Source organism: Parasteatoda tepidariorum, chromosome 6, assembly GCF_982258835.1.
Source record: "Parasteatoda tepidariorum strain Cologne lab strain chromosome 6, Ptep-v5.0, whole genome shotgun sequence".
Taxonomy (NCBI): domain Eukaryota; kingdom Metazoa; phylum Arthropoda; class Arachnida; order Araneae; family Theridiidae; genus Parasteatoda; species Parasteatoda tepidariorum.
Window position 1 is genome coordinate 116,212,901 of NC_141760.1, and position 144,179 is coordinate 116,357,079.

The following is a 144,179-nucleotide window of genomic DNA, read 5'->3' on the forward strand; positions in this document are numbered from 1 at the left end:
TGTAAAAAAAATGCATGGAAATTTTCTGCAAAAATTACAGCAATTTTTTACAATGTGCTAGTTGCAAACTCAAAAAAACTTTTTGAAACACTTAATACATTAAATAATTCATTGAATTCCACAAATAAGAGACACGCTCTCATCAAGTTCTAAAAATCTTACTATTTTTACGAAAAAACACACACCTATAAAGTTGTTAAAACCAGTGTAAAGGTTTCATTACTTAAAAAGAAGCTCATTTGAGAACATTTAAATATACTAGGAGGCTCCGTCCCCTGCTCGCTAACGCTCGCCAACCCCCGAGAATTGCTACGCAATCCTATGTGGTTCACGCCGTGAACCATGGCTCGCTGCGCTCGCTCGCCAATGAACACAATGTTCTAGCACAAAGATATAGTATATTATCATCAAAGACATAGTATTTTATCATCAAAGACATAGTATTGTACTTATGTAGAAGAATTCTATCAATGTTCTAATTGGCTTTTAAAAAAGTATATTAGCTATTTAGATTGTACATGGTGAAAAAATCAAAACATTAGCTAAATGAGAAACATATTAGCAAAATAAATTATCAAATATTGCAGTTACTCGCCTAAATTCAACTAAATGTGTATAATAAATTAGTTAATGATAGAAATTCTGAAAGTTTTAGAAAAAATTTTTATTAATTAAAAATATAAACTTTAAACCCTAACTTTTCCTTGTGAGATAATAACCCTCAAAAAGTCTTACATTTTCAAGAACACAAAAATTTGTTTTATCGCCAAATGAAATATTTTTTGGTGATCAGCATTATTGAAATCAATTTCTATATTAATTAACATTTGTGATAAAGTACATAGCATTTTAGAACAAAATAAGTATGTTTTACATACAATAAATTAAAATGCATGGCTGTTAGCATTACCCGAGAAATACCACGTGGATGTCGCCATGCTGCATTTCTAATCGGGGAGTTTTGATTTCACCAGTTCCCCTTGCCTACTGCCAATAGAAGTTTCAATTAAATTTTTTCCAAAAAACATTTTTTTCTGCAAAGCTCTAAGAAATTAACACTAAGCATTTAGAATTTCTTTGAAAACACAATTATAGATTTGGCATCTTGGAGCAATTACTGAAAGGCTGTCAAATGACTTATTGTCCATGACTAAAAACTTGTTTAGTCAATACTAAACTGATTTTCTCTAAAGTCTGACCTTGTGACTTATTTATAGTCATGGAGAAGGCCAGCCTAATTAATTCCTAATTGACTTTAAATTAAATATTATCATGGTTTTAGGGCATGAATCTGAATTGAACAACCTGATAATGCTCACTCTGGTTATTGTTTCCGTTTTTAAAAGCGCTATATGTTGAGCCACCTCATGTGACATTTGCCATGTGACATTTTTAGCAGCAATCATTGGTCGATTTTCTAACGTTGCCATTCGGGGAGTTGCAATGAGGCTTTTTTTTGGTGCCGTGTAAGAGAAATATATATATAGATTTTAAATTCATTCACGCTTACAATTAAACTGAAGATCGTATGAATGCATTAAGTAAGCGGTAAGTATAAATTGAATGTTTTGTATAAAATGTGTGTTTTTTTTTTTTGTTTTTTTTACTCTTAAGTTTCATAAATTCAATTTTCAACCTGTCAGGTTATATATTTTCTAAATCGTTGGTCTAACTAAGAAAGTTTCCGTGATTTTCTTCCCTTTATAACAAGGTACAAGGTGGTTTTACTGAAATAGTTTCTCATTGATAAGAAATTGCACCATCAGAAAGGTTCCTAATTTTACATTAAAATCGAAAATCTTCTTTTTAGTTTTCTATTCAACGTTGGTATTACAAAAAACAATCAATTCTACTTTTTAATTTTTAGAATATCGTTTTAAATGACAATTTATTTTATTTCACGTTAGATTTATTTCATGTTAGATTTAAAATGTCTTTAACTCCAGATTTTTAGTTTATCCGGTGATTCTTTTAAAAATTTCCTTTTTAGTGCTCTATTTTTTTTAAAAAAAAAGAGATAAAATTGATGAATCCCAAAAATATTCCTTATTTTTATTTCCTTACTTTTTGCTTTAGCAGAATATTTTTTTTTAAGAGAAATAAAATTTTATTCACGCATTTCATTCTTTATTGTATTTAATATTTATTTTCAGCAGTAAATTATTATAGATTTATAGTTTCTCCCTAACCCAGGAGTAGAATTATATCTAATGTTCGGCTACAAAATTCATTGCAAATGTTGTATATGGATTATGAGATCGGTCGAACCATAGAGGGTTTTCTACATAATTATGCTGCCATTGCAAGTTTTCCAACGGAAACAAACAGTAACTTTTCTTTTCTTCGTTGTAATCAAAATCAGAAAGTGTTAAACATTGGTTGCCACGAATTTAGGGTCAACACCGAAGATAAAATAATCATAGCATTTTTACATACAGTTCAGTTAAATTCTAACAATAATAATTATTGCAATGTTCTATATTTTAATAAATAAAAACTTTATTATTATTTTTTTATTAAAAGTGTAAGTTTAATTGAAACCAGGGGGAAATAAACAGAATTCTATCACCTTTGTTATGCGTAAATTTACAACAAAATCTATGCATTATTTTTTTAAATATTAAATAAGAGTAAAACTTGCTCAGGCTCTAATTTTCCTGAAATTGGCGTAATTTTTCAAGTTTTTGGTATCCCTTTAAGATGACGCTGAATCCCGTACAAAACAAACTAATTCAAATTTGAATGCGAAATAAGTGGCCTTAAAATTCAAATTAATTTTTAAATTTTATCCTATATATTTAATAGGTTTCTATTTTACTTGGTTTAAAAAATTTTCACATAGAATCAACAAAAGTGATAATATTCATCTGAAATATCCAATTACTAAGCATATTAATTTACACAATAATTCTAATAATATGTATCGCAAAAATCTGTTAAACTTGGCTAAAAGCACCTGCAACAGGATTGTAGCCCCCTTCCAAACACATATACAAAAACATGTATGGGTGATTCTTTTTAAACATGACAATTCGAACCAAAAAATTTCTTCAAATTTAAAGTCTTCGAAATAATCTAAAAAATTTTTTTGTATACTTCTTTAGTTACATTTATTAATATCTTACCGACAGCAGTGTAGTTTATTGATATTTACTCGAGAGAAAAAAATAGAAATTCGCCAAATCTTGAATGCCAGGAAAATGACATATTAGCTTAGAAGTTTAAAAAATGGTCATTTTAAGTTAATAGTAAGTAACTCAACTTGAGCCTTATGTTAGATGGACCAAAAATTGCTTAAATTAATTATTTTTATCCGCTGTAGAAAGAATCAATTTTTTTTGTTGCTAATATGTACAGAATAAATTTGTGTATAATAATCAATCATTAAATAAATAAATAACTTTAATTACATCCAACCGTATTACAATCATACATAAACTTAGTATTAGGTTAATATTTGCTTTTCCGCCTTACAGTATTAGCAGTTAAAGAAAAATTTGGTAACACTTCAATTTCCTGGATTTCATATTACCAACCATATAACAATCATACATAAACTTGGTATTAGGTTAATATTTGCTTTTCCGCCTTACAGTATTAGCAGTTAAAAAAAATTTGGTAACACTTCAATGTCCTGGATTTCATGTTACCAACCATATAACAATCATACATAAACTTGGTATTAAGTTAATATTTGCTTTTCCGCCTTACAGTATTAGCAGTTAAAAAAAATTTGGTAACACTTCAATGCCCTGGATTTCATAAGCCAGGATAATGACAAATTCGCCATTTTATAACGTATAACTTTACTTTAATTTTATATTTTGGCCTAAGGCGTTTACATTCTGCAGAAAACAACAGGATTTCTTGAAATAACTCAGATAAATTTATGTAGTTTATATTATTAACGATTTCTAGAAGCCAGGAAAATGACAACACAAAAACCTACTCATCTTGAAAAACATTTTGAAATAGATTTTGAACCAGAAAATTGATTCTTTATTCCTGCAACAAGACATCTAATAAATCTATTAACTTAAGATATTGATTGCTAACTCTACTTATTTTGGTTGTAAACCACTAAATAAGAGTAGCCAGAAAAATGACAGATTTTCTTGGGACAAAGAAATTACTGACAGAAAAAATTATTTTAAACGAAGTTTTTGCAAATAATACCCTCTGCGTATATTCTAGAAATGCTTACATCGGATGAGGTAAAACAAATTAGATATTGAAAATGTTATGGGAAGTTTTGCAGCTAGTTATTATTGGAAACATTGTTTGGAACATGCCTGGAAAATGACATTTTGAAGTTCAATTAAATTTTTTAACTATACAAAACAGTCAATGCTAGTGCTAAGTCATTTTAAAATGCTAATAGCAATGCAATTTATAATTTTTTTTAAAGTTCTTTTAATATTATAGTATTAGATCTTGGAGCAAGGGGCAGTGAATAGTCATATTTCGTGAGAATCACCCATATACATACCCGAAAAACATATGCATACGCTAAGAAATACATATTAAACATTTTTTTAAAAGATTTTATTCTGTCCATGTCACTCGATTTATAATAGTTAGCACAAGTGTCACTAGGATCGATGATGGTCTAAAATACGATATATGAGGAGAAAAACAATTTCTGTATAGTATACATTTAAAGTACACTATCGTCTACTTCGACTGGGGGCATTCCTCTCCATTGCATTCAAGTTATTATTAATAGCCGGTTATAAGGAAATAATTTGGTGGACACTTTAGTAATTTTTTATAATTTTTGGGTTCAAATGGCAACTTTGATACTAATGCCAGATTAAAGGAGAGGTGGCAAAATTTCGAAAACTATATACATATGCTGAGAAATCTTTATAAAGCATTTTTTAAAAATATTTTATTCTATCCACGTCACTCGATTTACAATAATTAGCACAGGTGTCGCTAGGATCGATGATGGTCTAAAATACGATATGAGGAGAAAAACAATTTCTGTAAAGTATACATTTAAAGTATACTATCGTCTACTTCGACTGGGGGCTTTCCTCTCCATTGCATTCAAATTATTTAAAATTATTATTACAAGGGGATAATTTGGTGGACACTTTAGTAATTTTTTATAATTTTTGGGTTCAAATGACAACTTTGATATTAATACCAGATTAAAGGAGAGGTGTCAAAATTTCGAAAACTATATACATATGCTGAGAAATCTTTATAAAGCATTTTTTAAAAATATTTTCTTCTATCCATGTCACTCGATTTACAATAATTAGCACAGGTGTCGCTAGGATCGATGATGGTCTAAAATACGATATTAGGAGAAAAACAATTTCTGTAAAGTATACATTTAAAGTATACTATCGTCTACTTTGACTGGGGGCTTTCCTCTCCATTGCATTCAAATTATTGTTAATAGACGGCTATAAGGGGATAATTTGGTGGCGACTTTAGTAATTTTTTATAATTTTTGGGTTCAAATGACAAGTTTGATACTAATACCAGATTAAAGAAGAGGTGTCAAAATTTCGAAAAATATATACATATGCTGAGAAATCTGCATAAAGCATTTTTTTAAATTATTTTATTCTGTCAATGTCACTCAATTTATAATAGTTAGCACAGGTGTCGCTAAGATCGATGATGGTGTAAGTTACGATATGATTAGAAAAACAATTTCTGTATATTATACATTTAAAGTACACTATCGTCTACTTCACTTATAGGCATTTCTCTCCATTGCATTCAAATTATTGTTAATAGACGGTTATAAGGGGATAATTTGTTGGACACTTTAGTAATTTTTTATAATTTTTGGGTTCAAATGGCAACTTTGATACTAATGCCAGATTAAAGGAGAGGTCAAAATTTCGAAAACTATATACATATGCTGAGAAATCTTTATAAAGCATTTTTTAAAAATATTTTATTCTATCCACGTCACTCGATTTACAATAATTAGCACAGGTGTCGCTAGGATCGATGATGGTCTAAAATACGATATATGAGGAGAAAAACAATTTCTGTATAGTATACATTTAAAGTATACTATCGTCTACTTCGACTGGGGGCATTCCTCTCCATTGCATTCAAGTTATTATTAATAACCGGTTATAAGGAAATAATTTGGTGGACACTTTAGTAATTTTTTATAATTTTTGGGTTCAAATGGCAACTTTGATACTAATGCCAGATTAAAGGAGAGGTGGCAAAATTTCGAAAACTATATACATATGCTGAGAAATCTTTATAAAGCATTTTTTAAAAATATTTTATTCTATCCGCGTCACTCGATTTATAATAATTAGCACAGGTGTCGTTAGGATCGATGATGGTCTAAAATACGATATGAGGAGAAAAACAATTTCTGTAAAGTATACATTTAAAGTATACTATCGTCTACTTCGACTGGGGGCTTTCCTCTCCATTGCATTCAAATTATTTAAAATTATTATTACAAGGGGATAATTTGGTGGACACTTTAGTAATTTTTTATAATTTTTGGGTTCAAATGGCAACTTTGATACTAATGCCAGATTAAAGGAGAGGTGGCAAAATTTCGAAAACTATATACATATGCTGAGAAATCTTTATAAAGCATTTTTTAAAAATATTTTATTCTATCCACGTCACTCGATTTACAATAATTAGCACAGGTGTCGCTAGGATCGATGATGGTCTAAAATACGATATATGAGGAGAAAAACAATTTCTGTATAGTATACATTTAAAGTATACTATCGTCTACTTCGACTGGGGGCATTCCTCTCCATTGCATTCAAGTTATTATTAATAACCGGTTATAAGGAAATAATTTGGTGGACACTTTAGTAATTTTTTATAATTTTTGGGTTCAAATGGCAACTTTGATACTAATGCCAGATTAAAGGAGAGGTGTCAAAATTTCGAAAACTATATACATATGCTGAGAAATCTTTATAAAGCATTTTTTAAAAATATTTTATTCTATCCATGTCACTCGATTTACAATAATTAGCACAGGTGTCGCTAGGATCGATGATGGTCTAAAATACGATATGAGGAGAAAAACAATTTCTGTATAGTATACATTTAAAGTATACTATCGTCTACTTCGACTGGGGGCTTTCCTCTCCATTGCATTCAAATTACTGTTAATAGCCTGTTATAAGGGGATAATTTGGTGGACACTTTAGTAATTTTTTATAATTTTTGGGTTCAAATGGCAACTTTGATACTAATGCCAGATTAAAGGAGAGGTGTCAAAATTTCGAAAACTATATACATATGCTGAGAAATCTTTATAAAGCATTTTTTAAAAATATTTTATTCTATCCACGTCACTCGATTTACAATAATTAGCACAGGTGTCGCTAGGATCGATGATGGTCTAAAATACGATATGAGGAGAAAAACAATTTCTGTATAGTATACATTTAGAGTATACTATCGTCTATTTCGACTGGGGGCTTTCCTCTCCATTGCATTCAAATTATTGTTAATAGCCGGTTATAAGGGGATAATTTGGTGGACACTTTAGTAATTTTTTATAATTTTCGGGTTCAAATGACAACTTTGATACTAATACCAGATTAAAGAAGAGGTGTCAAAATTTCGAAAAATATATACATATGCTGAGAAATCTTTATAAAACATTTTTTAAAAATATTTTATTCTGTCCATGTCACTCGATATATAATAGTTAGCACAGGTTTCGCTAAGATCGATGATGGTGTAAGTTACGATATAAGGAAGAAGAAAAAATTCTGTATGGCCTACATTTAAAGTATACTATCGTCTACTTCGACTGCAGGCATTCCTCTCCATTGCATTCAAATTATTATTAATATCCGGTTATAAGGGGATAATTTGGTGGACACTTTAGTTATTTTTTATAATTTTTGGGTTCATTTAATGGGTAAAAAATGGATCAAAAATAATATGCATAATGCTTAAAATTCAAAATAAAATTTGAACAAAAAAAAGTTATTGAAATCGACTATTGTGGTTGAATCACTATTGTGAAACGCAGGACTCAAAGCAACGAAACGTATTTGGTAATTCGAAGAAAACAGAAAACTTTTGAAAGGTGATTATTATAGTATACACTTCCAAGTTTCATTAGACAATGATTTTTAATTAATTTAGATGTTTTTCAATCCACCTTCATCATGAACGTTTGCATAATTTTGATAACGTTTTTATTTACCCGATTTAATATGATTTTGAGACCTCTCATTTATATTTAACTTCATTTTCAACAAACAGGGCATAAATATATCAAAGGGCCGGCCAGATGGTTGAGCGATTAGCGTGCCTGACTGCGGGTTCGAATCCAGCTCAGGACATGAATGCTTGTGTGTGTTGTTCTCTATTGTGTGAATGTGGCCCACCCTATAAACGGGTATCTGTGGCAGTGTGGTATGTTGATCGTCTCCGTGACTTAGGTTCGCAGGTACCAACTGGGTAAAGTTAAATGAGTAATACTTCCGGCATCTTCACATTCGAAGGACGTAAATATTCAGTGCCTGCCTTTAAAAGAAAAAATAAAGTTGACTGTTATGTAAAACCCTGTAATAAACAAAGAACAATAGCGTGCATAACAAACTCCTAAAATTTAAATTACTATTTGGCAATCATAATAAAATTAAGTTAGTGAGTTAGTGAATAAAAAAATAATGTTCGAAAAATAATAATTAAAAATAATAAATAATTTACAATTCTTGGGAAAAGCTTTCAAAGGCACGACGTAGAAGGTAGTTTTAAATTTAATTAAAACAATCTTCTTTGTGATTTAAACATTGCAAAAAAATGTTTTACTTTCAAAATTTAATTTGATAAATATTTTGAAAGCACGACAATATATAAATAAAGATTACATCATTTTTTTCTTAACTATATAATACGATTTAATAATCGTTAACATTTAAACACAACAAAAAGCTGATTTCTCTGCTTCGATTACAATCTGTTAGAAAGTCAAATGAAACTAAAACTCAATAATAAATTTTGGCAGATTAAAAAAGAAAAAAAAAAGCACTTCCTTATTTATGTTTGGAAGTTGTATTTGTTTATATTTCTATTAGGAGTTATTGTTATTAAAACAAATGGGAGGAACTTTTCAAGCATATAAATTAAGTATTTTTTTCTGTAGATATAGAACATTTTATTTCAAAAACATAAAAATTAATTACGATAAGAAAAATCTAATAGATGTATGAGGGTTTAACTTTTGATTCCACACAATCCATTGAGACGTAAAAACTTTTGAAAATTCTTTTTCGAAATTTGCAACATCTTAGTTTCGCCCTCCACACCAACTGTTCAGGTGTACTTTTTTTGCACATTCTATGCAGCTTAAAAAAATGGAGTTAATTCACCTCAAAGCGCTCGCTTTTTTTTCTGCGTCTATCTTTCTTAAAACAATAGAGAGCACGCGTAAAATGTTTTTAATCGCCTCTTAATCTTGTCATATCTTCAAGGAATCACCAAAGGGATTTCTTTGAAGATTTCAAATTACGCACCTCGGAATGCTATGCTATAGCGTTGAGCTTTAGCTCGTTTTCAGGTGATAGTAAAGCATAAGCCGGGAGGGCACCATAAGGATACCGATGCATTGTACAACAGTCCACTAATTAAATATAAGATGAATGCAAAAAAAAACAACTTTTTATTATTATTTATACCTGTTGAAAGAAGCTTAAATGCTTTGATGGTATGAGCGCTTTTAAATTATGTATTAATATATATATATATATATATATATATATATATATATATATATATATATATATATATATATATATATATATATATATATATACATGTTGTTGTGTTGTTGACGCATGCCATGAAGGCAGAGGGGGAGCGATTGTTCTTGTTTTCCAGTTGCGCCATATATGACCAAGAATTCGACTTCTGCCACACCCATACGTCACACCCGTTTATAGGGTGGACCCATTCATACATCCATTTATTCATCCACAGATCTTAATTTTTAACCTGAATCGGAGATAATGCTTGATGCTCATTTAAAAAAAGAAATATTTTAATGAGTAGTTGGATGTTAATCTTTACATAAACCAATATATTTAATTCCTCGTTTCATTCTCTGTCTTCTACTATAGCACATACCTTTCCTGTATCGCTCTTATAATTTGATATCAAACTCTCATTTTCTCTCCTTTTTTTCGATGTTATTATTTGTTTGCTAAATTAGAGATTCAATTTAAATCTCTGCGCTTCGAATTTGTAAACGTGCACGTTACTTAAAATTTAATTTCATTTCAAGTTGAATATGATAATTTAAACTTTTTCATACCAGATATAAGATTAAAGAGTAAATTTATTTGTTAATTCTTTTCAGATTTAAATTCCATGCCTTTTGATTTTAATTTTTTATTCTGGGCTTGCCAAGTTTTTAATTTTAATTTCTTTCACGTTGCTTTTAAAAACTGTTGTTATGGTTGTTTCTAATGCCACTTGAAATATCAGCAACCCAGATTGGTGGACCAAGCGACTCTCCTTGTTTTGTAGTGGAGCCATCCATGCCAAGAATTCAGCCACACACAACACGTTTATAGGACGGAACCATACATACATACATTCATTCACAGATCGTAATTTTGACCTGAACCAGAGAGCGATCAATCTCCAATTCAGTACCCCCAGAGGTATTGATTTGTTATGGGAAAATGGAGGACTTTGCGACTCCACAGATTTAACATGAATCAGTCACCATACACGGGGAGTCTTCGGCAGGCAGGGATCGAACCCACGATCACTTGGACATGGCTCCAGAGCACTACTATTAAATCTGTACTCTAAAGAAACTTGGATACCCAAATAAACATGACTCAGGAGAAACGAACACAACGTTTATTTCATATGGACAGCACAAGAGGGAATAAAAATATAACAAATATGAGAAAGTAAATAATTGGCACAGCGCCATCTATTGATATTAATTTTAAACATAAATTTTAGATATAATTTAACACTCCCCACCATGCATCCATTTATTGGATGCATTAAATATTTATTGCACTTCTAGATTATACAGTCTTTCAATAGGTCTTTTAACAACATTGTTTTCCAATTGAATCTCACATGATCTAATTTTTCCATCTCTACCTGTAAACAAACTTTTTATCCTTCCTAACTTCCAATTATGGCGCTTAACATTATCTTCTCTCACGAGAACAACATCATCAACTTTATAAGTATTCACATTTTTTGAATATTTAGAAAACATAACAGATCTTAACTCTAATAAATATTCCTTAAAAAATCTTTTCCAAAAATGATCCAACAATAGTAATCTATATTTCCACTTTTTAGTTAATTCCACTTTATTTGACATTAAATTCAGATTATTTGGAGAAGGTAAAGTAGTTAAACGTGCCCCAACAGTAAAATGTGAAGGAGTTAAGGGGTCAGGCTCATGTAAATCATTATAAACATAAGTTAATGGCCTAGAGTTAATAACCGATTCTACTTCAGTTAATACAGTAATTAATTCTTCATAACAAAGAGAAGTTTTACCCAAAACTTTTTTTAAACAATTCTTAACAGATCGCACAAGCCTTTCCCAAAAGCCTCCCCACCATGGGGCACCTTCTACAATGAATTTCCATTCTAATTGATGCTTCTCTAAGAAGTTACATACTTCATCATTTTTACACATCTTATTCAAATACTTAAGTTCTTTATCGGCAGACTTAAAAGTTTTAGCATTATCAGAGTATATAACTTTACTAATACCCCTACGAGCAAAAAATCGTCTTAATGATAGCAAAAAACATTCAGTGCTTAAATTAGATATTAATTCTAAATGAATATTACGAGTAACAGCACATGTAAATAAACTTATATACACTTTAGTATTATCTTTTAAATACAATGGTCCTGCAAAATCAATACCTGTAATCTCAAATGGTTGAGATTTCTCTACTCTATCAATAGGTAAAGGTGAAATAATTTCTTTACCCCCTTTAGCGGTAAATTTTTTACAAATTCTACAATTATACAAAATAGATTTAACAAACTGTCTGCCTTTTAAAATCCAAAACTTACTTCTTACCTGAATTAAAGTTTCATTAACACCATTATGTAATACTTTTTCATGACAATCATAAACAATTAATTTTGCAAAATAATCATTAGAAAGAACAATAGGACATTTTTCATACACATCTAAAGATGAATTAATTAATCTAGTTTTCACTCTTAGAATACCTTTATCATCTAGCATAAGATTAACATTAGCTAATTTGCAATTTTTATCCATACATTTATTTTGTTTGAGATTTTGGATTTCTGAATAAAAACTCTGTGCTTGGGACATTTTAATCCAGTAGTCCCAAGATTTTTCAGTTTCCAGTACAGAAATCGGACCTGTGCACTTTTGTTTTGTTTTCAGAATATTAATAAATCTGAAAACGTAGGATGTCACACGCACTAATTTTCGAATTTTACTGAACTTTGAAATGCACAAAATAGGTTGAATTTCACAATTTTTAACAACAGGTGGTGTCATATCACATCTTTCTTCATCGCAAGAAGAAAGTAATGCGATTTCAGAAGAATTTTTATCAGGCCAGTTTTCTTCTGATTCGGATAACCAAGAAGGACCATAGGCCCACACACTGTCACACACTAAATCTTTGATTTTTACACCACGGGTTATCTTGTCAGCCGGATTATCACTGCCTGGACAGTGGTACCACATTTCTGGAGATGTACTTTCTTTTATTTCACTGACACGATTTTTCACAAAGGTTTTCCAACGATATGCTGATCCTCTAATCCAGTTGAGCACAATTGAGCTGTCAGTCCAAAGACGAGCTTTTGCATCAGGAAATTGCTCCTGCACAACTTTCAACAATCGCACTCCAATAACTGCAGCCATGAGCTCCAACCGAGGCAAAGTCATTTTCTTTAAAGGAGCTACCTTTCCTTTGGCTATAACAAACGCTGTTCGAATTTCACTAGAAACGGTGAATTTCATATAGATAACAGTTCCATATGCAGTTTGCGAAGAATCACAAAATACATGAATTTCTAAACTCTGTGGAGTCTCTCTCGATCGAAAATACCAACGTGGTATATTGATTTCACATAATCCTTGAAGTTGGTTGTACCAGCAGTTCCAATTGGCTTTTATTTCTTCTGGCACCGGTTGATCCCAATCAATGCCATCTAGCCAGAGTTTTTGAAACATAATTTTTGCTTGAATGGAAAATGGCGACAGGTAGCCCAAGGGGTCGAACAGTCTCGATGAAATCTGAAGAATAGTTCTTTTGGTCAGTTTCTTTTCTGAAGGAGTATCCACAACATCATCTGGTGAGAATGTAAAACAATCATCTGTTGAAGAGTATTTCAGTTCAAGCACCTTTGATGTAGCTTCAGGCATATTTAATTTTAAAGTTTTACTTTCTGGGGAAAATTCTTTCTTTAATTCTTCCGAATTAGAGTTCCATTTGGTTAAATTCATAGAAGCTTCATTCATAATTGCTTTAGCTTCATGATAGACTTGACGAGCCTCGTCTTCTGAGTCTACTCCAGTGATGAACTCATCGACATATAAGGAATTGTCTAGTAGTTGAACTGTCTTAGGATAAATATCTTGAAATTTCTTCAGATGATGCTTGATACATGCAGCAAGCAAAAATGGACTTGGCTTGGCTCCAAAAATTAGTCTACAAAATCGGTACACTGTAATTTTAGGATTTTGTAAATCCGACTCATCATCAAGCCAAAGAAAACGCATGGCATCTCTGTCCTCTTGAGAAATAGAAATTTGATGAAATGCCTTCTCTATATCCGACGTCATAACTATTCGATATTTTCTAAAGTTCAGGAGAATTTTTAGTAAATCCGGTAAAAAGTTCGGTCCATCTAAAAGGCAGTCATTGAGAGAAAGTTCCTCTTTTTCTTTTGATGAAGCATCATACACAATCCTTAATCTTGTAGTTGCGTGTTCAGGCCTTATCACTGCATGATGAGGAATATAGTATATTATGTCACTGCATTTTGAATTATCACCAATTTTTTCTATTATTTTTTCTTTTAATTGCCCTTGAATAACTTCTTTATATTCTTCAAATAATTCTAAGTTCTTCCTAAATGTTTGCAACAATTTGAAAAAACGAAATTTTGCATTTTTATAGTTATCTTTAAGTTTTATTTTTTCCTCCTTCCACGGTAATTTAATTTCATATCTCTTTTCCATCTGAGTCATTGATGAAGAAAATAATTCCAAAGCTTTTTCTGTTTCTTTTTCTTCGCAGATATTTTTTATTCCAATTGATTCGGTTTCCCAAAACATTTTCAAGGACTTGTTTATATTCATATTTTCTTCCAGGGTCAGATTAGTCATAACATTCGTCAATTCATTACAGTCTGAGGAGGGAAATTTCCCTTGCACACACCATCCAAATATAGTTTCAAGTGCAACCGCAGAATAATTTATTCTTTTGATTCGTTCATTACTAATAGACCACAATATATCAGCGCCAAACAAAATCGAAACATTTTCACCCATAAATCTAGAATCACTCCACTTAGGCTCTAATAACGTTATTCCAAGGCTCTTCAGTTTATTTTTTATTTGATTACTTGGCATTTTTATGTTCGCTGATGTAATCACTGAAACTTCGATGAAATCAAAAGTGATACTTTTCTCAGGGTCATTAATATTTCTTAAAGTTAATTCTACAATTTTGTTTTTATATTTTTTCGGGTGATTTTCACTAAATGTATGAATTTGCATTTCTTTTTCTCCTTTTTACTTTTAAATTTAATTTTCTGGATAATTCTTTAGTTATAACCGAAATTTGAGAACCTCCGTCAATTAAACATCTTACAAAACAATGATTTTGAGGTCCTTCTGCTATAGCATTTACAGTTTGTAAAACTATATTCGATCCAAATTTAGATGAAGAATTTTGACTTACTTCTAATGGTTTTGGCTCCTTCTCTTCTTCTTTGTCATTCAAGTCCGATTTGAAACAAATTGAGTCATGATGTTTTCCTCTGCAATTCTTACACGAAAATTTATTTCTGCATTGAGTGGACATATGATTTCTTCCGAAACATAAAAAACACCTTCCTTTTCTTCTTAGGAATTCTAGCTTCTTTTCAATATCAAAAACATTACAGTTATACTTTGAATGATTTTCACAGTCACAAAAAATGCATCTATAATTTATTGTTGACAAGGCGGATGCAGTTCCAGGTTTATTCCGATAAAAGTTAGATTTTCCCTTCTGCTCAAATCTGGATAAATCTTGGCTATAATTATTCTTCGTGTGACTAACTAAGCTTGCCGCTTCACGACAGTTAATTTCCTTTTTCAAAAAACTTAAAAGTTCTTGTATATCAAATTCTTTTTCTGATTTTCGACATCGATTGAATTCGAAATTTAGTTCTTCTGGAAGCTTCTGCTGAATAATTGGGCATAGTAAATTTCCATAACTTCCTGCAGTTACATTCAATGATGACAGGCTTCTTATTTGTATTTCACATTCATCATATAGCCTTCTTAGTGCTTTTAAGTTGGAAACAGTTCGAATAGGTTCAATAGCAAGAAGTTTTGTCATATGAGAGCTTATCACAATGTCCGTTCTTCCAAAACGCTCTTTCAGAATCTCGATAGAGGAATCATAATTCTGATCACTAATGGCAAATCCAGATATAGATGCGAGAGCGCTTCCTCCAAGCAGGGCCGGATTTACGTATAAGCTAAATAAGCTGTAGCTTGGGGCCCCGAGATGACAAGGGCCCCCAGATCCTACTTTCCCCCTGCTTTTTTTAAAGTTTTATTCGGAGCTGGGGCCCTCAGAAGCCCAAAATGTTTTTTTTTCTTTTTTACATTGTCGGACATAATAAATATAAATAAATGACTGAATAAAACAAAAATCTTCATTGTCACTAGTAGGGAACATATCATCTTTCAAGCAACTTGAGTATTAATAAATAAACAATTTTTTAGTTTAAAAGTAAAAAAGTTTTTTTTTTTGCCCCATCATTCGATCATCAGACTATTTAATATCTGTTTCTAAAGATCAGAATTCCCTTCTATTTTACTTCAAAATTGTACAAATGATATATTTAATGCTTTCATGTGATATGCAGCAGTTTTAAATAGCACTTAAAATATCTAAAAAAGGACAGAAATTGTTAGCTCAGAAAAAAATTAACTAATACTTTTGAACAAGAATTTAAATAACTACACACGTTTGTTTTACTATCTCATTCTATATAGCATTATTTAGAGTAGCAGTAGACAGTTGCGTGTGGGTGTGATGATGATGTAATAAAAGAGGCAAACAAAAAAGTTAAAATCCTCAATATTATATTTTTAAACTCCTCGAAAATGAAGTAAAAGAGGTATACAAATTAACTGTTGCAAACAAATTAATATTAAGTAAGAACGAAACAAAAATGATATAGAAATATGCTGAATCACTAATGAGACCGGGATGAAAGACATCAAAACCTATTTGATTGTAATAGTATAACTAAAAGGTGTTTCTAAAATTGTGAAATCTATCAGGCTTTAATTTTTTTTCCTGTCACAAACTTTATCAGTAACTAAAAATAATAAATTCGTTAGATTTCAATATTGGTTGTTTTTTCGTTGATTAAATGTTAAAAATTAACAGATATTTGTCTTTTAAAACATTTCATTCTATAATAAAATAATTATTTTACAATTGTAATGATCTAAAACTAATTGCTAATTGATATAAAGCTTTAGTGTCTTCCATTGATATGTTGAATGCTCGTTTTGGCTGAATGCCCGGGACTGTTGCTCTTTCACATCCTAGCCACTATACACCATCAAGAGCAGAGCTGATACTTTAAACTCGTATGACATTTATTCTTTCTGATATTTAATAGACCCTTTAATAAATCCTTAAAAATATAAGCCAAAAATTTACATAAATAATGAAAAAAATTTTCTTGCACAAAAATTTAACAAATGTACTTAAAATAATTAAAAAGAAAGCAAAAATAATGAAAAAATATTTTCAATATAAACATCAATTAAATAATATCAGCTTACGAAATGGTCTTTTTATTTTTACAAACAGTATTAATATAACGGCCCTCACCAGCTCCAGGGACTGCTGACTTGGGTTCAAAATGACAAAGCTACGGAGCTGAATATTAGTAGTCGTGAACTCGAAATTGGGTCGACTATTCAACGACGGTTATAAAATAAACTAATAAATTTGGCCGGGGTAGCCTGGTTGATAGGGCGTTGGACTCGTGTTCGTGAGAATGGGAGTTTGAATCCAGCCGGCAGAAGAATACCCATGTATAAAATGGTGACTGGTGCATGTTAAATCTGTCGGGGTCACAAATTCCTCCAAGTTCTCATAACAAAGAAATACCCCTGGGTACTAATCTGGCAGTTCCCTTGTCTTCTGGATTAGTTTCAAAATTACAAGGCCACGGTGTTGAATATTAGTGGTCGTAACTCGAAATTGGATCGGTTGTTCAACGGCGGTTATAAAAAAAAAATAAAACTAATAATCAAAATGTATTTTCTTGTTTTCTTTCTAACTCTTTGTATATTTTCTACGCACTTTCAAAATTTCATGTCTCTAAGTCTTATAGATTTTGCAACGTAAAAAAAAAAAAAAAAAAAAAACAATTGAGAAAAAAATTCGCGAAATCATTAAAAATTGCAAATAAAATATATTCAAAATGAATCGAAAAAAAAAAAAAACTCTATTAAATATATAGTGGCTCAGCACGCCAAATTTTTACTCCGTGCTTAAAATGTGTTTCTTTTGTAACTTTATTCCCTCGTTCAAAAAATTTGCGCAATAAAAGAAAAGTTCTACATAATAGTCTCGTCACAATTAATATATTTAATAATAAAGTGATATTATCAAATTTTTTAATAATATAATATTAATACTCAACAATAAAAAATAATGACAGTTTACTTTAGGTGTATGGAAATGGAATTGAACCCATAAGGGCCCCATCATTTTCAGTAGCTTAGGGCCCCACCAAGCTTAAATCCGGCCCTGCCTCCAAGCAAGGATTTCAGATATGAAAATTTTTCAGTCTTTCGTAATTAGTTGTTGTTATGAATAGCTGTTTCAAATTGATTATAAAAATCCAACCACTTGGTAGAATCTCCGTAAAATGTTCCTATTTGCAGACGAGGTAGATTCATTATTTTCGATTCAGTTTTAACAACAACAGTTTCGTTTCTATCAGTTTCGATATTTATTTTAGAATTAGAAGAACATCGATTTAAAAATCTCTGAATCCTACCTTTCCATGTCACTATTTTTTCTTGATATTCTTGGCAGGTGGTTATTTCGTTAACAGTGTATTCCAGTTTTTCATCCAATTGTTTTAATTCCATCATTTTTGCATTTAGTTGCTCACTTAAATCCAATAAAAGTTCTGTTTTTTCAGCATCCTGAGATTCATCTGCAAAACTCGCTTCAATTTTCGATATCAATTTAGTAGTTAGCTGTCTTACCACAGTTCGTTTCATTTTTTGATTCCCTATTACTTCTTTCGTAGCCATCGTTCTAAATTAATTTATCCAAGTATTCTTCCAAAAATTTTCAATTCCATAAAAAGTCCCCTATTCCAGGGATTTCGGCACCATATTAAATCTGTACTCTAAAGAAACTTGGATACCCAAATAAACATGACTCAGGAGAAACGAACACAACGTTTATTTCATATGGACAGCACAAGAGGGAATAAAAATATAACAAATATGAGAAAGTAAATAATTGGCACAGCGCCATCTATTGATATTAATTTTAAACATAAATTTTAGATATAATTTAACAACTACCAACCAGGCTATCCCGGAATGGTAAAGTATATTAAAGGTATATTTTATGACTATTCTGTATAGTTTAACCATCTCCCCTTTCTTTTTTTTAATATAGGGATAGGCTTGTTATTATTTTTTGGTTTCATTCATATTACCAGGCATAAATATAAAGATATCCCCTATATGCGTCCTTGCGACCACGGTAGAAAATTGAACAAGATGAAAGCGTCCCGGCGGGACGGGGGGAAGTGTTAGTATTCTGACTCCACTCCCATGCGTGTGAACGATCTCTGGCCGATCTCTGAAATGGTATGTACTGATAGTATCAGTACATATCCAACATGAGGTCTATGAGTATCAGTCTGATACTCATAGACCTAGGCGTACAAACAGTAATATGCCTTGTCTTATATGAAGGGAGAAGGTTGAGAACCGGAGAGATGTGACTCCATGAGTAAAAATGTAAACTTTTCTTTAAAGTAACCGATATTTATTATTTACTTATACATATTTTATAATCGTCGTTGAACAGTCGAACTAAATTGGAGTTTACAACTACCATTGTTCAACTCCGTTGTTTTGTAATTTTGAACACAATCCAGAAGGCAAGGGAACTTCTGGATCAAGTATGCGGAGAAATTTTGCTATTGTGGAGGACTTTTTGATGGAACTAATCCGCATTTGCGTTACATGGAGAGGAAAACCACGAAAATATTCCTCAGTTGGCCTGGCTGCACGTTGATTTTTAACCATGATCAATCCACCACTGAGAAAGTTTTACGTCAGCACAGTTGTCGGCTCGAGCCGGGTGTGGAAATCGCTCCGACGGGTCATCGTTAGGATTCGAATTCGGATCGCATCATCGGGAGGTGACCGGCGCACTATCCGTTGAGCCACCACGACTCATATATATATATATATGAATAACTTTAATTTCTACTTTTTTTTTCAAACTTTTTTGACACCCTATACCCTTTGTCACAAAGTATCCCATTTCACAATTCGGAGAACAGTTCGGAAACAAAATACATGTTATAGATCACATCTAAAATTTTACTCTTTAATTTTAAAGCGTTTTTTTTAATTACATTTGTCATCTGAATATAGATGAGCCTTTATTTTGTTATACGAGATAAAAAAAAAGTATAAATATGCTAAATAATTTCAAATACATTAAATAATTTTAAATATATTAAATAATTTTAAAGCTATTAAATAGTTTTAAATATTTTTATTTTAACCAAAATGTGTGGTGTTTTATTTTATATTACCTCTTCCTTTCTCTCCAAACATGGCTGTTTTAGAGCATTTTTGACCCACTGATTGAAAAGTACTAAAAATTATATTTAATTTCAAATGCAGTGAATGATCTTTTAAGCCTTTTTTTATCCAGACTTTTTTTTAAATCTCTCTTTACCAAGAAAGTACTATCTTTCTTCAAAATTAGATTATCTATTCTTTAAGCTTTGAACAGAAGTTATATTGATTTTGTAACTCGGTATGGCTAAAAGAAAGAAATAATAAAATTGAAAACGTCTAAAAAAAATTGAATAAAATTTGAGCTTAAATATCAAGTTATCGTTTTCAAATTCATAGTTTAATACTTCTTTGGCTGCATGCCAACTTTTTAAATTTGTGAAAAGGTGAGGGAAGGAAGTTTTTTCTTATTTTTTTTATTTTTCCTTCTCTTGTTTAAAATCAACAGATGGGATTTTTTTCCCTATAGGTGTCCATATTTATGACAGAATCTTTCTTTTAATTAGTTTGGCGAAACCAACGCTTCGAAGTAATATATTTTTTTCGCTTAAAAGCTTTCAAAATCATTTTTAATGATTCTAATAGTGTTATTGTTTACGGTTCTAAACGTAAAATAAAAATTATATAAAAATAGGATTTAAAAAGGGCAGGAAAGTATGTAAATAGGGTTTCAAAAATGTTAATAATAACAATAATTGTTTTAGGGGAAGGTGTATTTCAGGATAACAAATGTTTCTTTTTTGTTTTATTTTAAAAATGAAAAATAATTATCAATCAATGTTATACTTCAATTTAAAATAATAATTTAACTCAATATTTATTAACAGCTTCTAAATAGAGGGTATTTGGAAATTACCTTTTTAATATACAGGTTGTTTATAAATTCCCGGACCCATTTTGATGTTTAATAATTCATAAAATAATGAAGATATAAACAAACTTATGGCATTTGTTGATGGAATAACTCATATATTTTCCTTTTCAGGTTTGAGTATCTTTACTTTTGTAAATATCGTCTGCGCATGTGGTTAATTTCAGATAATTTTATTTTCCAGTCTAAATATCTGTACTTTTCTAAATATCGTCTGCTTAATAATTGCATTTTTCTCTCTTTTGTTTTTGGCAACTATTGCAATGTTATATTTACTTTTGATGCGTTTGTTCTATGTAGTACTTTTCTTTGTGATGTTTTATTCGAGCGGATATTAAGGAGAATTCATACACCACAAGAGAAAGCACTGATTTAATGGTGGATGCTTGCCGCTACCTGGCTTGTAATTGACTATCGACTTGATATTCTCCATGCGACGAAGGGAGAACACGTGGACGTTCATTGACAAGGGTTATGTTATTAATTTTAATCTATCTTTATTATTTTATGAGTTATTGAACATCAAAATGGGTCCGGGACTTTATAAATACCCTGTATATTTGAAGAAATTTTTCTAAATAGGAAATAAACAAAAGTAGTTGCCCATAAGGGATTGCAAATTAATATTAAAGAGAGGGAAAAAAATCTGACAAATAGTATAAATATTTCTTTAAAAATTACGGTATAAAATTTTACGGCAAAAATTGATTTTACAGTGGGCATGGTTTTACATATAATGCACCCAAACGTTCAGTACTTTAAATCGTAATTTAATTCCAAATTTTTTACGTTGTTATAATGGTAATTTAGATTATATCTATAATTGGACAAAGTGGCATCTTCTTAATTCGTACTTAACTTTGCAGAATTATGCTTTCTTTCAAGAAATATTTTTCAAACAACATAAAGGCATCAATATATTTACCATATATATTGATGCCAACCCAACATTCAAACCCAATTTTAAGTTTACGACTACTAATGTTCAACTCCGTAGCTTTGTAATTTTGAACATATCCAGAAGACAAGGAAACTCCTGAATCAGTACCCCCAGAGGTATTGATTTGTTATGGGAACATGGAGGACTTTGCGACTCCACAGATTTAACGTGCATCAGTCACCATTTACTACACGGGGAGTCTTCGGCCAGTGGGGATTGATACGAACATGCATCGATATTATAACAAATGCTCAATATGTGTGTGTTTTTTGTTAAATGTTTAAGTTGTTAAAAATGTGCACCATATTTTCCCTTAAAAGTAGAATATGACTCAACAGCCTGTTCTGAGCTAGAGGAGAGAGTCCATATTGATTAATGATCCTCAATTTCGTGTCCAACAACATGATTGTAGCGATGAAGTCATCAAACTAACTTTACTTTTAAGACTATAGTATTTTTTGCTTGTTTGTATATATATTTTCACATTCAATCAGAATAAGCTGTCCCTTAGTTTAGTTATCTCAGTTGTAACTCATGATAAATGTGTAATTAAATTGGTCACTAAGAAGGCAACTGTTTGAATAAAATATGAATAAATAATTAGTATTACTCCCTTTTTTTTACATTACTGTGAAATCTGGTAAATTTTCAGAATAAAATCTCAACTTGTTTGCATCTAAACTAGCTTAAGGGAAAAAATATTTTCATACGTCTTAATTACTTCTACCTTCTATAAGTAAGTTTATTTTAATACATTTGTTTAGATTTCATAATTAATCAGTCTTCGAAAGGTTTATTTAAACAAAACAAAAAAACTCTTTTATTACGCTTAAATAGTTTTTGGTTAAATACTATTTTTTAAAAAAAAGATTTTAGCAATTTTGTCCCTGTCACTACTACCTCTTAAAAATATGTTTTCGTTTCCTTAATTAATGTTGTTCTTGTTCTCGTCCCAGTGGCGCGATCTATGGCTAAGAATTCGACTTCTGCCACACCCATACGTCGCACCCGTTTATTTGGCAGACCCATTAATTCGTCAAAATGTAATAATTTTGACTTAAGACAGAGAACGATCCATCTCCAATTCAGTACACCCAGAGGCACCGGTTTGTTATGGGAACATGGAGGACTTTGTGACCCTACATATTTAGTGTGCACCAGTCACCATTTACTAAACGGGGAGTCTCCGGCCGGCTGTTTCCTTAATTAATACAAAAGTTACATGCTTCTTCAAAAATTTTTAATGCAGTTTACCAGAGTATGTTTCATTAGGGTGTCAATAGAGTGTGAACTAGATTTCCTATTACTATCATTATCGAAAAAAGTACTTCATTAATCATGTTTACTACTTATGAATTATCACACTTTCTCAAGATTCAGAATTGTATATTCTTAGATCTTATTAAAAAAACGATAAACGTTAACAGATTCGAATTAACAAAATAACATTTCAGTGAATAAAGGGAAATCAAACACACTATCGATCACGATCGTGTAGGTGGGTTTGAATAAATCAAAACTTGTTTCAATTACCGGAAGAAAAAAAAAAACATTTTTTTTCTTTTCCAATGCCCAGCTGTGTTAACATCTGTCAATTCAAGCATATACAGGGCGATTTTGTTGGTCTCTCTTTCAGGGGTATCATATTAGGTGGGCCAACGTCGCTTCCTCAGTGAGAACAGATAGTTCAGAGAGAAGGAAAGAACATCTATGCCTTGCTCGGGATTCGAACCCAGAACCTTTCTGATGCAAGGACAGTTCCCTGCCCTCTACACAGGCCGGTCGGCCCGAAAAAAACAAGAGGAGAAAAAAAAATTTGATCAAATTAAGTAATGTTATGCAAATTAAGTTTAGTAATGACATTTCTAGTAAGGGAAAAACTTTATTCTGGTAATAAAAACCAAAATATTAGGCATTTAAACCTTTCAGTTGGTGGTAATTTTTCCGTTCATATGGTAATGATTTACCGGAAATTCTGGTTTTTAAAATTAAAGATTTTGCTACTACACATTTAGAAAAATATGCAGAACTGAAAAGTAAATTTAACCGACTAAACGGTTTTTATGCCATATTCTAAGTATCGTGATAAAATGATCTAACTTTACCACATTTATCTTATTTTAGCATACATTGTAAAACCATATTTTATTGTAAATTGTCAAAATCATTCTTAGCTTCTGTAAAAATTATTGAGCTTTTTGTTGTTAACATAGAGCCAGAAACATGGTAAATTTTACCATATTTTGAAAGTTTTGACCATACTTTTTTTCTCATTGTCGAGTGTAGTTTAAAGGTAATTATTTAAAACACCCGCTAACTTCAAGGAACAATCAAACAGGTTTTTATGTTTCTTCCTCAGTGGAGATTCGTTTTTAAAATATACCGGCACCCTTGCTTTTTACCTTGGTTTGATCCGAGAATTTTTACAGTGAAGGCTTAGACAGGGATAACAGTCCCAAGGTCCGGAACTGCTGAGAGCTATTTGCAACTTCCTTGCAAAAATATAGTGTTTTGTGTTTTAAAATAATTTTTATGACAAAAAATTTGAGGAAAATTCATTTATAAGCTGGATGAACTTAAGTTTTGAAAAAAGGGTCTTTTAAACTTTGTGACTCCTTCTGTTTTCAGCCCTCAATAAAATTTGTCCCGGAATCCATAAGCAAGGCCCGACTTAGCCTATTTGGGGCCCGGGGTAAAAACTTCTTTGGGTGCCCCCGTCTGCTTCACATTTTTAGTTATGAAGAACCGAACTTTATGGAGGTATCTAAATTTTTCACCTCATTATAGATAACATAATAAGAAAATTGACTAGAACCTAAAATAGCTATAAAGTACCCCCCCCCTCCCCCCAGTTCAATGGTCAGACGATATATCGTTCTGTTCATTTTATTCATTGATTGACAATTCCATGTCCATCATTGCCGAACGCAGTTTTCTGATTGTCATCTAGCTTCGAAAAATTCATATCCTTGCTGACATTAGGACGGATTCAGCTAAATTTTCGCTATTACGATGGCTCAATTAAGTCAATCGAAAGCCCGTATTTTTGCAAACATATCGCATTTTGTGATACGTAAAAATACAAGCTTTTGATTGGCCAAATTTATCCATCGTAATTGCGAAAATTTATCTGAATTACGTCCTTGAAAGCCATAGATTTACGAAAGATAGATTATTTTATGTTCATATGATAGATTAATGAAGAAGCTAACATAAAACTGACGGATTTTACACAGTACTGATATTTTGTTTTAAAAAAATGTTAAATTAAGAAAGAAATCTAAAATAAACTCTCAATTCGTTTCGGGGACCCCCTCTGATGTGGGGCCCGGGGCAACTGCCCCGCATGCCCTTGCCTTAGTCAGGTTCTGACTCTCCTTTGTCACAACCCCCCCCCATCTCACCATACTGCATAAACGTACACTTGTAATTCAGTTATCACTATTTCCCCGCTTTTAAACGTTTGGAGAATAAATGGAAAGAAATGAGGCAAATTAAAATTTTGCAAAATCCTTCTTTTCTTCGTAAAATGAAAGTTGTATTTCGAAATGAGTTCACAAACTTACATATGCATGTGTAACAATAAATAAACATCATTCATTTTTAAAAGAACGAGGATTTAATTAATTCAATTAAAAATGTCATGTACTGTTGAAAATTTCGATTCCCTTTCCCGCCATTGACTTGGCGATTTCCTATCCTTTATCTTTCTTAAGAAATTAACTTAAAGCAACCCTAAAAAGAGTAGAGGAGTTTTCATTTCGCTCTGCGAACATTTGTGCAAATGCAAATTTTCTTTGAATCGTCCTTCGATTTGATTGGTTTTAAACTAAGAGGCGAAAATGAAATGAAATCATATGTGACGGAACAATTTATAGAACGGTGAGTGCACTGCATTTAGGACGGTGATTGTTCGTGATTCTCCTGATAGAGGTAATAAAGAATTTTAATATACTCTATATTCACGATACATTTTATTTGCTAAATAATTTCCCTTTACTAATATTTATATTAAAATCTTGTATTTATGGATTTTCTTTCCACGTCGAAAGAAAAATGTTGTGTATATCTTCAAACGATTTTACCAAACAGTTCTTCCAGAATGGAAGAATTCTTTTTACACTCGGAACACTTTTGTAATATTTAAATTTAATTTGATCAGATAATAAATTGTTTTTTTTAATAATAAATAAAAGGCATGACAAATGAGATAATTAACATATGTGTTCGGTTTAATATCAGAGACTATATAGATGTTATTTCTGGTATTGTTTTTAGTTAATTAATTAAAATGATCAAGTAGAAAATTTTAAGTATGTAAAACATTATTTTTCAGCTTATAATTCACAAATAAAAATTTTGCTGACTTATAGAAATAACGATGAAAATTTATAATTTACTTGTTTTCAAATGGAAGCATTTCAATTAATATGAAGTAATGCTTCTAAATTCAAAATTAGCACACTTTAGTAAATATAACATTTTTAAATCTATTGTTTATATGAAAGCTATATGACAGAAATTTGTTGAATAAACAAAATTAACGTTTTTAATTATTTATATAAATAACTAAATCAATTGGAATTAACTGGAAGAAATTCTAATTTCTTTTAAATGTTTACATTAATTCAGAACTTAATATTTCCTATTTATTTAAAGTTCTTACCATATATACAAAATATTAATGTTTTTTTCACAGTTGATTTAATTCATATTTTTCGTAATAAAACATTTGATTGATCATACGTGAATTTGCAGATTATTTAATTTTTCTTATCTGAGTCTTTAACATTACATTAAAAGACATACAAAGAATTTAAAAAATATTATAAAATTTTTTTGACGTAATTAGCTGTTAGACCATAAAGGTAAATTTTAGTTATTGTCTATAAAATCAAAATAATTTTTTAAAAAAAGTATTAATTTTTAGAACTTTGAGTATTTGATACTATTTAATAATGCAATTCAGTGAAAAGATAAGTTTAAAAAATATTTAATTTTAAAGAAAAATATGTATATATTTTTTTGAGGTTGATCAATTATGGTCAAAAGTTTCATTGTTTGTATTTAATGTAATATTTTGTATACTCACAAACTGTAATTCAAAGTAATGTCTTGTATATATATGTGTAAAAAGTACCAGAAAAAAAAACCCAAATCATGACACCTCTTTTATTTTTGTGTATAAATTTAAAGTCCCATTCGTTTGGGATCATTCAATCCGAATTTAATGAGATTGAATTAGATTTTAAAATTAATTACAAAATTATTGTTTTTAAATTTGAAAAGAAAATTGTAAACTGCGCAAGATATGAGTATTCAAAGTATCTTTATATTGCGCATGCGCAAAAAAATAAAATTTTCATAATTTCGTAACGGATTGTAATTGGCAATGAAAAAAGTTTGATTTTCACTTTGTAAAAATTTAAAAAGTTTTAAGCACTTTACTAAGTAGTTTTTGTATATATTTATTTTTAAAAAGACTCAAAACCATAGAGGGTTTTTTACAAATTTCATTTTGTATGTTTTGTATCATGATTTGCATTATGTAATTTGCAATGCTACAAAATGACATTTGTGGATAATCCCTGATAATTTTGAGCCTTCTTTTAAAAAGTACACAAACTACTTAGAAAATTGCTTCCCACTTAATAAACTTCTATGATATTGAATACTACTTTTTTATTTATTTGACAGAAATGATAAAAGTAAATATTATAAATTTTTTAAAAATTTTTCTGCGCATGCGCAGCATGGAAGAACTACTTAAAATGCTCATAACTAGTGCAGTTTTAATTTTTTTTTCTTAAAAATTTCAAATTGTTTCAAAATGTTTCTTTAATTTTATTAAATGTTTTTTTAGATTATAGTAGAAAAAAAAAGATAAAGGAAAATGTAAAACAAAAAAAAAGGTTTTTTTTTTTTTTAAAAAAAACTGTCCATATTTCCGTGTCAAAAATTGAAAGTGAATTAGCATTTCATATATACAGAGTTGCCACAGGCGACTGAAAGCCACTATTTGCAACTATTTTCGACCTGATGCGACTATAGCAACATTTTTTGCATGAAAAGTCTAAGAAAGCAACTATTTTCAGGAAACGAAGACTATAGGGAGACTTTTGTGCGCTCCTAGGTTGTTTTTTTTTGGCACAACTTGGGTTGACAACCTGCGTCCCACTGTATTTTTAGAGCACAATGAATTTTTTCTTTCTTAAAAAATGTTGATTTATCACTTTTTAATTAAATTCGATTTATCACAAAAACGATTAAAAAAATTCGATTTATCACTTTTTAATTTGCACAGATTCCATTGTATATCTATTTTGTTCCTCGATCGCCTTTTCAACAGTTATTGCTACGAAATTCTGCATGATTTTAAAAAACCCAATTTTTAATATGATATTACGATGTGAGAATTTCAAATTTGAATAATCACTCTTCACAATATATATGTATATATATATATATATATATATATATATATATATATATATATATATATATATATATATATATATATATATATATATATATATATATATATATTTGCTAGATCAACTATTGTTTACACTGAAATTTTTTTAGTAAAAGTATGTTTTTTTTTAATGAGAAAATATTTTTTTGAGTGATTTCTAGTAATTAAAAGTATTTAATTTTCTGCAAATATAAAATTTTTTTTTATGTAAAAATTTAGTGCTAGAACACTAATGTTTGTATAAAAATTATATTTGCTACCAACATGACTAAATGGATCATGGTATGTGACAATTAAGTCATTTAATAAAATTTTAGTCAAATTTTTGTTCTTATTTAGGCAACTATTTTCATAGTTTTGGCAACTATTTTCATAGTTTTGGCTACTATTTTCATGCTTTAGGCAACTAAAAGCAACTATATTGTTCATTTATTTCTGTGGAAACCCTGTAGTAGAGCAAATAATTTAGATTTATCCGTAATTATTACGATGTCATGACCAAAATGACGGACTGACGTTGAGTAATAAAAATTACGGATTTTGATAATTTCCATACTAATTTACTAAACATAAAGTTTTTTCCTCATAACTACCTAGAACTATGAAATTTTGTTGTCCTTAACTCATTTACTTATCTTTTTTTTTCTTTACTCTTCTAACAAATATAAATACAATAAATGATTAAATATTGTTTATCGAAGTATAAAATTAAAAAAAAGCTAAGAAATCTTATTAATCACTTTGTAACGGACTGCTCTGAAATTTTATCTTCACTCCTTATCAAAAATGCAAGAAAACATAAACCCAAATAAATACTGTAAACATAAATGCATCAAATGCAAAATGATAAAGAATTCTAGTGTTAATTTCCCCCCAAAACTAAAACATTGATTTCTAAAAATCACACTTATTTCATCATTTTACATAGAAGTAAAAAATTTCAGTGTTGTTTAATTTTTATTTTAGGTATATTTAAATCCTATATCTATATATAGGTATAAGATTAGGTTAGGATATCTTCTATATCGTTTATCTAAATCAGGGGTTGCCAAACTTTTTTGATCGTCGACCCCTACAAAATTTTTCGAAATCTCCATCGACCCCCATAAAAGTAATTTTCTGTTAATTAAAATAAAACTCTATTAGATACTGTGTTTGTACATTTATTTTATGATTTTGAACATTTATTAAAATAATAGTACATAGTGTATCAAAAGTTTTATGAAAAATATATTAATGTTGAAATTTAATACCTTAATATTTATGAAATAATAAGTAATTAGAAGTAAGTAGAAATAATAAGTAAAGTAACTACGGATTTATTGCTTCTTAATCAATGACATGGGTGTGCCTGGTGTTTGTTTTTTTTGTTGCAAGGTTCGTTATATTGGGTTCAAAATTGGTCAATTTTAATCTTAAATCCCCTCGAAACTCCACATTTAATTTATTTCTGTTCTTAGTTAAGATTGAATTTACGTGACTGAAACCGGCTTCAACCATATAGGAACTTGGAAATGCTATCATAAATGGCTGAGCTATTTCGTAAAGTTTTACGTATTTTTGCATTATATTTATATTTGTCCAAAATTTGCTTATTGTTAAATTTTTAAAAAGCGTCTTTGCTTCAAATCCCCATAATAATTCAGCAAGCTCATCTTGCAGGTTCAGGTCCACGTTTTCAATTTGAGCAGAAAATGGCACAATAATCCAATCAGGGATGTCAATGTTTTCCAAATCAACAAAACGCAGTTTAAAATCGTCGCCCAATTTTTGAAGGTTACCTGTATATATTTCCAAGTCTTCTTCTTTTATTTCTAATTGTCACATATCTGAAAAATACTGATAATCCTTCGACCAATCGACCCTTCCGGTTCGGATCGACCCCCATTCGACCCCCTGGCTCAGATCGACCCCCGCTTATGTTAAATAGACCCCTGGGGGTCTATATAGACCACTTTGGCGACCTCTGATCTAAATATTATGTTTTTATTCAATAGTAAATTTATGCATAGTTTTATGAATGTTTTATACCAATATAAAATGAAGTAGTATATACTGCTTAAAATTGAGTTAATATGAATTTTGTTAAGGTTAACTGAATATATTTCTGTGTTATTGTACTTCTGATTATTGATCTCGGGGGTTCAGGGGATAAAGCACTTGCCTCCCAGTAAGGTAACCTGGGTTCGAATCCCAGCGATGGCGGGTCGAAATAAATTTTGCAACGACTAGAGTGCTGGAGTAAAATATCCTCAGTGTTAAACGAATCATGGGATAGAGATTCTTCGCCGTCAGTTTAACTGTGGAAGGTTTTCGGGGCTTTTCTCCTCATGTAACGCAAATGCGTGTTAGTTCTATCAAAATGTCATCTCCCAATCCAGGAGTTTCCTTGTCTTTTGGTTTGGATTCAAAGTTACAAATCTATGGAGTTGAACGTTAGTTTCATAAACACAAAATTGGGTCTGCTGTTCAACTAAGATTATAAAATAAAACAACCGCTATAAGCATTTTTATGCCTCCAAATTTTGTACAATTTGATACAAGGATAGAAGTTACGAAAATTAGGCGCTATATAGTGAGTAATAATCTCTTAACATTTTCACTGGTCTGTTTATGTCTCGATTAAATTTTTTGTGAACAAAAAAGTACTAAAGTAATTTTAAATAAAAATTAAAATACAAAGAATGTGTAATGTTCGCAGGGGTCTGTTCAGACATTTTGTGAAAGGTCCGCTTTTCGTGAAATTGTGAAAAAATTACTCACATTCTTTCAACCAGGGTCCGCTTTTATGAATTTGTGCAAATAGGGTCCGGTTATTGCAAAAAACTTTTTCAAGGACTTTTTAAATTGTAAATAGATACAAGATTATGCTTGGCACTGTAAAATTATAATAAAAAAATTAAATTTTCAAAAATAAACAGCAATTGCTGCTTCTAAATTAGAGATGCAACATTTGATATTTAGCCTATACTGCTGAACACAGAATATTCATTTCGGACGAATGATGGAAGATTCGTCTGCCGAAGACAAAACTTAATTCGTTTACATCCATCTTTCTTGTTTTCTGCCCTGGGAAGGGTTTATTCGACAAACAATTTAACAAAACAATAATGAAGATAAACAAATTTGTGAAGGGTCCAATTAAAAGAAAAATCATTTTGTGAAGGGTCCGTTTTTAAGTTAAAATATTTTGTGAAGGGTCCGTTTTTAAGTTAAAATATTTTGTGAAGGGTCCGTTTTTATGAAAAGATATTTTGTGAAGGGTCCGTTAACGGACCCAAATTTCCTCTAAACAGTTCCCTGGTTCGCAATTATGATGAAATACAAGTTTCAAAATATCTGGTCGTCACCCAACTGCCGCAAAAAGAAATCAAATATACAGGATATATAATATTGATCGCCGTTTCTCAGAACCCTCAAAACTTAAGTGAAAGCAGTATGAGCATTAAGGTTTGAAAATTAATAGTGAAACATTGAAAAAAAATGAATAAAAAGTTTTTTACGAAAAAGTTATTGAAATTTAAGAAATCTAGGGAAAGAGGACAAGGAATCAAAACCTGTTTAGTTGCCGGAGGAAAAAGGAGCTCAACTGCGGTCATTGGAAAGTTATTATCAGGCTATCAAACTGGTTTTGTTATTTTTTATCCAGTCTTTTTCGCTAGTGATTCAACTCTCTGCTTTTAATAATTAATTTCAATATAATATTTTTTGGTCACTTTAGTTTGCCAATTTAGAATTTATTGGACTTAACTGTTTTATGTTTCTTTTAAAAAAAGGTTACGTAGCCAGCTAATTAGACTGCTTAAAAGGAAACTGATTAACATGTTAGTCAACTTTTATACAAAAACGTACAAAGTTGAGAAAAATGAAAGGGCTACCAAATATACTCGTATATTTAAAATCATATTAACTTGTCAATATTTATTTTTCACACCTCTCGTCATTTATTAGATTTTAATAACTCAAAATGGATAGAAAATATTTTTCTTTACTGAACTTAATGAAAGAAGTTGGCTTTTGTACAAACTGATTCACTTTTTAACTTGTCTTTAAATGCCTCTTTTCATTAGAAAATCCGAAGTATTTAAACTCGCAAAGGTAGAGATTAAATCTAAATTTTACCGTATTTATTGATTGTTTAAAAAATTCTATCTGTGGTAAATTTTTTATACTTTACATAATGGATTTATTATTTCATAAAATGTAATTTTTTTCTCTCCTTACTCTTTGTCAGTCATAGTACGAATGCACAGTATTTAACCGTTTCCCTCTAATAGAGTCGAAATCGTTCATAATGAACCCAGATTTAATGAGGAGCCGGATTTAACGAAGAAAGCAAAAATACTTGGTTGGTAGACTCAATTGGAACTTAGTTCGCTTTTAAAGAGCAAACCCCGGTTTCAGCAATCAATATTTTTGTGATTCATAAGCAGGGGTCTGTTTAAAAGAAATTACGGACCCTTCACAAAATAATTTCTTTTAATCGGACCCTTCACAAATTTGTTTATCTTCATTATTGTTTTATATGTTGCATCGTTAAATTAGTAGCTGTAATTGCTGTTTATTTTTTAAAATTTAATTTTTTTAATTACATATTTACAGTGTTGAGCATAATCTTGTATGTCTTTACAATTTAAAAACTCCTTGAAAAAGTTTTGCAATAACGGACCCTATTTGCACAAATTCACAAAAGCGGACCCTGATTGAAAGAATGTGACTTAACGTTTATTTTACATTCACTAATTACGAGTAATTTTTTCACAATTTTACGAAAACGAACCTTTTACAAAATGTCTGGACAGACCCCTGATAAGAATTACATTTAATTCCAACTCTCCAGCTCAGTTAATCCCTTCTTAGAACAATTCTTTTTTGATATTGACGAATTTATTTCAAGGTTTTTTATAATTATTTTCTTATTTTTATTTTTTACTATTTGGGCCATAAAGCTTATCCGAAGAACTGTAACACTATAATAAGAATAGTTCAAAGAAATTTAATTACTTTTTTCATATTCTTCACAGAAATAAAAAAAACAAAAGAAATAAATACTGTATTTCTAATTTAGTAAGTAACATTGAACGTTATTGATTTTTTCACAACCGCTCGGTTAAACAGCATATATACAGTCCCTTCGTGCCGCTTGCTGATTGCTATCTCCTATAGATTATATGCTTGCTATTTTGATGTGTGAAAAATTGATATTAATATTATCCAATTTCTCTTTCAAGGTCATGAAACTAAGGAAATCGAAGCTTAAGTTCGAAGAATTTTGATGAAAAAAAAATGATAAGTACCGATTTTATTGCTTGATTTCAATTCTCTTTCTCTCATTTATATATATATATATATATATATATATATATATATATATATATATATATATATATATATATATATATATATATATATATATATATATATATATATATATATATATATATATATATATATATATATATATATATATATATATATATAATTATTTTACTTCATTTATAAATATAATTGTATATAAGCACAATAAAAACAAAAAGAGGATAAAAAGATGCTTTTACAGGGCTGATTGTGCTCCGGAAAAAATCCGAATTTCCGGATTTTTTGTTAACCGTGATCCGGAAGTTTCCGGAGATCGAAGGTTCAGACGTTTCAAAAAATCATTGATCACTAAAGTTTCCTGAATTCAAATTTTCAAAGGTGGAACTTAAAAACACAGTTTATTTTATTTGTAAGGGAGAGCCAGATACTTTATAAGCTTATATTCAAGATTAATATTCATTTTTTATCAGTAAATAGTTATTATAATCATAAACTCAAGAAAAAAAGACCTATTTGTAAATTTTAATTACTTCTCCAGGTCGACATAGGTATGTGTAAAATTTTAAATGTATATTAAGTAAACTAAGAAAGATTGAGAAAAGGAAAAAAAACCTTGTTTAAATTTTTTTATAATTTTTTGGTTTTACCTTCTTTTTTTTTTTTTTTTTTTTTTTACTCAAGAAATTTTCCGGAATTTTGACTTGGGCTCGCAATCACCCCTGCTTTTATAAATTTGGAAAAACAAAGCCTTAATTTCCCAGTTAAATATTAAATTAGTTTAGAACATGCAACATTAAAAAACACTATTCTGCATTTTTCTTCACAGAATTGATTTATTATTTATATACCAAGACATGTGTTTATTAAGTTTTGAAGAATTTGCGTTCAAATAAACAAAACTAAATAGAGAAGTTGGATATAGTAGCGAAAGGTTTATTAACTATCAAATTATTTTGCACGCAGCTTATAGAATGTTAGTAAGTCTTATATTACTTTAATTCATATTTTTTTAAGTACTTGAATTTTGAATATGAAAATTAATTTACATACAATAACTTTATCATTATTTCTCTTGATCAGAAGGTCAATCTAAATTAATTAATAATACTCTCGATATAAATTATATTATGTCCTGATTATGATTCAGAAATTATGTGTCGTTATCGGCACGGCTGCTATCGTGATAGTAAATATTTTTTTAATAACTATTCTCCTTTGTTTTTCTTTTTTTCTACTAATATTTTTATAAACGATTATATTCCTGCCAGTTCGATATCTTTTCATTTTCTTTTGAGTCATTATGCCCCAACCAGTTCGAGTGATGAACTGGTTGATGATGGGGTATGTCTTCCAGAAAGTCCGGAATATGATTGAGTAATTCTGTATCGCTAGCGGTAAAAGAATTACTTGATCTATGTGCTTGTATTGCCGGGGCCGTATTAACGATTTAGAAATTCATCTGCAGAGTGTAGTTGCAATGAATTTCTTAATCTAGGACCTGTCCGCCTTCCGGACACTGGAAGCTTACTTGCTGTCGAGGTAATAATGCTTATTTTTTTCTAGCATTTTTCTTTGTTTTGCTTTTTTTCTTTTCTATGATTTTTCTAGTTATTATGCCCCAACCAGTTCGAGTGATGAACTGGTTGATGATGGGGTATGTCTTCCAGAAAGTCCGGAATATGATTGAGTAATTCTGTATCGCTAGCGGTAAAAGAATTACTTGATCTATGTGCTTGTATTGCCGGGGCCGTATTAACGATTTAGAAATTCATCTGCAGAGTGTAGTTGCAATGAATTTCTTAATCTAGGACCTGTCCGCCTTCCGGACACTGGAAGCTTACTTGCTGTCGAGGTAATAATGCTTATTTTTTTCTAGCATTTTTCTTTGTTTTGCTTTTTTTCTTTTCTATGATTTTTCTAGTTATTATGCCCCAACCAGTTCGAGTGATGAACTGGTTGATGATGGGGTATGTCTTCCAGAAAGTCCGGAATATGATTGAGTAATTCTGTATCGCTAGCGGTAAAAGAATTACTTGATCTATGTGCTTGTATTGCCGGGGCCGTATTAACGATTTAGAAATTCATCTGCAGAGTGTAGTTGCAATGAATTTCTTAATCTAGGACCTGTCCGCCTTCCGGACACTGGAAGCTTACTTGCTGTCGAGGTAATAATGCTTATTTTTTTCTAGCATTTTTCTTTGTTTTGCTTTTTTTCTTTTCTATGATTTTTCTAGTTATTATGCCCCAACCAGTTCGAGTGATGAACTGGTTGATGATGGGGTATGTCTTCCAGAAAGTCCGGAATACGATTGAGTAATTCTGTATCGCTAGCGGTAAAAGAATTACTTGATCTATGTGCTTGTATTGCCGGGGCCGTATTAACGATTTAGAAATTCATCTGCAGAGTGTAGTTGCAATGAATTTCTTAATCTAGGACCTGTCCGCCTTCCGGACACTGGAAGCTTACTTGCTGTCGAGGTAATAATGCTTATTTTTTTCTAGCATTTTTCTTTGTTTTGCTTTTTTTCTTTTCTATGATTTTTCTAGTTATTATGCCCCAACCAGTTCGAGTGATGAACTGGTTGATGATGGGGTATGTCTTCCAGAAAGTCCGGAATATGATTGAGTAATTCTGTATCGCTAGCGGTAAAAGAATTACTTGATCTATGTGCTTGTATTGCCGGGGCCGTATTAACGATTTAGAAATTCATCTGCAGAGTGTAGTTGCAATGAATTTCTTAATCTAGGACCTGTCCGCCTTCCGGACACTGGAAGCTTACTTGCTGTCGAGGTAATAATGCTTATTTTTTTCTAGCATTTTTCTTTGTTTTGCTTTTTTTCTTTTCTATGATTTTTCTAGTTATTATGCCCCAACCAGTTCGAGTGATGAACTGGTTGATGATGGGGTATGTCTTCCAGAAAGTCCGGAATATGATTGAGTAATTCTGTATCGCTAGCGGTAAAAGAATTACTTGATCTATGTGCTTGTATTGCCGGGGCCGTATTAACGATTTAGAAATTCATCTGCAGAGTGTAGTTGCAATGAATTTCTTAATCTAGGACCTGTCCGCCTTCCGGACACTGGAAGCTTACTTGCTGTCGAGGTAATAATGCTTATTTTTTTCTAGCATTTTTCTTTGTTTTGCTTTTTTTCTTTTCTATGATTTTTCTAGTTATTATGCCCCAACCAGTTCGAGTGATGAACTGGTTGATGATGGGGTATGTCTTCCAGAAAGTCCGGAATATGATTGAGTAATTCTGTATCGCTAGCGGTAAAAGAATTACTTGATCTATGTGCTTGTATTGCCGGGGCCGTATTAACGATTTAGAAATTCATCTGCAGAGTGTAGTTGCAATGAATTTCTTAATCTAGGACCTGTCCGCCTTCCGGACACTGGAAGCTTACTTGCTGTCGAGGTAATAATGCTTATTTTTTTCTAGCATTTTTCTTTGTTTTGCTTTTTTTCTTTTCTATGATTTTTCTAGTTATTATGCCCCAACCAGTTCGAGTGATGAACTGGTTGATGATGGGGTATGTCTTCCAGAAAGTCCGGAATACGATTGAGTAATTCTGTATCGCTAGCGGTAAAAGAATTACTTGATCTATGTGCTTGTATTGCCGGGGCCGTATTAACGATTTAGAAATTCATCTGCAGAGTGTAGTTGCAATGAATTTCTTAATCTAGGACCTGTCCGCCTTCCGGACACTGGAAGCTTACTTGCTGTCGAGGTAATAATGCTTATTTTTTTCTAGCATTTTTCTTTGTTTTGCTTTTTTTCTTTTCTATGATTTTTCTAGTTATTATGCCCCAACCAGTTCGAGTGATGAACTGGTTGATGATGGGGTATGTCTTCCAGAAAGTCCGGAATATGATTGAGTAATTCTGTATCGCTAGCGGTAAAAGAATTACTTGATCTATGTGCTTGTATTGCCGGGGCCGTATTAACGATTTAGAAATTCATCTGCAGAGTGTAGTTGCAATGAATTTCTTAATCTAGGACCTGTCCGCCTTCCGGACACTGGAAGCTTACTTGCTGTCGAGGTAATAATGCTTATTTTTTTCTAGCATTTTTCTTTGTTTTGCTTTTTTTCTTTTCTATGATTTTTCTAGTTATTATGCCCCAACCAGTTCGAGTGATGAACTGGTTGATGATGGGGTATGTCTTCCAGAAAGTCCGGAATACGATTGAGTAATTCTGTATCGCTAGCGGTAAAAGAATTACTTGATCTATGTGCTTGTATTGCCGGGGCCGTATTAACGATTTAGAAATTCATCTGCAGAGTGTAGTTGCAATGAATTTCTTAATCTAGGACCTGTCCGCCTTCCGGACACTGGAAGCTTACTTGCTGTCGAGGTAATAATGCTTATTTTTTTCTAGCATTTTTCTTTGTTTTGCTTTTTTTCTTTTCTATGATTTTTCTGGTTATTATGCCCCAACCAGTTCGAGTGATGAACTGGTTGATGATGGGGTATGTCTTCCAGAAAGTCCGGAATATGATTGAGTAATTCTGTATCGCTAGCGGTAAAAGAATTACTTGATCTATGTGCTTGTATTGCCGGGGCCGTATTAACGATTTAGAAATTCATCTGCAGAGTGTAGTTGCAATGAATTTCTTAACCTAGGACCTGTCCGCCTTCCGGACACTGGAAGCTTACTTGCTGTCGAGGTAATAATGCTTATTTTTTTCTAGCATTTTTCTTTGTTTTGCTTTTTTTCTTTTCTATGATTTTTCTAGTTATTATGCCCCAACCAGTTCGAGTGATGAACTGGTTGATGATGGGGTATGTCTTCCAGAAAGTCCGGAATATGATTGAGTAATTCTGTATCGCTAGCGGTAAAAGAATTACTTGATCTATGTGCTTGTATTGCCGGGGCCGTATTAACGATTTAGAAATTCATCTGCAGAGTGTAGTTGCAATGAATTTCTTAATCTAGGACCTGTCCGCCTTCCGGACACTGGAAGCTTACTTGCTGTCGAGGTAATAATGCTTATTTTTTTCTAGCATTTTTCTTTGTTTTGCTTTTTTTCTTTTCTATGATTTTTCTAGTTATTATGCCCCAACCAGTTCGAGTGATGAACTGGTTGATGATGGGGTATGTCTTCCAGAAAGTCCGGAATATGATTGAGTAATTCTGTATCGCTAGCGGTAAAAGAATTACTTGATCTATGTGCTTGTATTGCCGGGGCCGTATTAACGATTTAGAAATTCATCTGCAGAGTGTAGTTGCAATGAATTTCTTAATCTAGGACCTGTCCGCCTTCCGGACACTGGAAGCTTACTTGCTGTCGAGGTAATAATGCTTATTTTTTTCTAGCATTTTTCTTTGTTTTGCTTTTTTTCTTTTCTATGATTTTTCTAGTTATTATGCCCCAACCAGTTCGAGTGATGAACTGGTTGATGATGGGGTATGTCTTCCAGAAAGTCCGGAATATGATTGAGTAATTCTGTATCGCTAGCGGTAAAAGAATTACTTGATCTATGTGCTTGTATTGCCGGGGCCGTATTAACGATTTAGAAATTCATCTGCAGAGTGTAGTTGCAATGAATTTCTTAATCTAGGACCTGTCCGCCTTCCGGACACTGGAAGCTTACTTGCTGTCGAGGTAATAATGCTTATTTTTTTCTAGCATTTTTCTTTGTTTTGCTTTTTTTCTTTTCTATGATTTTTCTAGTTATTATGCCCCAACCAGTTCGAGTGATGAACTGGTTGATGATGGGGTATGTCTTCCAGAAAGTCCGGAATATGATTGAGTAATTCTGTATCGCTAGCGGTAAAAGAATTACTTGATCTATGTGCTTGTATTGCCGGGGCCGTATTAACGATTTAGAAATTCATCTGCAGAGTGTAGTTGCAATGAATTTCTTAATCTAGGACCTGTCCGCCTTCCGGACACTGGAAGCTTACTTGCTGTCGAGGTAATAATGCTTATTTTTTTCTAGCATTTTTCTTTGTTTTGCTTTTTTTCTTTTCTATGATTTTTCTAGTTATTATGCCCCAACCAGTTCGAGTGATGAACTGGTTGATGATGGGGTATGTCTTCCAGAAAGTCCGGAATATGATTGAGTAATTCTGTATCGCTAGCGGTAAAAGAATTACTTGATCTATGTGCTTGTATTGCCGGGGCCGTATTAACGATTTAGAAATTCATCTGCAGAGTGTAGTTGCAATGAATTTCTTAATCTAGGACCTGTCCGCCTTCCGGACACTGGAAGCTTACTTGCTGTCGAGGTAATAATGCTTATTTTTTTCTAGCATTTTTCTTTGTTTTGCTTTTTTTCTTTTCTATGATTTTTCTAGTTATTATGCCCCAACCAGTTCGAGTGATGAACTGGTTGATGATGGGGTATGTCTTCCAGAAAGTCCGGAATATGATTGAGTAATTCTGTATCGCTAGCGGTAAAAGAATTACTTGATCTATGTGCTTGTATTGCCGGGGCCGTATTAACGATTTAGAAATTCATCTGCAGAGTGTAGTTGCAATGAATTTCTTAATCTAGGACCTGTCCGCCTTCCGGACACTGGAAGCTTACTTGCTGTCGAGGTAATAATGCTTATTTTTTTCTAGCATTTTTCTTTGTTTTGCTTTTTTTCTTTTCTATGATTTTTCTAGTTATTATGCCCCAACCAGTTCGAGTGATGAACTGGTTGATGATGGGGTATGTCTTCCAGAAAGTCCGGAATATGATTGAGTAATTCTGTATCGCTAGCGGTAAAAGAATTACTTGATCTATGTGCTTGTATTGCCGGGGCCGTATTAACGATTTAGAAATTCATCTGCAGAGTGTAGTTGCAATGAATTTCTTAATCTAGGACCTGTCCGCCTTCCGGACACTGGAAGCTTACTTGCTGTCGAGGTAATAATGCTTATTTTTTTCTAGCATTTTTCTTTGTTTTGCTTTTTTTCTTTTCTATGATTTTTCTAGTTATTATGCCCCAACCAGTTCGAGTGATGAACTGGTTGATGATGGGGTATGTCTTCCAGAAAGTCCGGAATATGATTGAGTAATTCTGTATCGCTAGCGGTAAAAGAATTACTTGATCTATGTGCTTGTATTGCCGGGGCCGTATTAACGATTTAGAAATTCATCTGCAGAGTGTAGTTGCAATGAATTTCTTAATCTAGGACCTGTCCGCCTTCCGGACACTGGAAGCTTACTTGCTGTCGAGGTAATAATGCTTATTTTTTTCTAGCATTTTTCTTTGTTTTGCTTTTTTTCTTTTCTATGATTTTTCTAGTTATTATGCCCCAACCAGTTCGAGTGATGAACTGGTTGATGATGGGGTATGTCTTCCAGAAAGTCCGGAATATGATTGAGTAATTCTGTATCGCTAGCGGTAAAAGAATTACTTGATCTATGTGCTTGTATTGCCGGGGCCGTATTAACGATTTAGAAATTCATCTGCAGAGTGTAGTTGCAATGAATTTCTTAATCTAGGACCTGTCCGCCTTCCGGACACTGGAAGCTTACTTGCTGTCGAGGTAATAATGCTTATTTTTTTCTAGCATTTTTCTTTGTTTTGCTTTTTTTCTTTTCTATGATTTTTCTAGTTATTATGCCCCAACCAGTTCGAGTGATGAACTGGTTGATGATGGGGTATGTCTTCCAGAAAGTCCGGAATATGATTGAGTAATTCTGTATCGCTAGCGGTAAAAGAATTACTTGATCTATGTGCTTGTATTGCCGGGGCCGTATTAACGATTTAGAAATTCATCTGCAGAGTGTAGTTGCAATGAATTTCTTAATCTAGGACCTGTCCGCCTTCCGGACACTGGAAGCTTACTTGCTGTCGAGGTAATAATGCTTATTTTTTTCTAGCATTTTTCTTTGTTTTGCTTTTTTTCTTTTCTATGATTTTTCTAGTTATTATGCCCCAACCAGTTCGAGTGATGAACTGGTTGATGATGGGGTATGTCTTCCAGAAAGTCCGGAATATGATTGAGTAATTCTGTATCGCTAGCGGTAAAAGAATTACTTGATCTATGTGCTTGTATTGCCGGGGCCGTATTAACGATTTAGAAATTCATCTGCAGAGTGTAGTTGCAATGAATTTCTTAATCTAGGACCTGTCCGCCTTCCGGACACTGGAAGCTTACTTGCTGTCGAGGTAATAATGCTTATTTTTTTCTAGCATTTTTCTTTGTTTTGCTTTTTTTCTTTTCTATGATTTTTCTAGTTATTATGCCCCAACCAGTTCGAGTGATGAACTGGTTGATGATGGGGTATGTCTTCCAGAAAGTCCGGAATATGATTGAGTAATTCTGTATCGCTAGCGGTAAAAGAATTACTTGATCTATGTGCTTGTATTGCCGGGGCCGTATTAACGATTTAGAAATTCATCTGCAGAGTGTAGTTGCAATGAATTTCTTAATCTAGGACCTGTCCGCCTTCCGGACACTGGAAGCTTACTTGCTGTCGAGGTAATAATGCTTATTTTTTTCTAGCATTTTTCTTTGTTTTGCTTTTTTTCTTTTCTATGATTTTTCTAGTTATTATGCCCCAACCAGTTCGAGTGATGAACTGGTTGATGATGGGGTATGTCTTCCAGAAAGTCCGGAATATGATTGAGTAATTCTGTATCGCTAGCGGTAAAAGAATTACTTGATCTATGTGCTTGTATTGCCGGGGCCGTATTAACGATTTAGAAATTCATCTGCAGAGTGTAGTTGCAATGAATTTCTTAATCTAGGACCTGTCCGCCTTCCGGACACTGGAAGCTTACTTGCTGTCGAGGTAATAATGCTTATTTTTTTCTAGCATTTTTCTTTGTTTTGCTTTTTTTCTTTTCTATGATTTTTCTAGTTATTATGCCCCAACCAGTTCGAGTGATGAACTGGTTGATGATGGGGTATGTCTTCCAGAAAGTCCGGAATATGATTGAGTAATTCTGTATCGCTAGCGGTAAAAGAATTACTTGATCTATGTGCTTGTATTGCCGGGGCCGTATTAACGATTTAGAAATTCATCTGCAGAGTGTAGTTGCAATGAATTTCTTAATCTAGGACCTGTCCGCCTTCCGGACACTGGAAGCTTACTTGCTGTCGAGGTAATAATGCTTATTTTTTTCTAGCATTTTTCTTTGTTTTGCTTTTTTTCTTTTCTATGATTTTTCTAGTTATTATGCCCCAACCAGTTCGAGTGATGAACTGGTTGATGATGGGGTATGTCTTCCAGAAAGTCCGGAATATGATTGAGTAATTCTGTATCGCTAGCGGTAAAAGAATTACTTGATCTATGTGCTTGTATTGCCGGGGCCGTATTAACGATTTAGAAATTCATCTGCAGAGTGTAGTTGCAATGAATTTCTTAATCTAGGACCTGTCCGCCTTCCGGACACTGGAAGCTTACTTGCTGTCGAGGTAATAATGCTTATTTTTTTCTAGCATTTTTCTTTGTTTTGCTTTTTTTCTTTTCTATGATTTTTCTAGTTATTATGCCCCAACCAGTTCGAGTGATGAACTGGTTGATGATGGGGTATGTCTTCCAGAAAGTCCGGAATATGATTGAGTAATTCTGTATCGCTAGCGGTAAAAGAATTACTTGATCTATGTGCTTGTATTGCCGGGGCCGTATTAACGATTTAGAAATTCATCTGCAGAGTGTAGTTGCAATGAATTTCTTAATCTAGGACCTGTCCGCCTTCCGGACACTGGAAGCTTACTTGCTGTCGAGGTAATAATGCTTATTTTTTTCTAGCATTTTTCTTTGTTTTGCTTTTTTTCTTTTCTATGATTTTTCTAGTTATTATGCCCCAACCAGTTCGAGTGATGAACTGGTTGATGATGGGGTATGTCTTCCAGAAAGTCCGGAATATGATTGAGTAATTCTGTATCGCTAGCGGTAAAAGAATTACTTGATCTATGTGCTTGTATTGCCGGGGCCGTATTAACGATTTAGAAATTCATCTGCAGAGTGTAGTTGCAATGAATTTCTTAATCTAGGACCTGTCCGCCTTCCGGACACTGGAAGCTTACTTGCTGTCGAGGTAATAATGCTTATTTTTTTCTAGCATTTTTCTTTGTTTTGCTTTTTTTCTTTTCTATGATTTTTCTAGTTATTATGCCCCAACCAGTTCGAGTGATGAACTGGTTGATGATGGGGTATGTCTTCCAGAAAGTCCGGAATATGATTGAGTAATTCTGTATCGCTAGCGGTAAAAGAATTACTTGATCTATGTGCTTGTATTGCCGGGGCCGTATTAACGATTTAGAAATTCATCTGCAGAGTGTAGTTGCAATGAATTTCTTAATCTAGGACCTGTCCGCCTTCCGGACACTGGAAGCTTACTTGCTGTCGAGGTAATAATGCTTATTTTTTTCTAGCATTTTTCTTTGTTTTGCTTTTTTTCTTTTCTATGATTTTTCTAGTTATTATGCCCCAACCAGTTCGAGTGATGAACTGGTTGATGATGGGGTATGTCTTCCAGAAAGTCCGGAATATGATTGAGTAATTCTGTATCGCTAGCGGTAAAAGAATTACTTGATCTATGTGCTTGTATTGCCGGGGCCGTATTAACGATTTAGAAATTCATCTGCAGAGTGTAGTTGCAATGAATTTCTTAATCTAGGACCTGTCCGCCTTCCGGACACTGGAAGCTTACTTGCTGTCGAGGTAATAATGCTTATTTTTTTCTAGCATTTTTCTTTGTTTTGCTTTTTTTCTTTTCTATGATTTTTCTAGTTATTATGCCCCAACCAGTTCGAGTGATGAACTGGTTGATGATGGGGTATGTCTTCCAGAAAGTCCGGAATATGATTGAGTAATTCTGTATCGCTAGCGGTAAAAGAATTACTTGATCTATGTGCTTGTATTGCCGGGGCCGTATTAACGATTTAGAAATTCATCTGCAGAGTGTAGTTGCAATGAATTTCTTAATCTAGGACCTGTCCGCCTTCCGGACACTGGAAGCTTACTTGCTGTCGAGGTAATAATGCTTATTTTTTTCTAGCATTTTTCTTTGTTTTGCTTTTTTTCTTTTCTATGATTTTTCTAGTTATTATGCCCCAACCAGTTCGAGTGATGAACTGGTTGATGATGGGGTATGTCTTCCAGAAAGTCCGGAATATGATTGAGTAATTCTGTATCGCTAGCGGTAAAAGAATTACTTGATCTATGTGCTTGTATTGCCGGGGCCGTAGTAACGATTTAGAAATTCATCTGCAGAGTGTAGTTGCAATGAATTTCTTAATCTAGGACCTGTCCGCCTTCCGGGCACTGGAAGTTTACCTGCCGTCGAGGCAATAATGTTTGTTTTTTCTTTTTTTTTGAGTCTTATTTTTTGCGCAATAAAAAAATTTCCATTTAAATAATGAGGCTGAAATGCTTTTTCAAAAATAAAAAATAAAATCGATTATTTTTTTGTGCAATTACATTCCAAAAAATTTTTTAATAAGATAAAAGTTTGACTTTTGGGCAGTCAATTTAATACGATAAAAGTTTAACTTTTGAGAAGTCAATTTAATAATTAAAGACCGTGAACAAACTCTGCAGATAATATATTATCTGAAAAACTCACTCTTCACAATATTTTTTTTTAGAAGAAATATACTTTATTTTAAAATACTCTCTCTAACTGGGGGGAATGAGAGTTGATGACTGCCATAATTTAAAGTACTACATTTGTTTTGTTGTCATAAATAATAAAATAGAATGTGAGAGGAAGATTTGCTTGCATATCAAAAGTACTATATTTTTTAAGGTTATAAAAATAACTGTATTTTATTTAAAAAACAATTTGCTCGAAATAATGAGATGAAAAGTAGTATAAATATAATATAATGAGTAATCAAAGAAATAATGAGTTCGTTTTCCAGTTGTTACAATTAAAAAATGGTGTTAACCATGATGTAAATGGACCTAAGTTTGTGTACGCTAACCTGTGTTATTATTGTTCATATTTGTAAGAACCATCATTTAAAGTCAAAATATTATCTATTTAAACCTTGCTGAGAGATGCTAAAAAAATTTCAATGCAAGCCCAGGTTACGTTTTCTAAAAGCCAGAACAAACCATTAGTTTTTTAAAAAAATTCCAAAATAAAGACTTTATTGAACGAATTCCCTATACCAGGGGTGGCGAACCTTTATACACCAACGTGCCATTTTTTTCTAATAAATTGTTTAATTAAATCACAGACGTGCCGTCAAATAATTTTGACCTCATGATTATTGGGAAAATTATAATACTAAATACTATCAACTTAAAACTTTTTATTTACATTGAAAAGAAAATACATTTTGCAATGTCTCAGTTATACGCGCAATTCAACTTGAAGTAGCATCAGTGGGACTTCTGTTATTGCAGATTAAATGACAAATAACTTATATTAGGTTGTTGTTGTTGTTGTTCATTTACGTCGCACTAGAGCTGTACAATAGGCTATTGGCGACGGTCTGAGAAACATCCCTGAGGATGATCCGAAGACATTCCATCACAATTTTGATCCTCTGCGGAGGGGATGGCTCCCCCGCTTCGGTAGCCCGACGACCTGCGCGCGAAGTCGAGCACTTTACGGTAGAACAGTTTAACGAGGACCAATACCGCACACCCTCGGCCCCTACGCAGGCTGATCCAAGTGGTCACCCTCCCGCACACTGACCGCAGCCAGTGATGCTTGACTTCGGTGATCTGCTGGGAACCGTGTCTTAACGATCAGTCCACTGCGGGACTATATTAGGTTGTAAGATATTAGTTTAAGCAGGACTGTTGATTATTTTCCTAGTTATTTATTGTTAGCTTGTTTTTTATGGTTATTAATTGTTCTTTTAGCATTAATTGTTAATTTTTTTATTTATTGTTTATTATTTTGTTTGTTTTTTGTGAATTTTAATTTAATTGTTACATATGCTTCATAGTGTGTGACATTTGTGTAATAACAATTCATAGTGCAATAACAATTGTGATCGGTGGCGCGCCCGAAATATTGTGTCGCGTGCATTAAATGGCACGCGTGCCATTGGTTCGCCATCCCTGCCCTATACTATCAGTGAGTTTTTCCCATGGCCTTCCTCAAAAAACCCTTTTTCCCAAAGAAAAAAATAAAATATTGAATTTAGTTTTGTAAGAAGGAAAAAAAAATGTTTTGAAAATAAGTTGAACAATAGTGTTGAGTAATAGTTTTGAATAATAAATAATTGCCCAATCTAATCAAAATACATTTAAACAAAATTTTTAAGTCATACAACCCATAAAACTACTTTTAAGCTATACTTATATCTAATTCATTCTTGCAATGATTTTGACAGCTACTTGTGCTTTGGTAACTATTTAAAAAAAAATTGATAATGATCCTAATTTGGATACTCCATGATTAGTTTTCGTATCTATTACGAGCCATAATGAAATTAAGTATTGCTCAGTAGTTGATTAAAAGGTTTCTTCCGTGAAAAAAACTTAGTTATCGTAAAAATTAGATTTGGAAGAGAGGAGCGTTAGATTCAAGTTTATTTAAGAGATCTTTAGTCCTTCAAAAAAATTACATGCGTTGGAGACCTTAGGCGTAACCAAAGATAACCATGTTGTTCGCCATGATAATGAGTAAACAAAATCTGTGAAAGTTCATGTCAATAATGTGTATTTTTATAGTGAAATATTTCATGGTTGTGTAAAGTTTTACTGCTTTGTAGTTTTAAAATCCGGAATTTTTGTAGGCTTTTAATTCGTAATTTATTTTTAAAATTGGTTACTTCTAAAAGTATAATCACATTAAGTTAATTATATTCACTAATTCTATTAAATTTAGTTTAGATAATTAGTGAAAGGTTGAAAATTTTTATCCGATTATGTAATTATTCATTAAGCCAAATTGTCAATAAATAAACAAATAGTCAATATCATCATATAAGCTATTTTTAATGTTAAACCGTAAATAATTCTTTTCGGACTCATGTTATTAACTAAAAGAGAACTTACTTTAAAAAATGTAAATGCTAATTGCATCACATTTAGGATTTAAAAACATATTTTGATCTCAAAAATCAAGTAATTTATACGAGTTTTTTTTTTCATTAACTGAGTAGTTAGGTGATTGAAGAATTTTATAAATTATCTTAAACATTCGATTTCCTTAAAATTTTATATAATAAAATATAAAAATAATTTTATATTGTATAATATTTTTCTGCATGCGCATTTCACCGAAACTGGCGCTTTCGCACTTAAAACCTTTCGTACGAGAACGTTCGGAACCTAATTTAAATTTGCGAAATCTCCCATTGAGTCATATTTCAAAGTAGATCTCTAAACATAGTTTTGGTCTCAAAACATTGAAATAATTTTCTTCAGTTGTTTTTATAAAGAACTGTTCTAAAAGAAAAAAATTTTTCTCGTAAAATCTGTGATATGTCGACATTCATTGGTCCATTTCACTCGAAATAAACTCATGCGTTTTTTTTTAACTCTTTCAAAATGTGAAAATATTGCCCATAATATTAAAATATGAAATATTTTTATGTGTACATGAAAAAAAATATCAAATTTTCAATTAAATATTAAATAATTTAAAAATAATGATTAGAAATACAATTACGGTTGACATTCAGTTTTTCTCTGTGCGTACAGGCGTTGTTGTAAACACGAAGCTCGTCTGTTAGTTTAAATAGGTAATGTATGTATTTGTTACTATTAAAAATATCTTGTAGAAAGATGTTGAGGTTTGTCGCAGACAAAAATTCTGCCTGGAGGGTCACTATAACGATGAAAAAAGAATATAATTTCTAAGCTTTTTTTTTTAGACTTCGAAGTCGGTGCACAAAAAATCAGTGATTACTCAAATGCAAAATTTCAAACTCGAAAAATGACGTCGAAATTGCTAAGGATTAAAATATAATAACAAGATAAATGGCAAAAGAAGCAAAAAAAAGCATTTGAGGTTTATAAAGAATCCTGTCTTATGCAGAGTGTTCCGAAAAGTCTGCTCTTAATATGTATTTTTTTAAATCCTTTTAAAGAAATGAAAATAAAAAGTATACACATGAGGAGTCCTAAATTAATATTCAAGAGAAAAAATAATGAATAAGAGGAATGTAGTAATCATCAAAACAGATTTCATTGGACGTCGAAACTTTAACATGTTTTCAACAATCTTTCAACTTATATTTGTTTCCACACGCAATCAAACTTGCCTTGTTATTTATTATATACACCTTCCTGTGCTGTGATTTGTCAGATTTCGATAGTGTTTTCGTCCCCCCCATGGTTAAATAATAATTGCGATCCCCAATTTGTTTTCATTTATAATCCTCAATAGAAAAAATAATGTGTTAATGTCTGCCTTTATCAAACATTCAGTCTCTACTTCTTTAAAGTTTTTTTTTTCAACCTGTGTTCTACTTTTATTATCAGAGGATACAATTTAGTCAGCTATTTTCAGCTATTATTTTTTTACAGTTAGTCACTTGTGACATATTCAATATGTTGTATATCAGTGTCCTGAGTAAATTTTTATTTTGATGTGTTATTTGAAATTTTGAGTATTTCATCTAAAAATTTCTTTTTTTTTCTTTGCATTTTACAGGATTAACTGCAGTCTTTATATCTATGAAGGGGAATTGTAGGTTTTGCGTATTACATCATTTTTCTTAAATGGTTCTGGTAAGAATTTCATTTAATGCTTTAACCATTTTAAAATATCTTTAAAGTGAATAAAATGTTTTTTGTTTTTATATTTCCTATGTAATTGTCTGATAGCTTTTTTGGGCAATTAAGTGAAAATTTAATGATTTTGTTTAAAGACTGCTCCCCAATTTTGAACATGCCCAATTCATTCTGGAAAACAGTCTTTTTACAGAAGCTATTGTTCTCTGCTGTATTAAACTTGGGCAGATAACTTTATCAGTTTTGGAAATTTGTCCCAAATGGTGCTCTTCCTTTCCTGAGTTTTAAATCCCTTAAATAAGAATGACGATGTCGTGATTTTTAAATCGCGTGAATACGAATCGAAATTGATATTTTAAATTGCGAGAAGACTCACAAGGTCTGATTTTTAAAATGCGTGAATATGAATCGCAATGTGGTATTTAAATCGTGTGAATGCGAATCGTGGTGTATGATTTTTGAATTACGAGAAGTGTAACAGCGAATGATTTTTTAAACGCCAAAATACAAATCGGAATATGCGATTTTAAATCTCATGAATACGAATCGTGATGGATGATTTTTAAATCTCGTTAATGTCAATACGGAACGTGATTTTTAGCGAATCACGATGTGTGATTTTTAAATTGCGAGAAGAATCAAAACGTATGATTTTTAAAACGCGTAAGTACGAATAGCGATATATGATTTTTAAATCATGTGACTATAAATAACTTGATTTGCGACAAAATCGGCACAAATAAACCACGTCATAATTGATTATCTAAATGAGTGATTTGTAATAATATCGCTCTAAAACAGTGGTTTCCCACTTCCGGCCCGCTAAGCCATTTTTTGTGGCCCGCGAACTAAAATATATTAGTTGTCGTTCTCAGCGGACATTTTTTGTAAAAAATCTATATGGGTTTAAAATACTTTTCTTCCGTTTAAAAAAAACCTAATTTCTTCGTTTCTGTGAAATTTAACGTACCAACGGTGCAAAAAAAATTATTTCTCAGGTTTTGCATCCAAGAAAATATTTATTTAAACACAAAAATAATCGTGTATGTTGCTCTTTTTTATTTCGTTTTTTTTTTGTATTTTGTGAAGGTAATTTAGCATGTGCGTACCAGAAATTTTCTCGAAGAAATTCTCCCATTTAGCTTTTTGAAACCATTTATTTTGGATGAAATTACTTACATTTGTAAATTTTAAAACGCATGAAAGAGGGAATGAATATCAAATTTTATTTAACTTCCCTGAATTGAATATCGCATGAGCGGAAAAGGAAAAAAATTTAATTTCATATGATCGAGAATTTTTTGTTGTTGCCATTATTCCTAATAAGTCGAAATTTTTTTAATTTATCGCAGAATAAAATTTAAAAGAAAAAAAATCTTGTCACTAAGTTTCTGATTAAGATAAGATTCAAAATGATACGTTACAAGTATTCGTAATGCTAGTATACGTAACAAGTATTTGTAATGCTTGTTATTTTGCTTTTTAATGTTAAAAAAACTTTGATAAAAATCTGACTGTAATATTCAATGTACCTTCAACCATAAAAGAGTCCTGTATAAAATTTTGATTAAGTTGTGGCCCGATGTTTGACTGGTGATTTTGATTGCGGCCCCCGGCCACATGTAAGTTGGAAACCCCTGCTCTAAAAATATCAAAATTTTAAATATCTCGTGGAAATGCGTAGCAATAGTCATTTAAATTTGCGATAAAGTTTGCGCAAATAAAGCTCGTCAAAAACGAATTTATATAAATGCCCCATTCCAAACTTTCAAGACGTAAAATATCTTTAAAAAAATCGTAATTTCAGAAACTACGTGAAAATGGATAGCATTGAATTTATGATAAATTCGGCACATATGGCGAATGACGTAAGTGATAACTAGAATTCAAAATTCGTTCGTGTATTCTAATAATGTCGTGTTAAAAATATGATATTTTCAAGACTATGCTTAAATCCGTAGTGTTAACCATCGAAAAAACAATCGAAAACCTACATTGGTGTGTCAAAAACTTAAACGAGCAATCTCAGACTTTTTTTATTTCTCAAAATAAAAAAAATAAAAAAAAAAATTGAGTTTTATTTCATTTTTTCAAAATTACTTACGGTTGCTGCTCAGGGCGCATGTGCCGCAAGGTGTGTACCCCTATATTTATGAAACTTAATCTCATAATTGCGTGTTTTCGTAGTTAGATATTCTACAAACTATCAAATTATATTTTTCGCATTTTTCAAAATCTTATTCTCTACGCAATCAAATAGATTATATTTTCAATAATATCCTAATCAATTGTTTTAGTAATTAAATTTAAGTTTTTCTTTAAATCAAACGTTCGTTTTTTAATTATTATATTTTATAACCGTCGCTCAACAGCCAACCCAATATTTGGGTTTACGACTACTAATGGTCAACTCCGTTTGAAATTTTGAACCAAATCCAGAAGACAGGGGAACTCCTGCATCGAGTATTGGGAGAAACATGCCTTCGTGGAGGACTTTTTGATGGATTTGTGTTACATGGAGAGGAAAACCATGAAAACTCCCCCCCCCCCCATTGTTTAGCCCGACGGCAATGGGATTCGTCAGCACTGTGGTCAATGTATGCAAATTTCGAGATGTTACTCTCGCTTTTGGACTCTTACACTTCCCTACAGCACTGAGCTTCTTATTTGAAAAGTTAAAACAATTATTGTTTTTTTATTATTACTATTACTTTTTATTCTAACTATTATAACTAAAACACGCTTTTCAGATAAAATGTATTAACTTTACAATATATTTCTCACTTGAAACCAATCCAGAAGACAAGGGAACTCCTGGATCAAGTATCGGGCTAAATTTCGCTTTAGTGGAGGGCTTTTTGGTGGAACTAAACTGCATTTGCGTTACATGGAGAGGAAAACCATGAAAAATTATCTCGATTCGCTCGACGGCACAGGGACTTGACGAATTATAAGTTATTATTTTTTCAAATTAAGAGCCAAAACCATTATCTTACGTAAAACTTACGTGTAAACTTATTTCAATTCAATATACTTTGTTACTAAATGAATAATACCAAGACTCTAAAGTGAACAAATGAAAAATGACATTTAACTTCAAAAAATATGAAGATGTCAATAAAAGTTTAAATGTTTTGGGACCTCGAAAATTCACGTCACTAGTCATTTACGTTAAGCAAGTTCTGAGATTGACAGTGCTTAAAGCAAATGTTTAACGTTCTCAAATATAGGCACCCATTTTAAAGACTCGCCAGATGTGAATGAGGAGAACAGGAGTGATTTGAAACAAAAAATGTTTGGTTGCGAATGGAGGGCTTTTTGGTTGAACTAACCTGCATTTGCGTTGCATGGAGAGGAAAGCCACTATTTTTTTATTTTTTAGTTTTTATTAAAAGAAAGCTTAGAATTATTTCCAGTTAGTTGAAAATTAAACCTTATTAAGGAATTAAATACATTCTGCTGCTTTAGAATTACTTGATGCAAAACAGCTGACTATTTAGTAGGCATTACTATTTATTCGAAGAAATGAATATAAATTATTTATTATCTTTTTTATTGTTTCCTATTAGAATAATGAAAAATAAATGCATATATGCGCAATGCGAAAAAAAAGATACAACATGTTACTTTTCTTTTTAAATGGAGAAAAAATTAATGTGTTAAAATTTTATTTTGACGTTCAAACTTATTCTCGCCCGCTATCTTTAAGAAAGTTGCCTTTTTTAAAACAAAATGATGAATTTTTTTTTTAGAGAATCTTGTAATATTATTTTTAAACTTTAGCACAACTCACAAAGTATTGTTATAGCAGGAAAATGGTCGGTAGGTCTTATTTTGTTTAACAGCAAGTACTAAAAATGGAAAATTGCAAAAAAAATTCCAAAACTTTGCTAATTTTAGAATCGTCATATCAAAAATTCTTTCTTTTTCTAACTTCAGGTTTTTCTTAATACTCAAATAAAGTATAGAATACATTTTTGAATTTTAAATTATTTTATAGCTGTAATTATCATGTTCAGAAAATAGTTTCAATATACGTTTTTCTTTTCCATAAATTTTAAATAGAAATTGTTCTTATTTCGCAGTAAAGAGTTAATTCATTAATGTTCATCGTGTTTTCTTAATGTTCATCGTGTTATCATTTATGTTTAATTAATTTTTTAACCCCAGAATTGAAATAATTTTGGAGGAATTAATTTACTGCTAGAAACAATTTAACTTATTAAAATTATTGGAAATCAAATTTATTTCTTTACTTTATTAAGACGGCAGGAAAGATAAGGAAAAGCAGTGATGAGAATTGCATATAATCATATAACTTGCGAAATTTTAAGTAAGAAATATTTAAAAAAATTAATGGGAGTATAATATAAACTCTATCATAATAGGTCCTTAAGTATATCTTAAAACATATCTAAATTAGATTTTGGATCGAAGAATGAAAAATATATTTTCAAAATTTTCGAATAGGGCGAAGATGTTAAGTTGTTCGAAATAATTGACCTTTTAACTATTTAACTTTGAATCAAGGGAAGATTTATTTCCTTGTTTCATTCGACTTTTCAGATATCAATTGTTGACGGAATTGTTTAACTTGCCAGCTGTTAAATAAAAAAAAATAAGTAAATTACTCTATTTTGACTTTTTAGAAAGTTGTGACGAATTACAAGTTATTAATTTTTCAAATTAGAACCCAAAACTATTATCTTACGTAAAACTTATTTTAATTCAATATACTTTGTTACGAAGTGTATAATGCCAAGACCCTGAAGTAAATTTTTTGATTTGTATTGTATTAAGTTTTGTATTATTGCAATTAATTTTAGTGAAATATTAGTCTAATTTTTTTTATTCATTTTTTAATTTAGTTATAATGTTTTTCTAATTTATTTTATTTCATTTATTTATTCTATTTTATTTCATTTAAATATTTTATTTTATTTGTTTATTTATTTCTGTTTATAGATTTATTAATTTTGCTTAAATGTTAGAATTTGATTTTCTTTCTTTTTTTATATTATTTATTTTTTATTTTTGTGACTTTTGGAATGATTGTTTCTTTTATATATATATATATATATATATATATATATATATATATATATATATATATATATATATATATATATATATATATATATATATATAGATATACAACTCCAATTCAAAATATTAGAATAATGATAAATAAAGCACATAGTGGTTTGAGATATGCATTAATTTTGATAAAAATGAATACCTGAGAATTTTGAAGTGTGTTATCACATTCTACATGTTTTGTAGATGAACTTAACATAAATAAATTATTATGATATTGCAAAAATTTTTACAATGAATTTTTTCTAAAAATTCAAAAAATTAGAATAATTTTCACAGTGGTTCAAAAAATTAGAATAACATGAACAAAAATAGCATAATTTATTTAAATGAAATCTGCATGAATAGTTAATACTTAGTGGCATCTCCCTTAGCTTTAATAACGTCACGCAAACGATTTTGCATACGATGCACTACTTTTTTGCAATCATCTTTGCTGATAGTTGCCCAAACGGATTTCACGCTTTCTGTGAGTTCATTTTTGTCCTTTGGAGCTAAATCCTGAAGGCGTTACTTCATTAAACCCCATATATTCTCGATGGGGTTCAAATCGGGTGAATTGGCCAGCCAAGGAAGTAATTTGACTTTATTGTTAGTAAGCCAAGTAGTGGTGGCGTTTGACGTGTGGCAAGATGCAGAGTCTTGTTGAAAGATAAAGTCATCCTCAAATAGATCTTCCGATGACAGAATCATAAAATGTTCAAGTACCTCCTTGTATACTTCAGAATTTACCCTTCCTTTCAAAATGCACAGCTTTCCTAAGCCCTCAGCACCCATACACCCCCAAATCATTACAGAAGTGCTAAACTTCACTGAGCGTTTCATGCAATCTGTGGTAAGAGCTTCTTGCTTGCAACGCCAAACACGGACACCCTGATGACCGTGGGAAACGCAAAACATCGATTCATCGTTAAAAAGTACGTTATTCCAGTCCTTAATACCCCATTGCAATCTGTCTTTGCACCACCTCACTCTGGCTCGTTTTTGCTTGCGTGTAAGTAGGGCTTTTTCTTGGGCACACCTGATTGAAAATCAAGTTCATGGAGTCGTCGTAGTGTGGTAGATGTTGAGGCATCCACTCCTTGTTCTCTCCACTTTCTACTTATGAATCTCAAGCTCTTGAAGCGATTTTTAGTGACGACAAGTTTGACTCAGTGTGGTTTTTCGTTTACGACCACTATTTGAGCGATTATTTTTAAAACTTTGATTTGTAGAATAATCTTTTAAAATTTTACTTACAGTTCCTTGAGAGAAATTCACTTTTTTGGCAATCATTTGTTGACTAATTCCCTCATTGCGTAGAGTCACAATCGCTGTCTTGGTAGTGTCCGGTATGTCTTTCGTTCGACCCATTTTAACTCCCAACTAACTAAATCTGATTTTCAAACGAGCCTTTATACGCGTACTAGCTCTACAGTGGCGCAACTTATGCAAATTTTATGATTAACGTTGACCAATCACAATTTTACAGATATTCTAATATTTTGAATCGCCTCTGGAAATATTTTGAAAAATTTCAATATTTTTTTATAAAATCTCTAATACTTCTTTAGGCGCGTGTGAACAATAATATCATACGTCAACTAATTGTGGACGGTTAATAATTTTTCCGTTCGCCACCGTTGTTTATTTTTAAAGATATCACGCATTTTATAAGGTAATACAATGCCTTTTTTGGTTATTCTAATATTTTGAATTGGAGTTGTATATATATATATATATATATATATATATATATATATATATATATATATATATATATATATATATATATATATATATATATATATATATATATATACTAATTTAGATCGGATCGTAATAGGTTTTGCAAGTAATATGGCCGATTAAACGTACGGTTTGTACAAAGCATTATGCTACAACACACCCAGTAAAAACAAAAATCTAAAACAAAGGATGAATATTAACATACCTGGTGCAGACGAGATGAGGGATAATTAGAAATCACAAATACCTATAAAGATTTACTAAGTAAACAGTCACTTTTTTTTCGAGAAATGAAAAGTAACTTTATTCTGTTCTTTTTTTTTTTTTTTTTTTTTTTTTTTTTTTTTTTTTTGTAATGCACTCAGAGTCAACATATTTCACAGGTGGTGGCATATAGGTGTTCAATAAACAAGGATCAGGTTCAACCTCAGCATACTGACTTGATGGTGAAGCGGCAAGATCTATCACTGTAGGCTGCCAAATATACAATAGCGAAATCGCTTTATTATTTCGAACAAAACATAGCATAACAGAATTATGTTCTATTGGGGAAAATAACCGCTACACTGCCCATCTGGATCATGGCTCTCGGGTGATGCTCAAAAAACTAAAGACATGCTGCTGTCAGAAGTGAATATCTATAGGTTGATTATGGCTCTCGGTTAATGCTCAAAAAACTAAAGACATGCTGCTGTCAAAAGTGAATATCTATAGGTTGATTATGGCTCTCGGGTAATGCTCAAAAAACTAAAGACATGCTGCTGTCAAAAATGAATATAGGTTGATTATGGCTTTCGGATGAAGCTCAAAAAACTAAAGACATGCTGCTGACAAAAGTGAATATCTATGGGTGGATCATGGCTCTCGGGTGATGCTCGATAAATAACGTGTAAAGATAGTAGCGCGTAAATCAGAGTAACTCATAAAACACATAGCAAAAGAGTAAGTTAAAGTAACCTATAAAGAAAAGTAGAGAATAAAATATCAAATAATATGTGTGTGCAAAATAAAGCAGAAAAAAATAAGGTATGCTGGAAGTAAACGTGCCAAAATATTATATAAAATATTAATTAAAACGTAACGTTTCTTTCATTTTTTTCATGTGTTATGTATAACAAAGTAAATGCATAAATATAAGAAATAAAACTGGCAAATTTATACCAAAAAAAAAAAAGTTGCGCCAGAAATATAACAACGAGTAAGTGTAACGCGTGCAAAAATTAACGCGTAAAATTGATGCAAAAGTAACTCACAAAGAAAAGTAGGGTATAAAGTAATATGTGGGTATACTGAAGCTTAAAAAAAGTAATGCTTAAAAATGATGCAAAGAAGTTATCGCCTAAATATAACTCGTAAAAATATACATTGAAATGCAATGCACAAAAAAAAAATAGGAAAGTTTGACGGAAAGAATCATAACTAATGAACAAGAAAAGTAACACATAAAAAGGAATTTTAAAAAATAACAAAAGAAAACTAATGCATAAATGGAACTAACCAATAAAATATAACGTTTAAAAATATCAAGAAAAAAAATAAGTAAAGCATAAAAAAAATGTGTAAAATTACCGCATAATAAAGGTAAAAGCGTATAAGTAGTGAAAAAAAGAGACGAGAAAATGTAACGTATAATTTGCAATAGCGTGTAACAAGAGCTCGTATAATAAAGGTAAATGCGTATATGTAGTGAAAAAAAAGGAGACGAGAAAATGTAACGTATAATATACAATAACGTGTAAAAAAAACTCGTATGTCGAGCAAACATAACGCTTGAGAAAAGTAACACGTAACATAGAATATTTCGTGAAGTTAAAATGCCGAAAAGGAGAGTTATATGTGTAAAAAAACGCATAAGTAAAGTGAAGGTGTAAAAATAACGTAAACAAACAGTAAGGTGTAAAATATGAAGTGTTTATTTTAAGCATAAAAGAAAGTAAAACGTAAACGTAACGCATGAAAAAAGAATTAGGCGCGAATTAAAATATAATGCTTAAAAGTAAAAATAACGGTTAAGAGAAGCAAAATTAGCCGATAAACGTAACGCGTTAAATATAGTAACGCATAAAACACAGAACGAAAAAAGGAAAAGTAATACAAAAGGAAAATAATCAGGTTAAAATAACGCAAAGAAAAGTAGAGGATGTAATATAAAATAAAATATATATAAAATAAAATATATATAAAATAAAATATTTATAAATTAAAATATAAAGAAAAGCAACACGAAATTAAAAATAACACATGATAAAAGTAAACGTGTAAAAGTATTATAAAGGAAAATATTATGCAAATCATAAAATAAAGCGTAAAGTATATAATAATGTGTAAACTATATAATAATACAAGTATATAATAAAATGCAAAATATATTTAAAAGAATTTGTGAAGAGAAGGCAGTAAAATAAAATACAATTGAAAGTAAAGCATAATATAAAATAGAATATAAAGTAAAAGTATTGAGTGAAATAAAAATAAAGTTAAGTGTGAAGCAAAAGTGGTATGTGAATCATAAATTAAATTATAAAATGAAAAATTAAGCGTAAAGTAAGAAGCGTGTAAACTAAAAACTAAATCTTCAAGTATAATCAATTATACAATAAATGAAAAGTGTAAGTTGAAATAACTGTAAAATTAATAGGTAAAGTATATTATAGTAGAAAGTATTTTATAGTGTAAATTAAAGTATAAAGCAAAGATGTAACAAAGCGTAAAGTAACGCATAAAATCTTAAGTAAATTATTAAATAAAAAAAAAAGTAAATTGGAAGATAAAGTAATACACGAAGAATAAACTGCTGAGGTAAATGTGAAATAAAGCGTAAAACTTAAAATGTAACGTAAAGTATGAAATAAAACTAATATTTAAAATGTAAAGTAAAGCGTAAATTATATAAAAAAAGTAAAACATAAATTGAAGCGCAGTCGGAATTATAAAGTGAAGAGTAAAAAAGTAAATTGTATAGCATAAAAAAACACAAGGTATAACTTAAAGCCTAAAGTATCTAGTGAAAGTTTAAAAATTTTCCATAGAGTATAAAATAAAGATTAAAATATCTAGTAAAGTATAAAATAATGTATAAGATAAAAGTTTAAATTAAAAAGAGTGTAATGTAAAGCGAAGAATGTAATAAATTAGAATGTTACATAAAACGTGAAAAATAATATGCTCCGTAATATGAAAAATACAACAAAGTAAAGCGTAAAAAATAATGTAGAGTATAAAGTATGAAAAGTTGAGTAAAGAATTAAACATGAACATATAAAAAGTAAAATATAAAAGCGTTGAGAGTAAAATATACAGAAATGAGTAAAATAAATTATTAAGTAAAGCGTAAAATATAATTTAAAGTATAAAAAAGAAAAGTAAAAGTGTTTCAAGAAAAGAAAAATGAGTGTAATGGGGGTAAAATAAGATAAAATGTGTATTAATTAAAGCGTAAAAAAATCATGAAGTATAAAGTAAAAGAAGTATAAACTAATGAGTAAAGTTAAGACTAAAGTAAAGTATAAATTAGTTAAAAGTAGGTAAAAAACATAAATTAAATATACTATTAAGTGAAGTAAGCGAAAACGTAAAATAAAATATAGCTTATAATGTTTAGTGGATAGCAAAGGGTAAAATAAAAGATTTGCAATGTTAAGCGTAAAGCAAATTTAAAGCGTAATATACATTGAAAAGTAAGGTAAAGTAAAAAATAAACTATAGTTAAAAGTGAAGTTAAATAAAAAAAAATAGGTTGTAAAAAGATATATATTAATATATATATATAGCTTAAAATAAAGCTAACCCTGCAGTATGAACTGAATTAAAGCCTAAAGAGTAACGAAAAGTACAAAACATAATTCATTAACTAAAACATAAAAATAGTAAAGTGTGAAATATAAATTACAGTAAAAACAATGTTAATTAAAGCAGAAAGAAAAATAACATTTAAAATATAACAATTGCAGGTAAAATTAACACATAAAAAAAGTAAAATATATAAGAAAGTTAAAAAGTAAGTTAAGTAAAGCGCAAAAGTAACGTACGAAGGAAAATTCACAGCAAGAAAAAATTTACAAAAAAGAAAATGAGTTGAAAAAAAAGTTTGGAGTAAGTAATGAAGTAGAGAAACGTGAGAAATTAAAATAAAAGTAAAAGCATAAAATTAAGGGATAACCAAAAGTATCACATAATTTGCGCAACTGAACGCATAAAGAAAAGTATCGCATTAATTATAAGGCAGTTAATAAGTAAAAGCAACAGCACATTAGGAACGATAGAAACAAATGCGTAAAGTAAAATGTATACAGAAAGCGCGTAAATTAATGCGCAAAAAAGTAACGCATATGAAAATTCGCGTGTAAAATATAAATTAAAGGAAAGTATAAAGTATTCAGGGAAGTAGATCAAAAGTAAAAGTAACGCATAAAAACATAACATAGAGAATAGTAACTCGTGAAACTATACGTATAGTTAACTATAAAACTATAGTTCGCTTGTAAAACTACTTATAAAATAATACTTATAACACGTAAATTACTAAAATATATTACACGTAAATAAAACGCGAGAAAAAAAAATAGCGCTTAAAATATAAGATCTTTTTAATGATTTTTTTTGTCCATTGAGCTTGTTTTACAGTGTTTAATTAAGTTTAACCGTTTATACTATAGTGTTTTCATTTTCTTCTTATCGTTTGTTTTTGCATGCTTCTTACATTTTTTTTTATTTTAAAACATTTAATTTTTCTAAGTTTGCTTTCAATTTCTTAAGAAATGAATATTTAACAATCTATGCTCTTTTTTGTTTTTAGCTTTATTTTACACAGTACTAGGATAGATAAGGGCCCGTTTGGATGATTCAATTGAATGTAGAACTGCTGGATTTATTTGGATACCGTTCTATGAAACAATTTCGGAGATTTGAAGATTTTTCTGTAAGTAAAGTATATTTTGTTTCTGCCCGTTTTTTGATAACTGCAGATATATATACAATTAATTTTTAACAAAGAGTGTTCAAAAGTTAGCCCTTCAAAAGAAGAAAAAATTTTCTAAAGTAGAAAAAAATCTTGATCGTTTTCAAAGATAAATAGGGTAAACCAACCAGTGAAGGAACATTGCATAAATACTTTTTAAAAATAAGATTTTAAACATTTTAATTTAGATTGATTGTCAACAGTAGCTTACTACCTAACAATAGTAAGTCTAACAATGCATTAGGTAACCTGATCATATTTTCTTCTGTGGAAAAAGTTTTGAATTTGTTAGTATCTGTTCAACGCCTTGTGTCTTTGACACAATTATATGGTCAGTGTTTATATTTATCCGTTTAAAGTACAATTAATTACATACAATAAGGCTTTTTTTGTCATTGTGAAAAAGAGAATTCAAAATATGGTTATTGAAGTTACGTTATATTTATTTTAAGCATCATAGCATAAGCAAATACTGAAATAAGGTGGAGTTTATTAACAGGATTACCAAACGATGAAAAACCAATTATTGAACAAATGTTCCTTTACTGAGATTTTTAATGAAAATAAAGATTAAGTTAATGAAAATAAAAGAAAATTTTTAGTTTTCTTCTACCTTGAGTCATATTATACATCAAAATTATGTTAAAAATACAAGAAACAACTTTTAACCAGTGAATGAACAGTATGTGTGAAATATGATTTTACATGGATAATAAGTAGTTCTGAGATATGGAGGACACCTAAAATTCAGTTAAATGTTATATAAATAATTCCTATAACAATTTCATTTCGAAATGTTAATTTAATTGCTAAATTTATTTAAAGAATTATAATAATAAATTATTTATTTAATATCTTTATAAATGTAGTATGTGGTTGCATCATACGTTAGACACTTTTAAAAACTGTTTTTACTGATCGATAAATAACTAAATATAATAATAAAAGCTTGAATAGAAAATTTCTTTGCCGGCTTTTATGCCAATAATTATCTAAATTAATATCCTATTGCGGTTTTTAACGCCATGACGGAAACTGGTAGGAAGAATACATTTAAAGACAATCATCCAGGTGAAAAATGGGTGAAGTTTTTTTTTTAAGACGACATCCACATATAACTCAGTGCGATGTGAAGATAATTTCGAAAGGCAAAATTTCCCTTATAGAGAATTATATTCGAAAGACTGGTTTGAAGAACTTTAAATGAATCTTTAGGAGGGAAGTAGCCCTGGCATCCTTTTAGAAAGTGATTGCATTTACAATGCGAACGAAACGGGAGCTGAATACTGCCCTTAAACGGGAAAAATCTTTGGCCCAAAAAAATTATAAGGATTTATAATCTATTGTTCTTAGGCAAGAAAAAGAAAGAAGTACCTCCATTGGTAGTTTTTCTTTACTGAAGAATTCTTTGAGGTAATACAGAATCAGTTCCTGCTATATATTGCATTGGAAAAAGCTATTCATGAAGTGAAACGATGACAGCAGCAACATTTTACAAATGTTTCTACTTATCGCTAATTGAAAATGCTATCAAATTTCCTATTTCGCTCCTTCTGAATAGGTATAAATCTCATATCAATTTGAAACTGAGCAAGTTTTGTTCATCAAAACAAATTCTTTGGTTTAGCTTTCTACCTAAGTCAGGGAAATCACCCGTTAGATCTTGAAAACAAAAGAATTGTGAAACAATATATCGAGAGAATTTTACATCCATTTTTAAATAAGCTTTCATCAACGGATGAAAGTAAAATGCTTTTATGAAATGTGGTATCTTTCCATTCGATGAAGAAAACGTTGACTTCAACAAATGCATGCAAGACAGAAGCAAAGAGTTAATTAGCAAAACAGCTTATCAACAAAACACATACTTCGAGAGTAACGATGCGCTATTTCTTCAGAAGCTTGGGAAGGAAATCTCACTTGCTATGTTGCAAAATTTTAAAGGAACATTGACAAAAGAGTTTAATCTCCTAAATATCCAATAGCCAGCGCTTTTCTCAATATGGAAGAATTTATTTAAAAAAGGAACATTTGGTTAAGTCAAATTTTGGCACTGAAGCTGATACAACTAACATTGATAATGTAAGTATCCTGAAAAGTGATTTTGAGATAAGTCCTCTTGAGGCATTGTTAGTTGCAAAAGCAATTGGTTCCATAAGTAAATGGTAAGTACAGCTGAAGACCCACTAGATATAAGTCAATGAGAGATGGATTATACTCAAACTTCGAAACTCCTTTTTCTTATTTATTATCCAGTGAGGAATTCTAGAAATGGTACTGGAAAATAAAAAGAAATTTCGAAGATACATTTGCATTGGCCAATAATTTGGAAAAAAGAGTACGGTCAAATCAAAAGAAATAAATTACTTTTTTTCATTAACTTCAGAAAAAGAACAAAAATTTAAAGAGACTGAAAAATCTGGAAAAAAAGTTAAAGCAGAAAGTACGACGAAGAGAAAAAAAATAATTATAAAATTAAAAAAAAAAAACTTCAAAATATATGGAGGGAAAGTGTAAATAATAAAGTTATCTGACTATAATAATAATAAAAACATCATCGGATTACACAATGATAAACATTCATGATTAAGAACGGACTATTGAACTGTGAGAAGAAAAAAAAGGAAACAATTTTCTTAAAATTCTGTATTCAACCATATTTTACTTTTCATTCCATGACTGAAAAAAAAAGCAAAATTTTCCACGTTAACTGTGGTTATATGTTGTAATTCCAAGAAAAATCTTGTTTTTTGACATTGGTGTGGCCTATGGATTCCTAACGAGCATCAAGCATTCTCAAAATTAATTGTTCATTCACTGGATAATTTAGTGTTTATTCACTGGTAAGAACTGTTCCTTCACTTGGTTATCTTACTACTTATTATTTAAACCACCAAAAGCTTAAAACAATATTATGTAACTTTTACATAATTTGCATTTAATATCAAATATGTCGACACCGTCATTTAGCTAAAATTACAAATTTTGAAATTTTTATGATTTTTTTAAAGGCAAGCTAAGCTTAAGTGTTCCTTCACTGGTTAGTTTACCCTACTATATTCCAAAAAAGTTTACAAATGTGTTTTTTTTTCGCTGTTTTTTTATGTTGAGAAAGTGAGCAATAAATTTTAGTTTAATATTTTTTTAAATAAAGTAGTTAGAACGTGGAACTTCTGATTTATTTTTTTAAGGTAACGTGGTTCCGAAAAATACTGAACAGCTTAAAATATTAATTATGTGATCGTGCAATAAGCAAATCACATCCTCTGTTAACGTAAGAAAGTAACGACGCAAACTTGCGTTAATTTCCACTTTTCCTGAAGTAATCTAATTTTAGAATTTCATTTTAATAAATAATGTAACTCTTCAAAAGAATAGTATTATAGATATTTCAATACATTTTATGAAATTTTGAGAAGAATATTGTTAAGAAATCTTTGCAGTTTTTCTGAAGTGCCTAAGATTCTTGAACTCTGATGTACATGAAAACAATTTTTGTCCAAATTGTTTCGCTCTCCGAAATTTTATTGATAGTTTGAAATTGTTTCAAGTGTAATTCTTCCAAATTACAATTTTTTTTTCTTCTTTTTCTTTAAAAAAGTGTAATTTTTACAAATTATTCAAGTGTAATTTTTACAAATTATTCAAGTGTAATTTTTACAAATTATTCAAGTGCAATTTTTACAAATTATTATTTTTTTCCCTTAAAAAAAACCACTTGAAATTGTTATGTGACTTCACCCCCGTGACTCCATCCCTTAAGTAATATTCGAAAGGCCTGTATTATCGTATTTCAAATATATTAATGCAATCTTAATCAATATGTGTTTTTTTTTCAGCTTTCGAAATCTTTAGACAATCTAAGAGACATCAACATCATAGTTTTTTAAAGGTAAGTCATATAAGCACTCAAAGGATTTAATAATCTTCGTGTTCACTATATTAATAGTAACTAATTAATATTAATCACTTACTATACTTAAATCAAAATGCATTCAGAAATTAGCCTAAACATTATGTTTGTCACAAACTCAAACAATAAACAATCGTTTTCGTTCAGAACGGTTAAACACCTTCTAATTACGTTAAAACCTCTTTTTTGAAAGATTTTTATTTCGGAGTTAAGCATAAAATAAAGCTAAAATTAAAATTTTATTTAGTAATGCGGTAAATATAACGCTAAGCAAAGCGAAAACTTGAAAAAATTATGTAGTGTAAAGCGCAAAATATATAAAGTAAAAAGTTAAATATTTAGTAAAGTAGGAAGTTTGTAAGCTAAATAAAAAACGTAAGATAAAAAGTAGAAATTATATTAGAGAATAAGAGTTGCTCAAACTTAAGTATCAGTTAAAGTAAAAGCGTAAAGTAATATAAGCATAAATATAAAGTGCTAAGTAAAGAGTAAGATATTAAGTAAATTTAAAAATGAAGTAAAGTAAACTATAGCATCAAATATAAAGTAAAGCTTGAAACACAAAGTAAAATTGTGTGTAAAAGTGTAAGGAAAAAAAAAACAATCTAAATATAGCTGAAAATTATCATTAAAATAAAAAATATATTATAACGGAAAGAAAAGCGTTTGATATGAAGACAAGTTTAAAGAAAAAATATATAAAATATTGTGTGAACTAAAACGTTAATTATTGTATAAGGTAAAGTGAAACGTGAAGTATAAAGTGAAATATGAAGTAAAATATAAATTACGCAGTATATCACCAAACTTATTGCTAAGTATAAAGTAAAGGTTAATATATAAAGTCAAAAGCATTGTATAGTAAAAAGTAAAATATGAAATATAAAACAAAGTATTTTATAGAATAATTTAAAGCGTAACATATCAAGTAAAACGTAAAATAAGAAATTAGAGAAGTAAAAAAGAAATGTAAAGCATAAAATACGAAGTGAAAAGTGGTAAAATGCAAAATATAAAAAAGTATTAAGTAAAGTCGAAAGTATAATCAAATGTAAAATGTAGTAAAAAAGAAAAGTGTGTAGTAAAAAAATATATAAATATATCAGTAAACTATAAAGTGAAATCGTCAAGTAAACTGAGCATAAATTAATGTTTGAAGTAAAGTAGAATATTAAGTATAAACTAAAGGGTAAAATGTTAATTAAACAAAAAGCACCTAAAATAAAACGTAACGTAAGAAATGTAAACAAAGAAACTAAAGAGTAGAGTAAAATATGAAGTAAAAGCGTAAAAAAGGCGCAAAATATAAAGTAATATGCATATAAAGTTGAAGGTATTAAGAGAAACACATTAGAGAACAATTTTTAATGTGAAGTAAATTCGTGAACTAAGCTTTAAAGAAATGCGTAAAATATAAAGTGGCAAGTAAAGTATAAAGCATAAAGTAAAGAAAATAAAGCAAAAAGTAAGTAGTTAAAGTAAAACTTATGATAATTTAATTGCAGCGTAAGATAAAATGTGAAACGTACAAAAATGTGAAGCAAAAAGTATAAAATTAAAATAAAGCGGAAAATGAAAAGTAAAGGGTAAAATATAAAAATACAAAGAGTATAATATAAAATAATGTGCAAAGTTATAGTAAAGCGTGAATATCCAGAGTAAAGTCAAATATGCATGAAATAAGATAAAAAGTGAGATAATTAATGCCTAAAAAAATGTCAATTATGCAGTAAAATAGCAGGTTAAGCTATTAGTGATGCGTATAAAAATTAATAAATTTAAGATTAAAGTAAAGTTTAAAATAAAGCCTAAATTAAATTTGTGTAAAATAGTACATTTTAATGTCATTTGAAGTGTGAAGCATAAAGAAAACTAAAGCGCAAAATATAAAATAAAAATATAGCTTATGTTTAGTGGAAAGAAAAAGTAAATAGGATGTAAAGTAGAAAGAAAAGAAAAATGGAAAATAAAAAGCATGTAATTCAAAGCGTAAACAAAATTTAAAACGTAATATAAATCGAGTAATATAAGAATAACGCAGAGTAAAAAGTAAAGCATAAAGTAAACTGTAGAATAAAGTGAAGCTCGGCAAATTAAAAGAAAATTATAGAGCATAAAAATAAAGTAAGGAGGGAAATATAAAGTATAGTGTAAAACATAATCCATTAACAAAAGTATAAAAAATGTAAAGTGTGAAACAAAGTACCATGAAAAATGTGTTAATTAAAGCATAACAATAGTACGAAAAAGTAAGAAATAAAAAAAAATGTGTGAAAGTAACGCTTTAGAAAAGTAACGCGTAAAGAAAAACAAAGTATTAAATATAAAATTAAGTAAAAAAAAAAAGTGTAAATTAAAGCATTAAGAAAAGTAAGGCGTAATGTAGAAAGAGCATTACGAGTAAAAGTAAGTAGAAGTAACGCGTAAAAAAGCAAATCTGTAGAAGAAAATTACAGATAAAAAAGAAAGTGAGTAAATTAAAGAATAATATAACTAATGCGAGAAAGTAAAAGTAATGAGTGAAGTATGGAATAAAGAAAGTAGAGCAACGCGTAATAAAGGTATGAGTAACGTATAACAAGAATTCCGTGTAGAAAAAAAATAACTCGTAAAATACGATTATGTCTAATAAATGAAACGCATAAGGAAAAGTATTGCATAAAACATAACACCTAAAATAAATTTAACGGGTAAATGTTAGGCAAAAAAGTTTAAATGCTCAAAGGTAGCCCATATTAAAAAAAAATGTATGTAAATTAAAACAAATTAATCGAAAATAAAACGTCAATGCAACGTTTAAAATTGAAAGCTAATTGTTTAATGTGTAAAAGTATCTATTACCCATAAAAGTAAAAATCTCGCATAAGAAAAGTAAATGCGATAAAGTAATGCATAAAAAAGATGAATTTAAAGCATAAGAATAAAAACACAGAAAAATAAAGCATAAAGAAAAGTAGAGAATAAAAATAGAAAGTAAGTTTAGTAAACTGTAAAAGTAAATTTGTAAAAACGCATAAAAAAAGCAATGCGTTAAAAAGTAAAGCAAAAAATGAAATAGATCAACGCGTCTAAGTACTGCACAACAAGAGAAATGTCTTGGAAATGTAAATTCTTAAAAGTAAAGCTTTACGAAAAGTAAAGCCTAAAATATTATGTGTTATAATAATGGCTTTTAGAAAACGCGTAAAAATAACGCTGAATAGAAGTAAACACGTGTAAAACACCAAAGAGTAATGCATAAGAAAAGTAATGTAAAATTAACATTAAAACAAATGTAGTCCACAAAAGTAAATTATAAAGAAATATACTAATAAGAAAAACGAAAATAATGTTGAAACAAAAATTGAAGATGTATAAGTAATGCATAAAGAAAAATAAAGTATACACTATAAAGGTAAAATGTTTAAATGTATAAAATAAAGCATCGAAAGAGTTACACGCATACGTAAAATTGAGACATAAAAGAATACGAGTAGAAATTGCACTTGAAAAGTATAGCGTAATATATAATTAAGCTTAAACCGAACGCATAAAGAATCTTATACAATCTGAAGTTAAATGTAGACAAAGTAAAGCATAAAAGGAAGTTATTATTAAAAATGAAAGCCTTTGCATAAAAGTAATGCGAAAAACATACACAGAAAAATAATCCATAAATGAAAAATACGCTTTAAAAATATAAGGGAAGTTTGACGGAAAGAATTAAAACTTCTGCATAAGAAAAGTAATAACAAGAGAAAATTGAATTCTGAATGGTAACGTTTTAAGAAAAGTAGAGCATGAAGTATAATAACGCGTTAAAGTAGCAGTAAAGAAAGAAAAATAATTAAGAAAATCAATTAAGTGAAAGCATAAAATATATTGTTCAGGTCTAAATAATAGCGCATGGATTAAGTAATAGAAAAAAACGAATGCGTACTAAAAAAACTGGTAAAAAATTAAAAGCGCCGAAAAGTAACGCGGTAAAAAGTCTAGAAAGTAATGTAAAAATTGTGTAATTCAAAACATAAGAAATCATAATGCGATCCGAAAAAACATAATACGAAAAATAAAGAATAAAAAGTAAGACGTAATGTATGTTAACGCTTAAAAAGTTACGATTAAATTGAGCTAATACGTGAAAGTTACAAGTAAAAATAAGGAGCATATAAGCAAAATAAATGCTTAAAATTGCTGCATGGCAAAAGTAAAAAATTAAAAAACTGAACGAGAAAATGTAACGCATGAAAAATATAACTCGTATTGTAGAATGACAGGTAAAAAGAGCGCCCTCCAAATGGAATTCATAAAAGAGGAATAAAATACAATTATAAAGTACTTTTTCCTTCATAAAACAAATATTTGTTCTTAAATGCGTAAAGTGTAATATCACATGGAAGATTTATTACTGAGCCCTGTCCCGCCCCCGAAAAGGGGCATCCAGGGGGTACTGATAGATTACAAGCATAACATAGAAAACTGTGCAAAGCACAGCATGAATTGCAACTTATAAAAACATTTAACAAGTTGATGAAAAATTACAGACATAAATGAAAAATTACGGATGAACAACCAATTTCCAATAGCAATATACAGACAGTAATTTACAGATGATTGGATCATATTAACAGTCGTAGGATCATATTAACAGTCGTTGGATCATATTAACAGTTTCAGTTTGTCGTAAATATTTACAGATGAATAGAAGTTCAATCCACAAAGATGTTTGGGGTGGATATAATTAATATCAGTGATGACACCTACAGATAAACATGTCACATCATTGGTATAAATTTATAGTAATTAGCAGGTGAAATGTCACGGATGAAAAAAAGTTCAATTATAAAAACAATCGTATGTTAAATTAACAGTGAATCATGAATATTTACAGATGAAAAGAACTCAATTCACAAAGACATTTGAAGTGGATGCAATTAGTAGCAATGAGAGTCCATGCAGATGTACCTGTTACATGAAAGATATAGCTGTGTCACTATCCCAGAAATCAAATACACTCTAGTCAAAGGATTCAGGTAAATTTATTTCAAAATGTCTCTTTATGATAAGTTCGATTCCCATGCTGATTTTTGGGATCATCCTGAGATTTTTGATAGTTTCTATAGTCGTATTAGATGGAAAGTATAAAGATCGCAGATCTTGAAAATTTTGGCATACGCATAGTATGTGCTCTAAATCCTCCAAGCACCCGCAGTTCTGGCATTGATCGGTTTTGTTGTGAAATCGTGATTGGTACGTGCCCTGGGTTCCGTGGTTTGTAAGACATTGGTTCAATTAAAAATTTGGATAAATTTTCCTATAGTTGACTTTTTTAATGAATTCATGGGTATGTCGTCCCTTATTATTAGTGTTATCCCATTGATTTTGCCAAAGTTGTAAGTTTTGTATAAAAATTTCTGTTTTTATTGTATTTTTAGGTTTGATATCACTTAAATCAATATGCTGTTTTTCGCAAGCTGATTTGGCCAGGCTATCAGCCTCCTCGTTACGACGAAAAACCGCGTGGGCCTTAATCCAAAATAAAGAAATATTATCGTTGATGTTGTCCTTAATCATGTGAGTCAAGAATTCCCTCTCCTCCGGACAACAGAGAGCCTGCAGTCCGGAAAGGGAGTCCGAAAAAATCTTAACCGGACTAGTTATATTGTTGTCGTTAACCCAATGAATCGACTGAAGGATTGCCCAAAGTTCTGCTTTAAATACTGTCGCGAAGTTGCTAAGTCTACATTTTTTGCTCTCTATGGGAAAACCCCAAAAATAGACCGTGTAGGCGCATCCCACTCTATGCTCATTGTTAAAAATCAATTTAGAACCGTCTGTGTATATTTCAATTCCTTTATCTGTTGGTAGTTCGAAACTAAAGTCTATTGTTTTTAATTCGGCTGGATGCTTTAGAGGTAGTTCAATTTTGTCTATAGGGTTGTCATTATGCGAAAATAGATTCGACATTTTTGATTCGGCTTCAATTGTTAGCTCAAGCGGGATTACTCCGGCTAAAACCTCTAACGCCGAGGATGAAGTCGTTCTGTAGGCCCTAGTAATATTTAGCAGCGGGATGCGCTCAATCTTTTTGATTCTATTTATAACCCTTACCTGTTTGCTATACCAAATCTCCGAGCCGTATGAGACAATTTTTCAAACACTGTTGAGATAAATATATTTTCGAATTTTCGGGCTAATCCCCCAGTCGATCCCTGAGCATCTCTTAAGTTTTGAATAAAATAGGGAAATTTTGTCATATAAATAGTCCAGATGTGGCAACCAGGAGAGCTGACAGTTTAATCGAAACCCAAGGTACGTAATGGTATCATTAATTGGGATACTATGATTATTTAGTTTAACAGTTGGCTTTCTACTCATTTTCTTTTGCTTTGGGAATACTAGGGCTTGTGTTTTCCCCGTACTGAACTGCAGGTGGTTAAAATCTGCCCATCTCTGGTATTTACCCAAAATTGCCGTGGCCCTTGGGCCAAGTCTGTTTACCACAGTCCCTGTGATCAGAACGAAAAAGTCATCTGGAAATGCCACCACGTGTTCGTTTTGTCCTCAGAAAGAATTTGATCAGCCACGGTTAGCCATAATATCGGGCCCATGCTGGAGCCCTGCGGTACCCCGCACGTCACTGCATGCTCGATGTCTCCATATGTGACTTTCTTATCATTTAGGAAGCTTCCAATAAGATTATGCAGATTTCCATTACAGTTTAGACTAATTAGTCTCTCCAGGACTTTTCTTCCATGATATGGTGTCAAAGGCCCCCTTGATATCCAAGGAGACCCCTAACGTATATTCCCCATGTGCTTTCGCATTGCTCACAATCTCTAGGACTCTTTTCATGGCCGTCGTGGTCGATCTCTCTTTGCGAAATCCATGTTGAGCATTGTTAAGTAGCTTGTTCGATTCTAGAAAGTACACCAGTCTGGTAGTCAGCAGCTTGTCTAGCACTTTCCCCCACACCGGGAGGAGGGAGATAGGCCTATATCCGTCTGGTTTAGATAGATCTTTCCCCGATTTCGGGATAAGTATGATTCTCGCTCTTTTCCAGATAGTCGGAAAGTGTGACAATTCGAGGCACTTATTCATCTGTTTCAACATGATGTTTGGCGCAGCTTCACGTAGAGCCTTTATTACTTCAGGAGGCAAGCCGTCCAAGCCTGGTGCTTTATTACCTTTAAGTTTAATTACGGCATGCCTGAGTTCCGTGGCCGTGAATGGCTGGTCCATGTTGCAGTTCTCAGTTTTAGGCAATAACTCGGGGTTCCTTGTGTCGAAGTGGTACTCGATTATAGCCTTTATTGTTTCGATTTTAGTTTCCGTGAATGTGCCATCTACATTCTTTATCTGTGCTATGCAGCCGGAGTAGGGGTCTTTATTCCTAGCACACTGATAAGGTTTCCCAAAACATTCCTGCGCTGTAATATTTTGCAAATATTCCCTTAGTGTGTTTCTCTTTTGTTGCAGTATTTGTTTCTTGTACAGGGCTTTTTCTCTCCTATATTCAATTAATCTGTATTGCCTCATTGTTGTATCTCTCTCTTTTTGAAATCGTCTGAGCTTCGCCCTCAATCTTTTGCGTTGTATAGCTAAATCTAGTGTGCACCATTTTGGACTTTTCTTCCCTTTTTGTTTCTTGCTGGTCCTGCAAATCTGAATAACTTCCGCTGTCATATCTTCCACCACCTTGTCAAGGCCGTCGATTGTATCTGTCATTCCCAATCTGTCCTCCCAATCTCGTGTCGACCTGTTGACCTTAATCAGAAAGTCGAATAAGTTGAGATCTTGATAATTTATTTAGTCAATCCCGATGATCGTTGTGTCGCCGTGCATTATTTCCATGATCAGCAACCTGTGGTCTCTCAGAGTTTCTCTGTCTTCGACTCTCCAGTTCTGTACATTCAGTTTCCCGGTATACAGAGTCAGGTCGATCCAACTTTTTCCAATTGTCGAGTTAAATGTTGGCGGTGAGTCCGGGTCATTTGCTATCTAATAAATAAATATTACATAATAATTATTATTGCATAGTAAATAATATTTATAATTAATATTACATAGTAAAATAAATATTACATAAGAGTCAAAATTTTAATAGCGGTAACACCCAAAATTCGATATCATAATTTTTACATTTTTTGCCGTTTTTTGAGAAGCATATATTATACAAAACAATAGCCCAAAACGATTTTTTTTCATTTAATTTATTTTACAAGATAACAAGATTAATTTATTTTACAAGACAATTAAATTTTAAAGCTCTTTTTAATTAAAAAATTAATATCTAAGGATAGAATGAATGGATTTTTAAAAAATGCATCTCATTTTACGCGGAAATAATTGAAGTTTTTGATAAAATAATTATAATAAAACAAATGTTTAAAAAATTTAATTTTTATTGCAAAATTAAGTTGTAAAATGAAAAACAAAAATGTTGTTAATGTCGTACAAAGTTCAAACAAAACCCATTTCAAAGTAAATTTTATTCTGAACAAAATGGCTTTTCAAAAAAAAATGGATCGCAATTCCATAAAAAGTTATAGCTTTTTTCGCGAAACGCTGCACCGCGGTGGGCTCTGCCACTCCACTCCGCTGATCGCTCAATTGCGCTGTATCAGTTAACTTGGAGGGAATTTCAAAACCTCAACTAAAGTTTCACAAAATAACAAACATTATATTAAATAATAAATACATGATTTATAATTTTAGGCGAATAATATTATGAATAAGTAGTTATTTATAATTTATGCGCTGATTACCTCACACGCTGCGCGTTTTTTCATGTTTATACTTGAATTGTAACGAGCGTTTGTTAAGGTAGTTCGGAGTGCTGATCTACGTGATAATAATTATCAAATAGGGTAAGTTTCAATTGTTACTTAACTTAGTAATATCAACTTTAATAATAATTAGTGTTTTTATAACATAAAATTACATTTCTAAGAAATACATTAATTGTAAGAATTTGATTTGTATATTTATCACGAAATTTAATTATAAACTTACAGATAAAATCAAGAAATGATGAACTATTGCTGCAACCCGCTGAACGAATTAAAGCATCGAAGTGTCTACAAAAATGTTAAGCTTCTCATGGCGAAGGGGCATGCGATGGTATTGGTGGGACGGTGAATAGGGAAGCAAGAAAGAGTAGTTTGCTAACACAAAATATAACAACACCTAAAGAATTGTTCGATTGGGCATGTAAATTTTTCGATAATATTCAGTTTGACTTCTGCAAAAAACTGAACTTGAGAATGAAAAAAAAAAATTGGAAACAAGATCTAAGAAAGCTTCAACAATTTATGGAACTAAAGAATACCATACTTATTTAGTTGAAAATTTTGAAACTCTCAAATGTAAAATATATTCTTCTAGTTCCAAGTTTGAGCTCAAAAAAATATGTAAATAAATTATAAATAACTAATTATTCATAATATTATTCACCTAAAATTATAAATTATATATTTATTATTTAATATAATGTTTGTTATTTTGTGAAACTTTAGTTGAGGTTTTTAAATTCCCTCCAAGTTAACTGATACAGCGCAATTGAGCGATCAGCGGAGTGGAGTGGCAGAGCCCACCGCGGTGCAGCGTTCCGCGAAAAAAGCTATAACTTTTTATGGAATTGCGATCCATTTTTTTTTGAAAAGCCATTTTGTTCAGAATAAAATTTACTTTGAAATGGGTTTTGTTTGAACTTTGTACGACATTAACAACATTTTTGTTTTTCATTTTACAACTTAATTTTGCAATAAAACTTAAATTTTTTAAACATTTGTTTTATTATAATTATTTTATCAAAAACTTCAATTATTTCCGCGTGAAATGAGATACATTTTTTTAAAATCCATTCATTCTGTCCTTAGATATTTATTTTTTAATTAAAAAGAGCTTTAAATTTCAATTGTTAATATCTTGTAAAATAAATTAAATGAAAAAGAAATCGTTTTGGGCTATTGTTTTGTATAATATATACTTTTTAAAAAACAACAAAAAATGTAAAAATTATGATATCGAATTTTGGGTGTTACCGCTATTAAAATTTTGACTCATAAATAAATGCTTAAAATTACTGCATAGCAAAGAAAAAAGCGTAAAAGTAACAAATAACAAAACTAAACGCGAAAATATAACGCATAATAAAATTTTACTCGTAATTTACTAAAACCGGTAAAATTAGCGCGTATGCAATGCAAATGTAGGCAATAATGAGGGTTAAGTGAAAATTTAATATCGCGTGGAAGAAAAAGTTGCTTAACTATAAAAAGCGTGTTAACTATAATAGCGCATTAAATTAAAAATATCAAGAGAATTGTAAGCGTGTGACACATAATAATTCTTTATACTTTTTTTTGCGAAATTTTATTTTAAACTTAAAAGTAACGCAAAAAGTATTGTAGAGTTTAAAATTAGTAATAGATAAAAAATGTACGAGTAAGCGAAACGCGTTAAAATAAAGCATAAATGGTTATTGCGGATATTGTGAAGAATAGAAAAATAATAATGCATAAATAGAACTAACGCGTAAAATAATAACGTAAAATTATTAAGAGAAAAGAAAAAACATGATAAAAATAAATACGTAAAATGACCCATTATAGAAAAAACTCGTAAATGTTACGTAAAAAGAATGTAACGCATAAGAACTAGTAATTCATAAATATTGAGTAACTTGAATAAAGCTTGAAATAAAATACAACGCGTAAAAGGTATATTCGCGCATATGGAAAGTAAAACTACGTGATAAGAAAAGAAAGGGGAAAAGATAGCAACTTGGAGAACAAGAGTAACACGAAAAAGTATGTAATAAAAACATTGTGTAAACTAAAGTTAAAGTAACGCATAAAAATTTAAACGTGTAAAAGAAACATATGAAGAAATGTGTAAAATATAAAATAAACTTAAAGCATAAAGAAAAATAACGCTTAAACGCAGAAGTAACACATGTGAAAAGAAAACGCGTAAAATATACGAAGACTAAAGTAAAGGTGTACAGCAATAGTAAAAATAAGACAAAGTAAATATAAGATATAACGAAAAGTAAATGCAAGATATAACGAAAAGCTACGTGTATAAAGCGCAAAAGCCCAAGGTCAAGAAAACTGAGATAGACATAGTAGGCCTTGGCCCTCCATGGGCTGTCGCGCCACTGAGTTTAGTATAAAGCGCAAAAGTACCTCGTAATTAAAATTCAGGCGTAAAGAAAAAGTAAAACATAAGAAGAATAAGATGTATAATTTAAGAAAAAAGCGCATAATCGTAAACCATAAGGAAAAAAACATTTAAAAACAACTCGTAAAAGTAGAATTAGCGTATGTATAAAATAAACGCATAAGATATAAAGCGTGAAAGTAGTTGAAACTCATAAGAAAAGTAAAAGATAAAGTAACGCATAGCGAAAAGGAAAATTTAATCATGAAGGAATATAACGCATACATATATTAACGCGTGGAGGTAACCCATGAATAGAACGGACGCGTAAAATTTAACAAGCGTAAAAGTAACAGAAAAAGGACGAAGTAATTAATCATAAAAATAACCGCAAAATAAAAGTAAATGCGTAAAAGTAACGAATAACGAAATTCGTGAGGAAAAGAAAGGCATGAAAATCCTGAACACTTTAAAGTTACGAATAAGAAAAGTAGAGAATGAAGAAAAATAGAGTTTAATATGTGGAAACACGTAAAAGCAATTCGTAATATATAATAACGAAAACAGTAAGGTTTATTAATAGAGATCATGCCCAAAAGCAACAAATAACGCATAAACGAAGTAAATGATGCCTAAAGTAACTGCATAATAAAAGTTATGGCGTGAAAATGATCGCGTAGAAATCAGGCATAAGAATACAGGGTGCGTAGCGTTTGTAAAAAGTACTTAAAGGTGCTTTTTTGGGGATTTCGTTTTTAAAAGCTTTTAAAGGTGCTTTTTTCAGCTGGCGTTTTTAAAAAGTGCTTTTTTTCCGAAATTTTTTTTCTTCTTCCTTCAGTGATATCTGGTGGATCCCATGCATTTCACGAAAAATGGGGAGTTTGCTACGTAATCATTCATGCGGACTTCATGTCGTACCCACGTTATGACTTGTGCATGCGCGCACACTTTAAACCGAAACCCGAGTGCTCCAATTCGGATAAAGAATATCAGATCCTTATGAAATGTTTTTCTTTTTAATTTATTTTAATTTTGTTCTTGTTTATTTTATTTTACTTCTAACACTTTTTTTTGACGTAGGGGGTAAGGGTACTTTTGTTCTGAGTTCAGGATCAAGTTGAATTCACTCGGTGATGTGGGAAAGTACTGATTGTTTCGATTTACGCCCGTTTTTTTTTGGTTTTTTTTTAATGCTAAAACTGTTTATAAAAAGTTTTTGTTTTTCAATAATTTCATTGATTGAATATGAATTTTTTGAGTGCTTAAAAATTTTTGTAAAGTGCTTGAAAAGTTTTTAAAAAGTGCTTATTTCTGATTCAAAGATTTGGCTACGCACCCTGGCAATAGTAAAGTGTCTAATATAAAGTATAGTAGTGTGTATTTTAAGCAAAAAGAAAAAGCGTAAAATTGAATGAAACCCATAAAAAAGTAAACGCCTGAAAGTAAAGCTCGAACGAAAATGAAAGCGTAAAAGATTGTATCGAGTAAAATATATATCAATATGAAAAAGTAAAAGTGATACGCAAGAAAAAAAACTCGTTTAACTAATACATCAAGAAAAAATGGAATCTAAAGTAAAATGTGTGTAAGCATAAAGAAAAGCAACGTCCCAAAATATTAGTAATTCATAATAAAAGTAAACGTTTAAAGGTATTGCAAAAAGAAAAGTAAAAATCTGTTTAATACCACATAAGGAAATATAACGCAAAAAATTTAAATCTTGAAGTAAAAGTAACACATGCAAAGTAAATGCTTAAATGTAAGCATAAAGAAAAGCAAACATAACGCGCTTAAAGTTAAGGTAACGCATAAAGTAAAAACGTAAAATATAATTTCGCGTAAATGTAACACATAAGAAAAGCAAATGCATAAAAGCTATGTATAAGAAAGAAAAATTAGTAAAAGAAATGTAACCCATCAAATACAAAAACGCTTAAAAATAGTGTATGACCTGTTTACGTTTGAAAGTTAAAATAACGTTTGCGAAAAGTAAAATGAGAAATAACGCATAAAAAATAAACAGATAAAAGTATCGCATACAAGAAACTGACGTGAAACATATAGTTAAAAATATTTAAAATAAAGCATCGAAAAAGTAAAAGTAATGGAGAAGAAACGAAAGAAAGGCTTGGTGAAGCAAAGCGTGAAAAAGTAATACATAAGAAAAAAATCCAAAACAAAAGGAAATCATAAAAGTTAAAGTGTGAAATATAAAGTAAAAACTGCAATTTAAATCGCAAAAAAATAATGCGTTAAAGTAACGCATTAAAAAATTCAAGAGATAATAAAAACGCTCAAATGTAACACATAAATAGAACTAATGCATGAAAGAAACAAGAATAAGAAAAAGTAACACGAAAGGAAAATAAACGCGTAAAATTACTGCTTAGTAAAATTAAATGTAGGAAAGGTAAACGCGAAAGAGCAACGCATAATGGAAAGTAACTCATAATTTACAACAATGTATAAGAGGAACTCGTGTGGCATGCAAATAAAACGCATAAGAAAAGTAACGCATGAAATATAACTACGCGTAAGAGTAACAAGTGCAAAAATTTTATCATGAAATTAATACATAAGTAAAGTAACGCATAAGGAAACACAATGTAATGCAAGAGAACAAAAATTAGCACTTAAAGGAAAGTAAAATATAGGTGAATTGAGTATAAAGAGAAGTAAAGAGTAAAAATGATGCGAAAATTGTGTAAAAGTAACTTGTAAAAATATATGCTCAGAAAAATAATGCATAAGGTAAAAAATTAAAGGAAGTTTTGGCGAAAATAATCGAAAAAACTGCATTAACACTGTAGAATAGCAAATTCTCAAAGGTAACTTAGTAAGAAAAGTAAGGAGCAAAATATAATAACGCGTTAAAGTAAAACATATGAAAAGTGACAAATATAAGTAGCGCATTAGAAAAGTACCCGCGTTTTTTCTAAAGGACGTTTGCCGGAAAGAATGAAAACTACAGCACAAGTAAAGTAAAACTAAGTCAAAATAAAGTGATCGTGTAAATTGTAAAGAATAAGAAGGGAATACTAACTCGTAAATAGATCTAACGCACTAATAAAATTTAAGCATAAGAAAGATTCGCGCAAAATAAAATATAATGTGTAAAAGTGAAAATAAGTTATAAAAAAAAATAAAATGATACGAAAAGTAGCGTGTAAAGATAGTAACGCTTAAAACAGAGTAACTCATAAAACACATAACAAAAGTGTGAGCTAAAGTAACATATAAAGAAAAGTAGAGAATAAAATATCAAATAATACGTGTCCAAATTAAAGCAGAAAAAAAAAAGAATTATAGAAGTAAACGTGCCAAAATATCATATAAAATATTAATTAAAACGTAGCACATAAAAAAGAATAAAAGAAACGTTATGTATAACAAAGTAAATACATAAATATAAGAAATAAAACTAGCAAATTTATGCAAAAATAAAAAAAGGAAAGTTACGCCAGAAATATAACAACGAGTGAGTGTAACGCGTGCGAAAATTAACGCGTAAAATTGATGCAAAAGTAACTCACAAAGAAAAGTAGGGTATAAAGTAATATGTGGGTATACTGAAGCTTAAAAAAAAGTAATGCTTAAAAATGATGCAAAGAAGTTATCGAAGAAGCTCTAATTTTCACTTTTTCTGAAGTAATCTAATTTTAGAATTTCATTTTATGTAACTCTTCAAGAGAATAGTACAATAGATATTCATTTTATGAAATTTTGAGAAGAATATTATTAAGAAATCTTTGCAGTTTTTCTGAAATGCCTAAAACTCTTGAACTCGGAAACACATAAAAGCAATTTTTGTCCAAATTGTTTCGCTCTCCAAAATTTTATTTAAAGTTTGAAATTGTTTCAAGAGTAATTCTTTCAAATTATAATATTTTCTTTAAAAAAAAGCAACTTGCAATTATTATGTGATTTAAATGACATACGTAAACATTGCTCGCATTCTGCCTGGCCCTGGTCTATAAATATAAGCAAATTAAAAAAAACCCATCCCCTTTATGTCTGTATCGTATCTACCACTACAAAATTACAACTACAATTCACTAGTACATATATAAGACATGTTAACTCGTCTTTATGCATCACCTCCTAGAAGAAGGAAGGCCTCAGCACGGATCAATTTAGTAGTCTGATCTAACGCAGTTAACTGCGCAGTAGATGAAAAATAAGAATGAAATCATTTCGTTAAGGGTACTAAGCTGCGCAGTGGTTGAAAATACGAAATATGTCATTACGTTTGGACTTCTAAAGGATATTTATGGAAACCCGTGCTGAGGCCTGCTCTTATTTAGGAGGTGTTGCTCTATGTCGGGGTACCTTTTCATAGATGAAAGTTGACATGGACGATAACAGCTTCTTTCCCCACATTGGTGACCCGGACGTGATGAGAACGCACCTACCTGAGCAGCAACGCCCACTTAGATATGAACAGGCCTATCTTGACAGTAACGCCCACTTCGATTGATGGTCCACATTGAACAGTTGACTTGCTACTTGTGACTGCAACATTATCCACCTCTTCGTACTGTTGCTACTGAGTTTCGTCACACGCAACGTCAACCTGCAATCACCCGACTGCTAAAAGCAGCACAGGAGCGACTACGACCATGATCTTAATACAGCTCTCATGACTAATGTTCAAAACCCGGTGACTTTAATGCAGTACTCCCGGTCTGTCACAAATACAGCAACTAGTGTTATCGAATTCTATCACAGCTATAATTCTGGTGGGGGAGTACTGTAGCGTATCTACCACTACAAAATTACAACTATAATTCACTAGTATATATGACATGTTAACTCCACGCTATGTCGGGGTACCTTTTCATAGATGACAGTTGACATGGAATATAACAACTCCTTTGCTCACATGTCCTTAAGTAATGTTTGGATGCACCCTTTTATCTTGTTGCAAAGATATTTATATAATTTTAATCAATATGTGGTATTTTTTTTTTCAGCTTTCGAAATCTTTAGGAAACATAAGTCTAACCAAGTGACATCATAGTTTTTTAAAGGTAAGTCATATAAACACTCAAAGGATTTAATAATCTTCGTGTTCACTATATTAATAGTAACTAATTAATATTAATCACTTACTATACTTAAATCAAAATGCATTCAGAAATTAGCCTAAACATTATATTTGTCACAAACTCAAACAATAAAGCAATCGTTTTCGTTCAGAACGGTTAGACACCTTCTAATTGCATTAAAACCTCTTTTTTGAAAGTTTTTATTTCGGTCAAAGGTTCTTTTTTGAAAGATTTTTATTTCGGAGTTAAGCATAAAATAAAGCTAAAATTAAAATTTTATTTAGTAATGCAGTAAATATAATGCTAAGCAAAGCGAAAACTTAAAAAAATTATGTAGTGTAAAGCGCAAAATATATAAAGTAAAAAGTTAAATATTTAGTAAAGTAGGAAGTTTGTAAGCTAAATAAAAAAACGTAAGATAAAAAGAAGAAATTATATTAGAGAATAAGAGTTGCTCAAACTTAAGTATCAGTTAAAGTAAAAGCGTAAAGTAATATAAGCATAAATATAAAGTGTTACGTAAAGAGTAAGATATTAAGTAAATTTAAAAATGAAGTAAAGTAAACTATAGCATCAAATATAAAGTAAAGCTTGAAACACAAAGTAAAATTGTGTGTAAAAGTGTAAGGGAAAAAAAACAATCTAAATATAGCTGAAAATTATCATTAAAATAAAAAATATATTATAACGGAAAGAAAAGCGTTTGATATGAAGACAAGTTTAAAGAAAAAATATAAAATATTGTGTGAACTAAAACGTTAATTATTGTATAAGGTAAAGTGAAACGTGAAGTATAAAGTGAAATCTGAAGTAAAATATAAATTACGCAGTATATCACCAAATTTATTGTTAAGTATAAAGTAAAGATTAATATATAAAGTAAAAAGCAAAATATGAAATAAAAAGCAAAGTATTTTATAGAATAATTTAAAGCGTAACATATCAAGTAAAACGTAAAATAAGAAATTAGCGAAGTAAAAAAGAAAAGTAAAGCATAAAATACGAAGTGAAGCATAAAGTAAAAATGTGGTAAAATGCCAAAATATAAATAAAAGAAATAGGTAAAGCGGAAAGTCGAAAATATAGCAGAAAGTACAATCAAATGTAAAATGTAGTAAATAGAAAAGTGTATAGTAAAGAAGATATCTAAATATATCAGTAAACTAAAGTGAAATCGTCAAGAAAACTAAGTCTAAAAAAATGTTTGTCAGTAGAATATAAAGTATAAACTAAAGGGTAAAGTGCGGAAAAAGCACATCAAATAAAACGTAGCGTAAAAAATGTAAACTAAAGAGCATGGTAAAATATAAAGTAAAAGCGTAAAAAAGGCGAAAAATATAAAATAAAGTAATATGCTTACAAAGTTGAAAGTATTAAGAGAAACATATTAAAGAACAAATTTGAATGTGAAGTAAATTCGTAAACTAAGCTTAAAAAAATAAGTAAAATAAACTGCTGTTTGTAGAAAATGCAACACCATGAAGGAATCATCAGAATCAAATGAAATTCGCAGCAAATGTCAATTATAGGATATTATGCAAATTAATAAAGTTTCAGAGCCATCGCGCGTGCGTGGCGCGCGCAGCGCCCTCTGAATTGATGCTGAAAGCGTATAAATAAAGTGCTGTAGCGGGACGTTGAAAATAGTCTATGATTATTTGTTAGTGGCAAACGTTTAGTGAGACCTGAGTATGCCTCCACGACGGAAGAATAAGAAATTCAAGCAACTTACGGAGTTTGAACGAGGGAGGATAATCGGCCTTCGAGAAGAAGGATTTTCCTATAGCGCAATAGCAGCTCGTATGCAGCGGAACAGTTCCACAGTGATGCGAGTTTGGAAGCAGTGGACCGACGAGCACCGAACAACTCGAAAAACAGGCACTGGACGACAGAAGGTGACGTCAGAGCGCGATGATCGACACCTGCTCCGCATGGCGGTGAATGATCGCACAGCTTCCTCCAGGCAGCTGGCAGCACATTGGTCTACTGCTACAGGTGTACAATTGTCGGCTTCGTCAATTCGTCGTCGTCTGCTGCGCCGTGGATTGCGTGCAAGGGTGCCATTATACAGGATTCCCCTCACGGCGGATCATCGACGGCTGCGTCGGCAGTGGGCTCTTGAGCACAGAGACTGGCGAGCTGATTGGCACCAAGTTGTCTTTTCAGATGAATCACGCTTCAATTTGTGGACCCATGATGGCCGTGTTCGTGTTAGACGTTATGCCGGTCAACGCTGCCTTCCTGAGTGTATTATTGAACGACATAGTGGTCGAACACCCGGAGTTATGGTCTGGGGTGCGATTTCGTATCATGGACAATCCAATTTGAAACGAATTGAGGGTAATCTCAATAGCAACAGATACGTCCGTGAAGTGCTACAGCCCGAAGTCGTTCCTTTCCTTCAAGGCATCCCTGGAGCTATCTTTCAGCAGGATAATGCACGCCCACATGTTGCGCGGACTGTTAGAGACTTCTGTTCAGCACAACGCATGCAACTTCTTCCTCGGCCTGCTTATTCGCCGGATATGTCGCCTATTGAGCACGTGTGGGATATGGTTGGTCGGCGTCTCACTCGTGATCCGCGTCCTGCAGTTTCCAAAGACGAACTTTGGTTGCGCATACAAGCGATATGGAATTCTCTTCCTCAAGCAGATATTCAACATCTGTTTGACTCCATGCCACGTCGTATAGCAGCACTTATTGCAGCGCGTGGTGGCTGCACCAAATACTGATTTCGGACGCTTAATTTGTTTCTTTTGTTTTGAAAATTTCATCATTTATTTGTATCAGTACAAGTCGTTTCTGTATTAAATTTCATTTGATTCTGATGATTCTTTCATGGTGTTGCATTTTCTACAAACAGCAGTTTATAAATTGTCAAGTAAAGAATTAAAGTAAAGGAAAATAAAGCAAAAAGTAAGTAGTTAAAGTAAAACATGAAATATAAATTGCAGCGTCAGATAAAATGTGAAACGAAAGACAATATTGTAAAGCGATATGTATAAAATTAAAATAAAGCGGAAAATGTTAAGTAAAGGGTAAAATATAAAGAGTAAAATATAAAAGTGTTGACAGTAAAATATAAAGTAATGTGTAAAGTTACAGTAAAGCGTGAAATGAAAGTATAAAAAGTGTAGCAAAATGCGTTTTAAGAAAATTCCAATATATATATATATATATATATATATATATATATATATATATATATATATATATATATATATATATATATATATATATATATATATGTATGTATATATATGTATGTATATATATGTATGTATATATGTATATATATATATATGTATATATATATATGTATATATATATATATGTATATATATATATATATATGTATATATATATATATATATATATATATATATATATATATATATATATATATATATATATATATATATATATATATATATATATATATATATATATATATATATATATATATATATATATATATATATATAATAACTCGTAACATAAATGCAACGTATACGAAATTAAATTTGCAAATTTACGTAGAAAAGAAAAGTAACGCATGTAACACGTAAGAGTGACATGTTCGAAAATTAATGAGTAAAAGTAATACATAAGTGAAGTAACTCATAAGGAAAATTAATGTAATGCAAAGGAATAGAGAAAAACGCTTAAGGAAGAGCCTCACGTAAAGAACGCTTAAAAATAGTGTGTAACCTGTAAAGTATTTAAATTAAAGCATAGAGATGAGTAGTGCGTAAAGTAAAAGCAAATTTACGTAGAAAGGGAGAAAAAAAAAGCTTGTAATATAATTAATTACACGTAAGATTAACGAAAATTAAATCATAAAGTAATTCGTTAAATTAATATAGTAAACACAAGAATTAATAGTAATCGTGTAAAATTGATGCATAAGTAAAAGCCCTTTGAAGAAACGTTTGAAAAATAGTAACTCGTTAAACATGCAAATGTGTACAAATTAAGTCTATAACGCGTAAATGGGACGCATAAAGTGAAAAAGTATCGCTTTCTTCTTCTCCTTATTGGCACGACAGCCTAAAATGGGCCTTGGCCTTCTCAACAAGCCTATGCCAAGACTATCTTCCCTTAGCCAAGGTTCTCCAGTTTACAATCCTTAAAACTTGTAGGTAGCGCTTAAGGAAAGAAACAGTAAGTGATTGAAAGAGTAAAAGCGTGAAATATAACAACGAAATAAATCATGTAAATGCAATACAAAAAAGGAAATAAATGGAATTAGTAAATTAAAGGCATAATAAGCCATAAGAATCGAAAAGCAATAAAAAAAATAAATGCATAATTTTACGCATTAGAACGCGTGAACGCGTTGAAGTAACGAATGAGAAAAGCATTAAGCAAAAGTAACGAATAATTTATAATAATGTGAAACAGTAACAAACGAAAAACGAACACACATTAAAAATAAATGACCACATAGTAAAAGTAAACGAAAAAGTAACACGTAATTTACAATAAAGCTTAAAATGAGCTCGTAGGCATTGTGAATGTAACGCATGAAAAGAAAAGTAAAAACACTACATAAAAAAAACTCGTAAAAGTAAGACATAAAAAGGCGACGCATTAAAAAACTCGTAAAAGAATAGTTAACAGTAAAATATAATGAAAATAAGGCAGAAAGAAAAGTAATACAAAAAATGAAAAATAATAACTTAGAAAAAGTAAACGCGTAAAAGTTATAACTGCACATAAAAGAATAAACGGTACAGTATAGATAAATAAAAGTAAAGAATAATAAGTAAAATATTAAGGCATAAAAAAGTAAAGCGTAAAAGTTAACCCGTAGAGTAAATTTAACGTGTGAAACGTATTAAAAAGTGAAATATGAGAAAAAACAAAGAAATGTGATGCATAGAAATAACGCTTAAATAAAAAGAAAAGCAGAAGGTAAAGTATAAAAGAAAGAGTTCAGAATTAAAAGTTGTATAAATTAAAAATTGTGTATTTTATTATTATTTTGTGATAAAATTTAAAGTTTGCCCTTCTTTAATCTAGTCTCGTATACGTATGATCTTCCAAAAAATGTATTCCTCATTGATTATTTTTTTTGTGTGAGTATCTTTTATTTTTCGTAAAGTTCGTATGAATCTCTCTGACACACTCGTTAATAAAGTTTAGATCTTTTTCAATTATAATAGAGGGAAAAAATTAGACGATGGCCCTTGACCACACACTATGGCGTTCTTGTGAGGGTTTCACTTAGAGAATATGTTATGACGAGGTAGAAATAACAGTGCACTTTTTATTGCAGGATCTAAAGACAAATAGATTAGAGCTCGTTACCAACAAGTCGCAAAACTGTTTGTTAGGCATTTTACTGTTACCATCCTCGTTATAATAGTTCCGTCTGCGTTGTTCCTGTATATGTTAGATCAACATGATGAAATTCAAGTAACTGAAAAGAGTCATGTCACCCACGTGATCTGAGTAAGGACTGAGTGACTGATGAAATAAGCAAGATCATCTTCCATGTACATTAACTACAAAACTGTAATGGCTGACAAATGTTATCTTTCTTTAACAAAAAGTTATTATTTTACAGGTTATCCTCGCGAATGTAATTAAAATGCATTGTGTGTGTGTTTTTTCCTTTAACCCTAACACATAATTTATGGTGTTAAAGCATATGACCTCAAATATTTTAATCTTGAAACTAAAATTTATATTTTAAATTGGTTATTAGTAACAAAATAACTCCTTTTTTAACTTACAGTTTTTATGAGAAGATTTAAAAGCTTAGTTTAAAACGCCGACACAAATTTTTGACTTAAAATTTCAGCCTCAATTATAAAGTCACTATTAATTAAAAAACTCGTAAAGGTAATGCATATGTAAAATAAACGTGTAAAGTAAACACATAAGAAAGTCAAAAGTTCAAAAAGTAATGGTAAATCAAACGAAAAATTACTATAAATAGGTATTAGCAACGCATTAATGCTAAGATATGCATATGAAAAATAAACGCGTAAAAATAACATATGAATAGTATAAGTAACACATAAAAATATAACAAACATATAAGTTAATCGTAAATTACTAATGCTTAAAAGCTACGTAGAAATAATAGTAAATGTTTGTAAAAACTAATATAAAATTCTAGTTTCACTACGCCATCATTTGATTAACATTATCATCATTTAATAATTTATCGATCACACTTTCATCGATTACACTTTTTTAGACAACTCTTTGTTAGATGCTCGAACATACTTTATTATTAACAGTACCCGAACCTATTTGATCGCAAATCCGCTATGATTTAATCAAAATTGTAGCCTATATTTTAAATACTTTTCTAACGTATACTCTTACGTACAGTACTTGAACTCACTATCTTTTCATTGGGAATCGAATTCACTACCATTTAATCGGTACTCGTACATAGGGCTGGTTTCATTCCTCTCTGAGAGCAGAAGCGGCCTCGTGACGTATTGCCGTACATAAATCTCGGAGATTGCAAGCAAAGATATTATGAAAACATCGCATCATTTTCTCTGTAAAAATAAGTTCGACTTTCCCTTGATATTAGCTTACAAACTACGCAATTAACGCATTATTTTCGTTCGAAAATTGTTTCTTGTCCATAATATTAAAAAAAAAATACCATTTTAGACTATTAAAAAGATATTACTAGTTGTCATAAAGGGCATTATAAATATTTGAAACAGTTCAGTTATAACTTTCATTATTAAAAAATAGTGAAGCAAATATCGACACTTTTTGAGCTACATATTGTTTGATAACAATAAGTTGGGAATCCTGATTTTAAAATATGCTGATAAAGGCAATTTGTTCATACTTAATCATTAGGAAACATCAGCCTTTAAGCGCTAATTACTGAAACAAAATAATAATTTAGGTTCATAATGACATTAGAAATTTTACAATTGTTTATAAATATTTAAATTTTAGAGAATTTTATTAAAAGGAATCTTAAATAAGAACATTAAAAAATTTGTTACGAAATTAGGAGAACTTCATTTATTAATTATTTATACTATTCCTTTAATTTTCTTGGACATAAATCCATTTTTTTTTTTTTTTTTTTTTTTTTTGCCTGCCATTCTTTTTGAAGTAACGAGTCGGTTTCTATTTAGATAGCAAATTTTTAAAAAAATTCTTAAACGTATTGCAGATTTATATTAACTACATTCCGTTTGCTACGTTGAATTCGTTCTTTACATAGTTGTTCATTTACTTTAGGGGGGAATTATATATTTTCTTTTTTTTGATTCTATTAGAATTTTTGCAAGTTGCAATCCCGCAAACTAGCATTTCGTTAATAATTTCACATTTTTAGTAATTCACTTCATAAAAACTGGTGAAAATCACTATAGAAAACAGAGAAGGTCTTAAATTGCGTCACAAAAAGGAATGCTCCAATATTAGTTAGTCCGAAAGCTCCGCTCTTGAAGTAAAAGTACAATCAATGCATCGCCGTGCCGTCACAAGAGATAATTGGAGCAGCGAGAGTTTCTTCCAAAGAATGAACTTATCTTTCTATACTTTCTTTAACCCTGACTCGAACCTACATTATTTTAATATTGGTTTCCAAACCCTCTATTATTAGTACTTTTCCTCGCCATATTATCACAGATTCTCGATCTGACTCTCAGTTGTTTGGTGCTTGAACCTATTATCACTTGAACTAAAATTGAATCTACTATTTCTATGTCAGTTCTTAAATACTCCCTTTTTTATTGGTGATCGAACTTGCAATCGTTGATTAGTCATCGTGTGAACACACTAAATTTTTCTCGCACTAAATAAATCCCACTATCGCGATAACCTTATTTTTCCAATAGTTCTCGCTAGTATCATTTGATCAACATTTAAGTTTACTATCATTTGATCTCTATCATTTCAACACGTTTTAGTTCTCGAACCCACCAACAATCATTTGATCAGCATGCGATCTTTTGAACCTATTTCTGATTCCTTTTTCCAACTTAGTTAAACTCCATATCACTATCCTTTCATTCCGTACTTGAGCTCATTTAATCAATAATCGATCCTTCTACTCTCCATCAGTACTCGGAACCAATATACCCATCGGCAATTGTTTTTACTAGCATTTGAATTTGACTCGATCTCTACTATCAATTATTACTTCTATTTTTCCATTTATTACACTAATAATCGTACCAATTTGGTTACAGCAACAAATTCCAGATTCTGCGTGATTTACTCCCAGCGGACACTTCTGTTTAGCAGTTTTTACCAAGGGTTTCAACTTGACCTAGGTTCCGCAAAATTAACATTTTTCTACGCTATAGGATGTGTCTAGTTTAACCAATTATTTCCCTTCCAAGTTAAAAATGTATTTTATGGTTTTGAAAGTTGACACCTACACCAAATAACATTTTACTGACTTCTAAGAAAAAAATTTTACTTTTGAATAATGTTTTTATTTTAAGAATGTAAAACAATGATACATTTCTATAAATAATACATTAATTGCAGGGGAAAAAATTTCCATTTTGCCGAATAAATTTACTATTTTGACCGAATCATAAATTAGCGACAGCAATTATTCTTACATATTTATAATAGGGGGACATCAAAGGCGTCTTATTGGTGATGAAGCTATAAATAACATAGTTGTCAACTTCTCCTATTTCCCCTGGATTTATCTTGAGTGTTAGCAACATTTATACTTTGATATTTTATTCAGTGTTTAATATATTTGATTTAAAATGTTTTGCTCGCCCTTATACCTTATCAATTTAACCATCTGTATAAACTATCTGACAATCAATATCGTGATAAAGAAATTTATGATAAGAGTTACGAAATTAAGTATGAGTAAAGTAGTATAAAATCTACAAATAAATAAATTAATCGAAATATCTTTTGCAATCCGAGGACCACAACATTAATTCAGGAAATCGCAAGGGCCGCGCTTGTACTAGAATAAAGAGAGATTGTGTAATAGTTCATTTTAGGTACTGAATATTTTCTGTTTTGGAACTTTTCTCTCGGAACGAATTAAACTAACAGCTGTTTCAACTATAGTGTGTTCATAGTTTGAAATATACTGTGCTGGCAAATTTACTTTATGGATGATACAAAAAACTATTACTGTACGCTAATTTGTATCTCTCTATTTCGGATGAAACTGGCTTGCTTACATTCTGAAATAAGACCGCCACAACGAGTGATTGACAAAGACAAAATTCTGAAATAGCTATCTTAAAATGTACTTAAGCCTACTTTTTTTTCCCAAAGCTATTTTCTTTAAAAAAAGTCACGTGTTATAATTTCATTTATGTTTCTTGAAAAAAGTAAGAATATGAAATCTTGTAAGTTTGCCGAATAGTCAGACAATATTTGAATAATAGTAAGAATCTGGGAGGTCGTAGAGACTTCCCATCCCGGGGCCCCTGACTATTTACACAGACAGCTTAAGGCAGCCATACTTTATACACTTTTTGAGAGTCGAAGTCTTCTATCACATTATTAAAATCAATTTCCTGCAAGATTCAATGCTCGTGATTGACTCATACTTTTTTAAGTCATACCATTTCGCTTTTTATTAATTTTATTCTGGTTGTTGTAGTTCATTTACGTCGCACTAGAGCTGCACAATAGGCTATTGACGACGGTCTGGGAAACATCCCTGAGGATGATCCGAAGACATGTTTTTACAATTTTGATCCTCTGCGCAGGGGATGGCACCCCCGCTTCGGTAGCCTGGCGACCTGCACGCGAAGTCGAGCACTATACGGTAGCACAGTTTAACGAGGACCAATACCGCTCACCCTCGGTCCTTACGCAGGCTGATCCAAGTGGTCACCCACCCGCACACTGACCGTGGCCAGTGATGCTTGACTTCGGTGATCTGCTGGGAACCGTGTCTTAACGATCAGTCCACTGTGGGACAATTTTTTTTTTTTTTTAAGGTAGCCATACTTTTTACGCGTTTTGAGAGGTGAAGCCTTCTAATTAAAATTATTACTCTCGAAAGGAAAACGTATTGTAGTAGTTGAACTTTTAAATCAGTCTATCGTATTTATGCCATTTGAGTTCGTCAGTTCAACAATAATCAAAAAATATGCGAAATAAATTTAGACTCACAATAACTTATTACGTGAAATAAAACTGATATAGGTGATACGTTTTTATTCTCACACGAATTAAGCAGCATAAAATAGGAAGAAACATAAAACATTGCTCCATTGTTGTTGACTGGCATTCAAAACTCCCCTTTCCCTTAACTGTATATCACCTTTTCTGTTCTTGTTCTACAAGAATGTATCATTCGCGATATATTATGGTCGGTGAGACGTATAGCTGAACTATTTTTTTCTTTCACTATATCATCTCTCTCACTTGCTAACCCTTTTTTTAAAAAACAAATTATTTAGGATAAGAAAATGTTATTGAGACTTTTGACTTTCCGGGGACCCTGGGTTTGGGCCCATCCATAAGAAAGGCTCTGACTAACATTTATAAAACTATATGATGAAGAAATGTCATTTTTCGCTATATTCACAAAATAATTAATGAAATTAGGTTTGTTACATATTATCAAAATAATTAATAATCTTCTGTTCGTTAATAAGCTCACAATTGCTAATTAAATTTATTCAATAAGTTCCGGACTCGGTTCAGTCGATCATTTAGGTTTCAGACTATGATTGGACCTACGAATCAGGGCTCGAAAAAACTCAAAAATTTTACCCGTCCCCGAGGACGGCTTGTCCAACAAACGTCCTCCTTTAAAACTAACCCCTAGCTTCTAAATAAATAAAAATTTAATTTTCTCTTATTTACTACAAACGTTTATATAAATTGCACAATGAATTAGTAGCTACTAGGATTGCATTATACAGTAATAAACGGAATACTAGGTTACTAATAGGAACCTAGTATTTCTTTTATAAAATAATTTCTTTCCTTTATGAAATAATTTAAATGACAAATTATCTGGAATGTCAATTTAGGTAGATTAGGCCATTTAGGTAGATGTACATAACTGCGTTTAACGCTTCTTGTTTAGGACCAGTACGTAATGTTTTTTTTTTCTTTCTTTTTTTTGTAAGTTCATTACTGAAAAGTCCCTTTCAACCGCTGCAGTACGGGAGACAGAGAAAACATCAATTCCACCCTGCGCAGTATGTTGCTGTATTTCTAGATTAGAGGGTCATTTTAGAAGTGAGGCTCTTGTAAGATAACAAAAATTGAAAATGTATCACGAACATTTACGGAAAAATGGCCGTCCGCGCGGACGTCGGATTCGAGAAATTCGTTGTCCGCGGGGAATTTTTGACCGCCGAGGAAGGGTGGTTTTTCGAGCCCTGCTACGAATATATAAATACACCTTAAGCTGTTTTTATCTCCTTCTCAAAACGTAATATAACAATCGTCATTTGTTTGTCTTGAACAACTAATACTAAAAAAATTTATAAAATGTCGACTCAACTTGAATTTGCCGACTGGATGAAATCGCGGGGGGGGGGGGGGAGGAACAAATTTAACGAAACAAATTTGTAATTTTTTTTAAATAAATTCTAAAATAAACTATAATTAAGTTCTTTAAAATTAAATATAAAGCATTTAACTAATTAAAGAATGTTTAAAATTTCTGATAAATTATCTAAATAAAGTCGCTAAGCAAAATCAATAACGCTTCATTGATATTTCCAAAAAATAGAGGTCGTTTCATTCTTTTAAAGGGATCCTTAATTCAAGGACCCCCTGTGCCCCAAACTCAAAGTCTGGGATCCTGGCCCAAGCCCTTCGGTGATAGTTGAGCATTTACATATACATGTTTAGAAATTTCACATTGCAGACCAGACTGTGTAAGGGTCAGGGAAATAGCTTTGCATCAGGAAGGTTCCGGGTTCGAATCCCGAGCAAGGCATGGATGTTGTTTCATTCTCTGTTCTATTGTGCCCCTGAAAGATTGGTCAACAAATATGCCCTGTAAATGCCTGGATTGAGGAAATGTAAGCACTGGTATGCATTAGAAATTTCGCATTTGTCAAGTAAAAATTATTCGGACTAAAAGCCAAGAATATTCCCATTTGTTTTCATATTTGGTTTATTACGAGTTGCATATTTTCGGCGATAAAATATTCTCACTTATTTTCATAATTGGTTTATTACAACTTGCATATTTTCGGTGAAAAAATATTCTCACTTATTTTGATAATTAGTTTATTACGAATTGCATGTATTTGGTTGAACACTAGAAGCACTGTATATTCTTAAAATTTAAGAAGACTATGCAGATATTATGTAAATCATTTCGATAAAGATTATTCGAGTAGACACAACATAGTTTTACTCTCTCTTTCCTGTTTTATAAACATGTCGCAACCGGCCAAAAAAAGTGATACAAATCAAAAAACAGCATTTGAGAAAAATCAACTTAATGATTACCATAAAACTTTTTCTAAAAGAGAACAATATTGAGCACACACTATCTAGAGATGAGACACCTTTTGAGCTTGATGGGACACTTCATACATATTTTTATTGACAAATCCTCAAAATTGCTGTTATTTGACTTGCGTCACTTTCCTAGCCGCGGTAAAATATATGCTTTTTAATCCTATTAATCAATGATATTATATTCCTTAACATTATAAACACTATAGCCTTGACTTAAAACATTACAGCCTTTATAATGCGATGGTTTTAAGAATTTATTTTTTGCGTATAAAAAACAAATATTACATATTTTAACATTTGTTTGACAAATCATTACTAAATCTAACAATAAGCTATGTAGCATCTACGCCACGTTCCTGAAAGCCTTTGCATCTATACATTTTATTCTCTAAATGCATTGAACTACAGATCTTGCACTCCTTATGGATCAATTATGAACCATATTAATTGTAAACTTTATTTAGATAATAGAACTTAAGACAGATATTTTATCTGTGTTTTTAAAACCTTAAAAACATTTCAATACCGCAACCCTGTTCAATTGTAATCAATTTCTTGCCATGTAAATGGATCAAAATAATTGTCTAAAAAAATATGTGACGTGTGTAAGGCAACCTTCTAAAAGGACTAAATTTAAATGAAAGTGAATCAGCTGAGCTCAAAATTTGAAATCCTCTGCTGGATGAGGAATAAAATCAATCAGGAACTCATATGTTCATATATTACTGTCAATGATCAAAGTTGGCGGTTGCTGACAATCACATAGTCGCATTGGTCAAGTCCGAAATATATACGAGATCTAGTTAAGTGCGACTGCCCGGTATGCCCTACATCAATAATTTTTAAGATTCAGTGCCTCTGTCCGTTATACATTTGCCCGTTATGCCCTACATCAATGCTTTTTAAGGTCACAAGCAACTACTTAGTTTGCATTTAACCGGTACTCCGAATGCTGATGTTTCCCCTAATCTATCCTCAGCAGATATTTAAATATCGAAAAAATATAATACAGTACAGAACCCGTTATCCGGAATTCAGAAAACCAAAAAACCGGAACGAAATTCGATAAATTTTCCAGCCATTTTTTTAAAAAAAAAAATTTTTTTTTTCCTCATAAAATTTTAGGATTTTTCTTTCTTTTTTGAAAGATGTTTACCTTACAGTCATTTTGGAAATAATCATTAGTGTATAACATTATTGTTTTTATTTCTTTTTAAGATTTTTACCAAATATTTTTTTTTGTTGGGTTTAACAATAAAAAAAAAAACGGCTTTTTGTAGCGATTCAGAAAACCGGAAAAATCAGTTATCTGGAATAGCGATGGTCCCGATCGTTCCGGATAATCGGTTCCCTACTGTAATATCAAAGAAAAAATAAATATAAAATCGGTTATAACAAATATTTCGGACATTCACCAAAGAGACTATGAGATTGCTGACATTCACCTGGTCAGGGGTGATTTTGAACCCAAGTCAAAATTCCGGAAAATTTCTTGAGTTAAAAAAAAAAACAGTTTAAATTGAAAAAAATTTAAACAAGGTTTTTTTTCTTCCTTTTTCTCAATATTTCTTAGTTCACTTAGAATATATTTAAAATTTTACACATACCTATGACCTGGTTGTTGTTAATTTACGTCGCACTAGAGCTGCACAATGGGTTATTGGCGACGGTCTGGGAAACATCCCGGAGGATGATCCGAAGATATGCCATCACAATTCTGATCCTCTGCGGAGGGGATGGCACCCCTGCTTCGGTAGCCCGACGACCTGCGCGCGAAGTCGAGCACTTTACGGTAGCACAGTTTAACGAGGATCAATACCGCACACCCTCGGTCCCTACGCAGACTGATCCAAGTGGTCACCCACCCGCACACTGACCGTAGCCAGTGATGCTTGACTTCGGTGATCTGCTGAGAACCGTGTCTTAACGATCAGTCCACTGCGGGACACCTATGACCTGGAGAAATAATTAAAATTTACAAATATGTCTTTCTTTCTTGAGTTTATGATTACAACAACTATTTACTGATAAAAAATGAATATTAATCATGAATATAAGTATCTCTCTGGCTCTCCCTTACAAACAAAAAAATAAACTGTGTTTTTAAGTTCCACCTTTGAAAATTTGATTTTCGGAAACTTCTGTGATCAACGATTTTTTGAAACATCTGGACCTTCGATCTCCGGATCACTGTTAGTGAAAATTCCGGAGCACAATCAGCCCTGCCTGGTGAATGCCGACATTCCTCTTGATTTCGGTCATTCACGGTACCACACCTGCCAGGGAAACTCGTCACCGACATTAAAGTTTACACTAAATGTTTGTATAAATGTAAGATTTAATGTAACAATTATTATTGATTATAATACATATCAACTGACAAGATTTCTGATTATTATCCTTATTCAACAGAAATGATAGCTGATTTTAGTAATTTAAAACATATTTAAAAACAAAATATTTTATTATTACTCAAACATATGTGACAATCAACACATATAAAAAAATAATCAATTATTCTTGTTAAGTGCTACAGTTGTAGCAGATTTGGCTGATTTTAAAAACATTTCATCAAACACTTGTCTTTAGCAAGGCTGAATCATTTGGGACTTGGCAATCAAAATTGCCTGCAAAGTAGACGCATTCATGCTACCCCTAAACTCAGTCTTATTTTTTTCGCACTAGACTAAAAAGTCTTTCACAGGCTGCATTACTGTGAGGAAATGTTAAAATTCCTAACATCACCCGTGATAATCTCGCATATTTTGGTTTTCCTGGAGGACCTTTCTCTTTAGAGAGTTCTGCCCACTGCTTATCAGCTCTTTCATTATTTATAGTAGATTCAGGACATTTTTCAAGCTGATAGGACAGAAACTCTGACTCGAGAGTATCAACTGCATCAAAATACGATTCATAATTTTCTTTAAGTAGCATAGTGGGATATAAGTAAATAAAATATTTCACAGATGTCTTCTCAGTTTTCTTAGACATTTCAGCATGTTCTAATAATGACAAATTATGAGGGAAATTAGCAATTATATAATCACAAGATGCACAGAAGTATTTTCTCACATGAGAGAAAAACTCTTCAGCTCTTTCTTTGTTAGAGAGTTCTTTAATGGAGTCCTTGCATTCAGAGCCAACAACTTACTCATCATCGTTTTTTTGGTTCTCAAATATGTTATACCTAACATCAAATACAGAGTTTGAACTGCTAATAACACTTACCTTTACAAATCTACTTAATAATTCAGTGAAAAAATTTGCAAGTTCACGTTTTGTTTTGTGAACCTGAGGCTCTTCATATTGAAACAATATGTTGAATTTTTCAAAAACGATAATGACATTTTTTAGAAAGAAAGCTAAAGAATGATGCAAATTAGAACTAAGGACGAGAAAAATTCTTTCATCTCTACCTAAAAATTTCTTTAAGTTCTCCTGAGAAACTTTTGTTTTTAAACCTTGCTTAAACCCATCATTTGACTTCATTTTCTGTTTAGATTTCATCTTTTTTGAACAGACTGGGACAGTATCGGAAACCTTGCGCTTAGTATTTTTTATTTTAGACCCCTCACCTTATGTTTGAACATCTTCATTTGTCTGTTGCTTCTGTAATTTTGGTATTACATACGCCGAGATTTTTGGTGAGAAATCTGTAGTTACTTTGCTCTCAGAACACACTTCTTTGAAATATAAGAGAAGACTTCTCCATTGTTCAAGTAAGCGAGTGATACATTTACCAAGGGATAACCATCTTGTCGCACAATGTTTTAGAATTTTTTTTACCACCTTCTTTGTCAAACATTTGAATTTTTTTAAATTCTAATTTTCGTTTCCCACTTCTAAGAAAATAATAATAAATATCTATAAGTAGGTCATCAAATAAAATGGGCAAAGTCTTTGCTCCTTTTTCACCCCCCAGGTTGATCAGATGACAAAGGCAGCCAAAAGCTAACAGATTAGAATGATTTTCCATGAGATATGCACCAACTCCTTTGTTTTTCCTCATCATATTCCTGGCATTATCACAGGAAAACGATAAACAATTTTCCCATGGTATGCTGTGTTCAGAAAAAAAGGCACAAATTAGATTGGCAATATTTTGACCTGTACTCGAATCATTTAAAACTGGCAAAGATATAAGAGTGCAGCTCAATAACTCCAACACGTCATCGAAAAATGTGACCACAATTGGATACATTTGATTGTCCAACGAGTCATTGCTCCCATTTGTCGCTATGTTAAACACATTAGTCTTCAGCTTTTTCATAATTTGCTCGGAAGTGTTATTTGCAATTTCTAGAACCAAATAACTAGTTTTCGTTCTCCCGCATGAGTATTTTTTTTACCTCCGAAGAATTTGGAAACATCGCACAAAACAACTTTGATGCATGGTCTGCAGCAGCTAACGGAATATTGTGTTTAAGGAGAAATCCTGTGAACAATAGTTCGCTTCTAATTGATTGTAGATCAATAGTGGACGACACAAAATCGGAAATTTTTGCAGACTTTTTCATATTTGTATACGCAGTAGCATGCTTGTCTGTTTTCCCGTGTGAAATGATATCACACTTTCCGCCATGTGCTATACTAATGTCTATATTGCAAGCAATACATAACGCGTACGATGTCCCCTTTCTTGATTTTTTCATGAAATCAAATTCTTCACTATAATTGTCGCGAAAACACTGACTTCGCCGAATTTTTGACATTTTTTCAAATTACCACGTGAAAAAACATAGTGATAACGCGACTTGATCGCTTTATAGAGTAAAAGAAAAAATTAAGCTATGATGAAAAATCGAAATATTTTGACCCAAAATCGTATTATCGGAACAAGGCATAAAAATCGGAACCGTTCCGATAAAATCTGTACACTTGGCAGCTATGGGAGATAGAGACATCTGAGCACTCTAACCAAGTCTAAGTATATTTAGAGATAATAATTAAAAATTCTAAGCACTTCTTACACAACTCACGAGCTATAAATTAAATGGTTGTGCTGTACAACTCCTTTTCTGACGATCTTTCATCTCTGAATGAGAACTTTTGAGATCGAAAGCTTGGGATTTTTAATTTTAATACCAGAGTGTGTCTAGGACTCAGTCTCCTAGAGCAGGGATGGCGAACCAATGGCACGCTACACAATATTCTGGGCACGCAACCGATCACAAATTTCACTATGAAGCATATTAAAAAATTTTCTTAAAATTCACAAAAACAAATAAAAAAAATTAACAATTAATGCCAATAAAAAACAATTAATAACCATAAAAAACAAGCTAACAATAAATAACGAGCAAAAAAAAAATAATAGTCCTGCTTACACTAACATCTTACAACCTAATAATATAAGTTATTTGTCATCTAATCTGCAACAACAAATGTCACACTGATGTTACTTTAAGTTGAATTACGCGTAAAACTGAGACATTGCAAAATGTGTTTTTTTCATAGTAAATAAAGAGTTTTGAGTATTTAGTGTTATTATTTTTCCAACAATCACTCAAGTCAAAATTATTTGACGGCACGTCTATGACCTCATTAAACAATTTTTTGAAAAATGGCATGTTGGTGCATAAAAGTTCGCCACCCCTGTCCTAGAGCAAATAGCTAGTATTTACCATGTATGTTATTAACTTCCGGTCATGACCCCCCCCCCACACGTCATACATAATACGTAACAGTTAAACGAGTAATTAAAAGGAAACACATCACCCAATAATTTTTTAGTTGTGTTTTATTGAGATGCCGAGTTTTGATACTACTCCATGGTAATTTTTTATTTTAAATGTCTATATGACGTGTATTCTCGTTATACGCACTTGACCGGTTGAAAAAAAACTACTATATTCACAACATATTTGCCAGTTTTCCGTGGCTCACCTCTGAATCTTTTCAAGAACTCACATATTTCTAATATCATTGAAAATAATAAGGTCTGTTATCCTTTCTCGTAAAATTCAAGTATTTCTTTTATGGCAAATAGATAATAATTGAAGATAAATAGCATCCATCCGATCGCTCCTTATAAGGAAATGTTCTCCAGTCGAGATAGGAAGATGTTATGTCAGGCAAAGGGTGGCCCACTGTTGAGGTGTCACTTTTGTTGAGAACTTTTTCAATGTACTGTAGGATTAGATGATCATCCCACTGACTCCTGGGTGGATTCGAGGATGTTGGAGTTTCAATCCCAGGTTTTCCAATTCTGTCATCATCACTTCCTAGTTATAACCTTCGTGGCGGACGTCGTGTTCAACAAAATCTGCTCCAAGGATTTCTTCGGGTGGTGCCAGACGAATTGGTACAAAATAATCGATTCCCTACAAACAAATATCATTAATAAAAAATTGTAACAAATCTAAGCAAAAAAAAAAAAAGAATAACAATATAACAGCGAATTTTTTTTCTCTGCAAGGATAATTTCCAAAGTGGTAGTAAAGGGGCAATCAAATCGCAATTAACAAAAATATTTTTATATTATGCTAAAGCTCACCATAATTAATAATTAAATTATTATGAGAAATTAAATATTAATGAAAGGAAATGCAATCACTTTATTATTTTTTGGTACATTACTGCACTTATTATATTTTATAATCTTTAATGTTTTTTCCTTATTATAACCGTCGTTGAACTGCCGACCCAATTTCGTGGGTTTACGCCAACTAATGTTCAACTCTGTAGCCTTGTAATTTTAAACTCCATCCGAAAGACAAGGGAACTTCTGGATCAAGTAGTGAGAGAAATTTGTCTTCATGGAGGACTTTTTAATAGAACTTACCCGCATTTGCGTTACATGGATAAGAAAACCACCAAAACCTGTTATGGTTAGCCAGAAGGCAAGGGGACTCTAACTCATAATCAGTCTACCACTGAGGATATTTTACGTCAGCACTGTGGTCGGTGCAAGCCGGATGCGGAATTCGTATCGACCAGCATCACTGGAATTCGAACCCGGGTCACCTCATTCGAACGCGAACTCTCTATCCTCTGACCCATCACAGCTCTGGCTACTAATATGTAATTTCATTGAATTTTTCATGTTGCTCAACTTACTTTTAATATAAGATACAATTACATACAATTACAGTCTTTAAAGAAATTTGTACACCTTACATTTCAAAATGTTTCTAACAATTATTAAATAAAATACAAAACAATTACAGAGTTGACACTCTAATCTGAAAAAAACAATTCTCTGTGTTTTCCCTGTAGATATTATACACAATATATTAAGATGAAACACACAATCGCTTTACTCTTGTGTTAGCTGTATTGTACTATACTAAATTTAATTACCTGAGAAACTTAGAGAAAAAAGGTACAGCTGAACATATTTAAAACAAATAATGCTAGAGCAAATTAAATAGTTTAGTATAGCTGAAATATCATCCTTAAATATGACATAGATTGAGCTCCGAGTGGTCACCATTTTTAAAAAAACGAAAATAAGAAACAAAATTTCCTGTATTTTCTCAGTTTGTAAAGTTAGTTAATTAAGTATTATTGGCGCAAAAGCAATTTTTGGCCATACCGCACTTACAACTTGTTTTATAAGAAACATTCTGCTATAAGTTAAAGCTAAATTGATTTGTAAAAACCAATGTCCCTTAGATAATTAAAAATGTTATTGTGTGGTTTATCTCTAATTAATAAAGTCAATGTTGGATTAAAGAAACCAAAGTGGCGTTGTCTATGTGTTTTAAATTCGTTACACTTGGTTAAAATATATTTAGTGAGCTATTCTCTACAATGAGAACATTCGGGTGCAGTTTCGTTCCCAATCATTTTGCCAGTGTAAATACTGTTCATTGTCAATTGCATTTTTGATATCTGTATAGATAAGGGAGTTGTTTGTTATATTGTTTGTTGACTTAGCCACTTTATCTGCTGCTTCATTACCCGAAATGCCTGCATGGCCTGGCATCCAACAAAAACTTATGGCATATTCTTTTAGGAGTAAATTGCTGTATAGGTTTAAAATATTATTTATAATAGAATGTGTATTCAGTTCTTTATTTTGTAAGGCAACTATGACACTTTTTGAATCTGAATATATTATCCATTTTTTCAACCTTTGAGAAGAAATAAATTGAAGAGCCAGATAAACGGCATGGCATTCAGATGTAAATATGGAGCATTTTGAATGTAATTTTTCAGATATTGTGGAGATAAGGGTAACAACAGCGCTTGCAACTTGGTCAAGGCCTTTAGAGCCATCTGTAAAAATGAAATTAAAATCACTATATTGTTCTCCGTGTGAATTAAAAAGCTGTAAGTAAATGTCAGCAGCAGTTTGTGCTTTTGTCAGATTGTTAAAAATATCAATAGTTGGGAGAGAAATGACGTCCCAAGGAGGTCTTAATTCGCTCGCAGGTAAAATATTAAAGTCTTCTAGGTTTAGGTCAGATAAAATCTTTCTTACTCTCAAACCAAAAGTCGGTATTGCAGAGGGTCTGTTACTAAATAATCTTTAATAAAACGGAGTTGTAACATTTGAAAACATGGAATGTATATGATGGCTTTTGATATGAAAATAGTATCTCAATGTTAACTCATTGCGTCGTTCAGCAAGAGTTGGTTCATGATATAAAACATTTAAACTTTTTATGGGTGATGTGCGAAATGCTCCTGTTGCTACACGTATGCCGGAATTATGGATGGTGTCAAGATATTTAAGAACAGATTTTCTAACTGATCCGTAGACAACGCAACCATAGTCGAGTTTAGATCGAATGATACACCCATAAATTTTGAGCATGGCATCCGTATCTGCACCCCAAGAGGTGTTTGTCAAAACTTTAAGTAAATTTAATTTCAAGTCCACAAGTTTTTCTTAAGTGCTTAATATGAGATGCAAAAGTGAGTTTAGAGTCTAAGATCAAACCAAGAAATTTTGTTTCGCTTAAAACGGGAATGCGGAAGTTTTTGAGATACAGTTCAGGATCGGGGTGGAGCTCGTCGTCGACAGAAGTGTATACTCGTTGTTTTAGTTGTAAAAAAAGTAAAACCATTTAACTCAGTCCATTGGGATAATTTATTAATAGCGAGCTGCAATTGTCTTTTGATAGTGTGCATATGAGATGCTTTACAGGAGATCCGCGGATCATCAACGAATAACCTGCCGTCTACTGTAGATGGTAATATGGTTAAAATATCGTTTATTTTTATAAGAAATAAGGTTACACTAATGACACTACCTTGAGGAACACCTTCCTCTTGATTAAAAGTTTCAGATAAAGTGTTATTCATTCTAACTTGAAATGTCCTGTCTGTTCAAAAGTTTTGAATAAAATAAAACATATTTCCATTAATGTCATAATTTAAAAGGTCTCTTAAAATGCCGTATCTCCACGTTCGATCATATGCTTTCTCAATATCAAAAAATATCGTCACAAGATGTTGCCTTTTTAAAAACGCTTCACGTATATCAATCTCTAAAAGCATTAGATTGTCAATAGTTGAATTACACTTGCGAAATCCGCTTTGTCTCTTAGATAAAATACAACGAGATTCCAATAAATATATTAACCTTGAGTTTATTATTCTCTCAGCGATTGGTCGGTACTTAGTAGAATGTATAGGGTCTTTACCTGGTTTAGGAATGGCAACTATATATGATTTTCTCCATATTGATGGGAATTGTCTATTCAGCCAAACTCTATTAAACAGTTTTAAAATTATTTCCAAATGGGTATCAGAGAGGTGCTTAAGCATACTATTGTGAATTTTGTCAGGCCCTGGAGATGTTTCTTTACATTTATTAACATAAAGAACATAAGATTTTAATTCAGTTATTGTCAGAGGAGAATTGTAATTATTATGAGGTTCAACAGAGGGTCTAAGTATTTTTTTTTTCAGTTTGAGTTTTGTATTTTTGGAAAGTTTGAGAATAATTTTCTGTACTAGAGGCTCGGGAAAAGTTTTCGGCTAAGGTATTTGCTATTTTTTAAATTTCTGTTATTTTATTTCCATTTACTTCAAGATGCATAATAAGTAAAGGGTTGTAATGACCAGATATTTTTTTTATTTTAGCCCAAATTTCTTTTGCTTTTTTATTGTTATTTATGGTACTTATATATTTAATCCAAGATTCTCTTTGGCTTTGTCTTCTAGTTTTCCTAGCGAGTGCACATGATTTTTTAAACAGAAATAAATTTTCAACAGTTGAGTATCGACGGAATATTCTCCAGACTCGTCTTTGTGCTTTATGAGTTTGTCTGCATTCTTCGTTCTACCATGGTTTTGCATATTTAGGTAAATTAGTTGAAGTACGTGGAATGGAATTTTCAGATCCGTTTATAAGAGAGCTTGTAATATGTTGCGCAGCTTCTTTAATATTACCGTTACCAACAATTTCTTCATTGAATGTTAGTGACTCTTGAAAAAGTGACCAATTTGCTAAATGTGTTAGCAGTCTAGGGAAATGCACTGTACTAGTATTCCCAGGTTTTAAAATATTGATGATTAGAGGAAAATGGTCGCTATGATAAAGGTCATTCCAAACAAAAAATTGCAACAGGGTATAAATACGTGGTGAACACAGTGTCAAATCAATGGAATGGAATGTACGAGATGGAAAGTGGAAATGTGTTTTTTCATCCGTATTTAGTAAACAAAGTTGGTGGTCGTCTATTAACGTATCAATTTGATTCCCACGAGAATTTGTAGTATCACTGCCCCAAGTTGTGCTATGCCCATTTAGATCACCTGTGATTATAAACGGTTCTGGTAATTCTGCTATTAGGTTGTTAAGATCTGATTGCGATATTGATTGATTTGGTGGAAGGTACAGACTGCATATTGTGATGAGTTTTGATTGAAATGTAACTTGTGCTGCTACTGCTTGAAAGGTAGTTGTCAAGGGAACAGGCAAAAATGGATAACTTTTTGAAATCAAGAGGGATACACCTCCGCATGCCTTATTTCCATTAAAAAAGTCGTTTCTTAGGTGCGAATACTTTTGTATATTGGCTTTGTGGTTAAGTTTCAAAATTTTTTCCTGAAGTGAGAAACAAACGGGATTATGTTTTTCGATGATATTAAACCCACAATAAAACCCACATAAAACCCACGACAATTCCACAATATAAGTCTATCGGCCATTTTTATTTTTAATGTTTTCTGGAGTTTCCATACCTTTTTCTATTTGCATTTGAGAGTTTTGAGAAGCATCTGAGCAATTCTCGCCGTCTGTAATCATTGTATTTGATGAAAGCTGATCCGGTTTTTATTAAAACGATTTTGTCTGCTTTTAGATATATATTTCGGTTTACATACCAATGGGGATTGAGTTAATTTTTTGTGAAGAACATTGACCATTTGTGGGGTTATTTTCAAGTATTGACTGTTTTTACTAGTGTTTTGAGATAATAACTGATCAGAATTTGATGGGATTGAGATTTTGGATTGCAGAGAAGGTTATGCAGATTTTGATTTTAACACATTGGATGTCTGAGAAGGAGCTGTTGTCAGAGCTTTTGGACATTTGGGTGATACTGTGCGTTTTGTATTGCGAAGTTCAGATTCACTATTGTCAGTCTGTATACCTATGGATTTAGTTGCTTTTGGAGTTTTAACCACTGAAGCATATGAAACATTAAGTCTAGGTTGTGAGCTTAAAACTTTGCTCTTGGCCTCAAAATATGACAAGTTTTGCATTACTTTTATATTTAGTATTTGTTTTTCCTGTTTCCATCTAGGGCATTGACGAGAATTTGTAGAGTGAGATTCGGGACAGTTAGTACATTTTTCTGGCTGATTACAGGTTTTGAAAGTGTGACCGGTTTCAATGCAGCGAGAACAAGTCTCTTTTCCTCTGCAGTTGTTCGTAGAATGGCCGATTTTTGACATTTGAAGCATCGGAGAGGATTGGGAATGTATGGGCAAACTTTACATTCTCAGTACCCTGTTTTAATATCATCAGGTAGTATAGAAGTGTTGAATGTTAAGATTATGTGTTGAGTGGTAACTATTTCTGGACCTTTTTTTTATGGTTATGTGCCGTGCATCTATAACTCCTTGACTGGAGAGACCTTCAATTATTTCAGAAATTGGGAGTGATTGTAACGTCTTATCAGAGATCACGCCTTTAGATATATTTAGAGTATTGTGAGGGGTTACTGAGATTTTAACGTTTCCAAGTTCAGATAATTTCAAAAATGAAGCTGTTTGTTTGTTGGAATTTGTTTCGATTAAGAAGTCTCCTGATGGCATCTGTTTGACAATTTTTGGATTACCAATATTTGCTTCAAGTGCTTTTTGAACTAAAAATGGTGATATAGACGAGAGTTCTTTTCTGTAGAGCTTAAGATCAGAAATTTTGCTGCAGTGGGGTCGTAATTTGTGCATTTAGCATGATTGAAACTAGGTGAGGAAATTGTTCCGCTTTTGTTTCGGCGTGCGGAACTGAACACCATCTGTTTATTTTCAGCCATAGAAAAAAAATAATCAACTTCCACTATCAACTGCACCACCCACCACGGAGTCCAACTAAGGGGGTTAACACCGATGCTGGCCAATAGCTATACGCTCGTAAGTCACCCCTGAAGCAGCCTCCACCCTTAACGAGGTGCCCAGTAAGTGACCCCGGGCTTGATCTAAGCCATCAGATGACGTTTGTGACAAGCCGATTGATGCATACGCATCACTATGCACCTCCCGTTTATCTGAAGCAGGGGCCGAAGCAGTGTGTTGGGGTACCAAGATGCCCCTCAACTACCAGGATCCCCTTTTCAAGGGACACAGGTCTCCACGCACGGTGAACACGAGGGTGGTTTCCTTCCCATCAGAGTTCGATATAAAACCGAAACAAATACGAAAAGCCCTTTACCAGTCAATTTGGCAACCACGACAAGAGTGAAAATTTAATGAATAAATATAATACAAATGGAGAAGTGAAACATAATTAATAAATATACATATATATATATTAATGCAACAAAAATAATGCATAATCAAAAGTATAAAAACTCATAAATATTTGCTCACTAGATCAATGTAATAAATAATGAAAGTCAGAAACTCAAAGCAGGACCGTCGCAGGAGAGAAATAGAAAAATGCTCAGGTCCAGCTCGGGGCCCCGGGTGCGCCGTGCCCGTCACACAAGAGTGTGCCCCTGGGGGGCAGTTTGTAAAGAAAAGTTAAAAATTTTCTGTACTTTACAGATTTTCCCTGAGGAGTGGAAACCCTGAATTATTTCTATATTACTTTCTATACCTATAAGACCTATATAAGAGCAAAATTAACTACAGTGGAACCAGCTTAAAAAGTTTTTCAAGGGAAAGAAATAACTTATTAAATGGGAAAACTTCTTAAACGGTTGAAGGTTAGAAATACACAAATTTTTCGTTTTACCAATAACTAAAATCAGTAAATTTTCTGTACCATTCATGCCAGCCCTAACTAAAAGTGTCAAATGTTTTTTCCTCCATGGCAGTGTTTACTTTTAAAAGCAGGTTTCGTGATTTTTTTGATTTAAAAAAAAAAAAAAAATGGGATTATTTTGATTTAAATCAGATTTTTTTTTATTTTATTCAAATACACTATAAGAGCTTTAATTTATGATTAAAAAAACTTTATAAATGTTTAAACAAAATTAAATTAATAATTAAAATAATTTTTCATTATAATGCATAGCTTTGAATGCATCAAAACTATTACCAATGATGCGATGTTTAACGGTTACCAATGATCGGCGCTTTCACACACTATGGACCGACAGGGGACGAAATAGATTGTGGTTGAATAAATAGTGAAAGGTTGTGTGGTTGAATGAATGTGTTAAGGTAAACCTAACATAAACCATGAAGTTTTAAACCTCCAAAAAAAAATTTTTTTTTTAAAATATCAAAATGCAAACAAATTATAGAAGGATTACTTAAAAGTACACAATGGAGAAGTGGTCCTGCCCTCATTTGCACGCATTTTGAAAACATTTTCTTAAGATTTGAAACTACACTAGATATACTACTTTCCTATACACTTTAAACCAGTGTCTTCATTGCAGAAAAAAAAATGGGAGAGAATTTCTCACCCTGTCTCAAAAACAGGGTGAGATTTCAAAAAAGTTAAGTGAGATTTTTAAAAATTAAAAAAACACGAATAGACTAGGAAAAAAATTATTTCTTTAATTATAATACATTTTTAACACCTTCTAATTGAATATTTTTGCTGCCTCATCATATGGAAAATGTTCTATATCTACTTTTTCATCGGCTGTTATATTTATTTGGCTGAAAAATATCCGTATTTGTTTTGTTTTGACCGTTTCTACCGACGTTTCTTTCATTTTCATTTGTCCGTTACGGAGTAGAAGATGTCGCCTTAATAAGGTATTTGTCCATCTTACATTCATGCACAAAAAGTTTAAACACGTGGTTGCAGCGAAATGTGTTCTGAAAGGGGTTCGGGGGGGGGGGGGGTGCTCTACTGTTCGCAAAAAGTGAAACAGATTTTATTCAAAATGGCAAAAGACTAAATTTTCCCCAAAATTCGTGCATTTTGAAATTGATTAATAGAGTGCGCGAACTTCTCGTGGTAATCGTTTTTTTATTGCGAGAAAGAAAAGAAATAGGCGAGATTCTCGCGCTGTAGTGAAAACACTGCTTTAAACTACCTATGTACAGTGATGAGAGTAGTTCGAGCGTAAAAATGAGGAAATCTAAGAATGAATATATATATATATATATATATATATATATATATATATATATATATATACACATACAAATAATGCTGAAAATACAAATCACGGTGTGTAATTTTTAGATCGCGTAAATATGAATTATGATGAATAATTTTTAAACCCGTAAATATGAATCACAATGAAAAACTTTTAAAGCGCGTGAATATAAATCACATGCATTTAGTAACCCTTTTTCGAAGAAACCGATTCACTTGATTTCGCCTTCAATCTTTTTTTCCCGATAGTTACTGCTACGGATGTCAAAACTTTATTATTTTCTTTTAATGTGATGATGATTAACAAAATTGCTTAAAAGGAAATTATTAGTGTATTTTTCACCAACAAAATGCGAGAATATCTGCCACAATAATAGATTTAAAAAAAAAAATTATTTAAGTTGACGTTTCGGTTACTAACAAGTATATTTTTTATATTTAAAAGAATCTTGCAGAAAGATATTAGTACTAGAGAGGCATGTCGCAGAAAGCCCAAAAAAAATTCTGCCACAGGTTTTTTTTCCCACCTAAATTAAAATCATTATAAAAGAATAATTTAAATTTTTGCTGTTTTAAAAGCCAAAACAAAAGCAGTGAGGGAGCAAATTTTAAGATACTAAAAAATTTAGATCTCAAACATTTTTCAAATTAAAAAAACTGTGGATTTTTTTCAGAAAGAAATTTTGTGCCACCGTAACTGAGATGAACAAAACTTAATAGTTGTGAATAGCTTTTGCAAACCAACAATTGAAAAAATACCATATTATTTGCAAATGTAATTTCATACAATAAAAAGACTTTCGAAAAATATCCTAAAACAGGATCTGAGATTACCTTAAGCATGTAATTTGATTTACCTACATAAAAAGTTAATTAAGGACTGGTAACTAATTATAGCAAAATACTTAGATCAATAGTAAACAAGGCCAAAAGGGCATCTAGTATTGACTCCCAGTAGGAATGTTATAAACTATTTCTTTAATTGTAAATGCATTATTTGATACTTAACTTATCAAACATGTTTTGTATTTAACATAATTTCTTTTAAATAATATTTATAATTAAATTATCTACCACTGCAGAATCACACCTTCATAGTAATAAATTTTTTAGTTGGATTTTTAAAATCTCTCTAACATGAATCCCGACATTGGATTTTAAAATTGCATTAATATGAATCGCAACACTAGGTTTTCAAATTGCGTGAATACCAATCGCGATGTACGATTTTTAAATCACATGAATACGAATCTCAACGTGCCACTTTTAAATTAGGTAAATACGAAAATCGATGTTTGCAATATTAGCAATCGATTGCAATATTAGCAGATTCCGGCACAGTTTCAAATATTCAAAAACGTGAAAATCCGCAAAAGAATCAATCGGCGGAAGAATCACGCGTATGTAAGTGTCTTGTTAGCTAGAATAAGCAAAGGTTTCAAAGTTTGATATTAGATTGAGGATATTCATGAAAATTTCCTCAGATTATAATTTTGGATTAGCGAAAGTTCAAGAATTGATGGTCACGAGAAACGAGGAATTCCACGACATCCCCAGAAAAATCATATGCCTACTCCTAATTTTTGAGATCTGGAAGAATAATACATTCAAACCCAGAATACAATCATCCCTGCCACTTTTAGCAAAAGATTTTATAAAGTAATTTTTAAAAAAAATTTATGAGGACACAGCAAAGAAAAAAACGCCATTTTGAAAGATAGAAAATTGAGCACTTTTTACAAAATCCTAATGAAGAAAAGCAACTTTAAAGTAAAGGCTTTTAAAAAACGTAAATCAAAAATAAGCACCCTTAAGCACTTTTTAAAAAGGCTACGCACCCTGTTTTAACACAAATAACCAATAAAAATAATTTTTGTGAGTAAAAATGAAAGTATTCTGTTTAAAAATAAAGTACTTAAAGTAATTATAAAGTTTAAAAAGTAATTAAATTAAAAGTTAAAGTAGTTATAAAGTTTAAAACAACAAGGAGTTTCAAGACAGTTTCTGTTATCTTTTCAAAACGAATTAGCTTAATTCTTTTTAATGGTGGAATGATAGAGCAGGAATTTGCCAGTCTGAAAAATGTGCTTGCTTTTAACAAGCAAACCCCGATTTTAGCAAGCAATACTTTTGCGATTCCTAAAATTTCTACCTCTTCAGTTCAACTAATCCTTTCTTAGAAAAATCCATTTAAGATTCCAAAGGCAACAGAAATGAGTCATAAATCCAGCAATTGTGGGTGGGAACTTTTTCCAAAAGCAGTAATACAAACGACAATATTTTTCAGACCACGAGTCTCATCCAAAAAACAACAACACAAGGAAGAAAAATTATAACAGTTGAAAAGCTTACTTTTTTTACACAGAAAGAAAAACTAAATACTATATTTATAATTTAGTAAGTAGGTAACACTATCTGGACAAAAGTATCCAGACACCCAAGTGTATGGACTTAAAGCGTCCTGAGGCACATATTATATATAATACACATGTCTGGAAAGACTTTCCTTGCAGTTTTTGATAGGAATTGACTTCCATCATAGCTGAAGTGAGTGCTTGCAGTGAGGAGGCTCGATATAACTTGTTATGTAATCTGTGTTCTAATTCCTCACAAAGAGAATTAGATAGGGCCTCTGAGAAGACCAGTTCAGTTTTTGAATACTCATTTCGTGAAACCATGGATGTGCAAGCCCCGATGTGTGAATGGAGCCTGCTGGAAGAGAATTGGGCGGAAATATTGCCGTAATGTTGGGATTGCAGCATTGTTCACATCCATTTCAAAGTTCATGTTTCCCAACCACAGGAACTAACATACACAGGCCAAACCACGAGAAACACCCACCACCATCACCATAAAAATCGGGTGTCTGGATAGTGTATAAACTTTTATGAGCAGTTATTATAAAAAGAAAGCATTCCTTCGCACTCAATTATAAGAAGAAAACTCGACTGTATAGGAACCATTTAATTAAATAGTTAAAAAATTTCATAATTTTATTTTGTGAAATGTACATTTAAATTTAGTAATGATGGTATTGGGATAAATAAGTAAGTTGAATTCAACGTTAGATAACCAAGAGTCGTATAGTTCATATAGAGTCATAATCATATAGTTATTAAGTTTCAAATACCAGCTTGTGTTATCCAATCCTAATAGCCTCTGAGATCTTCTTCAATTTGTTGTTTTTTCTCTAAGTTTGTGAAAGTCACCCCTCGCTTTTGCTTTTTCTCTTTCTTTTGAAAACTCACTGAAACGAAAAGTATTTGAATATTATGAAAACCCACACAAGTTTTTTTTTTCTTTTTTAGACAAATTTTTTTTAAAAAATTGATTATTGACAGTATTGTAAGAAAAGAAACTTTTGAACTGAGCATTTGCACATGACTAACAAGTTTGGTGCACAAAATACTGTAATTTTGCTGAGGCATTATTGATTTAAAACTTGAAAATTTAGTTTGAAAGAAATTTCCATCCACCAATTCTACTCCTTCATAATAAGCAAAAGCAATTTTACTAAAGTTGCAGCAGTTTTAAGTTTAATTTGAAAGTTTTATTTCAGGGCCCGTGACTTTTTAAAAAATTTTTCTTTTAAAATTTAAAAAAAATCGGATTTTTTGATTTTTATTCAAATATACTGTAAGAACTTTATAAGTAGAAGTTATTATGTAGAACTTTTTATACTAAAAAAACTTTACAAATGCTTAATCATACTTTATAAATGTTTACTCATTAAATTAATATTAAAACTATATTACAAGAATATTTTAGAAGCTCTAACTACCTAAAACAATTTTTCCTTATAATACATAGCGTTGAATGCATCAAAACTATTTTGAAACAAATGCATGATTGAAATTTAAAGACTAGATGAAATAGAGAATTTAAAGAATATTTTAACTATTCAAAAGTTTCAATTAACAAACCATAATTTTAATTTAAAATAGTGATTTTTTTTTCTTTCGATTTTTAAAATGACTAAATGTAACAGATTGTGTTTATAAATGTAGTCATTCATCAGAAAATAAATAAACATTTAATCTATACATTTTTATATTAAAATATTCATTCATTTTTAATCTTACATCAAAATAGATAAATTAAGCAAAAAAAATTTTTTTTTTAAATCTTTGAAAAAAAATTTTTTGCAAAATTTCCTTAGAGAAAATCTGAAAACGTCAAAGATACTGTAAACATATTATGAGAAAAAAATACTTTAATCTGTACTTTCAATTTCAAGAATCAAAGGATTTATAAAAATGTAATTTCAAATGTGTTGAAATTTAACACATACCAAGAAAGAAAGTAATTTCGTTAGCTAAAATGAATTAATTCAGCAATAATAAATTTTAAAACTAAAGCAGCAATTTATTTAAAATACATTTTAAAACTAAGAAAAGAAATAAAAGTATTAATAATTTAAAACAGTGTTTTTAAATTTTTCAAATCAATATATATATAAAAAAAATCAGTTGATTTAAATCATTTAATTCCTCAACAATCTACCTGATTTAATCAAACATGATTTAAATTGTGATTTCAATCAACAAACCCTGTTTTATTTTAAAAAGAAACATTAAAAATAATAACATAATTATCGACTCACACAGGAAAATACAAATTTAATTTAATTCAACCTTGATTGCAATTTTTCTTACAAAAAGATCAAGTTAAGTAGTGTTGCAACGTTTTTGTGAGAAGTTTTCTATTTCTTATTAAAAAAAATTGGAAAATATATAATTGAATTGAAACTGTAATAAAAATGATGATATAATAAAAATATAATTAGGTAGGTAGGAACTTTATTAACGTCGCACTAGAGCTGCACAATGCGCTATTGTCGACGGTCTAGGGAACATCCCATCCCCCGAGGATGATCCGAAGACGTGCTATCGGAATTTCAACCCTCGAAAGAGGGGATGGCTCCTCTACTTGCGTGCAAAGTAGAGCTCTTTAAGGTAGAACAGCTTAACACGGACCAATACTGCACACCCTTGGCCCTTACAAAAACTGATCAAAGTGGTCACTTGCCCGCTTACTTACCTCAGCCGGTGATGCTTCACTTCAGGGTTCTACTAGAAACTGTGTCTTTACGCATTGCAGACAATAATACAATTAAAATACTAACTACTAACATGTTTATTGAATATTACTTTAATTATAAAAATGAATTTAACAAAACAGTGCAATTAGTATGCCAAAATTATTAGATGTTATAATGAAAATAAATTAACACCTAATGCAATTCAAAACAAAAATAAAATATATCAGACAGACACTGAATTTGGGGAATCATCCAGAAATTAAAAACTCAAAAATCTTTTTTCTCACTTTAGGGTTGAAATATTTAAAAACTTTAAATGACTATTAAATAAATTAAGTAGCATGGGAAACTTTAAACAAAAAATTACTGACTCACCCACTCAAAACACCAAGTACTAGATTGAGAACAAAGAAAGATCCCAGAATGATAAGGCTAAGAAAATAAATCTAGGGCCAACTGTTACCACAAGAATCATTCACCTGAAATCAACAACAAAGATCTTTACATTACAGTCAAGAGAATTGTTGTCTAACAACCACACAAAGAAGAATTTAAATTAAGACTTTGTCCTGATTTAGTCCATACCGCGGAAGAAATTTTTTGTCGTAAATTCTCTTTCTCCTGCATTACTAATTTAAAAGAAAGAAAAAAGTAAGTTCCGGAAAACATGGAGTAAGTCAAAGTTTCAACGGCTGAAAAAAATAATTCAAGATATTAAAATGCAAACAAATTATTTGAAGAGAACTTCTTTGTTGCGTAATCCTAATTTATCATCTCGTAATTTATTTTCCTTTGTATATTTTAAAATTTTCTTTTCAGTATTTGAAACTTCACGGCTTACTCAAAGTTTGTCTGAACTCACTTTTTCTACACTTTAAATAAGTAATGAAGGTGAAGGAGAATTTGAGAGGAAAATTTTCTTTTGCTTCCTCTTAAAAGTTTCTCTGTCTTGGTAATTTTATCCGTATCTGGAAATATTGCCAGACGTGGGAAATTCTCAATCAATGGCAACACTCTAAGGTGACAAGGCTAACATGACCTTTACTTCTTGGGCAACTAAACTAGGGTAAATTAAACTTGGTTAGTTGTACTATTGACAGAATAATTTTACCAATACTGGTCAACAGAACAATCTTCTAGTTTTCTAATTTCCTCAAAATTCAGAATTCTTAACAATTTAAATTCAAAATTCTAAAAGGCAGCAAATGACCACAGTTAATCACCGTGCACAGCCAAATCTTTCAACAAAAAATAAGCACCTTTTAAACACTCAAACATTAAGGAAATGCAAAATAATTCTCAAAGACTTTACATGATCATGATAAAATAAGTTTCTGACAAAGAACTCTTTTCTTGATTATATTAGCCATTATAAAATGATCAAAAGATTTTTCGGTTTGAGATCTCAGAATGGAAAAGGAAGCCTGAAATTGAGAATATCTTGCAAGTTGCAGCAGAGTTGCAAATGACAGTGCAATAATCTCACCGAACCCAGCTCAATAGACGCGCATGCAGACTCACAAGTATTTTATCAAACATGCAAAATGATTGATGCTTTCATACAATATGAACTGGCGGTACACTGAAATATATTGTGGTTAAATGAATTGTGAAAACAGTGAATAGAACAATGTGAAAAGCACGCCTTTGCATAATATGTGTCACCTTAAAAGGGATCTTAAAAAATTAAAATAAAAAAGAAGCACCTTCAAGCACTTTTTAAAATCGCTACGCACCTTGTTTCACATGGATCAATTATTCAATTATTTAGTAATTGACCGCTTGTACCAAACATCCAATTGGTATTTGGTTCAAGCAGGGGTAATTGTGAGCCCAACTCAAAACTCCTCAAAATTTCTTGATTAAAATCATAAATGACGCATTTCAAAAATTTAATGTCTTTATAAATTTAAAATCATTGATATTTTCAAAACATGAAAGTCTAAATAAATTATAAGCAGTTATAACTCATATATAAACTTATACATAATTATTAATTATATTAAATTATAATTAATAATTATGTATACTTTTATCACTAATTATATTTATTTTCTACCAAAAAAAATATTTACAAATGAAAGAGATGTCAAGTATAAATTCTAGTTATAAGATTTTTAAATAAAATATACAAGAATTTTTACACATAAATGTGATCGATGATTTCTTGAAATTTCTGTACCTTGGATTTCCAAAAATTTCCGGATCGCGGCCAGCTAAAAATCCGGATTTTTCGGAGCACAAACATCTCTGGTTTAAGTTAATTGTCACAGGTATTTACTTCTCTTACCAAACATTTAGATTTTAGCCAATTTGATAGTCAGTTATTCGAAATCAATTCACTATCACGAGGTGTCAATCTGAATCATTATTTTCATTAAAACCAAATTAGTTTAGTCAGCTTATCGTAAAAATTATGCAACAAAACTTACACAGGTATTTAAAAAATTTATGCAAAAACTATCATTTAAATTCAATTTCATAAAACGATACTTCTAATCCCTGTAATGTAAAAGCCAGTAGGTAATAATTTATTTACTTTTTCTCCAATGTAGTATTCAGTCAATTCAACATCATAATTTAGTTGAGAAACTTTTAAAAGAACAGATAATAGCTTTACCCAGGAGAAGTTTATTAAACACAATAAAGAAATAAAAAAAAACTTCTAAATAGAATGAATATGCAGTTGATGATTATGAAATAAAATATTTAAATAAAAAAAAATGAATATGCTGATGCTGCTGCTTTGTTGGATTTCCGCTACCCATGCTCAGGGTTGCCACTCAAACCTGGGGGAAAAAATTCCCTGTGTATTCCCTGTACATAATTTACACAATATATTAAGAGGAAACACAATTACTGTGCTCTTGTGCAAGCTATATAGGGCTAATTATATTCATTAATTTCAATTGCTGGAAAAACTTGAGAAAAAAAAAGGAACAACTGAATATACTTAAATAACGCAAAAGTAAATGAAATAGTTTAGTATAGCTGAAATATCCTGCTTAGATATCCCATACATTACGCTTTGAGTGGTCATTATTTAAAAGAGGAAAATATGAAACAAAATTACCTGTATTTTCCCAGTTTGTAAGAAAAAGAAATCAAAATTTCCTGCATTTTCTCTGCTATTTTAGGTAATTTTTAAATTCCCCGTATTTTCCAGGTCTTCCCTGTGACAACCCTGAATGCTGCAGCAATTTTGACTGCTAATACAATATGAAACAATTTTTATCTTTGTAATGTGAGTTCAAAGAATGAATACTAACATTGTATAGAACACTGGTCCATCCTTCATTGGTAACACATTGGATAACAGTGAGCATGGCCAGACCAAAATTGTCAAAATTTATGATTCCGTAATTTGGATCGTCCCAATAGAGGAGGCACACTTCTCCCACACCTTCACACTGGAAGTCAGAATCACCACACGGATGAGGTTCTCCTTTGATCGATATCTCACCTACAATAAAATAGTTTAGTTACTTCTTTAGAGTTAATACATATATTCAGGGTTGGCAGGTTTTTGACATGTGACAGTTTTTGACAGTTTAAACCATGGTTTAAACTGTCATGTCAAAAACCTCATTGTCAAAAATGTCGAAAATGTCAAAAACCTATATTCATATGTTAAATTTAATTAATACATAAAATTTATATATTTTTTAAAGGATAGTGTTTCTAAATATGTTCTAGAAAAAAAAATTTAAAATTTTGAAGAAACACTTATATTTTGAATAGTAACCAAAATCTTGTACTTTTGAAAACTCACATCTTTTGTAATATTATGTATTCATTTTCATGTGTTATTGAAAATCTGCAGTGATATTATTAAGAAAATTATTTATAACCAAATTTAGTGTATAGTATAGATCAGTGGTGCGCAAACTAGGGGTCGCCAAAATTTTTATGAAATGCATTATCCCTGCATGCTGCATACCATACAGTGTGCATATAAAGAGTGAATCGCCATCACTCACTGTTTAATTGCAATTGGATTTCCGAAATGTCACGAAATATCGAGTCAGAAGTCATAAAACGCATACAAAATTTATCTGTATTTGCTTTACAACTGGACGAGACTACCAATATTACTAAAATGTCACAACTAATTATTTACGTTAGGTTTATTTTTAATGAAGATATAACAGAAACGTTTTTATGTTGCAAAAATTTGGAAGGAAAAACAACTGGAGAAAAAATATTCGAAGTAATAAATGAATATTTTGAAACAAAGTCCCTTACCTGGGCAAACTGTGTTGCGGTTTGTACTGATGGTGCTGCAGCATTAACAGGTTCGAATAAAGGGCTCAGAGGCTTAATTCAGAAGGTGGCACCTCATATGGTATTTAATCACTGTATGATTCATCGGAAAGCTCTTGTTGCAAAAGATATGGATGAAGAGTTGCACAACGTATTACAAGACGCTGTTAGTTCAATTAACTACATTAAATGCAACAGCCGTCTCTTTTCAATACTTTGCAATGAGATGGGCTCAACGTATGAGAAATTACTGTTACACATCGAAGTCAGATGGCTTTCACGTGGGAAAATACTACGACGGATATTTGATTTGAGAAATGAAGTGTACATGTTCTAAATCGAAAAGAAACATAGATTGGCAAGTTATTATATCAATGAAGTTTGGCTAGGGAAGCTGAGCTATTTAGTTGATATTTTCAAAAAACTTAACGACTTAAATTTGAGCTTGCAGAGTGAGAATTCAACTATCATAACTACAGCCAGTAAAATTCAAGCTTTTAAGAATAAGTTTAGTCTCTGGCAAACTGAACTGAATAAAAACAACACCAACATGTTCCCTTGCTTTAACGATTTTATCAAGGAAAATAATATAGATGTATTTACATTTAAAAACATCATTTCCAATCACATTGAAAAGTTAAAGAAAATTTTTTCGAGAAGATTCGAGGATTTTCCTGAAAACGATCTTGGTTGGATTCGTGATCCATTTTCCTTTGACATATGCAGTTCAACGCTTCAAATTAGTGAGAAAGAGCAATTGATAGATCTGATTAGTGATTATACTCTTCGAAATCAATTTAAGACTCAGCCTTGCCAAACATTTTGGCTATCCGTGGAAAAACAATATCCCGTTTTATGCAAGAATGCCATCAGAGTGTTAATACAATTTGCATCAACGTATTTATGTGAAACTGGATTTAGCAAACTAGTTTCAATAAAAACTAAATACCACTCGCGTTTAAAACCTGAAGATGATATGCGAATTGCAATTAGCAACATACATCCAAACATCGATGAGATAATTAGAAACTTGCAGCCACATACATCTCATTAAAGGGCAATTTACTGATTTTTGTGTTATACAAAAAGTATTTTCTTAAAATTATAAATAAAATTAATATGAGTCAAATATGATGATGTTTTTATTCGATGAAACGAAAGAAATGCTCGAAATATACATCGTATTTGTGAACATTTATCTCTAGGGGTCGCCAAAAATTTTCTCTCTACAAAAGGGGTCGCGGTCAAAAAAAGTTTGCGCACCACTGGTATAGATTATACTAAAAATTAGACATTTTTAAAGATAAACATTAGCAGTTTTGTACATTAGACATCTTCTTTTAAAGAAAAATCTTTTTAATATTTTTTTAAATCTTCTTAATAATCTTTTTAACATAAGACAATACAAATTTAAGTGCTTTCTGTTAAATACACAGAGTAGTTAGTGTCGATTTACAGTATATTCAGCCTATTCATTTTGCTGAATATGATATAGTTTTGTTGAATATCTAAATATTCAGCTGTTGAATAATTACTTCTTGCTTTCAAGATATGCATTATTTGTATTCTTAATATGAGTGGAGAAAAAAAAATTAAGAGATAAAAATTGTTTTAAAATGATAAGTGTAATAATTATAAATAAATATAATGAACAATATGAATTATATTTATCATTATTCATAAATATAACTACTTTTAAATTCAAATAAACATACTGGATAATAAAGATATTCGGTATAACATTAAAAAAAATTTTTATACACTTGTATCTTGTATCAAGTTTGTATTTATACAACATAACTTGTAAGTTCCTTATAAATATTAGTTATATGTTCCTTATATGTCAAAAATGCATAGTAATAAACTTTTAATTTTCTTAAGTATTAAAAAGAAAAAAGAAATTTTTAAATATAAATATTTAAACAATTTTTGTGCAAAATTTTTCTGCACATGCATTTGAATATAAATTTCTGAGATTTTAAATCTGTTATTTTACCTTAATTTTAATTAAAAAATATTTTAAAACCTGCTGATTACCTATAGTATAATTAAATTTCAATATAATGCATGGCAACTGTTGGTAGTTTTGAAGTTTATATATTTTCTTGGCAAACTTCAGTTTTTGACATTTTTGACGGGTTTTTGACGGTTTAAACCAGTATTATACCCTTGTCATGTCAAAAACCACTTTTTGACGTCAAAAACCCAACCCTGCATATATTGAATATACATATAACTGATAGCAAAATATTCACATACATATTAATATACAAACAATAAGACAGCAAAATATTTGTAAACAAACAGATATACAAACACTGAATAATACATATACTCTGTGGCAGAATTATTTTGGCCTTCTGCAACAGAATTTAAAGCAACAGAAACGTATTTGCAACAAAAAAAAAACCTTTTTGGTTAAAATAAAATTGTGCGTATTTTTTTTAAATGAAGATGTAATATTTTTTTACTGTCATATCACAGCAATATTCTCACATTTTGTAGGAGGAAAACACAAGAATAATTTCCTTTTTGCAATTCGTAAATCATAATCACATGAAAAAAAAATTATCAAGATCATTTCTTATCCCTCTGATGCGTGAAAAAGGAATCTTTTGAATATAATTATTGAGAGAAAAAAATCTTTCAAACATTTCTGCAGAAAAGATATTTTTTACTTCAATATTCTTTATTTTTCATTCTTATCAAATAAGAATAAAAAAATTACGAGCATTTCTTTCCCCTCTGATACGCGAAAAAGGCATCTTCCAAATATAATTTCAAAAAAGGAAACTAATATTTTTTGTCTATCTAAAGGAAAATTCTTTTTGCAATAACTCTATAACGCTCTGCAACAATGTCACCGTGTTATTACGGTTCTGGCACGGGGTGCATATACATGCTTTATATATTTTGAAAAATATATATTTTGAGGTGCCAACAATACTGCCATTTGCATGTATGTGTAAAAGAGTAAATAAACAATGTACTTTTAAACCAACATCCAGGGCAGAAATAATAAGCTCTAAAAAAGTATTCCCTATGTTCATTACTAAGACAATCACTTATCCTGGTGACCAACTTGGCAATATTACAAGATTATATATCAGCATAGAACAACAGTTATCCAAAGTAATCAAGTATTTTTTTTTACCCATTTTAAAGCATGTTGTTTTTTACAATTGTATAAACTCGAAAGTACGAGATTCTGAAATATATTTGTGAACTTAAAATATTGCTTTGAAGATAATGTTTGAAACTTAAAAATCTAAGATTTTGGTTGGCAGTAAGGACAGACTGAGCAAAAGTTCTGAGACACATTTTCTTTGAATGGAATTTTCTCGAAATACAAAATGCTTATTTTCCACAGTTTAAAAGCTTTTTAAAATAAAACAGCAGCTTACACACAATACATAAATATTTATAAACAATAGCTTCATATTTACAATTTGCTAATATATTGTTTTCATTAGAATACAAATATAGTTTGTCTAAAGTAAGAACTCCCTAGCCATTGGTCTGGACCAGTGGGGGTGACTATCTTAACGAAGTAGAACTATTTCAAGTAGGGGTGAAGGGTCAATGTTTAGGACAGGCTTTGGCTCGGTCTGGTTGGCGAGAGAAAGGGAATTTCTTTCTCTGGTCTATTGTGTTAGCCCTAGAATGAAGAGAAGCTACCCTGACGAACTATATGCTAGTTTTACATTAAAAATATATCATTTTTTATTTTAAAAAAATTTAAAAAAAGAATCTTATAAAAAACATAACACTTTTGTATGGAATTTCAACTTAGCCTGGCATTACTTTCTTTTACAATAGAAGCCTAACTAATAATCGTTCTTTTAGAGAAGCCTTCAAAAATAAAGCTCATTAGCAATTTTTAACAGAAACTATTTCGAATGGACTATTAATTATTTTGATAATCTATAGAAAAATGTTTTCATAGTTTTAAAAATAAATAGTATTAAAATTAAAGGTTACATCAGAATTGAATTTGCAGAATTCTAGTTCTGAATTAATTTTGTTTTACATATGCAGTAGCACGGCAGCTAAAAATTAACAAAACAAGCTTAATAATGATTTTTGTTGAAATGAAGACAAAGCAGAACTGTTTATGATTGTTGATGAATTTAGTTATTTTCTTTTGAATCAAAAAGTTTGATGGGAAAACTAATGCAATATCTTTTTCATAATTTAGTCAATATATTGTTTTTAGAATTATACATTCGACAGGATATTATGTATATAATTATACATTCTAAACCCTAAGGCATTTCTAACACATAAGAACATTCCTTTAACTTTTAAGAACATTCCTTATGCATCGTTTCGGGGTTGGGGATTTAGAAGTCCTAAACTGGTTTTGGATAGGACATGTAGGTTTTACTGTCTTAAACTGTCCTAAACTGACTAAAACTACCTTAAAGTGTGCAAAACCTTGAACATTGGTAAAAGGTAAAAATTCTATATGTGTGACCATTGTACACATAATAATTGCATATATTAATAAATATTTGATACTTTTTTATACAATTTGCTTTAACTTATTAAAATAAAATAATATAATATAAGAGGAAAAGATTTATAACGTTTGAAGCCCCACAATTCTATGAACAACAAAAGTGAATACTGTATCTTTAAATATGAATAAATATGCTTTTAATACTGATAAATTACGTTTTCGCATAAAGATAAATAATGCAATATTAAAAATAATAATAAACTTTTTTTAATAAAACAAAAAGTTCTCACCATTATGTTTCTTGCTCAAAAATTAACCCTTTATTTTTCACAATATTTTTTCCAAATTGTGACATAATTTGAATAAAAGAGTTTTGGACAGTTAAGACAGTTTTGGACAAATTGGTTGTGGACAACAGGCTTTAAACACTGAATTAATCCAAGCTGTTATAAACCTTGCATATTCTGCATCTTTTATACATAATTTTAGAGAAAAAAAAATTCGAAAATTTCAGCAGAAATGAAAACCAAAATTTTTTTAACTTCCAAAAGGAAAAATCTCACTGCAAGAACACTGTAATGCTCTGTGACAATGTCGTCGTCATTCTGCCAAGGGGGTACCACTAATTATGAAATATTGTCCCCATCTTTCTGCACCACTCCCACTAGCCTTACAAAGAACTCTTCCCAATATTTTCTTTTATAGAAAATATAAAATTTTAGAAATTTTATAAACATGAGCGATGATACAAAAGCTAGTTGTGGAGAAGAATAACGTTTAACACATTAGAAGAAGAAAAATAAATACCAGTAACATTATCAAAACAAGTTTTGAGCATTTTTTCAGAGAAAAGCTCCAGACCAATGATTACATAGATGATGATGACAAAAATGACGAGAAGGGCGATGTGGAGGAGGGGAATCATGGCTTTTAGAAAGGAATTGAGCACCACTTGAAGACCTAAAATAAGAATCACAAAATAAGAAATCACTTATTTTGGGTGCAACATTAAGTGATTAGAAGTGCACACACAAGAATAGCTGAGACACAATCTTTATAGTTCGAAAAGAGCTAATTATAAATATGATCATCTGAGATGGCAAATTGAATTCATCAATAAAAAAATACATTTATTCAGAGTATCTTCTTATCTGATTTTCTTAATTAAAACATCATTAATTTGAACATTTATGATTAAGAACTCTTAGCACAAAACCCTATATTACTACTCGAGTATCCGATCAGTTTAAGGGTAGAGTTTATTGCAACTCAACTAAGAATTGTTTTAGCGTTTAAGGAAGTGTGGAACATGCAACTTTCAAAAATGTTCAGATTTGTTAAATTACATAAAAATATGAAAATTTTTTTAAAAATTATGATTTTCTTTCAACAAAAAAAAAAGGAAGAAATTTTCTTTTCTTCCATTTGTTCATTAAAATAATGAGAAATTATTTTTTTCCCTTGTCATGAACTAAAATTTTGAGTGCTCCTTTCACCTACTTTCTTCCTACTTTTTTCATACTGAAAAATATATGTTAACCACTTCCTTAATAATCACAAGTAAATTCTGGTATGAATATAATTAAATTGAAAGGCAAGTTTCTAATATGAGCAAGAATATGCAAGTATATCATATAAACTACAGCTGGACTATAGATGAATATAACTTGTCATAATTAAATACAAATGCAAGTGTATAATATAAGCAAGTACTTAATATATACTATAGCTGGACTAACCACAAATATTGCTCGTTATAATGAAATTGAAGTGCAGGAGTTTAATATAAGCAAGCATATGGAAATATATAATATAAACTATAGCTGGAAAAAAGATTAATATAACTTGTTATAATTAAATTAAAATGCGAGCATATAAAATGAGCAAGTATATGCAAGTAAATAAAATAAACTGTACCTGGACTCAAGATAACTATAACTCTTCAGAATTAAATTGAAATGCAAGTCTATAATATAAGTAAATATATGCAAGTATATAATATAAACTATAGCTGGATTCATGATTAATATAACTTTTCATGATTAAATTGAAGTGCAAGTATATAATATAAGCAAGTATAAGCAAGAATATAATATAAACTATGCAAATATATAATATAAGCAAGTAAATGCAAGTATTTAATATAAACTATAGCTGAACTCATGATGAATATAACTTGTCATAATTAAATTGAAATGCAAATGTATAATATAAGTATATGCAAGCATTAAATATAAACTATAGCTGGACTTATGATGAATATAACTAGACAAAATTAAATTGAAATGCAAGTTTATAGTACAAGCAAGTATATAATATAAACTATAGCTTGACTAATGAAGAATATAACGTGTCATAATTAAAGTAAAAATGCAATTGTAAAGTATAAGCAAGTATTTAATATGAACTAAAGCTGGACTCATGATGATTACAACTTGTTAAAATAAAATTGAAATGCAAATGTATAATATAAGCAAGAATATGCAAGGATATAATATAAACAATAGCTAAACTAAAGATGAATATAACTTGTCATAATTAAATTAAAATGCAAGCATATCATATAAGCAAGTATATAATCTAAACTATAGTGGGACTAATGATGAATATGACTTGTCATAATTAAATTAAATTTAAATGCAAGAGTATAATATATGCAAGTACATAAAATGAACTATAACTCAAGATTAACATAACTCGTCATAATTACATTGAAATGAAAGTATAAAATATTACCAAGTATATGAGAGTATACATAATATAAACTGTAGCTACACTCCTGAAGACTATAATTCCTCATAATTAAATTGAAATGCAAGTATATAATATAAACTACAGCTGGACAAATGATTAAATTGAAAACCATGATCATAGTATGAGAAGTATATGCAAGTAAATTATATAAACTATAGCTGGAACAATGATGAATAGAACTTGTCATAATTAAATTGAAATGAAAGTACAAAATATTATCAAGTATATGAAAGTATATAATATAATCTGTAGCTGGACTCCTCAAGAGTATAACTCGGCATCATTAAATTGAAATGCAAGTGTATCCAATATATGCAAGTATATCCAAGTATAAAATATAAACTATAGCTGAACTAAAGATGAATATAAAGAGTCATAATTAAATCGAAATGCAAGTATATCATATAAGCAGGTATATGCCAGTGTACATGTATAGCTTACATAATATAAGCAAGTATATGCAAGTATAAAATATATAGATGAATATAACTTGTCATAATTAAATTGAAATGAAAGTACAAAATATTATCAAGTATATGAAAGTATATAATATAATCTGTAGCTGGACTCCTCAAGAGTATAACTCGGCATCATTAAATTGAAATGCAAGTGTATCCAATATATGCAAGTATATCCAAGTATAAAATATAAACTATAGCTGAACTAAAGATGAATATAAAGAGTCATAATTAAATCGAAATGCAAGTATATCATATAAGCAGGTATATGCAAGTGTACATGTATAGCTTATATAATATAAGCAAGTATATGCAAGTATAAAATATATAGATGAATATAACTTGTCATAATTAAATTGAAATGCAAGTATAAAATATTATCAAGTATATGAAAGTATATAATATAAACTGTAGCTGGACTCCTGAAGAGTATAATCCCTCATAAATAAATTGAAATGCAAGGATATCATATAAGCAAGTACATAATATAAACTATAGCAGGACAAATGATGAATACAACTTGTCATAATTAAATTGAAATGCAAGGGTATAATATAAACCATAGCTGAACTCATGATAATTATAACTCAACATAATTAAATTGAAATGCAAGAGTATAATATAAGCAAATATATGCAAGTATATATAATAAACTATATCTGGACACACGATGAACATAACTTGTCATAATTAAATTGAAATGCAAGTGTATTATATAAGCAAGAATATAATATAAACTGCAGCTGGACTCATGATGAATATAATTAAATTAAAATGCATGAGTATAATATAAGTAAGTATATAAAATAAACTATAGCTCGACTCATGATTAATATAACTCAACATAATTAAATTGAAATGCAAGAGTATAATATAAGCAAGTATATGCAAGCATATAATATAAACTACAGCTGGACTCACGATCAATATAACTCGCCATGATAAATTGAAAGGCAAGTGTATAATATAAGCAAGTATATGGAAGTATAAAATATAAACTATTATTGAACTAAAGATGAATACAACTCGTCACAATCAAATTGAAATGCAAATGTATAATATATGCAGGTATATAATATAAACCATAGCTAGACTCAAGAAGAATATAACTAGTCATAATTAAATTGAAATGCAAGTGTATAATATATGCAAGTACATAAAATGAACTATAGCTGGACTCAAGATGAATATAATTCGTCATAATTCAATTGAAATGAAAGTATAAAATATTATCAAGTATATGAAAGTATATATATAAACTGTAGCTACACTCCTGAAGAGTATATAATTCCTCATAATTAAATTGAAATGCACGTGTATAATATAAGCAAGTAAATAATATAAACTATAGCTGGACTAATGATTAAATTGAAATACAAGAGTATAGTATGAGCAAGTATATAATATAAACTATAGCTGTACTAATGATTAAATTGAAATGCAAAGTCATAGTATGAGCAAGTATATGCAGGTAAATAATATAAACTATAGCTGGACACATGAAGAATATAACATGTCATAATTAAATTGAAATGCAAGAGTATTATATAAGGAAGTGTATGCAAGCATATAATATAAACTACAGCTGGACTCACGATGAATATAACTCGCCATATTAAATTGAAATGCAAGTGTATAATAAAAGCAGGTATATGCAAGTATATAATATAAACTATAGCTGGACTCACGATAAATATAACTCGCCATATTAAATTGAAATGCAAGTGTATAACATAAGCAGGTATATGTAAGCATAAAATATAAACTATAGCTGAACTAAAGATGAATATAACTTGTCATAATAAAATTGAAATGCAAGTATATCATATAACAAGTACATAATATGAACTATAGCGGGACTAATGATGAATATAACTTGCCATAATTAAATTGAGATGCAAGTATATAATATAAGCAAGTATATGCAAGCATATAATATAAACTATAGCTGAACTAAAGATGAATATAAAGAGTCATAATTAAATTGAAATGCAAGTATATCATATAAGAAAGTATATGCAAGTGTATATGTATAGTTTATATAATATAAGCAAGTATATGCAAGTATAAAATATATAGATGAATATAACTTGTCATAATTAAATTGAAATGCAAGTATAAAATATTATCAAGTATATGAAAGTATATAATATAAACTGTAGCTGGAATTCCTGAAGAGTATAATTCCTTTTAATTAAATTGAAATGCAAGGATATCATATAAGCAAGTACATAATATAAACTATAGCGGGACAAATGATGAATACAACTTGTCATAATTAAATTGAAATGCAAGTGTATAATATAAGCAAGGGTATAATATAAACTATAGTTGAACTAATGATGAATATAACTTGTCATAACCAAATTGAAATGTAAATGTATAATATAAGCAGGTATATGCAAGTATATAAAATAAACTATAGCTGGACTCATGATGAACATAACTTGTTATATATAAATTGAAATGCTTGCGTATAATATATGCAAGTATATAATATAAACCATAGCTAGACTCAAGAAGAATATAACTAGTCATAATTAAATTGAAATGCAAATGTATTATATAAGCAAGAATATAATATAAACTGCGGCTGGACTCACGATGAATATAACTAGCCAAGATAAATTGAAACGCAAGTGTATAATATAAGCAAGTATATGCAAGTATAAAATATAAACTATAGCTGGACTCAAGATGAATATAACTCGTCAAAATTAAATTGAAATGCAAATGTATAATATAAGCAAGGATATAATATAAACTATAGCTGAACTAATGATTAATATAACTAGTCATAATCAAATTGAAATGCAAATGCATAATATAAGCAAATATGCAAGTACATAATATAAACAACAGTTGGACTCATGATGAATAAAACTTGTCATAACCAAATTGAAATGTAAATGTATAATATAAGCAGGTATATGCAAGTATAAAATATAAACTATAGCTGATATAATCATGAATATATCTTTACATAATTAAATTTAAATGCAAGTGTATAACATACATAAAATGAACTATAGCTGGACTCAAGATGAATATAACTCAGGATAATTAAATTGAAATGAAAGTATAAAAGATTATCAAGTATATGAAAGTATACAATATAAACTATCGCTGAACTAATGATGAAAATAACTTGTCATAATTAAATTGAAATGCAAGTATATCATATAAGCAAGTATATAAAATGAACTATAGCTGGACTCAAGATGAATATAACTCGTCACAATTAAATTGAAATGCAAGTATATGCAAAAATATAACATAAACTATAACTTGACTCAAGATGAATATAACTCATCATAATTAAATTGATATGCAAATGTATAATATAGGCAAGGATAAAATATAAACTATAGCTGAACTAATGATGAATATAACTTGCCATAATAATGAAAGGCAAGTATATAATATAAGCAAGTAGTTTATGCAAGTATAAACTATAGGTGGACGGATGAATATAACTAGCCATAACTTAACTGAAATGCAAGAATATAATATAAGCAAGTATATAATACAAACAATAACTGGACTCATGACGAATATAACGTGTCATAATTAAATTAAAATGCAAGTGTATAATACAAGCAAGTATATGTTAGTAAAACTATAGCTAGACTCATAATTAATATACTTTTTCATATGTAAATTGAAATGCAAGCGCATAATATATGCAAATATATTACATAAACTATAGCTGGACCAATGATTAAATTGAAATGCAAGTGTATAATATAAGTAAGCATATAATACGAACAATAACTGCACTCATGATGAATATAACTTGTCATAATTAAATTGAAATGCAAATGTATAATATAAGCAAATATATGCAAGTATAGGAAACTATAGCTGGACTGACGATGAATATAACTCGCCATAATAAATTGAAAAGAAAATGTATAATATAAGCAAATATAAGCAAGTATATAATATAAACTATAATTAATGATGAATATAACTTGTCATAATTAAATTTAAATGCAAGTGTATAATATATGCAAATACATAAAACGAACTATAGCTAATTGCACAATTTGTCATAATTAAAAGGAAATGCAAGTATATAATAAAAGCAAGAATATAATGAACTATAGCTGAACTAATGATGAATATAACTTGTCATAATTAAATAGAAATGCAAGTGTATAATATAAGCAAATATAAGCAGGTACATAATATAAACTATAGCTGGACTGACGATGAATATAACTCGCCATAATAAATTGAAATGCAAATGTATAATATAAGCAAGTATATAATATAAACTACAGCGGGACTAATAATATATAAAACTTGTCATAACCAAATTGAAATGCAAATTAATAATATAAGCAAATATATGCAAGTTTATAATATAAACTATATCTGAACACACGATAAATATAACTCGCCATGATAAATTGAAACGCAAGTGTATAATATAAGCAAGTATATAATACGAACAATAACTGGACTCATGATGAATATAACTTGTCAAAGTTAAATTGAAATACAAGTGTATAATATAAGTAAGCATATGGCAAGTATATAATATAAACTATAGGACTCATGAAGAATATAACTTGTCATAATGAAATTGAAATGCAAGTGTATAATATAAGAAAGTATATGCAAGTATATAATATAAACTAGAGCTGGACTCATGATTAATATTACTTGTCACTATTAAATTGAAGTGCAAGTGTATAATATATGCAAGTATATAATATAAACTATAGCTGAACTAATGATTAAATTGAAATGCAGGTGTATAATAAAAGCAAGTATATAATATAATTTATAGCTGGACTCACAATGAATATAACTTGCCATAACAAATTGAAATGCAAGTGTATAATATAAGCAAGTACATGCAAGTATATAATAAAAACTATAGCTCGACTGACGATGAATATAACTCGACATAATAAAATGAAATGCAAATGTATAATATAATCAAGTATATAATATAAACTATAGTGGGACTAATGATGAATATAACTTGTCATAATTAAATTTAAATGTAAGTGTATAATATATGCAAATACATAAAATGAACTATCGCTAGACTAGAGATGAATATAACTCGTCATAATCAAATGGAAAAGAAAGTATAAAATATTATCAAGCATATGAAAGTATATAATATAAACTGTAGCTGGACTCCTGACGAGTATAACTCGTCATCATTAAATTGAAATGCAAGTATAAAATATTATCAAGTATATGAAAGTAAATAATATAAACTGTAGCCGGACTCTTGAAGAGTATAACTCCTCATAATTAAATTGAAATGCAAGTGAATAAAATAAGCAAGGATATAATATAAACTAAAGCTGAACTAATAATGTATAAAACTTGTCATAACCAAATTGGCATGCAAATTAATAATATTAGCAAATATATGCAAGTATATACTATAAACTATATCTGGAAACACGATGAATATAACTCGCCATGATAAATAGAAACGAAAGTGTATAATATAAGCAAGTATATAATATAAACTATAGCTGGACAAACGATGAATATAACTTGTCATAACCAAATTGAAATGCAAATGTATAATATAAGCAAGTATATAATACGAACAATAACTGCACTCCTGACGAGTATAACTCGTCATCATTAAATTGAAATGCAAGTATAAAATATTATCAAGTATATGAAAGTAAATAATATAAACTGTAGCCGGACTCTTGAAGAGTATAACTCCTCATAATTAAATTGAAATGCAAGTGAATAAAATAAGCAAGGATATAATATAAACTAAAGCTGAACTAATAATGTATAAAACTTTTCATAACCAAATTGGCATGCAAATTAATAATATTAGCAAATATATTCAAGTATATAATATAAACTATATCTGGAAACACGATGAATATAACTCGCCATGATAAATTGAAACGAAAGTGTATAATATAAGCAAGTATATAATATAAACTATAGCTGGACAAACGATGAATATAACTTGTCATAACCAAATTGAAATGCAAATGTATAATATAAGCAAGTATATAATACGAACAATAACTGCACTCATGATGAATATAACTTGTCATAATTAAATTTAAATGCAAGTGTATAATATACGTAAGCATATGCAAGTATATAATATAAACTATAGCTGGACTCATGAAGAATATAATTTGTCATAATTAAATTGAAATGAAAATGTATAATATAAGCAAATATAATATAAACTATAATTAATGGTGAATATAACTTGTCATAATTAAATTTAAATGCAAGTGTATTATATATGCAAGTACATAAAACGAACTATAGCTGATTGCACAATTTGTCATAATTAAATGGAAATGCAAGTATATAAAAAATGCAAGAATATAATAAACTATAGCTGAACTAATGATAAATATAACTTGTCATAATTAAATAGAATTGCAAGTGTATAATATAAGCAAATATATGCAAGTATATAATATAAACTATAGCTGGACTCATGAAGAATATAATTTGTCATAATTAAATTGAAATGAAAATGTATAATATAAGCAAATATAATATAAACTATAATTAATGGTGAATATAACTTGTCATAATTAAATTTAAATGCAAGTGTATTATATATGCAAGTACATAAAACGAACTATAGCTGATTGCACAATTTGTCATAATTAAATGGAAATGCAAGTATATAAAAAATGCAAGAATATAATAAACTATAGCTGAACTAATGATAAATATAACTTGTCATAATTAAATAGAATTGCAAGTGTATAATATAAGCAAATATATGCAAGTATATAATATAAACTATAGCTGGACTGACGATGAATATAACTCGCCATAATAAATTGAAATGCAAATGTATAATATAAGCAAGTATATAATATAAACTACAGCGGGACTAATAATATATAAAACTTATCATAACCAAATTGAAATGCAAATTAATAATATAAGCAAATATATGCAAGTATATAATATAAACTATACCTGGACACACAATGAATATAACTCGCCATGATAAATTGAAATGCAAGTGTATAATATAAGCAAGTATATAATACAAACAATAACTGGACTCATGATGAATATAACTTGTCAAAGTTAAATTGAAATACAAGTGTATAATATAAGTAAGCATATGGCAAGTATATAATATAAACTATATATAAAAAAAAATATTTAATGAGGAAGGGAACATTTCAGTTTGACTAAAATGTGAAATTGTTATAACAAATAATTGTAATCGATGTATAAATTATTTATTTCTAATCTCAATAACTGATTACTGTTTCTAACAATTTTAAGACTGATTATTTTCCAGGCATGATTTAGGAATATATTTCAGGATAATGTAAAAAAATTGCAACTTTCCCTAACTATTCCTTGATTTTTGAAGTTATAATAGAATTCTCTGACCATTTCAGGTTTTCCCTGCTCTACCTAACCATTGGAAGGGAGATAGTAATTTTATGAAATTGTGACAGTTTGTGACAATAGAGTTACAGAGATGTGAAAGCATACATTTTAGGCTAAATAAACACCATTTAAACTCAGCAGATTAATTCTCCATTTATCTGCAGAGTTAACTCGGTATGTACACAATGCAAATATTTATTGTCTGGAATAAACTCGGGCATAGCAGAAATCGTCTGTACGTTTTGTTTTATCACATTTTTATTCTGCCGACAGCAAAACAAAAAATATTAATCTGCTGTGATAATAAGTTTGTTAATTTTTATTTAGGAGTTGTAAGGCTATTTGTGGGACAGCAGATGTGTTTCTTCGTACAATTGTATGTACGATGGTTGATGAAATTACATACAAAAAAAAAAAAGTAAAAAATTGGCGTTCAGGAGCGAAAGTGAAAGTAATTCAGGTGATTTTTTAGATGATGAAGATGTAAACATATACAAAGACTAATATATAACTTTTTTCATTTGCCCATGATAATTTAGGATAGTAAACTGATGGTAAATTAAATATTTTTATACATAAAAAAATTAAAATTTCAACTTAGAACTTGTGTATTATGTATTCTTTGTATATCTTAATAAAATAAAAATATATGTTGATTTTTTGCATTTTTTTTCTTTAAAAAAATTGGTAAGGTAAGCGGTTAATTTATTGTTTTCAAATAAATCTTGCTTTAAATTTAAAGCACATAAAAAGGAAAACTAATTAAGATTTGTGAATGAACTTACTTCCGATACAAGCCTCAGAGGACGAAGAACACGGAATGCTTGAAGAGCTTTAACATCAAAGCCATCTTTCATGAGATTTGAAAGAGCAGTACTTATCACACTATTCAAAATATAAATATTATTTTATTTATGAGAATAAAATATAAAGAATGTAATCAAATGCATGTCGAGAAGAATATATTTCTTAAATGAATACTCTTTACTCTATAACTTTATTAAGAAAAATAGAAATACAGCGAAACATCTGCTATGGACACACCAGCGAAACGGAAGCCTCTCAATACGGACATTCATTCAATTCCCTATGAACCTTCTATGAATAAATCATTAGGTACATTCTCCGTGAAATGGACACATCCGTAAACCGGACGCAGACAGTCATCTTTGCCCTATGAAACATTATTTTCTATTTCCTCAACTTCTCTATTGTTTTGTTAATCAAATAAACCCTTCTCGGGAGAGGGGGGAAGAAAGACGATGTAAACCAACCAAGTTTAGTCTTCGGCAGATGCTTCTTTCTTTATTCGTCCAAAACGAATATTCTGCATTCTGCAGTATAGGCTAAATACCAAATATTTGTATGTTACATCTCTAATTTAATAGCAGTAATTGCTATTTATTTTTGAAAATTTAATTTTTTTAAATTATAATTTTACAATGCTGTGCATATCTTGTATCTATTTACAATTAAAAAACTCATTGAAAAAGTTTTTTTGCAATAACAGGACTCTATTTGCACAAATTCACAAAAGCAGGACCCTGGTTGAAAGAATATGACTCAACGTTTATTTTATAGTCACAAATTACAAGTAATTTTTTCACAATTTTACAAAAACAGGACCTTTTACAAAATGTGTGAACAGACCCCTGCCTGTTAGAAAATTAATTAGTTCTCCTACTTTACAGGTAAGCATTGATTTCTCTTGTTTTCTGCGTATTATGAGAGGTTTACTTTCAAAAAGGTATTAACCATGTTTCCTATCAAGTGATGGAAGATGTAAACCTAATAACTGAAACAGACTGAGGACTAAAAGCTCCCATTTGGTATCATATGACTAACTTGAATATCTGTGTTAAAAGGAAAATAATATTCATTTATCTGTAGCTACATCTAGAATTATGCATTTACATCATACTTTCATATATTCGTCTTATATAGAAAAAAAAATTCTTTAAAGTTAAATTAAATATTCTTGGAGATTATTTAATTATATCTATATTATAGAAAATATTCTCAAAAACAATTTACAGTGTTAAACTTTGTCATTAAGGTACCCTTCCCATAAACGGACAACTCTCGTAAACAGACAATGACTTGGCTGGAGACATCTATTCTTGTTCTTTCTCAGCACAACAACATTTTACTAGCCAAGGCTGTCTTAGTCAATTTCCCCAAGTAAAAATTAAGAGATATCAATTACATCAAAAATGTCATACCTATTAGATGTTAAGAACAAAACTCATTAACAGTTTTCAAATGACTTAATAATATGAATAACATACATTATTTGCAGTTATATAATATTGAACATAAATTGGTAGAAAGATAGTAAACATGTGGTTAAAAATGTAAGAAAAACTTAAAATTAATATTAGAATAAAAATCATTATAAACCACTTATTACATCTATTACAAAATATACATCTCACTACTTTAAATACTAACACTAGCGTATGCTTGCAACAAAAACAAATAGTTTTAAATAGCTAAAGAAGAAAGTTTTAAATAGCTTTAAGTTTTAAATAGCTTTAGTTTTATATAGCTTCAGTTATATAAAACAAATAGTTTTAAATAGCTTTAAGAAGCTAAAGAATAAAGTTCTTTCTAAATACAGTAGCCATATAGCCTTTTTTAACATATCATAAATGACTAAAACAAATTTTCTCTTCAAACTCATAAAAATAACTTATTATCACTAAAATCTTATGAAATGCAGCAGACATGAGTTTAAAAATTATATTATTTATTTATACTTACAAAATTATTTCTGAAAATATTGCCTCTCACAATAAACTATGTAGTAAACGGTTGCAAACTTTCTAGCGAGAAGTCGAGTAGGTTTGGATATCGAGATTTGTTTTCGTTTACCAACAAACGTAGCTTGCAACTCGGATTTACCGCCAAAATCGAGGAGATATCGATATTGGCGTGGCGATCGCAACGCTCGAATACGCCATCTGGGGGGAGAAAAGTTTCATGTGTTTGGCCCTTTTCCCTTCCCTCTTCTCTTCGTTTCAATTGTATAGGAATGTACTACTAATTGTATAGGAATGCACAACTGAATGTACAGCTAAATTTTCGCAATTACCATTGACAAATTATGTCTATCAAAAGCCTGTATTTCTACATATAACAAGATGCGATATTTTTACAAAAATACAGGCATCTGAAGGGTTTAATTGAGTCGTCGTAATTGCGTAAATTTAGCCCTAATGTCAACAAGGATACGAATTTTTCGCTGCTAGATGGTTAAGTTAACAATCAGAAAATTGCAATCGGCATGATGCACATAGAATTATCAGAAAATCAATAAAATGGACCATTGGAGGGGAGGGACTTCATAGCTATTTTAGGTTCTAGTCAATTTTCTTGTTATCTTTTGTGGGGTGAAAAATTTAAATACATCAAAATTAAATATCTTTAAATTCCTCCATTTTAAATACCTTCATTAATGAAGTAGAGAAGCAGAGGGGGCCCTGTCCTTACGCAGACTGATCAAAGTGCTCACCCTCCCGTTTACTGCAGTCAGTGATGCTTGACTTCGGTGTTTTACTGGTCTTATGAATGGTAAAATTACCCGTAACTTAAAACACAAATCACATTAATAAAATAAAACTTCCCAGAATATTAAGCCTGTTAACACATCACCTCGAAAGCATAACATAAACTGAGGGATACACAGGAAGTTATCTAATTTTTTTTTTTTTTTTTTTTTTTTTGGTTTTAGGAAGATGGTTATTGTTTATATTCAGTTAACCATCCATACAGCCTTACTGAGGGTAGCATTTCATGTTTTCTTGCAGATTGAGGTCAGGAGAAAGGACAGGTCATTCATGACCTGCACTCTATTATTCAAAAACCACTACTTTGAAGAATTTTCGTGTAGATGACGGCATTCTCTTACTGGAAATTTCTTTGTTGATAAACAAAAAACTCCTTAATTTTTGAATATTTGAATGTAATAAAAATTCTCAAATTTAAATAAGGCATTTGCGCATGTAGTACTAAAAAAATATTGTTATACGCAATTGCATAATTTTCTGAAATGTTTTATAATTATCTGAATGTTAAAAATTCTCAAATTAATATGAAAAATTTCTACAGTACAGTGATAAAAAAATCATCTTCACGATTTTTTTTTTAGATATATCTTCGCGATTTTTTTCAGTACTGCATTGTAGAAATCGCTCTTCAAAATATTGGAATAATTAGGCCAAGTTAAAAATAAATTTCCAAGTAGCCGTTTTCGTAAATTTTAAAGTATCTCAAGAATTGTTATCGACCCATTTCTTTCAAATTTTGGATTTTGTCGTTTAAAATTAATTCGCTAAAAATGATGCAAAAAAATTTGTAATATAAAATTTAAAATTATTCGATTATTGTCATGTAAAATAATAATAAAAACGCATTCAAAATTATTTTCACTTGAAATGTTAAAGCTTTGTGTAACCAAATTTAATAATTGTTTGCAAAGGTTTTTAGCAAAGGTTTGCAAAGGTTAAAAAGTTTCATGACGAAGTTTTCAAATAGTGAAACTGACATTAACTAAGATATTGAATAATAAAACAATATAATATGTTGTATCTAGTTTTCTGCGCTATACTATTGGGAATGTAAATTGCTTATCAGTCAAATATATTTCATCCGAGTTTTTCGAAGTTAGATTGGTGTATATAATTTGTACCGCAAGCACTGGACAGCGATAGCCTGGTTGGCAGGACATTGGACTTGGTTGGTTCGTAAAAAAGAGAAGTTGAAATCCAGCCGACCGAAGACTATCCGTGTAATAAATGATGACTGGAGCAAGTTAAATCTGTAGGGTCACAAAGTCCTCTATGTTCCCATAACAAATTAAACCTCTGGGGGTGCTGAATCGGTTCTCTGTTTCAGGTCAGAATTACGATGTGTGGATGAATGACAACAAATCTAACTTGCCACACAGCTTTATCAACTGCGCCATGATTCACATGCCTGCCCTCGAATATTTAACTTAAAACACCACCTTCCGGTTAGTAAACGAAACTTATTTTGGCAGATTGTGGGCCCACTAATTGGTATATAAAAAAATCCTTCGGTACAATTGTTTGATACATTAAATTCTAATTTTGGGCGGAGTTTGAAATTTATAGGTTAATATTGTAGGGAGTTACGGGATGTGATGTGTGCGTGCCTCCTGATATGACTTCTGTACCTTTTCCCGCCATTTTTCGCTCTTTAACAAAGAAAAATATTTCTTTTCACATATAGAAGACTTTATTCGCTTTAAAATATTGAAAAGAAGTTTAAAAAAATAATATAAGTTAAAATAAATAAATAAATAAAAATTATTCGAAATTTATCCGATTATTAGCTATTATTCGCTATTTCCCAAAGAAAAAATAGTTTTTTTTTATATACAGAACATTTGTTTCACATTAAAATATCTAAAAATATATCAAAAAAAAAATATATATAAAAAAAAAATTTGAATGTCGACCGTCGCAGGGATTCGAACCCATGGCCCCCGGGACAACAAATCCAACTCGCCACACAGCTTTACCAACTGCGCAATGATTCACACGCCTGCCCGCAAATATTTAACTTAAAACACCAGCTTCCGGTTAGTAAACAAAACTTATTTTGGCAGATAGTGGGCCCACTAAATGGTATATAAAAAAATCCTTCGGTACAATTGTTTGATACATTAAATTCTAATTTTGGGCGGAGTTTGAAATTTATAGGTTAATATTATAGGGAGATACGGGGTGTGATGTGTGCGTGCCTCCTGATGTGACTTCCGTCCCATTTTCAGCCTTTATTCACTCTTTAACAAAGAAAAATATTTCTTTTCACATATAAAACGCTTTAATCGCTTTAAAATATTGAAAAGAAGTTAAAAAAAATAATATAAATTAAAATAAATAAATAAATAAAATTTATCCGAAATTTATCCGATTATTAGCTATTATTCGCTATTTCCCAAAGAAAAAATAGTTTTTTTTTTATATACAGAACATTTGTTTCACATTTAAATGTCTAAAAATATATTTAAAAAAAAATTTATTAAAAAAAAAAAAAAATTTGAATGTCGTCCGTCGCAGGGATTCGAACCCATGGCCCCCGAGACAACAAATCTAACACGCCACACAGCTTTACCAACTGTGCCATGATTCACTGCGTGCCCACGAATATTTAACTTAAAACACCACCTTCCGGTTAGTAAACAAAACTTATTTTGGTAGATAGTGGGCCCACTAATTGGTATATAAAAAAATCCTTCGGTACAATTAATTGATACATTAAATTCTAATTTTGAGCGGAGTTTGAAATTTATAGGTTAATATTATTGGGAGTTGCGGGGTGTGATGTGTGCGTGCCTCCTGATGTGACTTCTGTCCCGTTTTCTGCCTTTATTCACTCTTTAACATAGAAAAATATTTCTTTTCACATATAGAGTGCTTTAATCGCTTTAAAATATTGAAAAGAAGTTAAAAAAAATAATATAAATTAAAATAAATAAATAAATAAAATTTATCCGAAATTTATCCGATTATTAGCTATTATTCGCTATTTCCCAAAGAAAAAATAGTTTTTTTTTAAATACAGAACATTTGTTTCACATTTAAATGTCTAAAAATAGATTTAAAAATATATATATATATATAAAAAAAAAAATTTGAATGTCGTCCGTCGCAGGGATTCGAACCCATTGCCCCGGGACAACAAATCTAACCTGCCACACAGCTTTACGAACTGCGCCATGCTTCACATGCGTGCCCGCGAATATTTAACTTAAAACACCACCTTCCGGTTAGTAAACAAAACTTATTTCGGCAGATTGTGGGCCCACTAATTGGTATATAAAAAAATCCTTCGGTACAATTGTTTGATACATTAAATTCTAATTTTGGGCGGAGTTTGAAATTTATAGGTTAATATTATAGGGAGATACGGGGTGTGATGTGTGCGTGCCTCCTGATGTGACTTCCGTCCCGTTTTCAGCCTTTATTCACTCTTTAACAAAGAAAAATATTTCTTTTCACATATAGAAGACTTTATTCGCTTTAAAATATTGAAAAGAAGTTTAAAAAAATAATATAAGTTAAAATAAATAAATAAATAAAAATTATTCGAAATTTATCCGATTATTAGCTATTATTCGCTATTTCCCAAAGAAAAAATAGTTTTTTTTTTATATACAGAACATTTGTTTCACATTAAAATATCTAAAAATATATCAAAAAAAAAAATATATAAAAAAAAAATTTGAATGTCGACCGTCGCAGGGATTCGAACCCATGGCCCCCGGGACAACAAATCCAACTCGCCACACAGCTTTACCAACTGCGCAATGATTCACACGCCTGCCCGCAAATATTTAACTTAAAACACCAGCTTCCGGTTAGTAAACAAAACTTATTTTGGCAGATAGTGGGCCCACTAAATGGTATATAAAAAAATCCTTCGGTACAATTGTTTGATACATTAAATTCTAATTTTGGGCGGAGTTTGAAATTTATAGGTTAATATTATAGGGAGATACGGGGTGTGATGTGTGCGTGCCTCCTGATGTGACTTCTGTCCCATTTTCAGTCTTTATTCACTCTTTAACAAAGAAAAATATTTCTTTTCACATATAAAACGCATTAATCGCTTTAAAATATTGAAAAGAAGTTAAAAAAAATAATATAAATTAAAATAAATAAATAAATAAAATTTATCCGAAATTTATCCGATTATTAGCTATTATTCGCTATTTCCCAAAGAAAAAATAGTTTTTTTTTTATATACAGAACATTTGTTTCACATTTAAATGTCTAAAAATATATTTAAAAAAAAATTTATTAAAAAAAAAAAAAAAAATTTGAATGTCGTCCGTCGCAGGGATTCGAACCCATGGCCCCCGAGACAACAAATCTAACACGCCACACAGCTTTACCAACTGTGCCATGATTCACTGCGTGCCCACGAATATTTAACTTAAAACACCACCTTCCGGTTAGTAAACAAAACTTATTTTGGTAGATAGTGGGCCCACTAATTGGTATATAAAAAAATCCTTCGGTACAATTAATTGATACATTAAATTCTAATTTTGAGCGGAGTTTGAAATTTATAGGTTAATATTATTGGGAGTTGCGGGGTGTGATGTGTGCGTGCCTCCTGATGTGACTTCTGTCCCGTTTTCTGCCTTTATTCACTCTTTAACATAGAAAAATATTTCTTTTCACATATAGAGTGCTTTAATCGCTTTAAAATATTGAAAAGAAGTTAAAAAAAATAATATAAATTAAAATAAATAAATAAATAAAATTTATCCGAAATTTATCCGATTATTAGCTATTATTCGCTATTTCCCAAAGAAAAAATAGTTTTTTTTTAAATACAGAACATTTGTTTCACATTTAAATGTCTAAAAATAGATTTAAAAATATATATATATATATATAAAAAAAAATTTGAATGTCGTCCGTCGCAGGGATTCGAACCCATTGCCCCGGGACAACAAATCTAACCTGCCACACAGCTTTACGAACTGCGCCATGCTTCACATGCGTGCCCGCGAATATTTAACTTAAAACACCACCTTCCGGTTAGTAAACAAAACTTATTTCGGCAGATTGTGGGCCCACTAATTGGTATATAAAAAAATCCTTCGGTACAATTGTTTGATACATTAAATTCTAATTTTGGGCGGAGTTTGAAATTTATAGGTTAATATTATAGGGAGATACGGGGTGTGATGTGTGCGTGCCTCCTGATATGACTTCCGTCCCGTTTTCAGCCTTTATTCACTCTTTAACAAAGAAAAATATTTCTTTTCACATATAGAAGACTTTATTCGCTTTAAAATATTGAAAAGAAGTTTAAAAAAATAATATAAGTTAAAATAAATAAATAAATAAAAATTATTCGAAATTTATCCGATTATTAGCTATTATTCGCTATTTCCCAAAGAAAAAATAGTTTTTTTTTTATATACAGAACATTTGTTTCACATTAAAATATCTAAAAATATATCAAAAAAAAAAATATATAAAAAAAAAATTTGAATGTCGACCGTCGCAGGGATTCGAACCCATGGCCCCCGGGACAACAAATCCAACTCGCCACACAGCTTTACCAACTGCGCAATGATTCACACGCCTGCCCGCAAATATTTAACTTAAAACACCAGCTTCCGGTTAGTAAACAAAACTTATTTTGGCAGATAGTGGGCCCACTAAATGGTATATAAAAAAATCCTTCGGTACAATTGTTTGATACATTAAATTCTAATTTTGGGCGGAGTTTGAAATTTATAGGTTAATATTATAGGGAGATACGGGGTGTGATGTGTGCGTGCCTCCTGATGTGACTTCTGTCCCATTTTCAGTCTTTATTCACTCTTTAACAAAGAAAAATATTTCTTTTCACATATAAAACGCATTAATCGCTTTAAAATATTGAAAAGAAGTTAAAAAAAATAATATAAATTAAAATAAATAAATAAATAAAATTTATCCGAAATTTATCCGATTATTAGCTATTATTCGCTATTTCCCAAAGAAAAAATAGTTTTTTTTTTATATACAGAACATTTGTTTCACATTTAAATGTCTAAAAATATATTTAAAAAAAAATTTATTAAAAAAAAAAAAAAAATTTGAATGTCGTCCGTCGCAGGGATTCGAACCCATGGCCCCCGAGACAACAAATCTAACACGCCACACAGCTTTACCAACTGTGCCATGATTCACTGCGTGCCCACGAATATTTAACTTAAAACACCACCTTCCGGTTAGTAAACAAAACTTATTTTGGTAGATAGTGGGCCCACTAATTGGTATATAAAAAAATCCTTCGGTACAATTAATTGATACATTAAATTCTAATTTTGAGCGGAGTTTGAAATTTATAGGTTAATATTATTGGGAGTTGCGGGGTGTGATGTGTGCGTGCCTCCTGATGTGACTTCTGTCCCGTTTTCTGCCTTTATTCACTCTTTAACATAGAAAAATATTTCTTTTCACATATAGAGTGCTTTAATCGCTTTAAAATATTGAAAAGAAGTTAAAAAAAATAATATAAATTAAAATAAATAAATAAATAAAATTTATCCGAAATTTATCCGATTATTAGCTATTATTCGCTATTTCCCAAAGAAAAAATAGTTTTTTTTTAAATACAGAACATTTGTTTCACATTTAAATGTCTAAAAATAGATTTAAAAAAATATATATATATATAAAAAAAAATTTGAATGTCGTCCGTCGCAGGGATTCGAACCCATGGCCCCGGGACAACAAATCTAACCTGCCACACAGCTTTACGAACTGCGCCATGCTTCACATGCGTGCCCGCGAATATTTAACTTAAAACACCACCTTCCGGTTAGTAAACAAAACTTATTTCGGCAGATTGTGGGCCCACTAATTGGTATATAAAAAAATCCTTCGGTACAATTGTTTGATACATTAAATTCTAATTTTGGGCGGAGTTTGAAATTTATAGGTTAATATTATAGGGAGATACGGGGTGTGATGTGTGCGTGCCTCCTGATGTGACTTCCGTCCCGTTTTCAGCCTTTATTCACTCTTTAACAAAGAAAAATATTTCTTTTCACATATAGAGTGCTTTAATCGCTTTAAAATATTGAAAAGAAGTTAAAAAAAATAATTTAAATTAAAATAAATAAATAAATATAATTTATCCGAAATTTATCCGATTATTAGCTATTATTCGCTATTTCCCAAAGAAAAAATAGTTTTTTTTTAAATACAGAACATTTGTTTCACATTTAAATGTCTAAAAATAGATAAAAAAAAAATATATGTAAAAAAAAAAATTTGAATGTCGTCCGTCGCAGGGATTCGAACCCATGGCCCCGGGACAACAAATCTAACTCGCCACACAGCTTTACCAACTGCGCCATGATTCACATGCGTGTCCGCGAATATTTAACTTAAAACACCACCTTCCGGTTAGTAAACAAAACTTATTTTGGCAGATAGTGGGCCCACTAATTGGTATATAAAAAAATCCTTCGGTACAATTGTTTGATACATTAAATTCTAATTTTGGCCGGAGTTTGAAATTTATAGGTTAATATTATAGGGAGATACGGGGTGTGATGTGTGCGTGCCTCCTGATGTGACTTCTGTCCCGTTTTCTGCCTTTATTCGCTCTTAAACAAAGAAAAATATTTCTTTTCACATATAAAACGCTTTAATCGCTTTAAAATATTGAAAAGAAGTTAAAAAAAATAATATAAATTAAAATAAGTAAATAAATAAAATTTATCCGAAATTTATCCGATTATTAGCTATTATTCGCTATTTCCCAAAGAAAAAATAGTTTTTTTTACTTGCAGAACATTTGTTTCTCATTAAAATATCTAAAAATATATTTAAAAAAAAATAATATATAAAAAAAGAAAAAATTGGAATGTCGACCGTCGCAGGGATTCGAACCCAATGCCCCCGGGACCACAAATCTAACTCGCCACACAGCTTTACCAACTGCGCCATGATTCACATGCGGGTCCGCGAATATTTAACTTAAAACACCACCTTCCGGTTAGTAAACAA

General features: G+C 30.5%; 1 protein-coding gene, 1 long non-coding RNA gene and 1 pseudogene across 4 annotated transcripts; 1 reads left to right on the forward strand and 2 right to left on the reverse strand.

Annotated features, from left to right (window-relative positions):
* Positions 1–11,011: 11,011 nt before the first annotated feature.
* LOC147808322 (uncharacterized) lies at positions 11,012–18,535 on the reverse strand. Its single transcript, XM_087166984.1, has 4 exons — positions 18,120–18,535; positions 13,490–14,096; positions 11,518–13,366; positions 11,012–11,187 (listed from the first exon to the last, which is right to left on the reverse strand). The coding sequence occupies exons 1-4, from the start codon at positions 18,533–18,535 to the stop codon at positions 11,012–11,014; spliced, it is 3,048 nt and encodes a 1,015-aa protein (XP_087023110.1).
* Positions 18,536–25,587: 7,052 nt separating this feature from the next.
* LOC147808323 (uncharacterized) lies at positions 25,588–94,150 on the forward strand. 2 transcript variants are annotated; one of them, XR_015434862.1, is made up of 6 exons: positions 25,588–25,797; positions 33,571–33,632; positions 49,178–49,254; positions 69,823–69,964; positions 81,071–81,127; positions 86,427–94,150. It is a non-coding gene; the product is annotated as an uncharacterized LOC147808323 (long non-coding RNA). The 2 variants fall into 2 exon arrangements; XR_015434861.1 differs by lacking the exons at positions 25,588–25,797; positions 33,571–33,632 and having other exon boundaries at positions 44,573–49,254.
* A 19,522-nt stretch (positions 94,151–113,672) lies between these two features.
* LOC147808324 (muscle calcium channel subunit alpha-1-like) lies at positions 113,673–135,605 on the reverse strand (annotated as a pseudogene). Its single transcript, XR_015434860.1, has 5 exons — positions 135,388–135,605; positions 133,406–133,509; positions 122,834–122,986; positions 116,571–116,764; positions 113,673–113,780 (listed from the first exon to the last, which is right to left on the reverse strand). The product of XR_015434860.1 is annotated as a muscle calcium channel subunit alpha-1-like (transcript).
* Positions 135,606–144,179: the final 8,574 nt, after the last annotated feature.

Excerpts from the sequence above, each read along its gene's own strand:
- LOC147808322 (XM_087166984.1), bottom strand. The coding sequence starts at position 18,535 with ATGGCTACGAAAGAAGTAATAGGGAATCAAAAAATGAAACGAACTGTG. Across the intron at positions 13,367-13,489 it reads AAGTCTATCATGAAGCTAAA|GTGCTTGAACTGAAATACTC; the intron begins GCAATTATGAAT and ends GCTACATCAAAG. Across the intron at positions 11,188-11,517 it reads TTGTTTAAAAAAAGTTTTGG|TTGATGATGTTGTTCTCGTG; the intron begins GTAAAACTTCTC and ends ATACTTATAAAG.